A 121710-nucleotide genomic window follows, 5' to 3' on the forward strand; every position below is an offset into this window, starting at 1 on the left:
AGAGCACGACATGGGGCTTGAACCCGTGAACCATGAGATCATGACCTGAGCCAAAGTCAGATGCTCAACCGACTGAGCCACACAGATGACCCCAAATGTTTATTTATTCTTGAGAAAGAGAGAGACAGAGAGGGAGACACAGAATCTGAAGCAGGCTCCAGGCTCCCAGCTGTCAGCACAGAGCCTGCCCCCAGGCTCTAACTCACAACCCCGGAGATCATGACCTTAGCGAAGCCGGTGGCTTAACGGACTGAGCCACCCAGGCACCCCCCACTCCCAGAGCCACCCACACGCCCCTCATTTTCTTTTATCGCCTCCGTTTCTCCTACTACGTCAGTTTCCCGAGCGCCTCGTTATGTTAATATTGGTCTTGAGGAGGAAAAGGGGGCCTGCGGAGGAGGGGGTGGCCTCACTTGCCAAGGGAAAGATGAGCCTTGGGGACCTCTGAACCGAGTAACTCCTTTTGGGGTCCGCACCTGGGGTCCGGAGCTAAGTAATCCTCGATCACCCCCAGGGTGTATTTTAGAAGCCTGTGACTGGCAGACGGTGAGGTTGGCCCTAGGACTCCACTTCCCAGGAGGTGTCGGGGCACCGTGCCGAGACTGCGTGTGACGACGGGGTGGGACTCGGTAGCTGCCCGGATGTGGCGCTGAGCCCGCCGAGCCTACCCACCCCGGGCGAGAATTGCCCTGGAGGCTCTGCCCGCATCGGTGAGCGACGCGGGGAGGACGATCGTTTTGCCAGGTAATCATTTTGGAGACCCTCCCCCCCACCGGGCGGTACCCCTCGCCGCCCTCTTCTTGAGTCTCCCCATCCCCGGACGGTTGGTTGCCTTAGTCTGTGAGCCATTCCCTGGATGGAAGGCATTTGAGGGTGGGATGAGGTGTATGTATGTTATGGAGGAGACTGAGCCAGCTCTTCCTGTTTGTGAATCCTATTTGTGGGGCACCTCTCTGTCCCGGGCTCACCAGTTCATATGAAGTCCCGGATTCAATTAGCCTTGGTGAAGAAGGATGTGAGGGAAGTGCTGAGCGGGCTCGTGTGGTATTGATGGGTCACTACCACTGCCTCTGGGTTGGGGAGTGTTCACATGGCTTCCTTCGGCCCCCAGTCCTAAAGCCTTCTTCGACTGGACTTGAACCAGAGAAGTCTGTCTTCAATGTGAAAAGGCTTCCCGGATTTAGTAGATAACTAAGTTGCAAAGTGTGGTAAATAAAAATGGGGGGAGGGTCTTCTGCTGAATTGATTTAGTTTCAGAAAGTTACAGAGTGATTTCAAGTACATTAGACTCAGACTTATGGAAAGGGTGAGACTTGGAGGAGAATGTGCTAGAATTACTAATGCTTTTAGCTGCATTCTGGTCTCCGCTGCTATTGGGTCTTTTACATTGTGTTTCAACCTGGGAGAAAATGGACTCCTACGCAGACTATACATGTGAAGAAGGATGCCTTGTCAGAGGACATTGGAAGATTTAGAAGAAACTGTAATTCCAGTTAACCGCGAATGACTAACTCAGAAGGGAACTTTCTGGGGGTGCTGATTTCTGCAGCGCCGCACCTCTCCCAATTTCTGATCCTAGAGGCATACCTAAAGATCTCTGAGCTGCTCTGATGTCTACTTCACAGTGCTACTGGGAGGCTTAAAGAAGATAATGTGAAAGTATTTGGCACAATGCCTATAATAAGCTCTCAAGTTTTAGATTCCCTTTGCTTCCCCATAGCAACTTTTTTTTCCCTCTGAGCCATGAATTACTTTGTATTATTATTTGCCTTTTCACAGAAGTTTTGTCTTGACCACAAGATTGTAACTTCTAGCATTCTTTCTTTTTACTCTTTTTTGAGTCCCTTCTACTAGTGTGCTGCCCATAGTAGTACCTGGGAGAGTGTGTGTAGATAGTGGTGGTGGTGAGGAGGGGAAAGCTGAAGGTGACTCTTAACAGCACAGCATTGTGCTAGATCCCAAAGCTGAGGTAGACAAACTTGTCTCATTTGCCTTTCTCTTATAACTTCTAGGCTTCTACCAGAGCTCCAAAACCTTGAAGAATATTTTTATTTTTAGTAATTTAAACCATTTTTAAATGTACAGTACAGTAGTGTTAACTGTATTCATATTGTTGTGCAATAGATCTCTAGAATTTTTCTTTTTTTAAAAAGTTTATTTAGGGGCGCCTGAGTGGCTTGGTCGGTTAAGCGTCCGACTTCAGCTCAGATCGTGATCTCATGGTTTGTGATCTCATGGTTTCTGAGTTCGAGCCCCGCATCGGGCTCTGTGCTGACAGCGCAGAGCCTGGAGCCTGCGTCAGATTCTGTGTCTCCCTCTCTCTCTGCCCTTCCCCTGCTCACTCTCTCTCTCTCTCTCTCTCTGTCTCTCAAAAATAAATAAACATTTAAACATTTTAAAGTGTATTTATTTATTTTGAGAGAGACAGAGAGCACAAGTGGGGGAGTGGCAGAAAGAGAGGGGGACAGAGGATTCTATGTGGATTCCACACTGTCAGCACAGAGCCCGATGCAGGGCTCAAACTCACAAACCACGAGATCATGACCTGAGCTGAGGTCAGACGCTTAACCAACTGAGCCACCCATGTGCCCCAGATCTCTAGATTTTTCATCTTGCAAAACTGAAACTTCATATCCATTAAACAACTCCCCATTTCTCCTCCCCCAGCCTTGGCACCTACCATTCTGCTTTCTGTTTTTATGTATTTGACTACTCTAGATACCTCATGTAAGTGGAATCACGCATTATATGGCTGTTTGCAACTGATTTCACTCAGCATATATCCTCAAGTTTCATCCATGTTGTAATGTATGAAGATTTCCTTCTTTTTAGGGCTGAATAATATTCATATATATATCACATCTTTTGAAGTTTATTCATTTTTGAGAGAGAGAAAGAGAGACACAGAGGGAGTGGGGGGGGGGGCAGAGAGAGAGAGAGAGAGAGAGAGAGAAACACAGAAGCCCAAGCAGGCTTCAGGCTCCACGCTGTCAGCACAGAGCCCAACATGGGGCTCGAACTCACAAACTATGAGATTGTGACCTGAGCCGAAGTCTGATGCTTAACTGACTGAGCCACCCAGATGCCCTGATCACATTTTTTCTTTATGTGTTCATCCATCGATGGACATTAGGTTGCTTCCACCTCTTGGCTCTTGTGAGTAATGATGCAATGAACACTGGTGTGCAAATATCTCTTTGAGATCTTGTTTTCAGCTCTTTAGATATATTTTTTGTACTATTTTCTAATTTTTATTATTTATTTATTATTTTTGAGAGAGAGAGGGTGCAAATGAGCGAGGGGCAGAGAGAGAGGGAGAGAGAGAGGATCCCATGCAGGTTCCACACTGTCAGTGCAGAGCCCAAAGCATGGCTCAAGCTCACCTGATGCGGGGCTTGAACTCACGAACCGCGAGATCATGACCTGAGCCGATGTCAGATGCTTAACCGACTGAGCCACCCAGGGCACCCCTTTAATATTATTTTTAAACTTTTTAACCATGGATAATTCCAAACATACACATAAGTAAATAAAATGTATAATGAAGGGTGCCTGGGTGGCTCAGTCAGTTGAGCGTCCAGCTTCGGCTCAGGTCATGATCTCACGGTTTGTGAATTTGAGCCCTGCGTCGGGCTCTGTGCTGACAGCTCAGAGCCTGGCGCCTGCTTCGGATTTTGTGTCTCCCTCTCTCTCTCTGCCCCTCCTCTGCTCTCAGTCTGTCTCTCTCTCTCTCTCTCTCTCTCTCTCAAAAAACAAATAAACATTAAAAAAATAAATAAAATATGTAATGAACATGCAGGCTGAAGAAATTAGTCTATTAATTGTACAAAGTAGCACCCCCAAAACACCTGGGACTTTTCCTGGGCACTCCCTTTCATTGAAAGTTTGCTGTGGGTGAGGATGTTTTGGGTTATGTTTCAGACCTGGGATGTTCTAGCTGCACTTCATCATCTAGGCTCCCAAGCATCAGTGTGACTTGAAAGCCCATCTGCTTACAGAGATGAGGACCTGAGCTTGGGGTGCAAAGTGGTCTTTGTGCCTAAGAGTTTTGCTCTGGTTCAACAACTCCGTCAGGTGCACAATTGTCCTAAAGGCAGTCACTCTGAACAGAGATGTTAGACACTGGATGATACCTATAGCAGGCTGGGAAGCTGAGTTGTACAGGCAGTGATTGCTATAGGAATTCAGAGGAGGAAGAAATTAATCCAGACTGGGAAAATCAAGGAAAGCTATTCTCAAAGAAGGTGGTGGTGACCTTACCCTGTTTCCGTTGAAATGTATGTATGGGCGCCTGGGTGGCTCAGTCGCTTGAGTGTCCGACCGGCTCAGGTCATGATCTCACGGTTCGTGAGTTTGGGCCCCTCATCGGGTTCTGTGCTGACAGCTCAGAGCCTGGAGCCTGCTTCGGATTCTGTGTCTCCCTCTCTCTCTGCCCCTCCCCCACTTGTGCTCTATCTCTCTCTGCCTCTCAAAAATAAAGAAATGTAATAAAAATTAAAAAAAAAAGAAATGTATGTTTGATCCTTATGTCTATTCCTAGATGCAAAGAGATTCCTAGATGAAAAGAGCTGATGATCAGTGGATACCCTGGGATGGTTGCCTACTGGAGCTGAATTACACCCTGAACTTTTAGCTGTGGGACCTGTGCTAGTGAAGGCTTCTTGGTGGAATGCCTTGCTGGTCAGAATTGGCTGTGTGCGAGGATAGCTGCCTCCAGTGTGCCTGTGTGAAGCATACTCAGAAGGCCAGCTTTTCTTTTTTTTAAGTTTATGTATGTATGTAATCTCTACACCCTACGTGGGGCTTGAACTCACAGCCCCAAGATCAAGAGTCACATGCTCTTCCAACTGAGCCAGACAGGCTCCCCAGAAGGCCAACTTTTCTTGATTCTGACCCAAAATAAGGTGTTTTGTTTTATCTATGATATGGGCCTGATGTAGACCTTAGCTAATAAGACAACAAGATGGGGGATGTATCTATTCCCCCAAATTCCGAAGGTGAGAAACTAACAGATTCTCAATTTTTTTTCCATAATCAAATACATATGACAATTTATCCCCATTCCTCCATGTTCTGACACTTGACGAAGCTAATGCTATCAGGATCAGGTCTGAAATTAGTATAGTAGTTAAGAAGCTAAAAGGAAATGGAGTGTTTTGGGGGACACTGACAGGGTAGGGCATTGATAGTAAACATGCTTCTTGGAGATCATCTGTACCTTACCATTAACTCTCAAATGCTTGATTCATGAAGAAATGGATGAGAAAGTATGGTGCTGTTATGACCTATGGTTTTGCTTAGATAGGGTAGGAAGGGATGAGATCCCTGCTTTGTCTAGCATTGTAATCATATTACAGAATGTTGCCTTCCCCAGAACAGTAGAAGAATTATTATGAAGTCATGGTAGCTTCTAATACTTCTAATGAGTATTCCCTATGTGGCAGGCACTAATGAGTACTACATGTACATTGTTTCATTTAAAAACATGCCCAAATTTACAAAGCTTAGGAAAAGAGAGGACTGGTTTTAGACTCCAGGTTGTCTGACTTCAGAGCCTGGACTCTTAACGACTTCTGTAGAGGGCTATGTCTGACTGGCCTACCTTTCTCTCCAGTACTACAGTGTCACTGTTTGTTAGGAACAGAGGTTTCTTTGCTGAGTTCATAGCCACATCCCCAAAGTAAGAGCCATGTCTCTTTTGTTTCAACCTTTAGAACCTTCTTTATATATCAATGGTTTTTTATTTTTATTTATTAAAAAATTTTTAATGCTTATTTATTTTTTGAGGGGGGCGGAAGGGTCAGAGAGAGGGAGACACAGAATCTGAAACAGGCTCCAGGCTCTGAGCTGTCAGCACAGAGCCCGATGTGGGGCTCGAACCCATGAGCCACAAGATCATGACCTGAGCTGAAGTTGGACACTCAGAAACTATATCAATGGTTTTTAAAAAATTAGTTCCCGTTTATTGAGCACCCACTATGTTTTAGCACCTTTGATAGAGTATATCCAGGTGTCATGACAATGATGTAACATAAATACCTATGTATATGAATGGTTTTTCATCTTTACGGGCTCAGACCTTTTCGACAATCTGATGACAGTTTTTGATCTTCTTTCCAGAAAAATTCACTTACGTACATTCACATCATATTGTATACTTCAGAGGCGGCTTCTAGGACCTACTGAAGCTTATTGTCTAGCAGTCCATGGACTCCGCGGTAAGAACCCCTACCCTATACAGTCTTTCTCAGCTGACTCTTATTTGGTGTTAAGGGGATGGACAGTGTGTGTGGGGGTGTCTTACTTCCTCAATTTCTCAGAGGGAAAGAAAGGTTTATAAAGCATAGGCTCCCAAAATTAACCAAGCATCTGTGAGCATTCTTTCTTCTTCTTCTTTTAAATGTTTTATTTATATTTTTGAGACAGACCATGAGCAGGGGAGGAGCAGAAAGAGAGGGGGAGACAGAGGATCTGAAATGGGCCCTGTGCTGACAGCAGAAAGCCCGACATGGGGCTCGAATTCACAACCTGTGAGATCATGACCTGAGCCAAAGTTGGACACTCAACTGACTGAGCCACCCAGGCACCCCTGTGAACACTCTTTCTTTCTCTCTTTCACTTAGGACTCCAAGGGAAGAATGCAGACAATCAAATGTGTGGTCGTAGGTGATGGGGCTGTAGGTAAGACCTGCCTCCTCATCAGTTACACAACAAATGCTTTTCCTGAAGAGTATATCCCCACCGTCTTTGACAACTACAGTGCCCAGACATCTGTGGACGGCCAAATTGTCAGCCTGAACCTGTGGGACACAGCTGGCCAAGAGGAGTATGACCGACTGCGAACGCTGTCCTACCCCCAGACCAATATCTTTGTCATTTGTTTTTCTATTGGTAACCCATCGTCGTATGCCAATGTGAGGCATAAGTGGCACCCAGAGGTCTCTCATCATTGCCCCAATGTACCTGTCCTGCTGGTAGGCACCAAGAGGGACCTGCGGAATGACATTGAGACAGTGAAGAAGCTGAAGGAACAGAGCCTAGTGCCCACAACTCCTCAGCAAGGCACTTCCCTGGCTAAGCAGGTGGGGGCTGTGAAGTATCTGGAATGTTCAGCCCTGATGCAGGATGGGGTCCATGAGGTATTTTCAGAAGCTGTCCGCGCTGTGCTTTACCCTGCCACAAAGAAGAACACCAAGAAGTGTGTCCTCTTATAGCTTTCAGGGTGCTACTTGGGGACTGCACCTAAGGAGAATGAGGGGGATTCCTTTGATAGCATTTAACAATGCCAGCACAAGCGATTTGTCTCTTTTCCTAGAACTCGTAAGCTCCAGGTTGTTGGGCTTTTGGAGGAACAAAGACAGCCTAGTTTGTACATGGCTGCTTTGAAGTTTGATCTGAATCTTCTGGAGGAAGTTTGGGGAGAGAGAGAGAGACTGACTTTTACCTCTAAATTTAGCTTTCCTACTTATATTTACCATTGAGCAAGTGCCTCACAGAAGGACAAGTGTCTACAGTTTTCAGATCATTGCCTTAAACTTTCTAATATGCTAATTTTGGAAAAGCATTTTATATGTGATTCCTGGGTGTTCCCAGTATTGGCATGTTCTTCCCATTCTTGAGATCAGATATTTTTGCAAAAAATGGTTAAGCAGCATTTTTCAAAGTTCTGTGAGATACTAATAGATGTTCCTTAAAAGGGTTCTGTGGTCAAGTAAGTCAGGAACCAGTGATTTTTTTTTTTCAGTTTTTGTTTAAATGCCAGTTACCATACAGTATAATATTAGTTTCAGGTGTACAATATGGTGATTGAACACATCTGCACAACACCTGGTGCCTATCACAACAAGTTCACCCCTTAACCCCCATCACCTATTTAACCCAGCTCCCCACCCACCTCCCTTCTGGTAACCCGTGATTTAAATAAAGCTGAATAGGTTCCTCTACTGCAGGAATTTATAACTTTCAATAAGTAGGCAACATTTCCCAAAATTATTTCACTGAACTTTTTTTGTTTTGGTCCCATGCAACACCTGTTAACATCTCTGGAAACACATTTTCAGAGATACTCAGTTAATAGGTACTAGAAATTCTCACAGAGGCTGCGGGGGGAAAAAAGCATAATGTGATCCTGTTCTTTTTGAGGTTTCCCTCTTTTTTAATGTTTATTTATTTTTTGGGGGGGGGGGTAGGGGCAGAGAGAGAGGGAGACACAGAATCTGATGAGGCTCCAGGCTCTGAGCTGTCAGCACAGAGCCTGACGTGGGGCTTGAACCCACTAACGTGACATCATGACCTGAAGTCTGATGCTTAACTGACTGAGCCATTCAGGTGCCCCTCCCTCTTTTTAAAAAAAGTTTTATTTTGAGAGGGAGAGAGAGAGAGAGCTAGAGCACACACAAGTCGGGGAGGGGCAGGAGGAGGGAAGACAGAAAGAGAGAGAGAGAGATGCAAATATGGAACTCAAGAACCTTGAGATCATGATCTGAGCCAAAATCAAGGGTTGGCTGCTTAACCTTAACTGACTGAGCCACCCATGTGACCCATTGATGTTTCTTTCCCTCCCTATGCCTTTGAGAGGAGTATTCATCCACCATGGACTTGTTGTTGGTTCCTCTTCCACCCTCAGGAAATGGGTTTGGCACTTAGTCATGATAGTGCCTTGGGAGTGGGGTCTTGATGGTCAGATCTGCTCAGATTATGATAGCACTATGGGCTTGGCGATGTGGAGTTGATCCCTCCATAAAGCTGTGTCCCTGAGGTGTCTCTTAGTCCCTGTTTTTCTGTCAGCTTTCACTTTAGGAAAAGACCACTAAAGGTTAACCCCATAAATAAAACTAACCAACCAACAAACAAAATGTTCTGCTAGTCATTGTCAGGGAGTTCTTTGATTCCCTCAGACTCCTCAGTGTCCTCTGAGTTACCATAAAGGCTACCTTGCTCTCTTCCTGTTCCTCCCTCCTCTGTACATCTGCATCTGTGTGTGTGTGTGTGTGTGTGTTTAGTCTTGGTTGCCTTTGAGGTCCTGTAGTTGCTCCAAGAGAGTTGGAGAGTATGTTGTATCTCCAGACCCCGGGGCTGTCACATTTGTGGGGATTTTGCTGGAGTTGCTCAGCCTGCTCTGGAGAGTAGGAGTCAGATTCCTTACCCTGGTAGGCCTGCTTCTCCTTATCCTCCCTACTTGTAGTTTTGACCTTCTTCATCTTATATAGAAGGAAAACATAACTTCTCCACCTGGCAGATAGTGGTTGAGAACTCCGCTGTGTACATACTCTCTCACCCTGCCAAAATAAGCATTGGATCTTTGAGAGTCTGGGAAATGGAGTTAAAGGAATCACATCCCGCCTTCCGTGGTGGGTGAAGTGCCTGTGTTTTGCTCTGTGATGGTCTTACTGTTGCTCTTTGACAATATATGATCAGATTAGCCCTCAGGTAAACTGAACCTCCTGAATAGGGTTGCCAGATAAAAGGGAATATTTTTTTTTTACAAATAATTTTTTTAAGTTTATTTATTTATTTTGAGATAGAGATTGTGAGTGAGGTAGGAGCAGAGAGAGGGAGAGAGAGAGAATCCCAAGCAAGCTCCATGCTGTCAGCGCAGAGCCCGACATGGGGCTCAAACTCATGAACGATGAGATCATGACCTGAGTCGAGATCAAGAGCCAGACACCCAACCGGCTGAGCCACCCTGGCACCCCTACTTTTTTACAAGTAATTTTTTACCGTAAGTATGCACCATGCAATATTTGGGACCTACTTAGAGTAACGCATGATTTGCTGTTTATCTGAAATTCAGATTTAATGGGTCATCCTGTATTTTTATTTGCTAATTCTGGCACCCCTATTTTTGGAGAATCTGAACCCTGGAGGTCAGGCAGATACCAAGTATTGTTAGAAGGTAAAAAGTCATGTAAGCTCACTAGTCTAACTCCTTTTCTTCTGGTTTTCCTTTCCTTCACCATGGGCAAAAGTGTTTTGTTTTGATTTTCCTTTATCACTGCACCCTCCACTCCATACAGTAATTCAATGGTGTATATTTTTACACCATTGATTGTCTAAAGCTGTGGGGGATCCAGGATGGATATTGGCTGGTAGATGTCTCCTATCTCAATTTCAATGTACTGTATCTATTTCCGGTGTGTGACCTAGGGCCCCAGGGTTGTAGGGGCTCTGTGTGAACAGGGTATTACCTGGAAGAAGGTGAGGGTGGCCCAGTAACACATTGGAAAGTGGGGGTCTGTTAGAGTAGTGTGACTGTAGGAGTCAACTGGCCGCTGAGTTTTCCCACAGGCAGCCAAATGAAAGCACCAATTGAGTGTATTCTAGTCTCAGGATGTTCTGATTGATGCTGCCTGAGGTGCTCACAGGACTTCGTGGTTGAAAGGGGCTAGAAACGTGGCTGACGCCTGTGTCTCTGGGAACTTTCTGTGTAGCTACTGAAATCTCTTTAATTGGCTTTTAATTTAATTGTTGCTCCTGCTCCCACTTTGCCTGGCAAATTCCCAAATGTAAGCCTGGGTTTGGTTTGGTCAAAGTTGTGTCCTCTAATGAATGGAGATTTGATCCACAAGTCTGAGGTGTGGTTTTGAATTGGACTATTCTGATGGTCCTAAACATACACTGGCATCTTGATTTTTTTTACTTAAAAGGATTTTGTATCAAGACTAACATGCTAATATCACTTTTTAAATTGTTCATAATGGATGGTAATAAACTTTTCTGATTTTACTGGGTCTGTTGCTTTCTAAAGATTGAAGCAATTCCTCCACCCCCCTCCTTTGTTTTGAGTGGCTTCTAAATGCCTTTCAACTTGCAAAGGACGAAATAACTTTAATTGTCATATTTCACATCGCACCTGTGTGTAACCGTACTTATTTTTCTACCTCAGACAACCAGGGTAGGGGACTGTCTTCCCTGTTAACTTTGATTCTCTAGTTCTTGCCTCACCCCAACCACCTATGTATCTCCACGATTTAGCTTCATTTCCTGCTTTTTACTAGTGACACACCAGTTAGTTCCCTGTAAGCAATTATTACACTACATCCAGTAAACAATTATCAGACTCCTGGTGTGTTAGAGGTATTACTGTACTAGTGGCTACGGTTGTAGACATGAGACATAACATTTAATGTCCTTTGCCTCTTCCAGTTATCTCAGGAAAATATCCTTCCTCTGTTTGTCATAAAAATGAACTAATACTGACTTAATTGTATATGGTGCCAATGCACTATTGAGTGGTAAGGAAAAGCAAAACAGGGTTGTGTTTTGTTTTGCTTTGCTCTGAAAACAGATTTATTGAAGTATAATTTACATACCAAAAAATTCACCCATTTCAGGTGTACAGTTTAATGACTTTTAGTAGTGACTGAGTCCTGCAGCTGTCACCAAAATCCAGTTTTAGAACATTTCCATCACCCCCAAAAGATCCCTCATGCAGTTAATTCCTGTGCTCATCCTCAGCCCTAGGCAATCAGTACTCTACTTTGTCTTTCCTGAACATTTAGTGTACATGGAATCAAACAATACGTGATCTTTTTTTTTTAATTAACATCTACACCCAGCGTGGGGCTTGAACTCATGTGCCTGACATCAAGAGTTGCATGCTCTACCGACTGAGCCAGCCAGGTGCCCCCAATATGTGGTCATTTGGAACTCACTTGTTTTTTTTTTTTTTAATTTTTAAAATGTTTATTTGAGAGAGAGAGAGAGAGAGAGAGAGAGAGAGCGAGCTTGAGTGGAGGAGGGGCAGAGAGAGAAGGAGGTACAGAATCTGAATCAGGCTCCAGGCTCCAGGCTGTCAGCACAGAGCCCAACACTGGGCTCAAACCCATAAACAGTGAGATCATGACCTGAGCCGAAGCTGGATGCCCAAGCAACCACCCAGGCACCCCTGGAACTCTTCTTTTATTCAGCATAATATTTTCAAGCTTCATCCATTTTGCAGCACACATGCGTACTCCATTTCTTTTTATTGCTGAATAATATTCCATTGTATGGATATACCATATTTTATCTACTCATAGTTGAGGGAAATTTGGATTGTTTCTACCTTTTGGCTACTATGCATAGTGCTACTGTGAACCTTTGTGCACAAGGGTTTGTATGGACATGTTTTCAGTTCTCTTGTGTATATACCTAGGAGTGCTGGGAATTGCTGGGTAAACTTATGCAAAACCACATTTTAAGTCAAGAATAGCATCTTTAATATTTATAGTATCTGAAGCCTCTTTCCCCATTCTATAATCCTCCATCTACCTCTTGCTGAATCTGTTTTTCCTTAAGCACAAGCATCCAAGCAGTATAAAGTACATTTAAAAACATATTCCATTCTGCTTTTTTGCCTTAACCATTAGGATAGCAAAAGTATTCTCCTAACTTTTCACTACCAAAGTGCAGCATCTCAGCTACTATGCAGGTTTTGGCAGATCTTTGTCATCTGGCCTAGAAATGTAACTACTGTTCACATTCCAAGGGACGTCCATGCAGTGAAGTACTAAGCAGCCATAAAAGTGAATGAGGAAGAGTGCTATTAAGTGGTACACTGTGATTTCCAGGCTAAATTATTAAGCGAAAAAGCAAGGTGAAAGAGTATATATAGTATGCTACCTTTTGTGTAATGAAAAAGCAGAAATAACATGTGTACTCATTTGCTTATTTTTGCAAAAAAGAAATGCAGGAAGTACAAATACCAAATCATTATATTGTACACCTGAAACTAATAGAATATGTCAATTATGCCTCAATAAAAAAATAAACACAGGAAGGATAAACCAGAAATTAATGAATGGTTACTTAAAGAGAGTGGCTGGGAATGGGGTAGAGAGCATAGGCCTGGGAGCAAGACTTCAATGGAAATAGCTTTTTACATAGTTACATACTTACATAGTTACATAGTTTTTACATAGTTACATAGACTTTGAACCATGTCAAAATTTACATATTTTAAAAATTAAATTACATAAAATGGATAATAAAAGCAAATCATAAAGTTGAATACAAACAGAAACAAATCCATAGAGAAAAAAATGATTCAAGTAATTTTTTTATAAACTATTTTTAATGTTTTATTTATTTTTGAGAGACAGAGAGACAGAGTTCAAGCAGGGAAGGGACAGAGAGAGACACAGAATCTGAAGCAGGCTCCAGGCTCTGAGCTCAAATATAGCATCATCAATACTGGGACAACCATTTGTGCCTTCTGGTGGCCAGCAAAATATTGAACCTAAATCAAGTTGAAGAAACAGACGAATTCAGAAAACGGAGTATTTTCAAGACAATTTGCCTGGATTCTTAAAAAAAATGTGTCATTTTTTTGAAAAGGCTGGTGTTTTCTGGATTAAGTCTGAAGGGAAATTACCAAATGCCGCCGCATTCGGAACCCTGAGCGGATCCCGGTTTGAAGTGTAAAATGCTCCAACTAGGACAACTGGGGAAATGTAAATATGAACTGTATGTTAAGTGATATTGAATTAAAGATTCATCGCACTTAAAGATGCGATAATGGTTTTGTAGATATGTAGAAAAACGTCTATTTTTAGGGCTGGGGAATCCCATATTTATGTAACCTACCTTCAAATGGTTCAGAAATTTTTTAAAAAACCCTGTAAAAATGTTAACAATTAAGAATCCAGGTGGGGGGTCGGCAGTTCATTCTACTCTTTCGTTTTCACATTTCTCGAAAAAAAACGGGGCGGGGGGAGGACTCCACTTCCATGGGGAAATGTTAACTCAAAACAACGAACGTGCAAAGGTAGTTCTGGCACAGTGCAATTCACGGCCAGTTTCTTCTTGACAGGAAACAGCGAAGCGGGACACCCAGGGCTACTTCTAACCTCCACTTCCGTGTACCCTGTCGTGGACGCCCGCGGTTTACCACGACGTGCCTCGTAACCGAGGCAGTTCCCCCTAACTGGAAGAAGGGCCATAGCACTCCAAGGCTCTGAGAAGGGTCGCGTGAAGATAAGTGGAAGGGGCGGGACCCAACCGTTCCTTTGACCAACCGCTTGCGAGATATGTAACCTCCTGATCGTGTACTGTCGAATCAAAAGCCGTTAGTAAAGTAGTGAAACAAATTCTCCTTTTTCGTAGGACGGCCGGTCTTTCCGGTTTCCGTCTCCTCCCCCCCATTCCGCTTCCGGCAGGGCCTGGTTGGATCAAGGAGCTCTCTAAGTCACTTCTGGGCGACTGATATTTTTGTTTCCGGTCTATGGGACCCGGCTGGGATTTGCTGCTGCCCGCAGCAGCTAGTGACACCACGACCGCCATCATGTCTGACACAGACAGCGATGAAGATTCGGCGGGAGGAGGCCCATTTTCTTTAACCGGTTTCCTTTTTGGCAACATCAATGGAGCCGGGCAGCTGGAGGGGGAAAGCGTCTTGGATGATGTGAGGGCGTGGGCGTGGGGATAGGGTTGGGGGTGGTGCAGTTCAGGGGAGCAGGTAAGATTGAGGACAGTAGAGGGTGCTTAGGGTAGAGTTTCTGGGAGACGGCGCAGTTAACGTAAGAGGAGAGGAAACAAGCCGGCACTGTCATACTAGAGTGTGCATAACAGACTGGGGAGGCTTGGTTCTGTTTGAGGGTAGGGAGAAGAGAGAATGGTAGGCTAGCCCTCGTAGGTCAGGGGCGCTGATGTGGGGGCCTTTGGGGGATAATATTCATCCTAACAAGGCAGCAGGAAAAATAGCGTAACTAGTGACATTGTTTTTAAACCGTTGCTGTGAGAACCTTGAAGATTTTTGAAACTGCATTTCTGACATCATTCACCTGACGTGGTTCTAGAGCCAGAGAATTGGACCTAACCTGCAACAGATCATGTAGTTCAAGCCTCAGTTTTTAGAACAGTGAATGTTCAGATTACTTGGGGCAGACCTCTTCTGGCGCAGTGCACTTCTTAGGTAGTTTCCCCTGCTCACTGACATTCATGGAATTGTTTCCTGTACCTAAATGAACCTTCCCTACTTTGACTTCGGTTCATTTTCTCAAGGAGAAAACACTGATCAATTTTCTTCTGCCATACACGCAGACACACAAAAGGTAGTAAAAAAAAAAGTTGTCTTCCCTTTCTAATCCAGTGATTTGCCTTAACCTTTAATCAGAGAACTACTGTTCCATTTGTTTAGACTTGATGATGGTTCTTTGAATAATTTTTTCTTATATTGAAGTATGGTGATGAAATTGGACAGCATATATATATATATATATTCATAAAGATCTGATCAATGTGGAGTTTAGTGGAAGATATACTTTACAGTTCTTGAATGTGATGTTCCTAAGCTTTGTGTGGGAAGCTTAGGTTTAATTGTTATCTTTGACTCTAGTGCTGTCCCTTTTTCAGGAATGTAAGAAGCACTTGGCAGGCTTGGGGGCTTTAGGTCTTGGCAGCCTGATCACTGAACTCACGGCAAACGAAGAATTGACTGGGACTGATGGTGTCCTGGTAAATGATGAAGGTAAGTCTGGGTCATGGGGAGTAAGGTGGAGGAGGCGGCTAGCCACTTACTGTATATGCACTTTTCAATGGGAATTATTGGGAGTGAGAGTTACTTGCTCTTAGTTGAGATATACCGTGCACCCCCCCCCCCCCGCTTTTATTTATAGGATGGATCAGGAGTACAGAAGATGCTGTGGACTATTCAGACATCAATGAGGTAGCAGAAGACGAAAGCCGAAGATATCAGCAGACAATGGGGAGTTTGCAGCCTCTTTGCCACTCAGGTGATTCTTCAGTGTCCTCAGTAGAGCATCCCAGGTCATTTTCTTGCTGGGTAGTCCATTTTGTTTTTGTGTTTGCTTTCTGCCATTGTTCTTGTTCTCCATCCTTTGCTTCTCTCTCTTTGTCAGCTCAGTTTTACGTAGTTGCTGTCCTTTGTGTGTGTTCTGGGGCAGTGTCATATTCAGGCTTTTGTTCCTCATACTGGTTTTCCCAAATTATTGGTGAACGCCAAGTCAGGATGATAATGCTTTCTTTATCATCTGGTATTTAAGTTCATGACACTGTTTTGGATGCTATTTTTTAAAAATTGCTTTTTCATTTTATTTATTTTAGAGAGAGAGAGAGAATGCCAAGCAGGCTCCCCGCTCAGCACGGAGCCCCACGTGCCGCCTGATCCCATGACCCTGGGATCAGGACCTGAACTGAAATCAAGAGTCGTACATTCAACTGACTGAGCCACCCAGGCGCCCATGTTTTCAGATGCTATTTAAACACAGTCTTTGCCCTCAGGGACTTGGTGGTTCAAGGAGGATTAATATATACTATGCCCTGTATAAATGAGCACATGTATTTATTGGCTCACCTTCTGTTAATCACTCACCACCTGTATGCTGACAGAATGCACCTAATGCTTGCTCACAATATAGGTTTTTCTCCCTTGTGTAAAATGCTACATGTAGAATCAATCAAAGCTGAAAGGGGTCTTAGTGATTATTTATTCTTAACCTCATCATAGATAAGGAAAACTTGGGCTTTGACTTTAATAAGATGTGGGACTTTAGTAAAAGTTCTGTAAGTTAGCTAATGGCAGACCTTGACGAGTTCAACTCAGGTCATTAGACATTTATCGAGCACCTGTTATGGGCTATAAACTGACAGTATGGTATGAAGATAATAAAATCCGTTTTCTGATCTTGAGGAGCTTCCTTCTGTGGTCTGGGACCTAGAGCTACTGATCATGGTTCTTTTTTTTTTTTACTTTTAATTTTTGCAACTTTTAAAGGGTAGTTGACACGTGTAACTCATTGTTTCCACTGCCTTACACTACCTCTCACTGCCTGACATATTGTGTGAAGTTGCTCATTGTTTACCTCTTTGAATCAGATTTCAGGACCATTTAATGGGCTTCAATGCTGCTTATATAACTGCTTATATAACTTGAGAATTAACTACCACATACACAAGAGGTAACCCAGAAAAATAGAAGATACAGGTCTTACTATCGGGGATATTCTTATCATTTGAGGAAGATGGAATAAACAAGTACAAAGCATAATTATTCATAATAAGACATAAGCCAGCTACAAGCTCAATTTCTGTATGGAATATTGTATTTCATTTTGAGAGGTTGATATTGTCTAAGACAAATATCATAACTAAGTGCCCTGACTTAGATAGCAGCTCTGATTTTCAGGGATTATTGTAATTTTCAGGTTTGGGTTTGTTGTCTTGGGTAGGGATGTTAAGGAAGATGATGAGTGGGGGTTTCCTAGTTGGGTTTTATGAGCTGACCTCCTGGAAAAGGGTGATGCTGCATTTGATAGTGTTAGTACTCTGGGATGCTCATTTCCAAGTTGTCCAATGAAGGTGCCTTCATCTATGCCCCTAGCTTCCTCCTCCTCTGACATTGGCCCCTGCACATGGCCTGATTTACAACGATGCTTCTGTGGAATAACTGGAAGTCAGTGGAGGTCATTAGAAGAGATGTCGTGGAGGTGAATTTTGAGCAAAATTTTGAAAGACGGTTTCATGGGGAGGGAGCAGCAGGGCATTTTGGTGTGGAAAAATGGCTTGTCTAAAGGTTTAGGAGGTAGAAGTAAGTGACTAGTGTGGGGGGAATTGGCTAGCAGGTTTTCTTAGAAGGAGTGGAGAGCCACTTGACTGGCTCAGTCCGTGGAGAATGTGACTCTTGATGTGAGTTCGAGCCCCACATTGGTGTAGAGATTAGTAAAAATAAATAAACTTTGAAAGGAGTGGAAAACATACTGCTAGGTAGCAAGAATTGATTGAACAATTTGACAGCACCTTCACTTGGGATTTGATGCCATAAAAGGTTATAAACCAGCATAGATTGGTGCAGTAAGGGTAGTATAATAAAAAGAAAATGGGGGTGCCTGGGTGGCTCAATCGATTAAGCGTCTGACTTTGGCTTAGGTCATGATCTCGTGGTTTGTGAGTTTGAGCCCCATGTTGGGCTCCCTGCTGACAGCTCAGAGCCTGGAGCCTCTTTGAATTCTGTCTCCCTCTCTCTCTCCCCTTCCCCAGCTGGTTCTCTCTCTCTCTCTCTCTAAGTAAGTAAGTAAATAAATAAAGTTGAAAAGAAAGAAAATGGAGTTTGAAATCAGAATGATAGCTTCAACCCCCAGCTTCATATTTAGTTTGACCCTGGGAAAATTGCTCAGTGTTTGAGGCTTGGATTTGTAATAATCCCTCAGTTTTCTTGTTTGCAATAAAGATGATAAAACCTGCCTCATTAATTAATAGCTCTTTTGTGGGAATTTAAGTTTATTATCATGTGGTGTGAAAGCACCTACATAGTGCAGTGGCATGGTAGATGCTCTGTAAATGTAAATTGCACTTCCTTCCTAAATGGAGATGGAAGGTGATACCTGTGGCTTTGGGGTTTTGATTAGAAAAAGGGTAAAGCGGGGGTTGGGGGAGGGGGGTGGGAGCATGGGTGGCTTAGTTAAGTGTCCCAGTCTCAGTTTCGGCTCAGGTCATGATCTCGTGAGTTCGTGGGTTTGAGTCCCTCATAGGTCTCAGTGCTGCCGGTGCGGAGTCTGCTTGGGATTCTCTGTTTCCCTCTCTCTCTGCCCCTCCCCCATTCATGCTGTCTCTGTCTCTCTCAAAATAAATAAATGAAAACTTTAAAAAAAAGGGTAAAGGGGCAGACAAACTTGGAGACTTATTGCAGGCTAGATGTCAAGTTACTCTACACCTATGTAAAGGTGTGGAGTAAGGTGACAATTGTGGAAAATGCTAGGCAGAATTAAATTAGAGAGTTGCTGATAAAACATGAGTAGGACTGGGTAAGTGAGGAAGTGCATTGGGAAGAGTACAGGCTTTGTTTGTTGTTCAGCCAGCCTTGGATTCTAACTTTGTCACTTAAAACTGTGTGATCCTGAGTAAGTCAATTCACTATCTCAGAATAATTCCTACTTTGCCAACGTCGTTGGGAGGATTATAGATAAAATAGCTACAAATACCTGGCACGTAATGGGAGCTCAGTAAATGGAAGTTGCTATAATGAGCACTGTTAATGATTGATTGGAAAAGGTGTGTTGGGGGGGGGTAAGAGATTGATGGAGAGGACAGGAGACTTAAAATCATAAGCTGGGAAAATGAGGATGGAGGTGGTGTAGACAGAAAGGAAAGGGAGTTGGAAAGTGGTAAGGATATTTCAATGTGATGACAGATACAGTTGTGGAATATCTGAATGGAAAGGTTCTTTAGGCAGCACAACGTGGTGGTGTGATTGTAGAGGGGTTAAGTCAGGGCAAGAGCTACAGATTTGGGTTTAATCTGGATATGGGTGATTCTTGAGTAAGGGAACGGAGCTTGTGTAGAGGAATAAAAGCAGAGTTTCACCATCAAGTACTGAGTGATGCCAGTGGCTAAAGGGCAGGGAAAAGAATAACACAACTGCAGAAGGTAGGTAAAAAATGTGTCAAAGACTTGGGAAGTGAGAAGAGAAAAAGTCCAGCCTCAAAGGAAACTGACAGAGAAGGAAGAAGGTTCAATTGAATTATGAGATGGAGCAGGATGAAAATAAAAAATCAAATAGGATTTGATCAGGAGAAGGAACACATGTTTTTAAACCATTCTTGGGAGCTCAATTCCTGTATAAGGTAGACATAGTGTTATAGCATTTGGGTATGTTATACCGTGACATCTCTTTCTGAAGGCAGAAGCCACATCTCCTGTGTGTTCTTAAGGGGTCTGTATAGTGTTTTCACGTGCTGCTTTAAATTCTTGTGTGATGGAGGAACTCAGGGCTGTTGTGTGACATTCTGGATGTTGAGGTGATCACCTTCTTGGTTTTATTAGATTATGATGAAGACGACTATGATGCTGATTGTGAAGATATTGACTGCAAGTTGATGCCTCCTCCACCTCCACCTCCAGGACCAGTGAAGAAGGATAAAGACCAAGATGCTATTACCAGTGGTAAGTAGAGACTGTCTTCTTTTGTCCAAAGAGCAACTTGCATTCATAGGTCGAGGCTTTTGGCATACCCATAGGGAGCTGTAAAAATGCAGCTGCTAGGAAAGGGTACTGCTTCTGGAAGTGAGTCCTACAGTTTCAGTGGTAAAGGAAAGTGTTACTTTTGAAACGTTTGGCAACAGTATTTTAACAGGCACTGGAGAGAAAGTAGTTTAGGTCAGTGGTTCTCAAATCTGGCTGCCCATCCCAGTCATCCCAAGCCTTTAAAGAAATACAGATTTCTGACTCTCATCCCAGAGTCTGATTCAAAGATCCAGGATAGAGCCCAGGAATTTCAAAATCTTCTCCAAGTAATTTCTGATGCAGCTGATCTGTATACCGGTATCTGGAACCGACCTGTTTAGATGACTCTCTTTAAAAGAAATGATTAAATCGGGAAGGCACACTAGAATGTGTATTTATAATCATCTAGAGCCAACTACCAGATTCAGAGATTTCCAAGGCAAGGGCTTTAGTGATCATCTCATCTTTCCTGTGTCTGCCACAGTAGTAACCCTGTCCTGTCCTAGGCTAGGAGATTGGGGAAGAGCAGTGTCTTTTGATCTCCTGTATTTTGGGGATTATGTTAACCTAAATTCCTCCTGTTAGAGTTTTAGCTGTTTCCTTTTTAGTCTGCAGGCTAAGTAACATCTGTTAACTTTATGTCATAGATCTGATTTCATGCTACATAATTTCATTATTCTCCTGTGAGCTTAAAAAATTTTTTCAGCTTATGGGCCCCCGAACTGCAAATTACAAGGCCTGATTGGTATAAAAGTGTTATTTAATTTTGCTGTTGGTCATATTCCTTTAACCTAATATATGTATAGAAAGTAGTGAACGTAGTAATAGTGTTTGTTTTCTCTCGTCACAACCCTAGGGTACCAGGTACAAGGTGAGTTGGGGATGGTGGGAGATACTGAGTGGAGTGAGTTTTCTGGGTTGCATACTAGTAATCTGGGTGCTTGGAACTATACCCCCTGCCACCGAGCCATGCATAGAGCCTAGACTGGGTACTGGCTGAGTCGGAGGAGATATGCTCACAGTTACATGCCAAAGGGGTTTCTCTTCCTTGTTGCAGTGTCTGAGGATGGAGAAGGCATCATCTTGCCCTCCATCATTGCCCCTTCCTCTTTGGCCTCAGAGAAAGTGGACTTCAGTAGTTCCTCTGACTCAGAATCTGAGATGGGACCTCAGGAAGCAACACAGGCAGAATGTGAGGATGGAAAGCTGACCCTACCATTGGCCGGGATTATGCAGCATGATGCCACCAAGCTGTTGCCGAGTGTCACAGAACTTTTCCCGGAATTTCGGCCTGGGAAGGTACTTTCTGTGGAGAATGCCCAAGTTGCAAACCATTGACCTCTTCTAAAATACTGAGTTCTGTTGTTAAGATGTTGAATATCGAATGGATGAGATTTAAGTTTCCTTATTCAGTGACGTTGTATTGGTTCTTTTTAAAAAAAGTTGTACGCATTCGTGATAGTACGTGTGATTTATATGGTTCTCATTAGAAATTGTCCTTGTCATCTTAAAAGAACTAGTCCAAATTATTAAGGGATACTTCTTTACTTTCTTGGTAGATGTTATAAACCTGAGTTCAGCACTCCTTGGTCCCTCCCCCACGGCCGAGTAGACCCCTCAGGGGAGTTTGCAGACCCAGACACCGCTGTTTTCCTATGGGATATGGAGTCTTTGACATAGTAGCATGTTCTGCGTTCTAGGTGTTACGCTTCCTACGTCTTTTTGGACCAGGGAAGAATGTCCCATCTGTTTGGCGGAGTGCTCGGAGAAAGAGGAAGAAAAAGCACCGTGAGCTGTTACAGGAAGAGCAGATCCAGGAGGTGGAGTGCTCAGTAGAGGCAGAAGTCAGCCAGAAGTCTTTGTGGAACTATGACTATGCTCCACCACCACCTCCCGAACAGTGTCTCTCTGATGACGAAGTAGGCAAAATAGAGTCCTGGGATTGAGGTCTAAGAGAGGAACAGTGGGTTCTCCCTAGCTTATGTCTAAATTGGAAATAGCACCTTAGCAGAGTCCTGTGCCAATTATGAGTGAGTAATCATGAGTTTAGTCTTAGTGGCTGTCCCTTCCCTGTTATAATAGAAAAGTACCAAAGACAGGCACCTGGTGGTACACAAACTGGTGGGTAGGAAAGTTTGAATGATAGGCCGAGGGTGTCATGATATAGCTCCATTATTCACATTCTAAATCCAGTCCTGTTGAAGAATCATCCTTATGGCCCCTCTGACTTCCCCTCCTGACTGTGGACTCCCTATAGCCTTAGGACATCTGGGATCAGGAAATCCTCCTCCCTTCCTACTCTGTTCTGTTACAGATTACGATGATGGCTCCTGTAGAGTCCAAGTTTTCCCAGTCAACTGGAGACATAGATAAAGTGACAGATACCAAACCAAGAGTGGCTGAGTGGCGTTATGGGCCCGCTCGACTGTGGTATGATATGCTGGGTGTCCCTGAAGATGGCAGTGGGTTTGATTATGGCTTCAAACTGAGAAAGATGGACCATGAACCTGTGATAAAATGTAGAATCATTGAGGTAAGTGACACTGGTACCCGAGAAAGGGATATGTGCCCAGGGCCCTGTCAGTTTTACTTAACTTTGCTTTTCGGTTGGGGAGGGTGTCTTCGGTGGGAGATGGAGGTGTTGAAGCCTGTTGCATGTTACAGCATATCACCCTGGCAGCTAGGCCCCATCGCAGAGATTCTGTTTGTGGAGTGAGTGCGGTGCTAGGCTAGGTTGAGGAGGAGGAGCCGGTGTTGCTCTATCATTGGGTTTTTCTCTTGAGGACTACATTCAATGTATCCGACGGGGGATTTGGAGTGAGAACTTTGACCGGTGACCGTTCAGAGATTTGTTGTTCCTTCCCTGTTTCTGTAGGACTTTAGGAAACTTGAGGAGAACGGTGGCACTGACCTTCTGGCTGATGAAAACTTCCTGATGGTGACACAGCTGCATTGGGAGGATGATATCATCTGGGATGGGGAGGATGTCAAACACAAAGGGACGAAACCTCAGCGTGCAAGCCTGGCGGGCTGGCTCCCTTCCAGCATGACTAGGAATGCCATGGCCTACAATGTCCAGCAAGGTGTGTTTCTGTGCCAGCTGTGTCTAGCACACTGCCCTTCATCTTGGTCGTCCTGAGTGGGCCCAGCTGTGCTCTGTTCTGCTGCCAAGGGACGGTGAAATGTTTTCAATCTGAGCCCTGATTCTAGTCCGTAATAAATCTTTACAACTATTAACAAGCTAGGGTGGACTCTGATTTCTCATGAAAAAAACGGGAAAACCACTTTGAAGTTAAAGATCTTTCTGAACTAGAACAGTGCTTTATCTCTATACTTTTGTTTTCAAAGCCAGCCCCTCTGTCTTTGTCTTTATCATTCTAGAATTTGCTTTTTTTCTCTCCTTAAATATGCAAAAAAAGGTATTCCATGCTTAACATAGAAAACTTTGAAAATAGAATACAGTGTCAAAAATCACTGATAAATCCTACTACCCAGAGATGATCAATTATTAATGCTTTGGTGTACTTCGTTTTTGTTTTTTTGTCTTCTGTGTGTATGTGTAGTTGAGCTCATTTCTTTCATTTTTAAAAAATGTTTGTTTTTGAGAGAGCGTGAGTTGCGGGGCAGAGAGAGGGAGACAGAGGATCTGAAGTGGGCTCTGTGCAGACAGTAGAGAGCCCGAGCTCGAACTCACGAACCGCAAGATCATGACCTGAGCTGAGCCAAAGTCAGACACTTAACTGACTAGCCACCCAAGTGCCCCAGTTGAGCTCATTTCTATAGACAGTGTCGTACACTGTGCTTTTCAGTTGACAAATATCGTATATCATTCAAAGTTCTTCGTTAAAATGTCTAATAACATGGGAAACTCAAAAAACATGAAGTGGAGGGTGCCTGGTTGGCTCAGTCAGTAGAGCATGAGACTCTTTGTTTTTTTAATGTTTATTCGGTTTTGAGAGAGCATGAGTGGGGGAGGGGCAGAGAGAGAGGAGGAGAGAGGATCTGAAGCGGGCTCTGTGCTGACAGCAGTGAGCCTGATGCAGGGCTTGAACTGAGGAAACATGAGATCATGACCTGAGCTGGAGTCGGAGGCTCAACTGACTGAGCCACCCAGGTGCCCCTAAACTTTGATTCTTCTAAAAAATATTGGAATGAACATTTTGTCTGCAGCTTTCTTTAAAAGTGTGAAATAGGGGCGCCTGGGTGGCGCAGTCGGTTAAGCGTCCGACTTCAGCCAGGTCACGATCTCGCGGTCCGTGAGTTCGAGCCCTGCATCAGGCTCTGGGCTGATGGCTCGGAGCCTGGAGCCTGTTTTCGATGCTGTGTCTCCCTCTCTCTCTGCCCCTCCCCCGTTCATGCTCTGTTTCTCTCTGTCCCAAAAATAAATAAAAAACGTTGAAAAAAAAATAAAAGTGTGAAATATACTGTGTGCACTAGGTTCCTTTTCAAGTAGCCACATGAATAACTTTACTACCATTTGCTCCTCTTCCCTTTGCTGGAATCATGATTGAAAGGGGAATAAATGTTTTGTCTGTTATTTTGACTAGGTTTTGCAGCCACCCTGGATGATGACAAGCCTTGGTACTCCATCTTTCCCATTGACAATGAGGAGCTGGTGTATGGACGCTGGGAGGACCATATCATCTGGGATGCTCAGGCTATGCCCCGGCTGTTAGAGCCTCCTGTTTTGACACTTGATCCCAATGATGAGAACCTCATTTTGGGTATGATATTGGTAGGGGCCAGTGTTCCTTCTCCATAATTGACAGCTTGCTGCTAATGTCAAAGGACAGGGGGAAATCAGAAAGGTTGGGCAGGTCCAAGACTAGCAGCTTCTTGGGGTACCTGGGTGGCTCAGTCAGTTGGAGCATGTGACTCTTGATCTCAGAGTCGTGAGTTCAAGTCTCACATTGGGTGTGAAACCTACTTGAAAAAATAGGTAAAAATAAAAAGACTAGGAGCTTCTAGGTAGCAGTTTGAGAGAGCAAAGTTGTGGCTGTTAGTGCCTAGTATTTCTGTTTTGCTTAGGGAAAACTCCTAAGGTAGGAACATTGGAGTGTAATTCAGTTAGAGTGCCTAGAAGTGGTCTGGGATACGATAAAAGATCTGGGTAGGAAGCGTAAAGGTATCTGTAGGAAAAAGTGAGTCTTCAGGGATAGCATCTCCAGAGTGACTTTTGTTTCATCCTTAGAAATTCCTGATGAAAAGGAAGAGGCCACCTCTAACTCCCCCTCCAAGGAGAGTAAGAAGGAATCCTCTCTGAAGAAGAGTCGAATTCTCTTAGGGAAAACAGGGGTCATCAAGGAAGAACCACAGCAGGTCTGTGAACGGAAAAGGGACTTGGGATGTTTAGAAGAACAAAGAAATGCAATGGAGAAGGGTAGCCTGACTAAGGTTTATTTGATGTCCTATCATTAGAACATGTCTCAGCCAGAAGTGAAAGATCCATGGAATCTCTCCAATGATGAGTATTACTACCCCAAGCAACAGGGTCTTCGTGGCACCTTCGGAGGAAACATTATCCAGGTAAAGGTAGCATTTTTTTTCTATGATGGATGGGAACCGCTGCCTTGTTTTGATGGAGGATGTGGGTAAATCTTGCATAGGCTGAAGTTAGTATTTAATTTGAACCGTGTATTTCCTGTCTTAGCACTCAATTCCTGCCGTGGAGTTACGACAGCCCTTCTTTCCTACCCACATGGGGCCCATCAAACTTCGGCAGTTCCATCGCCCACCTCTGAAGAAATACTCCTTTGGGGCGCTATCTCAGCCAGGTCCCCACTCAGTCCAGCCCTTGCTAAAGCACATCAAAAAGAAGGCTAAGGTATGATTGAACTCTGGTTACAAAAAAAATCGCTATAAAAGACATTAGAGTACAAATTCGGGGAATGGACTGGATATTAGATGGTATTCGGGAATTACTATTTCCTCAGATGTGATAGAATGTTATTGTGCTCATTTAGGGGAATGTCCTTATTCTTAGGAGATGCACATGAAAATACTTAAGGGGGATGTGTCATAATGAGTGTGACTTTCAAAAATGATTCAGCAAAATCTATAGATGTAGTTTTAGACCAAATAAGGTAAAATGTAAAGTTGTATCTAGGTGTTGGGATAGTAAGTGTTCACAGTTTCAACTTGATGTTTGAAACTTTTGGCAGTGAAGTTGGAATAAAAGGCAAGGTAAAATCATTTTTGGTGGCACTGTCTTAGAGTGAGCAGTATCAGTTTGTAGTCATTGTGCTGACGGGAGCTGGACTGTATTCTCTTTGTTCTGGGCAGATGAGAGAACAAGAGAGACAAGCTTCTGGTGGCGGAGAGATGTTTTTTATGCGCACACCTCAGGACCTCACAGGCAAAGATGGAGATCTTATTCTTGCAGAATACAGTGAAGAAAATGGACCGTTGATGATGCAGGTTGGCATGGCAACCAAGATAAAGAACTACTACAAGAGGGTGAGTCTCTACTCAGAAAATCTTTGTTATCAATATAGCTGTAATTAGGTATCCAGCAATAATTCGCAAACGTGTATTTTGTCTTTTTTATACCGTAAATGTCTTGAGAAAGAAATGGTGTCATTTTTGTAGCTAGTAATATTAGTAAAATGCCGTGCTCGAGGAATATTTTGTGTAGGCTTATTGATCACATTCTGTGATAGTAGCTGGGTCTTCTGTGTTCCTTATAGAAACCTGGAAAAGATCCTGGAGCCCCAGATTGTAAATACGGAGAAACGGTTTACTGCCATACATCTCCTTTCCTGGGCTCTCTCCATCCTGGCCAATTACTGCAGGTAAGGGATTCTTTCCTGTTAGAATTCTTTCCTAAGGACCTTGACAGGTGAGGTGCTAATCAGCCCAGAAAGAACCAACTCTAGTTGATTGAAGTACTGTTTATATATCAAGTATGGAGATGATCAGTATGATCCCAAATGATTATAATCATCCAATTTTCTTTTGGTCTTTCTATTAAAACTGGTTCCTAATAATGTTGTAAACTAAATTTGAAATAGTTTTTTGAAAATATACACTGGTAAGAAGTCCAGAAACATCTGGGTGGCATAGGGGAGTCAAAATGGGATTAATAATTTACTGTAGTTAATTAATATTTAATTTGTCTCTGTACATTTGGTATGTTTTTATTGGTGTCATTTTGAGTATTAAACCACACCTGAACCATGCCATTTATAGTCCCTGGCCACGGTGGAAGTATTTTTACCTACCTCTTTGTTCTGATGGGTGTAGAGAGGCCCTCTGGTAACCTAGCTTTATACATGTTTTGTTAAGGGGAAGTACAGAGGCACACACACAATGATGTGAGGACATCTCTAGCACTACCTTGTGTTTTGTCCTCCACCTAATTTCTCTTGGTAGTCTTAATCATTTTCCTTCCTCTTATACCTAGTTCCATTCTTTTTTTTTTTTTTTGAGCACTTAAAATTTTTTTTTTAACGTTTATTTATTTTTGAGAGAGAGCGAGATCGAGCACGAGCGAGAGAGGGACAGAGAGAGAGGGAGACACAGATCCGAAGCATGCTCCAGGCTCCAAGCTGTCAGCATAGAGCCTGACATGGAGCTCGAACCCATGAACCACGAGATCATGACCTGAGCTGAAGTCAGACGCTCAACCGACTGACTCACCCAGGCGCCCCTAATCCTAATTACATTCTATCACTACTATTGCTTATTCTCCTAAAGCATCTGCAGAGCCCATTGTTTTCTTTATCCTTGACATTCATAGTCCGTTTCCCACCAGATTTTGAGTATTATCTTTATACTTTTCCTGGCTTTCCTTTCCCTGTTCACATTCTGTTGAGATTTTCTACCAATCCCTCCCTTTCTTCTGTGACTACTTTTATAGTTTCTTGAAGATCCTTTTTATCTTCTGTAATGCTGTTTTTCCTCTCCATTTCACACTTACAATTTTCTTTTTTTCCCACACTTAGAATTTTCTATACTCATCCATACATTGAAGGTCTCTCTGTCCTCCTGTCTGATTTTCTGAGAAGTCTTTCCTTAGAGTCACAGGCTTCATGTGACAGTTGATCCCCATATGGCTGCTACTTAAAGAAGCTCAAATGTTTCTGTCCTGTGTATTTAGTCTGTCTTTCCAGCATGCCTTCATTTATTTTTGTTTTTGTCATTTTATTAATTTATTTAACAAATGTTTTGATCTTACACTATGTCGGGCTATACTGGGGTCTAGGGTTGTAATAGAATACTTGTTAGTTTATAAGGTAATTTTCATATTTAATCACAGCAATCCTACAAGCTATAGGCATTTTAAAGTATCTCTGTTTTGTAGATAAGGACAGTTAACCTCAGAGATACTCATACAGTGAGTAGCAGAGCCAGTGTCATCTGAATCCAAATCCTGTAGTTTCCCTACTATTCTTTTTTTTTTTTTTGATGTTTATTCATTTCTGAGAGAGAGAGAAAGAGAGAGAAAGAGAAACAGAGCACGAGCAGGGGAGGGGCAGAGAGAGAGAGAGAGAGAGAGAGAGACAATCCAAAGCAGGCTCCAGGCTCTGAGCCATCAGCACAGAACCTGACGCAGGGCTCGAACTCACGAAACATGAGATTGTGACCTGAGCTGAAGTTGGAAGCTTAACTGACTGAGCCACCCAGGCAGGGCCCCTACTACTGACTCTTAAAGACAGCCAGTGGGTAAAAAGTTACTGTTCTAGTCCTGTTTGACATTCCATGTTACAGTTTGTTTATATTACTGGAGAGATTTTAGATGGCATTATGGGGATGGAGAGCAAACAAGCTTGATTTTCCTTTCTCATTTGTTCACTGAATTTCCTAGGGCTTCTCTGTTATAATTTTTGTGTTTTTACTTTTGTTAGGCCTTTGAGAACAATCTTTTTCGTGCCCCAATTTATCTTCATAAGATGCCAGAAACGGACTTCCTTATCATTCGAACAAGACAAGGTTACTATATTCGAGAATTAGTGGATATTTTTGTGGTCGGCCAGCAGTGCCCCTTGTTTGAAGTTCCTGGGCCCAACTCCAAAAGGGCTAATACACATATTCGAGACTTTCTCCAGGTAAGAATGAGAGAATAGGGAGGGGGTCCGGGTGCACATAATAGGGTATGTGGATTTGGGGGCACATCAGGAAAGATCAAAACACATAGGGGCGTAGCAGGGGAAGGAGCCCTGGCAAGGACTTTTATTTTTCCTTTGCCGAATGAAAAACGTTTGTTTTTTGGGCAGGTTTTTATTTACCGCCTCTTCTGGAAGAGTAAAGATCGGCCACGGCGGATCCGAATGGAAGATATCAAAAAAGCCTTTCCTTCTCACTCAGAAAGTAGCATCCGGAAGAGGCTAAAGCTCTGCGCTGACTTCAAACGCACAGGTCATCAGTTGCGCCTAATTATTTGTTCTCTTTGCCTCTTTCCAGGAAAAGAATTCAGGCTCACGGTTAAAGGATCAGTATATAACTACCAGAATTAGAAATTGATAGTCATCAAAAGAAGGAAGTAGCAAATCTTGAGGCTCTGATTACTTTTTGATTTGGCCTACCAAGAAGTTCACTGCGTGTTGGATGTCTTACATGAGATGGAGGGAACCTAGCAGCAGGGGTGTTCTTTGGAGTTCATGGCTAGACCTTATGGGACATTGCGTGGTTTGGTCTTGGTTTGTTATCCTTCTTTTTTTTTAATTTTTAGAAAATGTTTATTTTTAAGAGAAAGACAGAGCATGAGTGGGGGAGGGCAGAGAGAGAGGGAGACACAGAATCTGAAGCAGACTCCAGGCTCTGAGCTACAAGCACAGAGCCCGACGTGTGGCTTGAACTCACAAACCATGAGATCATGACCTGAACTGAAGTCGGACACTTAACCGACTGAGCCACCCAGGCACCCCTGTTTGTTATCCTTCTTGCTGCTGAGGAAAGGGCCTTAGGAATTCAGCACCATCTCATTCTCTCTGCTTTTTCTAGGGATGGACTCAAATTGGTGGGTGCTGAAATCTGATTTTCGTTTACCAACTGAAGAGGAGATCAGAGCAATGGTGTCTCCAGAGCAGTGCTGTGCTTATTACAGCATGATAGCGGCAGAGCAGCGGCTGAAGGTGAACACTTTCCTCTTGGGTACTACCTCTGCCTATGGATCGTTCCCAGAGAGATGAGGCTGAAGCCTATCCCCACTGACTTAGAAGTGATGGTTACTAGATTATTAACCATTTATTTGAAAATTCAAACTGTGTAAGGAACTCGGTGTACATTGGTGCTGAGGAAAACTACAGTGTAGCTGAGTATCAGCGGGAAGGCTTAATGAGGGACTTAGGGCATATTGTTGCATCCATTTGGGTGGTGACTTTAAGCTTCGTTCTTTGTAAGACAGGCATGTAAACAGGGAAGACTTCTCAGTTGTTTTCCATGGCCTTCCAGGTGGGCTGAGATGATGATGCCAGGCATGTGCTTTCGAGAAGGCACAGTGTCCTTATCCCCTAGATCTGGGGTGGGATAGTGCAGCTAGACCACTGAGTTACTGAGTCTGTAGTAATGAGCACCTCTGTCTTCTTTTATGGGTCTTACCTATCCATATATCAGCTGGCAAGTACCCTGAAGTGTAGTAAGGATGTAGAATGGTGATAGATACGTTGAAGACTTTACGGAATCTATTCTCTGTGCAAAAACTTACTTTCATATATTCTATACTTGGTACTTAGTAAAACTTGTACTCTGTCTTTTCTAATTTATTGATTGGTTTACATGTGTAGATTTGTGCTCTTTCAGGATGCTGGCTATGGTGAGAAGTCCTTTTTTGCTCCAGAAGAAGAAAATGAGGAAGATTTCCAGATGAAGATTGATGATGAGGTAAGACTTTACACTGATTTTTATTAGTGTGTCCTGTTTGTCCTTTTCTTTTTTTTTTTTTCTTTGGGCATCACACCCTATGCAGAGTCCAACGTGGGGCTTGAACTCACAACCCTGAGATCAGGAGTCTGATGCTTAACTGACCGAGCCACCAAGGCACTCCCCATTTATCCTTTTCTAAAAAACAGCTTTATTGAGATAAGGTTGACATGCTATAAGCAGCACATATTTAGCGTACAATTTGTCTTTTGATGTATGTGTATACCTGTGAATCCTCATAACAAGATAATATATCTGTCATCCCCAAAAGTTTCTTTGCGTCCCTTTGAAATTCCTTTCTTCTGTCTCCTCCCTTCTCGTCACCCTCCTTGTGCCCTGACAACCACTGATGCTTTCTGTCACTATAGATCAGTTCATATTTTCTAGAATTTTATTTTATTTGTTTATTTTTTTAATGTTTATATATTTTTGAGAGAGAGAGACAGAGCGTGAGCCGGGGAGGGGCAGAGAGAGAGAGGGAGACAGAATCCGAAGCAGGCTCCAGGCTCTGAGCTGTCAGCACAGAGCCTGATGCGGGGCTCAAACTCACAAAACCACAAAATCATGACCTGAGCCGTAGTCAGAAGCTTAACTGACTGTGCCACCCAGGCGCCCCACGTTTTCTAGAATTTTAGATAAATGGACTCGTATAATAAGTACTCTTTCATTTTTTTAGTTGTGGTAAAATATACATAACATAAAATTTGCTATCTTAACGTTAAAGCGTTTACAATTCAGTAACGTTCAGTACATTTCACGCCGTCATATGCCCAGTCTCTGGAACTCTTTTCATCTCACAAAACTGAAACTCTGTTACCCATTAAACAGCAAGTCCCCATTCCTCCCTCCCTAGCCTCTGCAACCACCATTCTACTTTCTGTCTCTTACGAATTTTACTACTCTAAGTACTCCAGCTAAGTGGAATCATACAGTATTTGTTTTTATGTGACTGGTTTATTTTATCTAGCATAGTATCGTCAAGGTTCATCCGTCTTGTGACATATATCAGAATTTCCTTCATTTTTAAGGTTGAATAATATTCTATTATATGTATATACCACATTTTGTTTATGCATGCAACCATTGATGGACATTTGGGTTGCTTCCACCTCTTAGCCATTGTGAATAGTGCTGCTATGAATGTGGTTGTACAAATATCTCTTCAAGATTCTATTTTCTGTTCTTTTGTGTATATACCCAGAAGAGGATTACTGGAACACATGGTAGTTCTATTTTTTAATTTTTTGAGCAACCTCCAGACTTTGTTTTTTTCAAAGCATCCGCAGCATTTTATGTTCCTATCAATGGTATATAAGAATTTCAATTTCTCCACACTTGCCAACACTTGTTATTTATTATTTTTTTTGATAGTGGCCGTGCTAATGGGTGTGAGGTGATATATCATTGTGATTTTGATTTTCATTTCCCTAATTATTAGTGATGTTGAGCATCTTTTCATGTGCTTATTAGACAATTGTAGATCTTCTTTTGAGAAATGTGTATTCAAGTTCATTGCCCTTTTTTGAATCAGTTTTTTTTTTATTGAGTTTCAGGAGTTCGTTATATATTCTGGATATTAATGTCTTATCAGGTACATGCTATGCAAATATTTTCTCCCATCCTGTAGGTTGCCTTTTCATTCTGTTGTATCCTTTTTTTTTTTTTCTGTTGTATCCTTTGATGCAGAGAAGTTTTTAATTTTGATACAGTCCAATTTATCTAATTTTTCTTTCATTGCTTATACTTTTGGCTCCATATCCAAGAAATCATTGCCAATTCTAGTGTCACGAAGCTTTTCCTCTATGTTTTAAGAGTTTTATATTTTTAATTCACACACTTAGGTTTTTGACCCACTGTGAGTTAATTTTTGTATATGGTGTAATGTACAGGTCCAGCTTCAGTATTTTGCACATGGATATTATGTTTCCAGTATCATTTGTTGAAAGTATATATTCTTTCTTGTCTGTCTTCTTTTCCTCTGTAATTATGTGGAGATTCATCCAGGTTATTGATCATTTGTTCTTTTTTATTGCTGTGTAGTGCTCCATAATATCACAGTTTAGCTGATCACCTATGAGAGGACATTTTGGTTGTCCCCTGTTTTTGGCTGTTATGAATAAAAGTGCTATCAATATTTATGTATAAATTTTGATAGGGACACATTTTCTTGGTTTAATACCTAAAAGTAGAATTACTGGGTCATATGGTAATTCTGTGTTTTACCTTTGGAGGAGCTGCCAGACTGTTTTCCACAGTGACTTGAATTATTTTTACATTTTTATTAGCAGTGTATGATAGTTCCAGTTTTTCCACATCCTTATCGACACTTGTTATTTTTCCTTTTTTAAAAAAAATTATTATCATGGCTCTCCATCAGATTTCAAGTGGTGTCTCATTGCAGTTTTCATTTGCATTTCCCTAATGGCTAAGGATGTTGAGCTTCTTTTCATGTGCTTATTTACCATCCAGATATCTTCTTTGCTCAAGTGTCTGTTCATCTCTTTTTTTTTAAGTTTATTTATTTTGAGAGAGAGCGCACGAGCAGAGGAGAGGCAGAGAGGGAGGAAGAGAGAATCCAAAGGAGGCTCTGCACTGCTAGTGCAGAGTCCAGTGCGGGGCTCAGACCCACAAACTGTGAGATCGTGACCTGAGCCAAAAAAAGTCAGGAGTCAGACACCTAACTGACTGAGCCACCCAGGTGCCCCTGTTCATCTCTTTAGTCCACTTAAAACATTTTTTTAATGTTTGTTTATTTTGAGAGAGGGAGAGAGAGAATCCAAAGTAGGCTCCACACTGTCAGTGCAGACAGGGCCTGACGTAGGGCTCGAACTCATGAACTGTGAGATCATGACCTGCGTCAAAACCAAGAGTCGGATGCTTAACTGACTGAGCCACCCAGGTGCCTAAGTCCGCTTTTATTCTGAATTGGTTGCTTATTTTCTTCTTACTGAGTTTTGAGAGTTCTCAAATGCATTCTAGGTCTGACTCCTTTATCAGGTATGTGATTTGCAAAGATTTTCTCCCAGGCTGTGGCTTGTCTTTTAATTGATCTAACAGTGTTTTATGAAGAGCAGAAGTCCAAATTGTCAGTTTTCTCTGTTGCTTGTGGTTTTGATATTGTATCTAAGAAATTTTTATCTAACTCAAGGTTGCAAAGATTTTCTTTTGTGTTTTCTTGTAAAAGTTTTATTGTTTTAGATCTTATATTTGGATCCATTTTGAGTTAATTTTTATATAGGATGCAAGGTATAGATTAAGGTTTTTTTTTCCTGCATATGAATGTCTAATTATTCCAGCACCATTTTTTTTAAGTTGAATGACTTTAAAATAAAAATTTAAGGGGTGCCTAGGTGGCTCTGTCAGTTAAGCATCCAACTTCAGGTCATGATCTCGTTCATGAGTTCGAGTCCCACATCAGGCTCTGTGCTGACAGCTCAGAGCCTGGAGCCTGCTTCAAAATCAATCTCTCTCTGTCTCTGTCTCTCTCTCTCTCTCTCTCTCTCTCTCTCTCTCTCTACTCCTCTCCCATTCTCTCTTTCTCTATCTCTCACACTCTCTCTCAAAAGTAAGTAAACATTAAAAAAATAAAAGAAAAAATTAAAAATTTTGATCGTGTATATGACTTTCTTGCCCACAGACTTCCTTTGGGTCCTTGTTTCTTTTAGAAGCTATTTATGTTATTTACAAGGAGCTACATGATTTGGGTCTTGTATGTAATTCTAACCTCCTCTCATATCTTGCCACTGCCCATCTTGTACTCTGAGCTCCAAATATGCTAAAGTTCACTTGGTCTCCCACATTTCTTTCTGTTGCCTTCTGGGATTTTGCAACTGCTCTTCCCTCTACCTAGAATATGATCTCGACACTCCTCTACTATCTTACCTTCATTTGCAGTTTGTATTCTTTTTTTTAATGTTTTTATTTATTTTTGAGACAGAGAGAGACAGAGCATGAGCAGGGGAGGGGCAGAGAGAGAGGGAGACACAGAATCCGAAGCAGGCTCCAGGCTCTGAGCTGTCAGCACAGAGCTCGATGTGGGGCACAAACTCACGGACCTTGAGATCATGACCTGAGCTGAAGTCGGTCGCTTAACCGACTGAGCCACCCAGGCGCCCCTGCAGTTTGTATTCTTTTGGAAGCTTGCCCCGACTCTTGTCCTCACTCCCACCCTTTACTCATATTGGATCATCACTCTTCCCTTCTTAATGTACAGGTAGCACTTTTTACTTTTCTGTCAGTGCACTGGTGGTGTGGTATTGAATTTGGTTGGTTATTTGTCTCTTCCTCACTAGTAGGAGATCCGTGAGAAAGTAGTGCCTGGAATGTAGTAGATGTTCAAAAAATATTTGTTAAATCAGTGAATGATTGTAGTGAGGTCAGAGTGAGTGAAGGAACATAGTCGTGGTGTTCTTTTGGGGTTGGAGTGAAAAAATGAGTGGATGTCTGAGAATTTCAGAAATTAAAGATTTTGTTAAGTAACCTTCAGGATTGAATCTTGAATAGAATTGGCCACTTTTTAGCTAATCATGTATATACTCTTAACTGGTCTGTGTGGACAAGCACATTCCTCTTGTCTTTATTTGGCAGCAGTCAGTAAATCCTATTCAGGGTCTCAGAAGAGGACAGACATTTTTGATCAAACCAGTGGCAGAGGTAGAATGGACTTTGGTTTGGTGCTGCTAGAGTTAAGGCCAGTGCTTTGTAAAGCATGCTTATCATTTAATTATAGAATATGTTGGTCATTCTAAAGAAGCCATTTGAGCAATGGGGCAATCAAATGCATCATCAGTGTAACCTCTTTGAGCATCGTGAGGGTGGCTACACTATCTTTGAGAACTCTCAGTATATCCCAAGGGATATGAGACTGAAGGGTACCCCAGTGTTCCACATATTCTTCCTTCTGCTGACATCTTGATTTGTATTTAAATTCCTTTTTTAAATTTTTAAAGTTCATTTATTTATTTTGATAGAACACGAGCAGGGGAGGGGTGGAGAGAGAGGGAGAGAGAAAATCCGAAGCACACACCATGCTGTCAGCACAGAGCCCAACATGGGGCTCAAACTCCCGAACCATAAGATCATGACCTGAGCAGAAGTCAGATGCTCCATCGACTGAACCACCCAGGCGCCCCAATTTTTTTTTATTTTTTAGAGAGAGAGAGAGCAGGCAGGGCAGAGGGGCAGGGGGTGGGGGGAGAGGGAGGGAGCGAGAGAGAGAGAGAGAGAGAGAATGAATCTTAAGCAGGCTCCATGCTCTGTGCAGAGCCTGACCCAGGTTCCATCCCATGACCCAGGTTCATCTCATGACCCTGGGATCATGACCTGAGCTGAAATCGAGAATCAGACACTCAGCCAACTGAGCCCCCAGGCACCCCAACCTTCTAAGTATGGCTAGACATAGAGCACATTTCCCACGGCCCTTAGAATCTTTTTCTGTACCTCAGGTTCGCACTGCTCCTTGGAACACCACAAGGGCTTTCATTGCTGCCATGAAGGGCAAGTGTCTCCTGGAAGTGACTGGGGTGGCAGATCCTACAGGGTGTGGTGAAGGATTCTCCTATGTCAAGATTCCAAACAAACCAACACAGCAGAAGGTGAGACTATTCTGAAGTCCTAGAAGCTAAAATATCAAGGGAGGAAGAAATGGAAGTTAAGGAGTGGAGGATCTGGAAAACACCTAATGGACAGGATGACTTAGATGCCTGTTATAAGGGATTCTGCTTATTACAATTCTTGCCTTTTTTGTTTTATGTCTGAGGTAGGATGATAAGGAGCCTCAGCCCGTGAAGAAGACAGTGACAGGAACAGATGCAGATCTCCGTCGCCTTTCTCTGAAAAATGCCAAGCAGCTTCTACGAAAATTTGGCGTGCCTGAGGAAGAGGTGAGTATGGAAGAGGGAAACTTTGAGTTTCCTAGGGGCTTTGTGTATAGAGGGAAAAGGTGGGAGGCAGATGTAAGGAACTATGTGGATAATTTTGTGGTGTAGGTTGTAGTATACTGGATCTTGGATACTTTTTCAGGAGTTAGCTTTCTCAAAGCTTTCTGTTTAACCTGCTTTGGGTGATTTTTAAACTTCTAATTTTTTTTTTTAACGTTTATTTATTTTTGAGACAGAGAGAGACAGAGCATGAATGCAGGAGGGTCAGAGAGAGAGGGAGACACAGAATCTGAAACAGGCTCCAGGCTCCGAGCTGTCAGCACAGAGCCCGACGCGGGGCTTGAACTCACGGACGTGAGATCATGACCTGGGCCGAAGTCAGACGCTCAACCGACTGAGCCACCCAGCCGCCCCTAATTTTTTTTTTTTATATTTGAGAGAGAGCGCGCGAGCAGGGGAGGGGCAGAGAGACGGAGACAGAATCTGAAGCAGGCTTCAGGCTCCGAGCTGTCAGCATGGAGCCCAAGGTGGGGCTCAAACTCACGAGCAGTGAGATCATGCTCTGAGCCAAAGTCAGACACTTAACTGACTGAGCCGTTAGGGTGCCCCTGGATGATTTTTATTTATTTATGTATGTATGTATGTATGTATGTATGTATGCATGTATGTAAGTCTATTTCTCTAAGCGTGTGCCTTGGTTTATTCTTTGAAATATCTGATGATTTATGTATATGTGTGTGTGTCTACCTCTTTTGTAGATTAAAAAGTTGTCCCGTTGGGAAGTGATTGATGTGGTACGCACAATGTCAACAGAACAGGCCCGCTCTGGAGAGGGGCCCATGAGTAAATTTGCCCGTGGATCAAGGTTTTCTGTGGCTGAGCATCAAGAGCGTTACAAAGAGGAATGTCAGCGCATCTTTGACCTACAGAACAAGTGTGTTTGTTTTAGAAAATCCAAGCCGGATATGGGAGGGGTGTTGGACAGTATATTATAATGAAGAGGAGGTTACCTGATCATGTGACTAGGGGGTCAGGTATCTGAGATATCGGGTGGTATTTGTTCATAATACTGCCAGGACACCTACTCCTTTCAGAGCAACTCGGCAAAGGTTTTGAATTGGCAAGAGGTGCTAGGTATGAGCTCTAGGTTCCGTGGCAACTTCTGTGGCTTATTCTGTGGCTTCTATTCTGGCAGTTATTACAGTGGTGATAGGGGATAGTGAGTGTTTTTTCTGAAGGCTTTACTTGTGAGAGGATGGTATTGCACTATTAAAAATGTTTCTCAGTTTTTCTCAAAGAATTCTGAAAGAGTTGCTGTGCTGCTTCATATTTCAAACTGACCTTATTGACAGACGTCTAGGAAAACTTTGGAACCCTTTTCTCTTAAGGCCCCCATGTCTTAGTGGATTTGGGGTATTCCTTTTTAAGGTTGATTTCCCAATTTCTTCCTCTTGCCTAAAACCGTATTTCTTCAGCCCTTTATACACTTTCATATTTTCCCTCCTCTTAGCTTCACATTGTTTTTTCTCTTTTTAGAGTTTTGTCATCGACTGAAGTATTATCAACCGACACAGACAGCAGCTCAGCTGAAGACAGTGACTTCGAAGAAATGGGAAAGAACATTGAGAACATGTTGCAGAATAAGAAAACCAGCTCTCAGCTGTCACGTGAACGGGAGGAGCAGGAGCGGAAGGAACTGCAGCGGATGCTACTGGGTGAGGGTAGTGGCTTCACAGGCAAGAAAGAGAAGGATCGAAAAAGTGTAACTAACTGCAGACTAATAACTGAGGCAAAGCTGGAGGCAGAAGAAATAGGGGATGAGTGTAGAAAGGCCTGTAGATGAGGTAGAGCGATTATTGCAAGCTGGACTGTAGGTCTGTCTGTGGGGCACAGATGGAAGACATGCTGCCAGTCTACTACCTGCCTCTGGTCAGTCCACTACCTGCCTCTTGTGTGTATCAGGCCTGTCCAAGCCAGGGCTAGCAGTGCTGTACATCACGTGAGCATTCTGGGCATTCCTCCTCGAGAGGAAGAGTTTGTAATACAGAATTTGTGGATGGATTTGGGGAGTTGCCCTTGAACCCTCTGAAATCACATGTAAAATTCTGTACAAGTGTGCCTTTTCTGAGGAGAAGATCCATGGCTTTCAGAAGATTTTCAAAGGGGTCTTAGACCCTAAAAAGAGTTAAAAGTCAACCAAAAATTGCAGAAGTTGAGGGTGGGGATGATTAAGGCCTGAACTGGTTTGGGATAAGGATATTGGGAATGAAAAGAGAAAAATCAAGGTGACCCTAAGATTTCATTCTGGGCCTGCTAGGAAGATGGTGGTCCCATTGATTAAAGTAGTAAATTTCAGAGAAAGAACCAGGTGTGAGAAGGGAAGAAGTAACGTATGGAGTTTGAGATGCCCATGACTTTTCCCAGTATAGGTGTCAAGCAGGCAATTTAAAATTTGGATGTAGATACTGTGAGAGAGGGGATAAAGACTCCAGATGAAGATTTGAATGACTGTTCTCACTCCTAGTAGTGTTTCCTTTGTTTACTCCTCTCTGTAAAAGCTTTATGTAATTTTGTGTTCATACTACTTTGTAAAGATGTGATAAAGCCTTTCCATCAGTGTGGTCCTGGACCAGCAGTATCTGCATCACATGGGAGCTTGTTAGAAATGCAGAATCTTAGGCCTCACCCCAAACCCTACTGAATTTGAATCTATTTTAATGAGAATTCTCAGGCGATTCCTATTCATTCACATTAAAGTTTGAGAAGCACACTCTAGGCCTTGAGACTCTGGACTTGTTTCTCTGGGACAGTTTTGCCCCCTTGGTGCTTGGGTGCTTTTTTAAATTTAATTATTTATTTTTAATGTTTATTTTGGAGAGAGAGAGAGAGACAGGGTGTGAGCAGGGGAGGGGCAGAGAGAGGGAGACACAGAATCTGAAGCTGGCTCCAGGCTCTGAGCACAGAGCCGGACGTAGGGCTCGAACCCACGAACTGCAAGATCATGACCTGACCCCAAGCCGGACACTTAACCTACTGGGCCACCCAGGCGCCCCATTGAGTGCTTTTCTTTGACGTGAATATCAGCTACTTGTTACTTAGACTTTCTTTTGCTATTTAGAGGACTTCGAATACAGCTACTGTTCTTTTGTCCCCTAAAACAAACATATAGTTCTTTGAGGTCCTTTCAGAACTTTTTGTACTTAATAAAAAATGGGAACGTTGGCAGTGGTAAAATGAAGTCAGGAAAGGACAAATCAGTATACTTCGGGCTGGTGGTGACGTTGATGCTTTCTGTAGAACCATACTTTTGTGACATGTTGAGCTTCGAGGTTTCCACTCAACTCCAGGAAAAGGACTGTTTGGGTGGTAGGGGGAATGTGTGGAAATCTTTTTCTGCCTTGCAGCAGCAGGTTCAGCAGCATCAGGAAACAATCACAGAGATGATGACACAGCTTCTGTGACTAGTCTTAACTCTTCTGCCACTGGGCGTTGTCTCAAGATTTATCGCACATTTCGAGATGAAGAGGGGAAAGAGTATGTTCGCTGTGAGACAGTTCGAAAGCCAGCTGTCATTGATGCCTATGTACGCATACGGACCACAAAAGATGAGGAATTCATGTGAGTTTGACTCACCACTTTCCAGTATTATAAGGAGGATGATTAAAAAGAGGTGGGAAAGGGGGATGAGGTAGGTGCTTGAGTTTTAATGACAGGATTTTCTGTACAGTTGTCCTTGGCTGTCTGTGTTGACTGGGTGCCTTTGAGTTTGAACAGAGCCAAACCACAGGGAGAATTTCAGACTTGCTACCAAATAAAGGAATCTTCAGTTCCACCTGGGTCCTTTGCATTGTGGTCGGTTGGCAGAACTCTCCAGGATTACTCAGGATGTCTCATTCTGAGAGAGGTGTCTCCTGGCACGTGGAAGGCTGATGAGCGGGGGAGGTGGGAGTGCCAGGAAGCCCCTTTTATTTCTGTGTGGATGGATGACTTTAGTTGTGAGATGTTTAGCTGTCAGGACAGTCTTCTTGGCTTGTTTGCTTATGGTCCTGTTCTGTTTCCCTCCTTGTCATTCAGTCGAAAGTTTGCCCTTTTTGATGAACAGCATCGAGAAGAGATGCGAAAGGAACGGCGGAGGATTCAAGAGCAGCTTAGGCGGCTAAAGCGGAACCAGGAAAAGGAGAAGCTTAAGGGTCCTCCTGAGAAGAAACCCAAAAAAATGAAGGAGCGTCCTGACCTAAAAGTAAGTATTAATGTGGCATAATCATAGCTAACAAGGCAAAGGAAGAAAGCATGCTTTTTCCCTTAGCTTTTGGCATCCTCCCTAACTGGGAATGAGGGCAGTATTGTGGAAAGCTAGTTTGAGTTGGTGTGGCTGTCAGGCAGGTGTTACCGGTACTAGTGTGACTGGTACCAACAACTTAATCTGATGCCATTGGGTATTAATTTTATACTTCATCAGTTGGAAATATTTCCTAGGAGTTGAGATAGGTCTGGTTGAGATAGATTTTTTTACGTGTACGTGTGTGTGTGTGTGTGTGTGTGCGCGCGCACACACACACACCTTTTTAAAATTGTACATACTGAAAGAAGTAACAGAAAAACCTACAGTACAGGTTGCTTTCCATAACTTTGGTAGGATTTCAGATATTACTCTACAACGTAACTGTAATGTATACAATAAAATGAGGGAACTACGATATAGTGGAAAGAGCCATGGATTTGGAAACAGAAGATCTGGCTTTGGGTTCTGGTTCTGCCATTTAGTTGCTCTGTGACCTTAACCTTACCATACGTGTTTTTCTCTTCCATAAAATACGATACCTGTCTCATAGTGTTGTTGGAGTAAGTGATACAATGCATGAGAAGCACTTTATAAACTGAAATTCTCAGTAAATGTAAATTGCTGGTAACATGGACCGAGGTCTTTATTTTCAGCTTCCTTTCTTTTTTTAAAAATTTTGTAATGTTTATTTATATGTGAGAGAGAGAGCACACACAAGCAGGGGAGGGGCAGAGAGAGAGGGAGACAACAGAATCCGAAGCAGGCTCCAGGCTCTAGGCTCTGAACTGTCAGCACAGAGCCCGATGTGGGGCTTGAACCCACAAACAGTGAAATCATGACCTGAGCTGAAGTCAGGTGCTTAACTGACTGAGCCACCCAGGCGCCCCTCAAGTTCTTTTCTTATATATGGTATTCAATAAATATGACAGAGTATTGACCCTATTTTACAGATGAAACAGGTCAGTTGCAAAACTGAGATAGAGACTTGGTATTATCCTTTTCCTTGGGACTGGAAATATACCTTGGGCTTCCAAGAGACTTTCTCCAGCGTATTTAACATTTTCATACTTTACAACTTAAATTGAAGGTAGAAATCCTCTCCTTTTTCTTCCTCACTTGATTTTTTTTAAATGTCCGGTCTCTGGGGGTGCCTGGGTGGCTTAGTCGGTTAGGCATCCAGCTTCGGCTCAGGTCATGATCTTGTGGTTCGTGAGTTCGAGCCCCTCGTTGGGCTCTCTGCTGACTGCTCAGAGCCTGGAACCTGCTTCAGATTCTGTGTCTCCCTCTTTCTCTGCCCTTCCCCTGCTCACGCTGTCTCTCTCAAAAATAAATAAACATTAAAAAATTTTTTTTTAAACGCCCAGTCTCTGTATTTTATTTTTAATGTGTCATTTCCATACACGCTCTTTTTGTCTAGTGGCTTCTGGTTAAAAGGTGTAGAACAGTTCTGTTACAACAGAAGTTCTGCACCTGCCTTTGTTTCTCTCCTGCCTTCTATGTATCTTGTAAAGCGAATCTCACGTGGCCTGTTTACCTCTGACACGCTGATACTTTCCCTTTTGCAGCTGAAGTGTGGGGCTTGTGGTGCCATTGGGCACATGAGGACAAACAAATTCTGCCCCCTCTACTATCAAACAAATGCTCCACCCTCCAACCCTGTTGCCATGACCGAGGAGCAGGAGGAGGAGCTGGAAAAGACTGTCATTCATAATGATAATGAAGAACTTATCAAGGTTGAAGGGACCAAGATCGTCCTGGGGAAACAGCTGATTGAGAGGTAAGAGCACACAGAAAGCGCTGTGGAGAGATCTGTCGGAGGTTGAAGGGGGGCAGGGGTTGATATGAAGTGGAACTGAGGGCATAGGCGTTTTGATGGATTTTCCTCAGTAATTGTTTCCAGTAATGAAAATTGTGGTCTTTTGTCATAAAGCACTCCTTAGGCTCTCCTGCTTGCCTTGGGGCATGCTACCTAACTTACTGAGTCTCCACTTCCTTATTTACGAAATAAAACCACCTTTACCAGTGTAGTTGTGAAGGTAAAATGAGAGGTTATATAAGCATGTAGTACAGTGCCTGGCATAGAGTACTTCCAGGCACTCACTATATTTGTAGTCCTTAATCTCAGTGTTCTTTTTTTTAATGTTTGTTTATTTTTGAAAGAGAGACAGACTACAAGCAGGGGAGGGGCAGAGAGAGAGAGAGAGACGCAGAATGCGAAGTGGGCTCTGGGCTCTGAGCTGTCAGCACAGAGCCTGATGCAGGGCTCGAACCCACAAACTGCGGGATCACCACCTGAGCCAAAGTCAGATGCTTAACTGACTGAGCCACCTAGGCGCCCACCCTAATCTCAGTGTTCTGATAATGGACCACCCAGAAAGATTAAGGAGACATAAACTGTGTTATCCCTACCTGCCTCTTGCTCTCAGAGAATGTAACGGATAATCAAGTGGAGAAGTTTTTAAATTAAAAAACATTTTCTCCCTGACTTTTTAGTTAGAAACTTGCAAACCTACAGAAAAGTTGAAAGAATAATAGAGTGTATCATTCCTCTAAAGTTACAGTTAATGTTTGTCACGTTTGTTTCATTTTTATGTATCTAAAACTTTTTTTTGCTGAACTATTTGGAAATAAGTTGCAGGCATCTTGCTGTTTCACTCATAAATACCACACGTTAAGACTAAGGACATAACATACCATTACACCTAAGAAAATTAACATTGGGTCAGTAGTATCTAATATTTGGTTCTTATTTAAATTTCTCTGGTTGTCTTAGTGTCCTTTTTGGCCTGCCCCACCTCCAGTTTAGGATCCAATCCCAGTTCAAACATTAAGTATTTTGAATACTTCTTAATCTAGAACTGTTCTCTCTGCCTATTTTGGTTTCCATGGCATTGAATTTTTTGAAGAGTCCAGGCCAGTTGTCTCCTAAGATATCCCATATTCTGGATTTGTCTGTTTTCTCATTGATTACATTTGGATTAAATGTCTTTGGCAAGATTACTACATAGGTGATAATATGTACTTACTGCACCACATCAAGAAGCATATAATGTCAGGCTTTCTCACTATTTTGATCATTTTGTTTAAGTGGTGGTCCCCAGAACTCTCTTATAATAAAGGTATGTTTTTCTCTTTGTAATTAGCACGTGGGTGAATCTCCTGTTCCCTAACAATCTTTCTCTCCGTAGTGTAGCATCCGTTGATGATCACTGCCTAACTCAGTTATTACATTGAGGGTTGCAAAACCATGGTTTTTCTAATTATAGCATTCTTTCTACATTAACTGGCATTCTATAAAGAAGAGCTCTTTTTTCCTTTTTGTTTATTACTATGGATTCTGAAATTCTTCCTTTTGTAAACTTAGTGTAATATAATTTATTAACACTATTTTATGTTATTTATTTATTTTTTAATATATGAAATTTATTGTCAGATTGGTTTCTATATAACACCCGGTGCTCATCCCAAAAGATGCCCTTTTTAATACCCATCACCTACCCTCCTCTCCCTCCCACACCCCATCAACCCTCAGTTTGTTCTCAGTTTTTAAGAGTCTCTTATGCTTTGTCTCTCTCCCACTCTAACCTCTTTTTTTTTCCTTCCCCTCCCCCATGGGTTTCTGTTAAGTTTCTCAGGATCCACATAAGAGTGAAACCATATGGTATCTGTCTTTCTCTGTATGGCTTATTTCACTTAGCATCACACTCTCCAGTTCCATCCACGTTGCTACAAAGAATGAAACCATATTTCATTCTTTCTCATTGCCACATAGTACTCCATTGTATTAACACTATTTTAATTGTGATCCCCATATTGTCTCAAATTTGACCTCTTAAAGCCAGATCCTGTGTCCTTGTGAGAACTTATTTGCTTTCCAACACAAAATGTTCTAGGCTGTCCTTGAAATTTCCTTGTTCAAGACCTAGAATCAGCCATTTCTTCAAAGAGCCCTGGTTCCTTTTATTGGGGAATGGTATTTAGAACCAAGATTTAGGTGTTAAGTATGCTCATTGCCACTGAGATGTCCTTGCTTCTAGGCTTTTAGTGGATGGAACTAGGAAATAAATTTATATTGCAAATCACATATCAAAACCTTCATATCAAAACCTCCAATTCAAATTATATCTACAGAGTCTTCCTCTTCTTCCCCCATTCATATTTGTATCCTTTCTCTGGTTCCTGGCATCAAGATGTTGAATCATTTGCTCTGTCTGTACATCTGTTATATACAAAATAGTCTGAGAATTACAATACCAGTACCACTAACAACAAAACTTTAAAGTAGATTCAAGGTGTTTGCTCTAGTTTGTTGTCCTTAGGCTATATGCCACTGAAGTTGTGCAGTCAGGGTATTACATTTAAAATATATTTGAATGATTTTTTTGTGTGTCATTTTTATAATCAATTTGATACATAGTTATATTCATTTGTTCTTTTTCTTATTGAGGTAAAATTGGTATATAACGTAAATTTCAGATGTACAATATTATAAATCACTCCTATTAAGTTCGGGACTCTTTTCCATTCTTGGTTTAATTTATCAGTATCTGTAATAGTATGTTTTGAAGCACATTAGAAAAGGAAAATGTAGCCTCTTGATTCTATACAACGGAAAGGAAGAAGGTGGATGGTCTTTTAATGATTGAGGGAAACTAAAACTCATTTTTATTTCAAACCAAATTTTAATTTCTTCCTTGTTTCCATTGTAAGTAAGTTCAGCTTCCTAGCCCTTGAACCCTAAAGTAGAATGTTGGAGCTGGAAGGATTCTTGAAATTCCTTTATCCCAGTTCCCTTATCTTCCAAATAGGAAACTGAGGTGAAGTTGTGGCTTGCCTAGTTCTTTATTATTTGGAGATCATATGAGGCCTTGCCTGATCTGAGCCTTAGAATGTGGATATCTGGCCTTTGGTTTGGCTTTTTCCTCCCCAGGCTCATGCTCAGGTACTTTGGACTTCATTGTAGTCGTTTTTTTTTTTTTTTTTTTTTTTTTTTTTCTGGGGACTAGAGATACGGACTTAATGCTATGAAAGTGTTATTGATTACAGTGCAGATGAGGTTCGCAGAAAATCTCTGGTTCTCAAGTTCCCCAAACAGCAACTTCCTCCCAAGAAGAAACGGCGAGTTGGAACCACTGTTCACTGTGACTACTTAAATGTGAGTATCTGCATTGCTGCCTTCTGACCAGATGGGATTCTCATTGATTCCTCCAGCCCTCTAACCCATGGCTCTGGAACAGCCTTAGATTCTCCCTTTGGCCTTGCCCTGAAAATTATGCATACTTTTCATTACAAGATTTGTAGGCTGTAACCAGAAAGTACTATTTTTTTTGTTTTTCTTACCTAATGGAGTACTCTGATTTCTCGTTTCTCCTTAGAGACCTCATAAGTCCATCCACCGACGCCGGACAGACCCAATGGTGACATTGTCATCCATCTTGGAGTCTATCATCAATGACATGAGAGATCTTCCAAATGTGAGTTCATTGCATTCATGTCTACAGTAGGAATGGTAAGGCTCTTTGTTGTGTCTGTGATTTCAGATAGAGGGCAGTAGAGTACAGGCCAGGAACTCCTCTAATTCTTTCAGATGTAGTTTTTTGGTTTTTTGGGTTTATTTAATAGTTTACTAGAGGAAACAGACACCTACCTGCTTCATCTAGAAAGATTCCTTTGAGAGTTGATGGCGAGGTAGACAGGTAAAATGTGAGTCTTCAGGAATTGGCTCTGGCAAGTGCTCTTTGCTCACGGATAATGCTATTTTTTGTTGGCACAGACCTACCCTTTTCACACTCCAGTCAATGCAAAGGTTGTAAAGGACTACTACAAAATCATCACTCGACCAATGGATTTACAGACACTCCGTGAAAATGTACGTAAACGCCTCTACCCATCTCGGGAAGAGTTCAGAGAACATTTGGAGCTAATTGTGAAAAACAGTGCAACCTACAATGGTAAGAATCACCTGTTCCTTGACTGCAAAGGTCACCTTTCAGTGACCTAGTCACCTTACTAGTCCTAAATTCAGACTAGCTTGGACTGACTGAAATGATCTACAGTGTATTATGCATTTTGGGGTCAAGAAAATTAGTGCACATTTTTGTCATTTATTATTGCTTCTTTTTAGTCCCACTTTTGAATATATCCTCTGGAGAATTTGGAATCTATCTTTCGAAATGAAACAATTGCATGGAGATTAGTGGCAGGAAGAAGTGGGCCTAATTAAGTGGAAAGGAGAGACAGTGTGGATGGTATCTGCAATGTGTGTCCCTGTGACCGTGTTTGTTGTGAGTCTTTGATTTGATCTACAGATTTGTTAATAGGGGCTATTATCTGTTCCCTTTGCTCAAAAGCTGGAAAGGGAAGGAGAAAGAAATCTGCTCTCTGAGTCTTAAAAGAGGGAAAACAGTACAGCTTCTGCATATAGGGGAGATAAAGGTTTCTGGTCTCCAGTTGGATCCTTGAGCACAGATTCATGTATATAAGCGTGGGGATTAAGAGTACAGCCAGAGAATGAGTCATGGCTCTGCCACTTACTAATTAAGTTACTTTAGACAAGTTCTTAGACAAGTTACCCTAGACAGCCTCTCACAGCCTTCTCAGTATTGTCATCTGTAAACATGGGACAATAGAAGTACCTAGATTCTGTGACCTTTCACAAGCAGGCCTGACCCGTTTATCTAGTCTCCTGTCCAATGCCTGGCTCCCACACCTACTAGAGATTCCTGCCACATTTCACTAAATATCCTGTTGCCATTTCTTCATGCCTCTTGCACAGTCTGTGCCCTGTCTGGAATGCCCTTTCTTCCCTTTTGGTGATAAATTTCCATTCATATTTTCCAGACCAATTCATATCATCTCTTCATGGAGACTTATGCAGACTGCCCAAAATACCATTTTTTGATCCTCCGTGCTCCCCAGCACAATTAAATCAACTTTTATGACTCTTACTATGTTGTATACAGTTATTTATATATCCAAATCTCCCACCACTTTGTGACCTCCTGGAGAGACTATGTCTTATTCATCTTTATATTCTCTGGCAGAGCGCTGGACACGCACAAGGGAAGAATACATTGGTTAGGCCCAACTGTCATTCAAATTATAAGGATAAATACTTAAAGACAGTCAAATTGGGGGTGGCTCAGTCGGTTCAATGTTCGACTCTCGATTTCTGCTTGGGTCATGATCCTAGGGTGGTGGGATCGAGCTCTGTGTTGGGCTCTGCATTGAGCATGGAGCCTGCTTAAGATTCTCTCTCTCCCTCTCTGTCCCTCTCCCTCACTCTGTCTCTCTCTAAAAAAAAAGAAAAGAAAAAAGAAAAATCAAATTGAAATAGGAATGGAAAGGTGTAAGAGTCGACTTTGAAAATACAGAGCTGAAGTACCTGTGGGTCATTTAGGTGGAGATGTTAGTAAAAAAATAAGAAGTAAAGATTTTTTCATAGCCTTACATTCCCCCCCCCCCAGCTCAATTCTCTTTCTTCCTCAAACCTGTTGCTGATAATCATAGTAGTAGCAGTATTACCAGTGGCTCCAAGTGTTTAACTTGCATTGTTTTATTTCACCTTAAGAAATCTCTGAAATGGGTACTATTATAATCCTTATTTTTATGGATAAACAGATAAGATAAGCCTGTAGCGTTTAAATAACTTCACTAAGGTGGTCACACTGCTAAAAAGTGGCAGAGATGTGAATCCAGGTATATATAACTCCAGAGCCTATGCTCTTTTTTTTTTTTAAGGTTATTTATTTATTTTTGAGAGAGAGAGAGAGAGAGAGAGAGAGAGAGAGGGAGGAAGGGGCAGAGTGCAAGGGAGAGAAAGAATCCTAAGTAGGCTCTGCGCTGTCAGCCCAGAGCCCAATGTGGGGCTCAATCTCATGAACAGTGAGACTGTGACCTGAGCTGAAACCAAGAGTCGGATGCTTAACCAACTGAGCCACCTAGGCGCCCCAGAGCCTATGCTTTTAACCACTATGTTTCATATACTCTTCTCTATTTATTCACTTCCTGTTCATACCTTACAACCCTGAAGTTGCCTTCCACAGAAGTACCAGTAACCTCCCAATTGCTGGATCAAGTGGCCACATTCCAGAAATGCCTGTTTACTTAAACAACTTTATAGAGACATAATTCACGTACTATACAATCTACGCATTTACTTATTTATTTATTTTTATTTATTTTTATTTTTTTTTAAATTTTTTTTTCAACGTTTTTATTTATTTTTGGGACAGAGAGAGACAGAGCATGAACGGGGGAGGGGTAGAGAGAGAGGGAGACACAGAATCGGAAACAGGCTCCAGGCTCTGAGCCATCAGCCCAGAGCCTGACGCGGGGCTCGAACTCCCGGACCGCGAGATCGTGACCTGGCTGAAGTCGGACGCTTAACCGACTGCGCCACCCAGGCGCCCCACTTATTTATTTATTTTTAAATATTTACTTATTTTTGAGAGAACATGCGTGTGAGTGGGGAGAGGGGCAGAGAGGGAGGGGGACAGAGGATCTGAAGTAGGCTCTGAGCCGAACAGCCGAGAGCCCGATGCAGGGCTCGAACTCATAAACCGTGAGATTATGACCTGAGCCAAAGTCAGATGCTCAATCAACTGAGCTACTCAGGAGCTCCCAATTCACGCATTTAAAGGAATCAGTTTTAATATGTATTACCCACATGCTACCACGTGGTAGCATGTATCAGTACTTCATCCCTTTTTATCATCACCTAATGTTCCATTGTATAGATATACCCCATTTTAAAAATTTGTTCATCAGTTTGTAGGCATATGCATTATTTACACTTTCTGATTAGTACAAAAAATGCTGCTGTGAACATTTGTGTACAAGCTTTTGTGTACACATTTGTTTTCATTTCTCCTAGATATATATCTAGGAGTTGAATTGCTGGTAACACATGGAAGCTCTATGTTTAACTTTTTGATGGGGTGCCTGGGTGGCTCAGTTGGTTGAGCATCTGACTCTTGATTTCTGCTCAGGTCATGATCCCAGGGATGTGGGATCGAGCCCCATGTTGGGCTTCATGCTGAGTGTGGAGGCTGCTTGAGATTCTCTCTCTCTTTCTTCTTCTCCCTCTCCGTCTCCCTCTCCCTCCCTTTCTGCCCTTCTCCCCTGCCCCACTTGTGGGCTCTTTCTCTTAAAAAAAAAAAAAAGTTTAAAAAAAACTTGGAGCACCTGGGTGGCTCAGTCAAAGTGTCCAATGCTTGATTCCGGCTCAGGTCATGATCTCATGGTTCATGAGATCGAGCCCCACACTAGGCTCCATGCTGACAGCACGTGCTGACAGCCCTCTCTCTCTCTCACTCTCCTGCTCACTTGTTCTCTCTCTCTCAAAATAAATAAGCTTTAAAAAAAAAAAACTTTCTGAGAAACAATCAAATAGTTTTCCAGAGCAACTGGAGCATTTTATAACCCCGTCAGCAGTGTGTAAGGGTTATGATTTCTCCACATCCTTGTCACCACTTGTTCATCTTTTTTATTCTAGCCATCTTGGTGAATGTGAAGTGGTATTGTGGTTTTGATCCATATCTCCATAATGACTAATGACATTGAACATCTTCCCCCCCCCCCCGTTTTACTGAGATAGAATTGACATATAGCACTGTGTAAGTTTAAGGTGTATGGCATAATGGTTTGGCTTAATGTAGTGTGAAAGGTTTACTGCAATAAGTTTAGTAAGCATCTGTCATCTCATATAGATACAGTAAAAAGCAAAAAAAAAATTTCTTCCTTGTGATGAAAACTCTTAGGATTAACTCTCAACAGTTTTACTGTATATCATAAAGCAGCGTTAGCTGTCATGTAGTCATCATGCTGTACATTACATCCCTAGTGCATATTTCTCTTACGATGGGAACTTTGTACCTTTGGACTGCCTTCCTCCAGTGTCCCTATCCTCTACCCCCTGCCTCTGGTAGCCACAAGTCTCATTTCTTTTTTATGAGTTAAAAAAATTTTTTAAGCTTATTTATTTATTTATTTTGAGAGGGACAGAGACAGCACGAGTGGGGGAGGGGCAGAGAGAGAGGGAGACAGAGAATTCCAACCAGGCTCTGCACTGCATGTCAGCACAAAGCCAGACATGGGCTCGAACTCACAAAACTGTGAGATCATGACCTGAACTGAAATCAAGAGTTGGACGCTTAACTAACTGAGCCACCCAGGCACCCCTATGAGTATTTTTAAGATTCTACACATAAAGTAGTCTTCTACACATAAAGTCTTTGTCTTTGATGTTAAGCATCTTTGCATGTGCTTAGAAATCTTTCTTGAACTTTAGTGTATTTGGCACTATTGGTCACTTGTTGCTCCTTGATACTCTCTTCTCTCTTTTCCAGGAGTATTTTCTCTAATTACTTCCCATCTTTTTCATTCCCATGACTTCAACCACCATATATCCACTGATATCACTGTCTCCAGCCCATACCTCTCTTCTGAGTTGCATACTCATTTTCCAGTTGCCTGCCAGACATGTCCATTTTTCAGTGCCCTACTGGCAACTCTTTATCTGATTGCTTTATTTAGATTGATGATATTACCATCCTTTCTTAAAGTTTGTTTATTTTTAATTTATATCCAAGTTAGCATATAGTGCAATAATGATTTCAGGAATAGATTCTAGTGATTCATCCCCTATGTATAACACCCAGTGTCCGTTGATATTACCATCCTTCTAGTTGTACAATCTAGAAATGATGGTCATTGTTGGTTCTACCCTCTCTTCCCCACCCTCCTAGATCACTAAATCCTATAAATTGTATCCTCAATGGTTTGCTGGAATACATCCCCTTCCTTTCAGTCTCTGTTACTCCTATCTTAGTTGAAGCCCTTGTCATTTCTTTAAATTTTTTTTTTTCAACGTTTATTTATTTTTGGGACAGAGAGAGACAGAGCATGAACGGGGGAGGGGCAGAGAGAGAGGGAGACACAGAATCGGAAACAGGCTCCAGGCTCTGAGCCATCAGCCCAGAGCCTGACGCGGGGCTCGAACTCCCGGACCGCGAGATCGTGACCTGGCTGAAGTCGGACGCTTAACCGACTGCGCCACCCAGGCGACCCGCCCTTGTCATTTCTTATTCAACCCCTTGCAACAGCTTCCAGACTTTCCTTTTGTTGCTTGTCTTAATTTTTCATGCTGTTTTTTTTAAATGTTTGAGAGAGGGAGAGCAAACAGGTAAAGGGCGGAGAGAGAAGCAGAGAGAATCTCAAGCAGGCTCTGTGCTGTCCATGCAGAACCGGACATGGGGCTGCATCTCACAAATTGTGAGGTCATGACCTGAACTGAAGTCAAGAGTTGGGTGCTCAATCTACTGAGCCACCCAGGCACCCCAGTTCTTCACATTATTGATAAGGGTATTTTTTTCTAAAACACAAATTTGAAAAATTATTTTCCAGTATAAAATCCTTAGTGTCTTTCTATCACCTCTGAGACCTCTATAATATGGCCCCTTCCAAGTTCCATTTCCTATTTCTCCTCCACACATACCTGTATTGCAGTTGTACCAAACTACTTGTGGTTCTTGTGAACTGTGTTGCTTCACGTTTCTATTAATTTGCTTACTTTATACTTTTGTACACTTTTTCTTCCCTCTGGAATGTCTGTCTACCCTGTTGTCTATCTGATGGACCTCTACTCTTCATTAATGACAGGACTCATGTCAGTCACAGCAAGCCTTCCCTGCTTCCCAGTATGCAGATTTAATTGTAAAACAACTTACAACCTGTCTCATATGCAAGCCTACCATATTTCATAGCAACCAATGTATTTCTCTATTTGCACTTACACTCAGGTTTCTATTTCTCTGTAGGTATACATGTACATATACACAGAAGTATACAGAAGTAGAGAGAGAATAAACCTCAGCACACGTATTCATCTAGTTCAACAATTACTCTCATATGGCCGATCCCTGTTTATTTAGTCTGTATTTCCAGATGTTTTATCATTTCATGCATAGATACTTCAAGCACTCGTACTCTGTCTTGGCAATTATTTATTTTTATGTCATTTGACCCAAGAACTAAGGTAGGAACTGTGTCTTATTTTCCCTTCATTCCCATCACTGACCACATCACACACCATCATTAATCATTTGTTGGATGAATAAACGAATGAATGCTAAATTAATTAGTTGAGACTAGAGTTGAGGTTTAGGGTCTGTGGAGGAACACTTACGTAAAAAAATAGAGGAAGATCAGCAAAGGATACTTGAAAGGAAGCAGTCCAAATTATTCTAGATGAAAATGTCTTGACTGTCTCTATAACGAGCGTGAATCAGGGCAGCCATAAGTGGGGAGTGGAAGAAATAGTTCAAGGATTTTCTGAAGCTCTTGTTATGGATTTCAGGGAAGGTAAATAGTCGCAGATGGGATGGAGAGTCTTTTATGACAAAGGCTTTGGATTAGCCATATGTTGGGAGGACATCACAAACCATGAGTTCTGTAAACAAAAATTACAATCACAAATTTTATATGCTAAGTATGGAAAGATTGTAAATCATACATTGATCTTCTCAGCTATCCTTAAATTATCATTCCCCATCCACTGTATCATTTTCAAGGTATTAAAGGCAGTGGTATCTATAATAGTGCTGTTGGATATATGTAAATAAGGAAGTTAAAATTAGTTTATTCATCCATGCTGTGTATCTGCCATGTGTTAGCGCTGAAAAAATGGCGATAAGACTGCTATATCTGTATAACCTAGTAGCTAGGCTGGTGCCTGGCACATATTAGGTGTTTTAAGTAAATGTGTTAAAAGTCTCGAGTGGTATTGGCAGCTCTTGCCTCCCATTTTTAATGGTCTCATCTCTTATTGTTCCTCTATACATTTAGGTCCGAAGCACTCATTGACTCAGATCTCTCAATCCATGCTGGATCTCTGTGATGAAAAACTCAAAGAGGTAAGATATTTAAAATGAGAGAAAAGCAGTGGAATTTGAAGGTGGCTAGTAAGCAGGGTTGAGGAAGGAGGGAATGTAATAGAAGGAAGAGTAGAGAAATGTGAGAGTAGTAGATCTTTAGTATGTTAGAGAAGAAGGGACGTTAGAAATCATATAATCCCTTTTTTTTGTAGATGGAGAAACTGAGATCCATAGAAGGAAATTACTTGCCCTGGGCATTATGGTTATTAAGTAGTATAGCTAGGATTGAAATCTAGAACCCACATAACTTTAGAAAGGGCCAAGGAAAGTAAATTCCCAAGAAGTCAGAGCTAAGAGACTGCGTTTTGGCAGAGAGGACCTTTAATTTTTAAGAGATTATCTATATTCCATTTTTTTACCCCCCCCCCAATTGGTACCTTTATAAGCTTACAAAAATGGAAGTATGATTATGATGTTAATACTGAAGTAGACATTTCATAAAAGAGGATAATCAGACGGCTGATAAACACGGAAAGATTCCCAAATTGATCGATCATTGGGAAAATGCAAATTTAAACTAGGATTAGATACTATTACATGCCCACCAGAAAGGCTAAGCTTTGAAAAGACTAAAAAATAATTTAAGAAACTGACAGTAGTAAGTGTTGATGAGGATGTGGAGCAATTGGAACACAAACTTATTCCCAGTATAGTCTGAAATGAATTTATTGGATTAGCTCCCCTTACGTAAAAGTCACTAATCAGCAATATGTCCAGTGTTTTCAGCAACAGTTTTACAGCAAAAACAATGTGATAGTAAAACCTAACTTGGTGAAGGTGTTTTTGTTGTGGGAACTAGGCTATCAATTCCCAGGGATGTATATTTTGGTAATCTATAAGAATAGATGATAGAATACCTAAAGGATCGATTAGTACATCCCTTTTGATCCTCTTAGTAGAATATCATTTCTCTTCTCTGAAATTTCTGCCTGGAATTGAACTTGACAGTTTATTTTTTATTTTTTTTTATTTTTTTTCAATGTTTTTTATTTATTTTTGGGACAGAGAGAGACAGAACATGAACGGGGGAGGGGCAGAGAGAGAGGGAGACACAGAATCGGAAACAGGCTCCAGGCTCCGAGCCATCAGCCCAGAGCCTGACGCGGGGCTCGAACTCACGGACCGTGAGATCGTGACCTGGCTGAAGTCAGACGCTTAACCGACTGCGCCACCCAGGCGCCCCTGAACTTGACAGTTTAAAGTTAGACTTTTTGAGAAACTTAACAGAAGACCATCGGGGAAGAGAAGGGAAAAAAAATAGTTACAAACAGAGAGGGAGGGAGGCAAACCTTAAGAAACTCTTAAATACAGAGAACAAACTGAAGGTTGATGGGGGGTGGGGGGCGGGGAAAGTGGGTGATGAGCATTGAGGAGGGCACCTGTTGGGATGAGCACTGGGTGTTGTATGGAAGCCAGTTTGACAATAAATTATATTAAATAAATAAATAAGTAAATAAATAAATAAATAAAATAAAGTTAGGTTTTTTTTGGGCAAGGGCAGTAGGCGACTGAACCATAAATTATCCATAATTTTCTGGGTGATTATACCTCAAGGAAACCTGTTTTTCCTTTGCTTTGTTTCATATCAGAAAGAAGACAAATTGGCTCGTTTAGAGAAAGCTATCAACCCCTTGCTGGATGATGATGACCAAGTGGCATTTTCTTTCATTCTGGATAACATTGTCACCCAGAAGATGATGGCAGTTCCAGATGTAAGTGGTCTCTGTGCTAAATATTGTGAAGATAGTACAGAAGGAAGGGACAGGAGGATGTATGTTTATGTATGTTGGGGAGTCTGCAAGGTAGTGTTTATAAATTCAAACTGGCGTATAATTAAAAATTTTTTTTCAACGTTTTTTATTTATTTTTGGGACAGAGAGAGACAGAGCATGAACGGGGGAGGGGCAGAGAGAGAGGGAGACACAGAATCGGAAACAGGCTCCAGGCTCCGACCCATCAGCCCAGAGCCTGGAACAGGGCTCGAACTCATGGACCGCGAGATCGTGACCTGGCTGAAGTTGGACGCTTAACCGACTGCGCCACCCAGGCGCCCCAGGCGTATAATTTAAAAAACTGACCTTTTTGCTGTATGAGTGCTTTATCATTAAAATCAGAGGCCAGGAGGGGCGCCTGGGTGGCTCAGTCGGTTGAGCGTCCGACTTCGGCTCAGGTCATGATCTCATGGTTTGTGAGTTTGAGCCCCGCATCGGGCTCTGTGCTGACAGCTCAGAGCCTGGAGCCTGCTTCTGCTTCTGTGTCTCCCTCTCTCTCTGTCCCTAACCCAGTCACATTCTGTCTCTGTCTCTATCAAAAATAAATAAACATTAAAAAAATAATAATAATAAATAAATAAAATCAGAGGCCAGGAATCTGCAGGTATAGAGAGATTTTCTCTTCCTGTTGCTGACATTCAGTATTTGAAAGCTCCCAAATAGCCCTGGAGAGAAATCAGGATGCCAGCTAATGGGAGTCTTTGAATTGAAAGGTGCTTCTTGACAAATGACAGTTTATTAATTATCCACTGTTTATTGTCTTGTGTTTGTTTGTTTTGTCTTTTGCAACTTTATGGCAGGGCTACCACGTTGACTGTATGAGAATCATTTGGTAATGATTCTCCCTTAGGAGTTCTGAACTCAATCTCCTTTTGTGTTGTGGGCACATGTTATATATGTGTTAATGCTATAAAACTTCTGGAGGGGAGTAGGGAATAAGAAGTTTTAACTGTGAGTATAGAACAAAAGTTCTTACACTATCAGGGCATAGTAATCCTTAAAGAAATCCAAGAACCCCTTAAATTATATATGGAGTTTTGTGTGAATGTGTGTCTTTCTGGGAAAAGTGGTTCATAGCTTTTGTTGGAGCGTTAGGCAAATGTGTGACCCAATGAAGGTTGAGAGTCTCTGGTATAAAGAATGGTTTCCATTTCATTTCTTATGCTTTGTGTTTTCTAGTCTTGGCCATTTCATCACCCAGTTAATAAGAAGTTTGTTCCAGATTATTACAAAGTGATTGTCAGTCCAATGGATTTAGAGACTATACGTAAGGTGAGTGATTTGATCTAAAATGTGTTTTTAGAATCAAGTAACTTTGTACATGAATCTGAGTCCCTGGTTCTTTTAATCACAGAATATCTCCAAGCATAAGTACCAGAGTCGGGAAAGCTTTCTCGATGATGTCAACCTTATTCTGGCCAACAGTGTTAAGTATAATGGTGGGTATTTGTCCTTTTTTAAATTTCTTTCCATCTATCTATCCATCCAGTTTTAGTTAGCATTATTAAAATTTAATTGTATGAACAATTAATTAGCCTTGAACAGTGATAGCAGACTTAGTCAACTGACTTACTCTCCTTTTTTTTTTAAGCAGGCACATATTTCAATGTGTTTTATAAAGTCTGCTAATAACTTTTAATGAAAAAGCAAGGTACATTTATTTTTAAACTTTGGAAAGCACAGAAACATGAAAAGAGAATAAAAATTAAAAGGATATTACTTTGGGCTTTGAGCCATCACTGCTTTCCAAGAGATAGGAAAATTCACCTATGCCCTAGGCCCTTAGATGGAGCTTAAGGAAATGTATGACTGGAGGCCATAGTGAGCTTCCTTAGAGCATAGAGTTTTTGGTCAGTACATGACCTGATAATATATGTCAAGCTAGTTACTTCTTTTTCTTTATTAATTTTCTTAACATTTATTTATTTTTGAGAGAGAGACAGACTGCAAATGGGGGAGGGGCAGAGAGAAAAGGAGACACAGAATCTGAATCAGGCGCCAGGCTCCGAGCTGTCAGCACAGAGCCCAACGCGGGGCTCAAACCCACAAACTTCAAGATGGTGACCTGAGCTGAAGTTGGGCGCTCAACCAACTGAGCCACCCGGGGGCCCGCTAGTCACTTACTTCTGTGCTGACTACTTAATCTGGTAGGAAAGACAATCCAAGTGATGGAGACTGTTAAAATGCAGGTCGATGAGGTCTGTATTAGAAAGACTACAAAGCACACTAGAGGAGCAAAACGAACACCTTTGCCTAAGGGTTAGAAAAGGCTTTATAGATAAGCTAATAGATTTTCAAATGACTTGCTTGTTAAGTAAACATTGATTAAGCATCTAATATGTGCTGGCACTGATAGATGCTACAAATATAAAATCAACATAGTCATGATTCCTGCCCCCACATTGATTAGAGTTTAGTTGGGGCAACAAAAAAGAAAATTTATAGAAGCTAAATATTATGCTAGATGTATGCACAGAGTGCCAAAGGGACACAGACAGGATATCTACACCAAGAGTATGATTAGAGGAAACTTTCTGGAAAAGAGTTTTCTTAAGCTGATTTCTAAAGGATCAGTAGAGTTCACTAAGCAAAGAATGTGGAGGAGAAAACATTCCAGGCAGAGAACAGTAGTATGTAAAGACACAGAGGCCTGAAATTATATTAAATGGGCTTAAGAGACAAATCGTTGGGGTTGCAGTCACCTGTGCATGTTGGTGAATGACTGGTTTTATGTAGAAGTCTCTAGGAATCAAATCCTAGAGAGCCTTGTGTGTGCCATATGTCACACTTAAGAAATTTTTTTTAAGTTTTTATTTATTTATTTTTGAGAGACAGAGCAGGGGAGGGGCAGAGAGAGAAGGACAGAGAGAGAATCCCAAGCAGGCTCCATGTTGCCAGCACAGAGCCAGGTTTAGGGCTTGAACTCACAAACTGTGAGATCATGACCTGAGCCGAAACCAAGAGTCAGATGCTGAACCGACTGAGCCACCGGGGTGCCCCTAAAGAGATTTTACTTTACCTTAAATGGAAAGACATTGAAGAATTAAGCAGTGAAATGATGATCTCCTATAACTTCTTAAGCAAAAAAGAAGAGGAAGCTAAGGGCGTTTGAGAGAATTACCTAGCATACTGAGGTTTGAACTGAAAAATCCACATGACTGTGTGACTTTGCTGCAGCAGTATTCAGCAGCCTAACTAGTGTGGCTGTACATTTGCTAGATAGGAGGGACAGAGAATTGAAGGCGGGAGGTCGAAGGAAGGGACAACCAGAGAGATGAGAAAATGGGCATAGAGAAGAGAATGTTCAATACCAGGGAGGAATGAGAGAACAGGGTGAGTTCAGAGAGCTATACTTGACCAGAACCTGTATGTATATTATTAAGCGAAGTGGTAGGACATGATCCTTCCATTTTTGTTCCATCTGGGTTGGTTTAAAAGCATCAACTTTCTCCGTTGTGCTCATTGGAAATCGGAGTGGAAATGCCTTTTGTCAGGTTAGTTATCTCTCCATTATTGTCTTCTAAAAACACTTAAAGCTCATCAGCCATAATTCTGGTAAAAAAGAAGTGTTTAGGTTCACAGATGTCTAAAAATGATTGTAATAAGTGATAAGCAAGAGTGTTCTAGAAAGCCTCTGTGGCCTTGATGATGGCTAGCTTAAGATATAAGGTAGATTTTAAAAGGAGTTTATGTAAGGCAAAAAGAAAAACCCAGAAGATGCTAAGTGACAAATGAACAGAGGGCAGATGGACAGATCACAGAACACTGACATTAAATAGCTAATGAACATGAATATTCAGTTGCACCCAGTAATCAAAGAAATACAAATTGAAACAGAGGGAGGTACCTTTTTTCCACCTATTCAATTAGCTCAATTTTTTTTTAATGTTATTTGTTTTGAGAGAGAGAGCATGTGCACATGAGCAGGGGAGAGGCAGAGAGACAGAGAGAGAGAGAGAATCTCAAGCAGGCTCTGCACTGTCAGCACAGAGCCCGACATGGGGCTGGATCTCAAACTGTGAGGTCATAACCTGAGCTGAAATCGAGAGTGGGACACTCAACCAACTCCAACTGAGCCACCCAGGCACCCCTCAATTTTGTTTAATGCAAGTATTCAATGCTAGTGAGGCGGGTACCCTCACATACTGCTGTTGGCAGTATAAGCTTGTAAGACATTTCTGGAAAGCTCTTTGGCAGCATTTAGAGACTAAAAAATAGTTAAGAGAGCAGACTTTATAATCATTTTCCCCACCCGCATCAACCCTCAGTTTGTTCTCTTTAAGGGTCTCTTATGGTTTGCCTCCCTCTCTCTTTTTATCTTATTTCTCCTTCCCTTCTCCTGTGTTCATCATGTGAGTTTGAATATTGGTCCCACCATTTAATAGCAGTGTGACTTTGGGTAAGTAACTTAGCCTTTGCTTTCCCATCTGTAAAATGGGAATAATAATGGTACCTTCCTCAGAGGACTATTGAGAGGGTTAAATAAAATAATGCATGTAAGTGTTTAATGTACGTGCATGGCATACACAACATGGTATAACAACCTGCCCTAATCAGAGCTGTAGACAAAGATATTCCTGATCGTGTTATTTATATTAAAGAGAAATAACCTGAATGGTTAATGTAGAGGGAATGATTAGTTATTGTGCCATCAGTATGATGGGTTATTATATAAAGATTGAGAACTCTTTTTTAAAAGAAATTAAAGACAAAAGTGCTTACAATGTTAAGTGAGAAAAGCAGAGCACAAAACTTATTTCATCTCAGTTACACTTTTAAAAAAGTGCATATATATAGGAAAAACTGGAAGGAAACACATCAAATGTGTTAATAGTGGTTATTTCTGAGATGTAGGATTAGGATTTTCTTTGTTTTCATCTTTTGTATGTTTTCCAAGTTTTCTACTAGTATGAAAAGGCAGGAAACTCTTCCTAGAGGTTTTTGAATTTTCAGGGATGATGATTATAGTAGCTAATTAAATATTCAGCACCTCTCCTCCTGTGCCAAGCTGAATAGTCAGGTAGAGAAGGGTGGGGAAGAAGTTCCAGGAAGAGAGCACAAACAGAAAAGTAGGTGAGAGTGCCTTGGATAGAGAAGTGCAAATAGTTGAGTTTGGCTAGGGTAAAGACTAGGAGCTACTTTTGGTAAGAGAGGAGTTTTTCAAGATAGATGGGGCCAAATCACAAAAGGCCTGGTGTGTCACATTAAGCTTTTAAAAAGGAAAGAGGATCATAGCAGATATTTTAGCAAGATCATTCTAGAAGCTATCTAAAGAACAGATAGGAGGGGAATTAGATATAGAGACCCATAGAGAAACTGTTGACAGTAGTCCAAGTTAAAAATATTGAGGGCTTGAGCCATGATAAGTAGCCATAAGAATGGAAAGGTGGGGACAGATTGTAGAGATATTGTGGAGGTAGAATTGATATCTTCATAAGTGGTTGGAAGTTGGGGATGTTGGGTAAAGGGCAGGGAGAATTCAGGATGTTGCCAAGTGCTCATTTGCTCTTGGGTGAAAACAGAAATGGATACAAACTTTTTAAAGGACTGTCAATGTTCATCGCCTTTGATCAGTTTCACCTCTAGGGAATGCTCCACACAGGTTTGCAAAGGCATGTGTATAGATACACATATATTTATAATTGCAACATCATCCAGTTGACCCTTGAACAACATCAATTTGAACTGTGCAGGTTCACTTATACACAGATTTTTTTACAGTAGAGTATTCTAAATGTATTTTCCTTATGATTTTTAAAAATTTATTCCCAAGTTAGTTAACATACAGTGTAGTCATGGTTTCAGGAGTAGAACCCAGTGATTCATCTGTTACATAAGACATCCAGTGCTCATACCAACAAGTGCCCTCAATGCCCATCACCCATTTTCCCCACCCGCATCAACCCTCAGTTTGTTCTCTTTAAGGGTCTCTTATGGTTTGCCTCCCTCTCTCTTTTTATCTTATTTTTCCTTCCCTTCTCCTGTGTTCATCTGTTAAGTTTCTCAAAGTCCACATATGAGTGAAATCATGTGATACCTGTCTTCTCTGACTGATTCACTTAGCATAATACCCTTATGATTTTCTTAGTAGCATTGTCTTTTCTGCAGCTTACTTTATTGTAAGAATACATTATGTAATACATATGACATACAAAGCATATGTTAATCAACTGTTAATGTTATCAGTAAGTTTTTCAGTCATCAGTAGTTAAGTCTTTGGGGAGTCAGAAGTTATAAGCAGATTTTTGATTGCACAGGATATAGGCACCTCTAACCCCTGTGTTCAAGAGTCAACTGTAATTGCAAAAACATGGGAGCTCTTTGATTTTCTAACAGTAGGAAATCAGTGAAGTAAATGACGGTACCTGTATATGGTGGAGTACTGTTTAGCTATCAAAATGGTAGATTAGCTAATAAGGTATATTTGTATATGCTGCTATGAAAATGTATTCAAGATGTATTGTTGAAAAATAGGTAACTTGACAGTATATACAGAAGAGGTTGCAAATTCAGATCTTATAAAGGCGAGATAAGTATGAATGAAATGGGCTCAAAAGCAACCAATGAACCGGAGAGCACATACTCATCTAAAGGAATCAGTCACTATTTAGCTTGTTTGTTGCCATAGAATAGAATTACTAGGGGTGCCTGGGTGGCTCAGTCGGTTAAGCATCCGACTTCGGCTCAGTTCGTGATCTCATGGTCCGTGGATTTGAGCCCTGTGTCAGGCTCTGTGCTGACAGCTCAGAGCCTGGAACCTGCTTTGTCTGTGTCTCCCTTTCTCTCTGTCCCTCCCCGTTTACGCTCTGTCTCTCTCTCAAACATAAATAAAAATAGCGAAAAACATTTAAAAAAAAGAATAGAATTACTAAAGGGAGAGATGGAGGATAATTTTCACTTTGTGCGTGTTTGTGCTTAGATGTTTGAAGTTTTTTGTTTTTTGTTTTTTTAGAGTTTATCCAGAGAGAGAGCGAGCATACGCACAAGTCAGAGAGAGGCAGAGAAAGAGGTGGGGAGAGAGAGAATCCCAAGCAGGCTCTGTACTTGTGCAGAGACTGGTGCGAGGCTAGAATTCACGAACTATGAGATCATGACCTGAACCGAAGTCAGATGCTTAACTGACTGAACCACCCAGGCGTCACAGATGTTTGAATTTTTGTAATTGAGCACACAATACTTTGTAATAAAAAAAAAATTCCACTTTTGGAAGGTTGGATAAATCAGATGACATCTAGAATTCTGACCTGACCAGTTATGGTGGTGCCAGTGGTTTAATATAGGAAATAAAGGAGGAGCGGTTTGGGAGAAAAAGTGGTTGAGTTCAGTTTGGGGTGTGTTGTATTGAGGAAGAGCATCCAAGTGAAGACTTAGTAGTAGTTAGCTATATACATGTCTGAAGCTCAGAAGGGAAGTCATTACTGTAAATATGGATATTTTTTCAGAGCGGCATGTGAAAGTATAAGTAGATGGAGCTCAAATAGAGACTGCAGTATATTCCTTGAACCCCTCTGATGCTGTATGTAAAATATGGTTGTATTTTTTTTCCAGGTAGAAAAACCATAGTTTTATCAGATTACTAAAGTTGTATGTGACCCAGAAAAGTTAAGAGCCATTGTTTAGTTGAGAGAAAATGTAGGAGGAGAAGAGACTTGACAAATTCCAGCCTTTAAGGGATCAGGTAGAGAATACTGGGGAGTGGCCAGAATCAAAGAAGGAAAAACAGAAGAGAGTAAAGACCTGGAAACCCAAGAGGAGGAGAATGGCCGACAGGTCAGGTGCTACAGAGAAGACCAAAGAGGGTGGTTGTTAGAAGAGTTGTTTCAGTGAGGTAGTAGAATCAAAGCCAGACTGCAGAGGATATGAATGAATGGAAAGTGAGGAAATAGAAATTTGCCTATGAAGGGAAGAGGGAAGACTGTAATCAGTATGTGGAAGGGGATGAAAACATTTGGACAAGGGACCTTTGTATAGGTGAAAAAAAAAGAAAATTAAGGATATGACAGGAGGTCCTTATAGAAGGTGGGAAGATACACATTGAGAAAGTTTCTGCCCAGTAGCCTCTTATTTTTTCTACTAAGTAGGAAACAGGGTTGTCTGCTGACAGTGGGTGAAGTGATGGAAGAAGGAATTTGAAGAGAAGTGTTGATAAGGGTTTGAATCATCTGTTGTAGGAAACTTGAAAAGTAGCTGACTAGGGACATTTTAGAACTGTTGAGGAGCCTTCAAGGGTCCAGCTGATGTTGGAGACCATTCATTTTTATAGTAGCAGCAGTTGGCACAGTTGTGTAATTGTTGGGGAACTGGGAAGGCAGATGATAGATTTGATTCAGGATTCAGATTTTTTTTTCTAGATGTGTTGGAAAGATTGGGAACTGAAGGTATTCAACAAGGAAAAAAAAAGTTGAAGTTCGAGCTTCTCAAACTTTGTCACCAGAAGACCCTTTATAGCAGCAGATTTATTATGTTTTATCTTTAAAAGTTAATCAGATTTTGCATTTGACTTATCTGTTTTCACATGTTTCATTCACATTTCTTACCAAATTATTTTATATCATCCCCCTACATCTATCTTCAAGTACAATTACTGATGAAGGGAGATATACCATATTATATACATGTTACCTTATTTTTTATTTTTGCTAATTTTTAAGTTTATTTATTTTGGTGGGGGAGGAACAGAGAGAGAGAGAGAGAGAGAATCCCAAGCTGGCTCTGCACTGCCAGCACAGAGCCCGATGTGGGGCCCAAACCCACGAAACGGTGAGGTAATGCCCTGAGCTGGAACCAAGTTGGATGCCCAACCAACCGAGCCACCCAGGTTCAATTACCTTATTTTTTAAAGCATGGGAGCTGATGAGGGAGGAAACTAAAGCCAAGAGAGGCTTGATAGATTGGGAAATAGGAATTAATGAGCTTATAAGTTTCCTTGAGGTCAGAGAGAATAAAAAAACTGGACAGATAAAAGGCTGTGATAAGAAAGTGGGATATTGGAATTGAAACTTTCAGAAGTGAATCTGTTTTCAGTAAAGATAGCATTCTGTATATAGCCTTGGATATGTTTGGCTAGAGTGGAGGTGCAAACCTTTGGCATGAAATTTACAAGGATTTTGGATGGATAGTACATGAGGACATTAGAGTAACCTACCATGATGGGGAAGGATTTGGAGCCAAGAGGAAGACTCTGCTGCCAGGTGTGTAGGTCCTTGGTGAATGTGAGTGAGTTTGTGATGGTGAGTAGAGCTCTCAAACTCAGGTGGCCTGCAGGGGTCAGGCAAGTAATGTAAATGAGTGCAGTAGGCCAGGTGTGGATTGTAGTGAACTAAAAGAGTACATATTCCATCTAAAGAGGCATGTACTTCATTTGATTGTTGTCCTAAGGAAATGAGCATATAATAACAATGTTGCTAGGTAATCTTAATTTTTCAAGAGAAGCTGAAAATGTGGATTTTTGTGTGCGACATTTCCCAATTTTTATGTATTTTCAAATAATTTAAAATTGTTTTAAAAAATTCTCTGGGCCAAACAAAAACATCTATTTGTAGGCCAAGTCTGGCTCCAAGACAGCTGGTTTTCAACCTCTGGCATAGTAGAGAACAAGTCTTAAAATAGGGGAGATTTTTTTCCCATGGGGGAGTAAATAAGGATTTGGCAGCAGTAGTGAACAGTCTAGAAGGCTGACTTTTCCCCCTCTGAAACCAATGGATAAGAGTATAAGAATCTTCCGAGTAGGGCTGTGAGGGTTAGTGGTGTCATGTGATACAAAATGCGACATCTTTTGTACTAAAAGGACATCAGTCATCTAGTTGAAGACCACTTACGAGGTGTTTCCTACTATCCGGTACCATACACCAAATAATACTTCTATTTAAAATTTTGTTTGTTTGGTATGATTTCAACATGCTTCTGTTTTTAATTAATAGTAATAGAGTCCATGAGGGTCTATTCCCTAAAAAATTTACTAACCACGGTTAGTAGAATGGTATATCTAGTTAACATTATCTTGACTCTTTCCATTCAGATCCTTCACACATAATATCACACTACATATAAGCATATTTTTGTAGCATTTTATATAACTTTATCACCTTATCCTATATTATCGTGTGTGTGTGTGTGTGTGTGTGTGTGTGTGTGTGTGTGTGTAATATGTGTATATAAGGTATATAGCCATGCTGAGGTTAGGGTTATTAGGGGACAAGTAACACTACATATAAAACTGCACCTGGAAGGGTACAGGACATGTCAGAAGACTGTCTAGTAGTTAAGCAGTGGTGATGGACTACACCCTAATAATAGAGGTTAAGCCCTTAGGCCTTCCACATGCCATGTAGGTACTGAATCAACCTCAGAGCCTCTCTTTCTGTTCAAGTAATATTTGAAAAGAGTATTAATAATCAGGGAAACCCAAAACTTGGGATTGGAGCTATTTGTGGTAGTCTCAGAAGGCATACAGCACTCCATGTCTGTGAAAGAAGAGGGGCATGTAGATCAAGAAATCCCTTCTGGGGGAACCTGGGAGGCTTAGCCGGTTGAGTGTCCAATTTTGACTCAGGTCATAATCACAGCTCATGAGTTCGGGCCCTGTGTCGGGCTCTGTGCTGACAGCTCGGAGCCTGGATCCTGCTTCGGATTCTGTGTCTCCCTCTCTCTGCCCCTCCCCCACTTGCATGCACACACGTACACATGCACGTTCTCTCTCAAAAATAAACAAACATTAAAAAAAAGAAATCCCTTCTGAGAAACACAACCCAAACTTGTATAAAACTGTAAGGTCCTAAGTTGTTGATAGAGGTGTTAGTACTTAGTGTTCGGTTGAATTTGAAGTGAACTGCATAGTCTGTTCCATTAGGTAATGCCAAGCTATTCATGATATTTCTTTTCCCAAAGAATTTCCTAGCAAGTTACTCCTCTAGTGCTCTCCAAACCAAAAATCAACTCTGATGAGAAGCCATCTTCAGGGTAGGCCTAGGATAAGTAGATCCTGTGTCCTAAAACCTGAGACCCTGAAGGTTTAGAATGCTCAGTGGGACCCTACAACCTAGATAAGATATAAGATAACTTTACAAAAAACAAAAACAAAAAAAACCCACAAACACCTGGGAAGGTTTTCTTTCTACTTTTGTTTAATTCCCAACCCTGTGTGAGCTCTGATAGTTCTGTTTATAGGACCCTTTGTGGAATCTCATCCTATACATGTGGAGGTTAGTATTCAGCCAAAGACTCAAGGGAGCCTCTTTGCAGATCTTAACTTATTTTTCTGTGGAGCTCCCTCCTCTCTGGTTCTACCCTGCAGTTTCCAGCTGTCTTCGCCTCAGAAACCAATATTCGTCTGTGTCGCCTTGTGAGACTGCTGTGCCTTGCGTGGGTAGAAAGTAGAAAGCCACGGCCAATTATAGAGCCCACCTCCTTTATTTCGCTTCTCCCAGCGATCATAGTCCCACACTTCCTGTTGGTCAGTGTTTGAAAACAGTAGTTTCAGAGCAGGCCACTAGCAGTTCTTCCATCTGGAAGGTCTTTTAATTTTGTTTGTGGTGTTTTCTGACATAGAGTAACTTACTTTTTTATTTTTATTTTTTATTTTTTATTTAAAAATTTTTTTTCAACGTTTATTTATTTTTGGGACAGAGAGAGACAGAGCATGAACGGGGGAGGGGCAGAGAGAGAGGGAGACACAGAATAGGAAACAGGCTCCAGGCTCTGAGCCATCAGCCCAGAGCCTGACGCGGGGCTCGAACTCACGGACTGCGAGATCGTGACCTGGCTGAAGTCGGACGCTTAACCGACTGCGCCATCCAGGCGCCCCAATAACTTACTTTTTTAAATTGATGTGTAATTAATATACAGTGTTATATTAGTTTCAGGTATACAATATGATTCAAACAGTTCCATACATTCTTAGGGCTTATCAAGATAAGTGTGCTCTGTAATCCCCATCACTCCATCCCCAAACGCCTCTCCTCTGGCGACCACCAGTTTGCTCTCTGTATTTAAGAGTCTGTTTGTGTCTTTTTTCTTTGTTCTTTTGTTTCTTAAATTCCACATATGAGTGAAATCATATGGTGTTTGTCTTTCCCTGACTGACTTGTTTGCCTTAGCATTATACTCTCTAGTGCCGTCCATGTCGTTTCAAATGGCAGGATTTCACTCTTTTTGAGGGCTGAATACTATTCCATTGTATCTATATACTACCGTCTCATTTATCTACCTATGGATGGACACTTGGGTTGCTTCCATATCTTGGCTATTCTAAATAATGCTGCAATAAATATAGGGGTGCATGTATCTTTTCAAATTCGTGTTTTCATTTTCTTTGGGGTCAATAGACACATGAAAAGACATTACTAAACCTGATGTTTCCCTGATGGAAATGCAAATCAAAACCACAATGAAATATCACCTTACACATGTCAGAATATCTAAAATCAAAAACATAAAAAATATCAAGTGTGTTGGTGAGGATACGGAGGAAAAGGAACCTTCATGCACTGTTGGTGGGAATGCAAATTGGTGCAGTCATTGTGGAAACAGTAATGGGGTTTCCTCAAAAAATGAAAATAGAATTATCATATGATCCAGGAATTCCACTACTAGGTATGTACCCAGAGAAAATGAGGAACTTCCTTTTTTTGTAGTTATATTTTTCAGTCTTTTCCTTTAGGATTTTTATCTTTGGTTATACTTGTTTAAAAGATCTCCCCTACCCCTAAGATACCCAACTGTATTCTCTTCTAATACATATCATATTTTAAATTTTTGAATGTTTATTGACTTAAAAAAATAGATTCTATGGTATAAGGTAAATATCTAACTTACTTTCTCTTCCAAATGATTAGCCAAAGGGTCCTAAGTTCTATTTATGGAATAGTCTATCCTTTCCTACTAAATGAAATGATACCTTTATCATATGCTGAATTCTTATGTATTCTTGAACCTATTTGGAGATTTTCTATTGTCTTTTATTTGTTTGTCTAATCTGCACTATTACACCAGATAGTATCACTGTGATCATCACTCAGACTTTATAATTTTAAATTCCTTGTCTTTCTTGGCTCAATTATTAAAGAAACTCCAAGATAATTTTTGTTAGATTCTAACTTGACCCCAAGTAAATAAATAGTATTGAAATCTTATTTAATGTATGGATTAAGTTGGAGAGCGTGTGTATCTTTATAATACTACATTTCTGTTTCTTCATTTATTCACATTCTTTTTACTCCCTCAACAAAGGCTTCTAGTTTTCTTTGGATAATTTCTAGGTATCTTTAATTTATTCCCACACATATATTTTATAGTTTTTGTTGCTATTGAGCATCTTTTTGTTGTTGTAAAGTTTATTCCTAGGCAATTTAAAAGTTTTGCTGCTATTGTACATATGCTGTTTTTCCCCTAACTGGTTATTAATTCTGAAGTTTTCAGTCAGTTTGAATATGAGTAGATGATTCAGTATTATTCATAGGTTAATACAATGCTTAGTATTTATATTTCCATATACTAGTTTCTAAGTCTGTCCTATGAGACTACTCTGTAAAGTTTGGCCAGTAATAAATAAAAACGCTCTTTTTTATCTGTCAATGACCTTCCTTAGATTGGGGCAAGATATAAATATTCCTATGTGAAGGTTAAGTCTCTCACATCATTGAAGAGAATAAAATCACTCTCAACCCTGCTTCAGCCTCTTGCTGCCTTTCTTGCTCTTCCTCTTCTTCACAGCCAGACTTCAGTTTTGTTTTTGGTTTTTGTTTTTGTTTTTATTGTGGTAAAATGTACACAACATAAAAATCTTGCCTTTTAAACCATTTTTAGATGTACAGTTCAGTGGCATTAAGTATGTTCAAAATGTCGTGCAACCATCACTGCTACCCGTTTCCAGAACTTTTTCATCATCCCAAACAGAAACTCTATATCCATTAAACAATAATCCTGTTCTCCCCTTCCCTCAGCCCTTGGCAACTTCTGTTCTACTTTCTGTCTGTGAATTTGCCTCTTCCAGGTACTTCATGTAAGGTAAATCAGTACATAGAATACTTGCCCTTTTGTGTCTGGCTTATTTCATCAAGGTTCATCCATGTTGTGTAGCATGATCACTTTTTTTTAATGAGTACGTAACGTTTCTCTCCTTTTCTTTACCTACCATTCATGCCTCATTCAGCCTTAACCTGGCTTCTGCCTGTCCAACATACCAAGTGAATAGGATCACATGATTGCCAGATACAGCTGGCACTTTTTAGTCGTTTTCTTGGCATCACCCCAGTATTGGACATCACTGATCATTCCTTTCTTGAAACTGTATTATAATCATTGGCTTCGTAACTTTTTAAAAATGTTTTATTTATTTTTGAGAGAGATCGAGAGAGAGACAGTACGAGCGGGGGAGAGGCAGAGAGAGAGGGAGACACAGAATCTGAAGCAGGCTCCAGGCTCCAAGCTGTCAGCACAGAGCCCGACGCGGGGCTCAAACTCGTGAACTGCAAGATCATGATGTGAGCCGAAATCGGACACTTAACCAACTGAGCCACCCAGGCACCCCGTGTATTATAATCATTGACTTCACAACTTTTAGCCTTTATATTGCTCCTACCTGTTAGATCATTCCTTTACCATCTCCTTTGCTGAATGTTCCTCTGCCTGTTCCTCTAACTTCAGCCACCTCTTTCCTGATAAATCTCAGTTTTATTCTGAGTGAAGGTCTGTGTACCCATCCCCCTGCTGAACATTTCCGCTTGGATGTCCCAGTGGAACTTCAGACATCCCTCACACTGAACGTTCTTCTGTCCTTCTCTATTCTAGCTGTTCTCCCTTCATCCTTTATTCAACTCAGTCCTTCACTATTTCCAGTCTGGGTTTAATGGGGGCACTAATGTCACCCAGTAGCTGCACCTAGAAACCTCAGGGTTATTTTTAATTCTTTCCCTTGAAGAATTCTCCAACTTCCAATATATCAGTAAAGCCCTCATTGTATTTTGCCTGGAGTATAACAGCAAATAGTTACCTGGCTAACGTTCCAGCCTCTAGACTTATTAACCTAGCATTCACATTCTTGTCGGATGGACCTCTTTTTTAAAAGATAAAAAAAAATTTTTTTATAAAAGGTCAAACAATATGGAAATATATAAAATTTAAAAATTAAAGCTTCTGCCTACCCTCCTAATCCCATCTGCCATAGTTTGACAGTAAAACAGAGGTAACCATTTTAGCATATATCCTTATATATCTTTTCTATGTTTTTTTTTCTTCCATGCTTTTTTTTCCTGTACTTACACAAAGCATGTTTAATAAATTACACATAGTTTTTAAAAATTTATTTTTATAAGAATTGCCATTTTTACAAAGAATTATTTTGTAAGTTGCTCTTTGCTAATAAATATATTGTGATTTTTTTGAAATAATTTTAGATTCAAGAAATTACAAAAATAGTACAGAGCCTCGTGTACCCTTCACTCAGCTTCTGCCAGTGGTGACATCTTAACGTAACTTTAGTTCATTATCAAAATCAGGAAATTGGTTTGGTACATTACCATTAACTAGGTTTCAGACCTTATTCAGTTTGCACTTAAAAAAAATCTATATTGTGTGTGTATGTACAGTCCCATGCAGTTTTATGCCGTCATGTAGCCACTACTGTTCTATTACTACCAGAAAACTTCCCAAAACTCTCTTTGTATCTGCATCCCCCTACGTGTACCTACCACTGTCTTGTCCCTTGGCAACCTCTTATCTATTCTTCATCTTTATAGTTTGGACATTTGAGCATGTTAACATAAAAAATAACACTTTTTGAGATTGACTTTTTCACTAAGCTTATTTCCCTTGAGATCTCTTTTAATTGTTGTATGTATCAGTAGTTCATTTCTCCAAATTGCTGAGTAGTGTTCCATTGTGCCACAGTTTGTTCAACCATTCACTCATTGAAAGACAGGTTTCCCGTATTTTGTATTGTAAATAAAGCTGCTGTGAACATTTGTGTACAGGGTTTTAGGTTTTGTATTTTCATTTCCCAGGGATAAATGCCCAAGAGGATGATGGTAAACATATGTTTAGGTTTGTAAGAAACTGCCAAACTCTTTTCCAGTGTGTCTGTACCATTTTGCATTCACAAGCAATATATGAATGATCTCTTTAGTATTTAGTATGATCACTGTTTTTTTTTTTTTTCATTTTAGTCATTCTTTAATTTCACTGAGGTTTTACTTTGCCTTTCCCTAATGGCTGTTGATGTTAAACATCTTTTCATATGCTTACGTGCTATCCATATATTTTCTTTGTTGAGGTATCTATTCATTTCTTTGCCCCAGTTTTAATTGTTCTGTTTTCTTATTAATGAGTTTTGAGGGCTCTTTATATATTTTAGGTACTTGCTCTTTATTAAATGTAAGACTTTTAAAATTTGCATTTTTAAAAATAAAACCAAAATTTTTTTGAAGTATAGTTGACATGTTCTGTTAGTTTCAGGTTTATAACATAGTGACTCAATTCTATACATTACACAGTGCTCACCATGATAAGTGTGTAGTCACCACCTCTCATCGTAGAACGTTATTAAATATTATTGGCTGTATTCCCGATGCTATACTTTTTATCCCTGTGACTTATTTATAACAGTGTTGGCAAAGATGTGGAGAGAAAAGAACGCTCATGCAGTGTTAGTGGGAATTTAATTGGTGCAACCACTGTGGAAAACAGTAAGGAGGTTTTTCGAAAAGTTAAAAATAGAAATACCATAGAATCCAGTAATTCCACTGCTGGGTATTTACCCAAAGAAAATGAAAACACTAATTTGAAAAGACACACGGACCCCTGTGTTTCCTGCAGTGTTGTTTACAATAGCCAAGGTATGGAAGCAACCTAAAGTACCCATCAGTAGATGAATGGATCATGTTAGATGTACGATTGACAAAGATTTTTCTCCCAGTCTGTGTTGTCTCAGTCTTTTGACACTATCTTTGGAAGAACAGAAATGTTTAATTTTAATGAAGTCCAATTTGTCAATTTTTTTCTTTTATGGAGTACACTTCTGGTATAACTCTAAGAAGTCTGCTTAACCCCAGGTCACAAAGGTTTTCTCTCATATTTTCTTTTCAGAGTTTGTAGTATCAGTGTTTCACATCTAAATCCATAATCCACTTTGAATTTTTGTATGTGATAAGAGGTTTTGGTTGAGTTTCATTTTGTTTTGTCTGTGGATGTTCAGTTGTTGCATTTCATTTGTTGAGAAGGCTATCCTTTCTCCATTGAATTGCTTTCCTTTCTCCATTGAATTGCTTTGAGCACCTTTATTAAGAATCAGTTGAGGGGCGCCTGGGTGGCTCAGTCGGTTGGGCGGCCGACTTCGGCTCAGGTCAAGATCTCACGGTCCGTGAGTTCGAGCCCCGCGTCGGGCTCTGTGCTGACCGCTCAGAGCCTGGAGCTGTTTCAGATTCTGTGTCTCCCTCTCTCTGACCCTCCCCCGTTCATGCTCTGTCTGTCTCTGTCTCAAAAATAAATAAACGTTAAACAAAAATTAAAAAAATAAAAGAATCAGTTGAGTGTCTGGGTCTATTTCTGGATTTATTTTTTTAAGTTTATTTTGAGAGAGAGACAGAGAGAGTGCTGTTTAGGGACAGAGAAAGAGGGAGAGAGAATCCCAAGCAGGCTCTGCACTGTCAGCACAGAACTCGATGTGGGGCTCAAACTCACAAACCGCGAGTTCGTGACCTGAGCCAAAACCAAGAGTCGGCCACTTAACTGACTGAACCACCCAGGTCCCCCTACTTCTGCATTTATTTTGTTCCGTTGATCTATGTATCTATCCCTCTGCATTGTACCATGATTACTGTAGCTATATATATCTATCTATCTATCTATCTATATATATATACACACACACACACACACACGTACACACACACACACATACACACACACATATATATATATATAGTAATTCTTGTCATCAGGTAGATTAATTCCTCTCACTTTATTCTTTTTTTTTAATTTTATTTTTTTAAAATTTACATCCATTAGCATATAGTGCAACAATGATTTCAGGAGTAGATTCCTTAGTGCCCCTTACCCATTTAGCCCATCCCCCCTCTCACAACCCCTCCAGTAACCCTCCGTTTGTTCTCCATATTTATGGGTCTCATCCGTTTTGTCCCCCTCCCTGTTTTTATATTATTTTTGTTTCCCTTCCTTTATGTTAATCTGTTTTGTCTCTTAAACTCCTCATATGACTGAAGTCATACGATTTTTATCTTTTTCTGACTAATTTCACTTAGCATAATTCCCTCTAGTTCCATCCACGTAGTTGCAAATGGCAAGATTTCATTCCTTTTGATTGCTGAGTAACACTTCATTGTATATATATATACCACATCTTCTTTATCCATTCATCCATCAATGGACATGTAGGCTCTTTCCATACTTTAGCTATTGTTGATAGTGCGGCTATAAACATGGGGGTGCATGTGTCCCTTTGAAACAGCACACCTGTATCCCTTGGATAAATGCCTAGTAATGCAGTTGCTGGGTTGTAGGGTAGTTCTATTTTTAGTTTTTTGAGATACCTCCATACTGTTTTCCAGAGTGGCTGCACCAGCTTGCATTCCCATATTTTTTTTTTTAATGAAAGGGAAGTTTGTGTTTGTGTTCAACAAGTAAAAGGAATGAGGTAAAATATTTAATTCATATTCCAGTAGATTGAATTGTAGGAGACCTTACAATATATTATGTAACAGGCAGTATTAACTATTTAAAATAATAAAGATTTACATCAGTTTAATAACTTCAGAGAGGTTATTTTTTTTAATGCATTATAGGCAAACATGAGGTACCTAGAATGGTCTCGAGACATCACCTTAGGGATGGGGAGACTGTCTTGGAAATGGACATGAGGAGCCTCCAGAAATCTCCCCCAGTTCCAGGGCCATACTTGCAAAGTGGTGAGAGAGAACCAAATGCCCCTTTAGAGGGCTGTGGACATAAATCCCAAGGGAGTGGAGGCCAGGGAAAACTTGGGTACAGGTAGTTGCAGAAGTTTCTGGAAATAAGCAGGAAAGCTTGAAGACCTGCATGCTTTGCTGATGTCTGATAACAGCCTAGGGAGCTCTAGCTTTACCAGTGGATAAATTTGTTTGATCATTTTATATACTGTTTCCTTTCATGTCATCTTTCTCTTGTCCTGTTCAGCTTCTTCTCTTCAGTGTATACTCCTGTTCATAAGCTGAAATTCTTACTCTTACTGTATTTCATATTTTTTGTTAATCATTGACAGTTTCCTACTGCTCATTTTATTAACCACACCGTCACTGTTTCCTCTGTTGCCTCTTCTGTTCAGACTCCTGTATCTTTCATTTATAATCTGCCTTCACAAATAGATTTTTAATCCTGTTTCCTCTTGTCTTCATCCCTAATGTGTGTGTATTTTTTGTCTTCTCTATCATCTTGATGTTCATTGCCTTCTATTCCTTATCCAATTCATTCATCATTTATTCAGGTTTTTATTTTTCCACCTTCCAGTATTTAAATCCTTTTTTCTCTTTCCAAATTAATTACTTTCCTTTATTCATCTCTTAATGTTTCCACTCTAAAATATTTTGAAAATTATTCTATTTTAATAATATTCAAGGATATTCGTACTTTTTCTCTTTATTCAGTCTCCCACACTCCCATCTTTTGTTTTTGTTACTGTGAGTTCCTTTTTTTTCTCTATCATGTCCACTTTTCTTTCCTCCTTACTTCCTCTGTCCTCACAACTGTTTTGTTGCTTAAATCTTTGATTTTTTAAAAAATTATTTATTTTTTAATTTACATCCAAGTTAGTTAGCATATAGTGCAACAATGATTTCAGGAGTAGATTCCTTAGTGCCCCTTACCCATTTAGCCCATCCCCCCTCCCACAACCCCTCTGTTTGTTCTCCATATTTAAGAGTCTCTTATGTTTTGTCCCCCTCCCTGTTTTTTATATTATTTTTGTTTCCCTTCCCTTATGTTCATCTGTTTTGTCTCTTAAAGTCCTCATATGAGTGAAGTCATTATGATATTTGTCTTTCTCTAATTTCGCTTAGCATAATACCCTCTAGTTCCATCCACGCAGTTGCAAATGGCAAGATTTCATTCTTTTTGATTGCCAAGTATTACTCCATTGTATATGTATATATATATATATATACACCACATCTTCTTTATCCATTCATCCATGGATGGACATTTGGGCTCTTTCCATACTTTGGCTATTGTTGATAGTGTGGCTATAAACATGGGGGTGCACGTGTCCCTTCAAAACAGCACACCTGTATCCCATGGATAAATGCCTAATAGTGCAATTGCTGGGTCGTAGGGTAGTTCTACTTTTAATTTTTTGAGAAGCCTCCATACTGTTTTCCAGAGTGGCTGTATCAGTTTGCATTCCCATCAGCAGTGCAAAAGAGATCCTCTTTCTCTGCATCCTCGCCAACATCTGTTGTTGCCTGAGTTGTTAGTTAGCCTAAATCTTTGATTTTTTAAAAATGTTTTTAATGTTTCTTTATTTTTGAGAGACAGAGACAGAGTGTGAGTGGGGAAGAGTCAGAGAAAGAGGGAGACACAGAATCTGAAGCAGGCTCCAGGCTCTGAGCTACCAGCACAGAGCCCAACATGGGGCTTAAATTCACAGACTGCGATATCATGACCCGAGCCAAAGTCAGATGCTTAACCAACTAAGCCACCCAGGATCCCCTAAATCTTTGATTTTTAATTCATGTTTCCATTTTTCCATTTACTGTAATAACTTATCTTTCTCCTTCTTGGTATATTTTGTTTTTTTTCATTTCTCTATTTCCATTGCTCTGCCATCCAGTTTCTGTCACTTGTAAGGGCTTTCTGATATTTAGGTTACATGAATTTATATCTAAGTTTTAAGACTTTTTGTTATTCCTATTAGGGAGGAAATCCTTTTCCTCTACCCCCTTATGTTGGGTATGGAGGCATGCAACCCAAGCTGACAAAAGAGTTGAATGGGAGATAAACCCCAAATTTATTCATGTGTCTGTGGGAGTTCACAAAAGTGTAGCTCTTGAATAGCTAAGATCAAGAGCTTATGCACCTAACTTCTAAAAAAAATGGGAAGGGGAAGAAAGGGCTTCTGTGGGAAGAACAAATTGGTTTCTAGGGGAACAAACAGAAGATAAGAAAAGTTTGTGATGATTATTGTCTATGCAGGTGTGAGTGGTATTTTCCATTGTTCTCAAGCTGCCAGTGAAGGGAATTTGTAAGTGTCATTCCCAGAAGTTTCTACTTTTAGTAACATAGGGGAAGCACCTAGCAGGCTTTCCCTGCACCTGCATCTGTTGAATCTCGAATGTCTTAAGGTTAAAGTAATCTTCTGAGAGTCAGCTGGGTCCCCACAATCCTATCTAATTGTTCTGGTAGCAGTTTCTTACTTAGAAAACCAATGCTTCTAAATGAAAACTTCTTTTTTCTTGATTTCCTAAAATCCCTAATTTAATGTTTTCTCATTCTTGACATATATCCTAATATATTTTCTATTTCTTGTTAGGATTAACTTTTTCCATAATCCTTTTTGCACCTGTGCCTTTTTTTTTATTTGCACAATTTTCTTTAGGTTCTTGACTGCCCTCACTTGCTTTCTTTTTGTCTTTTCCTACTCATTCTGTTCAGCTCATTTCCTGGCTGAGATGGCACTACCTTTGTTCTCTCCTGTTCTGTTCTTAGTTGCACTTGTACCTTCACATTCTTTGTCCCTCCCTTTTCTTTTCCATTTTGATTAACCATTGTCTCCTGATTTTAATTCTCCTTCACATTTATCTTAAACATTCTCTTCAATACAGCCTTGTTTTTCTTATTTCTTAGTTCTTCATCCTCTTCTAATCTAACAAGATTTTAGAAACAACTTGTCAAGCTCAATGTAACAAAAGGGTATAGATTTTGTTGGAAATTGTGTTGAATTTTAAATATTGGTGAGGACTGTCACTTTGTGATGTAGAGTATTAGGATTTATAAATGTTCTATGTAGAATATTTTCTTTCTTAACAGTGTTCAACAGATTTGTACAATTTTACCCAAGAAATTCTTGCACAAATTTGAGATTATTTCATAGTATTATTATTACAAATCCTAAATTTTCTAAAATTACACTGCCTAAAGAAAATAACTTCCAAAATAATGAGATGTGTTACCACTTTAATACTTTTCTCTAGGGCTTTAAACTTATTTTGAGTGTTGACCATCTTATAATCAGTGAATAATGACAATTACATCTTTTCATTTTCTACAATGCTTATTCTTTTTTGTTTGTTTACCACATATATTAGGAGCTAAAATGCAATAAAACGTGTGGACATGATAGTTGGTATAGTTCTAACATTATTGATTTAAAAGAGCATTGGGCTTCATGATTTATTAGTTTTATGTTTATATTAGTTAACTACCTTGCATAAAGTCAATAATCTCCTTTATGTTTATAATATATTAAGGGCTTAAATTTTTATAATAAATGAATATTGAATATAAAAAATTATTTTTGAGAGAGCTCAAGTGGTGGAGGGGCAGCGAGTGGGGGACAGAGGATCGGAAGTGGGCTCTGCACTGACAGCACCAAGCCTGATGTGGGGCTCAAATCACAAACCCTGAGATCATGACCTGAGCCGAAGTCTGACACTCAACTGACTGAGCCACCCAGGCGCCCCCTCCCTTTATTCTTTCTATAAATTTTATTTTTCTTTTGCCTTCTTACTCATATTTTAGAGAAGTCTTTATATACATACAGAGAAGTCTTGCCAAGATTTTGATAAGAATTGAGGTAAACCTGGAGATCAGTTTTGGGGAAAATTGACATGGTTATTGATCCTGTCTTATTGTTCGTACGTATTAGATCTCTTTCATTCTTTTTAATGTATCCCATAGCATAGATATATGTATCAATTTATTTAACCATCCCCCCTGTTGGGTATTTAAAGTGTTTGTGTAATGCTGGCTTGCAAACCTCTTTTCACTATTTTTTTTTAAACGTTTATTTATTTCTGAGACAGAGAGAGACAGAGCATGAACGGGGGAGGGTCAGAGAGAGAGGGAGACACAGAATCGGAAACAGGCTCCAGGCTCTGAGCGGTCAGCACAGAGCCCAACGCGGGGCTCAAACTCACGGACCGCGAGATCGTGACCTGAGCCGAAGTCGGACGCCCAACCGACTGAGCCACCCAGGCGCCCCTCTTTTCACTATTTTTATATTTCATTGATACTGTGCACTTCTAGGGAGTATTTCTATAGGAAATTTTGATATATGTTCTAAAATTGTGTTCTAAAAAGCTGTACCTCTTCATAGTGAAAAACAACAGTGAGAATGCCTGTTCCCCTACAACTTCTACAACATCGGAATTATCAGTGTTTAAAAATCTTTACCAATGAAATTATTTCTGTAAATTCAAGTATATAACTGAAGTGAAATTTTTCCATCTTAAAAAATTACATGCTCCTTAAAAAAATCAAACCATACAGAATTATAAAAAGTGAAAAGGAAAAATCTTCCCATCTTTCTCCTTTTCCCCATCCCATTCTCTAGAGTGGCCACTGCCAGATTTGATGTGAAGCATCCTGGACCTTTTTCTATACATACATATACTTTTTTGACAAAAGAAATCACATATTTACATTTTGTTCTACAGTTTTATTTTTTCACTTGATAGTATGTTATGGACAATTTTTCATTCATGTAAGTATGTCATCTTGTTTAAGTGAAATCTATTTGTATATGACTCAAAGGAAAAAGAGCTAGGGGTGCCTGGGTGTCTCAGTCGGTTAAGCATCTGACTTCGGCTCAGGTCATGATCTCACAGCTCATGGGTTCAAACCCTGTGTCAGGCTCTGTGCTGACAGCACAGACAGAGCTTGGAGTCTGCTTCGGATTCTGGGTCTCCCTCTCTCACTGCCCCTCCCCCACTTGCACTCTGTCTCTTTTTCTCTCTCTCAAAAAATGAATAAACATCTAAAAATTTAAAGGAAAAAAGGGGTGCCTGCATGGCTCAGTCGGTTGAGCGTCTGACTTGGGCTCAGGTCACGATCTCACGGTTTGTGGGTTTGGGCCCTTCATGGGGCTCTGTGCTGACAACTCGGAGCCTGGAGCCTGCTTCAGATTCTGTGTCTCCCTCTCTCTCTGCCCCTCCCCCGCTCACTCTCTGGCTCTCTCTCTGTCTCTCAAAAATGAATAAATGTTAAAAAATTTTTAAATAAAAAATTAAAGAAAAAAGAGCTAAATGAATGTCATTATGAATGTTTCTGCAAAAGATACTGAAATTGAATTTCTACTCTAAAAAAAATATTCTGTGGCTGAAGGGAGAGGGAGATTGTCCAGTGGTCGCTGTCGTTTGAATTTTCATTTCTATGAGAATACTGCTTTGTTCAGGAATTCAATTTCTACTTAAAATTTGATAGGAAATATACGATGTCTATAACTTGCTAGCCCTCTTGTGTACTGTATTGAGCTAGTAGATAGATAGATAGCAATCTGGTATGAGGCAGCATCTCCCTGAAGTCTTGTGCTTGTGATGAGTAAGATGGTATCATATGCCAATAAGCAAATATGTACCAGAATATATTAAGGCTACAACAAAGTCCATATTTAAAAAATATCATAGGAGAAAGTAAAGATTATTACTTACTAAAAGAAAAAGGAGACTCAAGAAAAAAACAGGCTTTCTTTCAGCGCTGGAGTTTGTGTAATGTATTTTCAGGGCACCTCTGTGGTGTCAGGAGAAACCAAACAAAACCTGAACATGAGGGATACAAATCAGTGTTAACTTCCTCCATGTTTATTCATTATAAGCTATTGTAGTTGATATCATGTAGAGTTGGGCCAAGAGTACGGAAATAAAAATGGCCACAGGTAGACTTAATGGTCTAAATCTAATAAGTGATTGCTGTAAGCTACGTGTAGACAGGAACCATGTCTGTCTTTTATCCCTGGTGCTTAGGGTAATGTTTGGCACATAGTAGAGACTCAATAAATATCTGTTGCGTGAACGAATGGCCAGAGGTGGAGCTGCAGTACCAAGAAAGGAGAGTGGTGCTTCAGAAGCCATGGGATTAGAGTTTTAAGGAAGAAGTAAGTATCGGCTGCAAACACAACACAGGGCTTCCAAGGTCAAGTATGAAAAATGTTCACCACATTTGGCAGTTAGCACATCACTGTTGACTTGAAGAGAACAATTTTTATGAAGTCTTCTTTAACACTGCTTCATTCTATGACACATTGCTACTTCCTCTACAGTCCCTTATTACTTTCTCCATTATTGAAATTGTGAGTGTATAATCTTCATGAGGCGATGAAAGGCATCAAGGTCAAGGACCTGTCTTGTTTTTGTTAGTTCTGTTTTGTTTTTTAATTTTTATCTTTGTATCACCAGAACCTGGCACTGTACTTGGCTTAAAAATGAAGAGTTAAGGCCTGTTATGAATTGTACTCTACAGGAAAAGGTGTTTTGAAGTCATTATGTGGTTATTTTTTCCAATGGCTGTAGAGATATGATGTGACTGTTTAGCCAAGACTGTGTTATATGTATTTTTTTTAATTTTAATGTGTATTTATTTTTGAGAGAGAGAGAGACAGAGCGCAAGTGGGGAAGGGACAGAGAGAGAGGGAGACACAGAATCTGAAACAGGCTCCAGGTTCTGAGCTGTCCGCACAGAGCCCAATGCAGAGCTCGAACTCGAGAACGGTGAGATCATAACCTGAGCCGAAGTCGGATGCTTAACCGACTGAGCCACCCAGGCGCCCCGTATGTATTTTTTTAAGTTGCCGAATGGAATAGTGGTTCACTTAGGAAAGAAAGAAGCATTTTCAGGTTCTTTAGGGCTTTTCATCAGATAGTCAGTCCTGAATGTAAATCATACCTTTGTCCAGTGAGATTTATTACCCCAGTTCCCCTCTGGATAGTTTCTGGCTTCTTGAATTTCTGGTCCAGATTCTGAGTGAGGTTCTGTTACTCCAGTTTGAGAGATCAGACCTCTTATCTTAGAAACTAAACATCTTAATTTGCATTTGATCCACATTCTACATAATGTAAAGAGCCTAGCTACAGTCTCGAAGATTAGATTTACTTCTCTTTTTACCTTTTCTGGACCTAGTTTGTGATAAATATCTAAGAATTGAGAGAGTTCAAGCTCAGTTTCTTTGGGATCTGTGGACCATTGCATAGTTTCTTTAGGAATTAGCTATATGGATTTCTTCTCCCTTTTTAAATCTGGCACTGATTTTTTTAAGGGAGCTTTCTACTGCTAGGATTTGATTTGATTTTTTAATTTTAATTATTCACATTGGAACACGTGCGTATCCCCCTGCACCGTTCACTGTCAGATAATACTTTAGGTTTGTTTTGGCAGAGTACTCATTTTCTTAGGAGGAAGGTTATTTTGGGTATCGACGGAAAGATTCTCAAAGGATATGTGAGCTTGAGAGTGATCACAAACATCCTTTTCTCCTTGGTTGAGCAGGACTGCTCACCAACTTGACTGGTATTTTCACTGAAACCTTTCAGGAAGCAATAATACTTGTTTTCCCTCTCTCACCAGAACCATGAAGCTTGCAGCTTTCTTCTCACATCTCTGCAGAGGTCAATTAACTTAGAAATGACAAAAAGAATTTTCTTGATTTGGGTGGAAAATCAGCCTTCCTGAGCTGTCATTGGAATTACCACTACTTAAGGACATTTGGATTTGAATTCTATATGATTCTGTAGGTTACTGCCAATCCTTATTTGAAATAAGGCCAAGTATAGATTTATTTCCTTGACAAGACATTTGCAATTACATTGCTCTGATTTAAGGAGAGAGAGAAAAGCAAAGTATATTTGGAAAAACATTTCTTTTTATAAACAGGTAGCTTATTCTCCTGTAGGGCACAGTGATAATTCATAAATGGCCTTATCTTTCATTCATTTTTGTGTTGTTTTGGGAATCACTCGTTAAAAAATTAGTTCTGTTTTTCTGTGTTGTGACCCTTTAGGGACTAGGAAATTGAATTCACTTTCCACTTACTCCTTTTCCCCCTATGATAGCTCCAGCACCTTTATTATTCCCACAGAGACCCTGTTAGTTTATATGTCTCTTTGCTGGACTCCTCTTTTCTTCCTAATCTGTGAAGCCTACTGTTGATCATCCTACTTCTAGTAAGCTCCTGACTGCTGCAGAATAGAGAGCAGTATTTTTAGCTTTATGGAAATGGTGTGGTTATAGACCCTTTTGAGAGTCTGATGAAAAACCATGGATCTTCCACCCAGAAAACTGTATATTACGTATAGAATTTTGTTTAGTTTCAGTACATTCATGGATCTCTTTATCTCATTACCACCCCATTCAAGAATTCCTGGGATAAGAAAACATCTGGGTGTCTTATCCTTTTGGGGTGGGTATGCATTTATTTATTTATTTATTGAGGTGTCTTGAGATACAATGTTATATTAATTGCAGGTGTACATCATAGGGATTCGACAATTCTATACATCGCACTATTCTCAACACAGTAGTGGTGACAATAGTCGCCGTCTGTCAGCGTACAACTCTATTGCAATATTATTAACCATGTTCCCTATGCTGTAGTTTTCACCTCTGAGACTTACTTATTTTAGAACTGGAAGTTTGTATCTCTTAATACCCTTCACCTATTTCACCCATGCTCCCACCCACCACCCCTCTGGCAACCACCAGTTCGTTCTCTGTATTTTAAGAGTCTGTTTTTTGTTTGCTTGTTCATTTTGGGGGGGGGGGGGTTAGATTCCATATATAAGTGAAATCATATGGCATTTGTCTTTCTCTGACTTAGCATTATACCCTCCAGCTCCATCCGTGTTGTTGCAAATGGCAAGGTTTCATTCTTTTTAATGGCTGAATAATACTGCATTGTGTACGTGTGTGTGTGTGTGTGTGTGTGTGTGTGTGTGTGTGTACACCACATCTTTATCCAGTCATCTCTTGATGACACTTGCACTGCTTCCATATCTTGGCTGCTGTAAATAATGGTGCAAAAAACATGGGGGTGCATGTATCTTTTCAACTTAGTGTTTTCATTTCCTTTGGGCAAATTAGATATTTTATCCTTTTTTGTTCATGTTAAAAATGGTTTGCCAACTCCACCACCATCTTTTATCAAAAATACTTCAAAGCTATTTTGCATTTAGTAGAGTAATAGAGTTAAATAGCTGAACCCCTTGTCATGCTTGAGAGCACAGACTTAAAAACTGAGAAGGCACACAAACAGCTAGCAATCCAAACACATGGACAAGGACAGGTATATCAGCTATGTAAATAAGTGTGTGTGTTTTTATATATTTTGGGGTTATTATTAGTGGGTATTTCTTTATATACTGCAAAGAAAATGGGGAAGGAAGAGGTTCCATCTGCAAAATATTTTTTTTTTAATTTTTTTTTTCAACGTTTATTTATTTTTGGGACAGAGAGAGACAGAGCATGAACGGGCGAGGGGCAGAGAGAGAGGGAGACACAGAATCGGAAACAGGCTCCAGGCTCTGAGCCATCAGCCCAGAGCCCGACGCGGGGCTCGAACTCACGGACCGCGAGATCGTGACCTGGCTGAAGTCGGACGCTTAACCGACTGCGCCACCCAGGCGCCCCCCCATCTGCAAAATATTTTTAATGTGTATTTTTGATAGAGAGAGTGTGAGCAGGGGAGGGCAGAGAGAGTGGGGGAGACATGGAATCTGAAGCAGGCTCCAGGCTCTGAGCTGTCAGCACAGACCCCAACGCGGGGCTTGAACTTACAAACCGTGAGATCATGACCTGAGCCGAAGTCAGATGCTTAACCAACTGAGCCACCCAGGCGCCCCTAATTTTTCCTGTATTTTAAAGAAGAGCATTGAGGTGTTAAAGGGTTAGTTGAGGTTTAGGTTTCAAAATTGAAGTCATGTAAGGTCTGTATTCTTCATGTATAGGCTGGAATTGTAACTACAAGGCAAGTCCCCATAGGTAGCGTTGTCAGCATACCATAAGCAGTTCTTGTTTGCATTGGCTTGCAGAAGGAGGCCTGTGGCCTGTATGCAGCCTATTTACTCAAGCATCCTGTATTGCTATCAACAAGAGCAAGCTTATCTGAGAACTTTTGCAGTCTGTCTCCCTCAGTATTTTGAGGACCAGGCTACTGGTGGCCGTAGGAGATTAGAGCTCTGGAAATTTGAGCTGCGGGCTTATCACTGAAACTGTCCTTGATGGTGAGCCAGCTCTGGCTGGCTGTATGTGTGTCCTAAATATCTTGATGGAGGACTTTGTTTTCTTTCTAGTTTATTTTTGTTTGTCACAGTCAGCTTGTGTAAGGATACAACTTTGAAAGAATACATCTTTGAAAGAACACATGGCCTATCTGAGATTTTAACTGAAAGAGACTTCTTTGTTCATATAATAGCTTATAATAATCAGAGTAGGTCTGGCATGAAAGTTGCACATATACACATGGTGTATTTTTTAGCCTTTGCATCCTAATAAATATTAGGTTTAATTCAGGGATCACCTACCCTGTGAAGCCTTTCCTAATTCCTTTTTCCCCTCTCACTTCCCAGAATTGGCCACTTCCTCCTCTGTGCCTCTACTGAACCCTGTATGAATTTTTTCACTTCATTCTGTTGCCCTGTTTGTTTAAAAAAATTTTTTTAATGTTTTGTTTATTTTTAAGACAGAGAGAGACAGAGCATGAGTGGGGATGGGGCAGAGAGAGGGGGAGACACAGAATCCAAAGCAGGCTCCAGGCTCCGAGCTGTCAGCACAGAGCCCAATGCGGGACTCGAACTCATGAACCATGAGATCATGACCTGAGCCGAAGTCAGACACTCAACCGACTGAGCCACCCAGGCGCCCCTGCCCTATTTGTTTATATTCTATCTTACTGTACTAGACTTTAAGTTTCTTGAGGATATGGTCTGTATCGTCCTCATTTCTGTCTGGCACATAGAAAGTATTCAAAAATGTTTTAAGAATGAATGAATGGGTAAATGAACAGTATATTAAAGAATAATTAAAGTTAAGGATTAAAACCCCAGATGCCTTTAGGGTCTAGGCATAAATGAGTTAAGCAGACCTGGGCTGGTAACCTGCAGAACACACACCTTATCTAAAAGGGGCAGCTGCTCCTCAGCCCTGGCCCATTGGTGCTTTGTGGGAATGACGGCTCTGTGTGGCCACATCTTTTCATTCTTCAAGAGAAGCCAGACATTTGGGGTTTTACATGAAATTTCTCGCTCATTAAACATTGTCAACTAAGTACGATTTTTCTAAACTTTTTATTGAGGTATAATTTACATACAAAAAAGTGTTTATGTTATAGGTGTATAGCTCAGTCTGTCTTCACAAACTGAAATGATTTTTTATGTGGGCTAAACAAAACTGGATTGACTTCCAAGCCACCAGTCTGCAACCTATGACAAAGGCCATGGGGGAACTGTATAGTCTAGTTAAGAATCACCAAATTGGGTGGCTCAGTCAGTTAAGTGTCCAACTCTTGATTTTAGCTCAGGTCATGATCTCACGGTTTGTGGGTTTGAGCCTCGTGTTGGGTTCCATGCTGACAGTGCAGAATCTGCTTGGGATTCTCTGTCTCTCTGTTCCTCCCCCACTTGCTCGTTCTCTCTCTCAAAATAAATAAAATAAACTTAAAAAAAAAAAAAGAATCACCAAACTGGTAAAAGTGTCTCAAAGCAATGTGTGGACTTTATTTGCATTATGATTCAAAGAAATCAAATGTAAAAGAACCTTTATGAAACAATTGGGGAATTTAAATATTGACTGGGTATTGAATAATATTAAAGAATTATTGTGAGTTATTTCAGATGTAATACAGTTGGTTTGTTTTTTTTATAAATATAGATTCAATTTTTTAGAGCAGTTCAGAGGAAAATTGAGTGGGAGATACAGAGTTCCCATATACCCCCTACCTCCACATATGCATAGGCTCTCCCATCATCAACATCCCCTACCAAAGTGATACGTTTGTTACATTTGATGAACCTACATTGGCACATTATAATCACCCAAAGCCCATAGTTTACATTAGGGTTCATTCTAGGTGTACATTCTGTGAGTTTTGACAAATGTATAATGATACATATCTACCACCGTAATATCATATGGAGTATATTTTAGAAGAGTCCTCAAAAGGGTGCCTGCGTGGCTCAGTTGGTTAAGCATCTGACTTGATTTCAGCTCAGGTCATGATTTCAGAGTCATGTGATTGAGCCCCACCTCTGGCTCTGTGCTGCACATGGAGCCTGCTTGAGATTCTCTCCCTCACTTTCCTTCTCCCTCTTTCCCTCTGCCCCTCTCCTGTGCACGCATACTCTCTCCCTAGATAGATAGATAGATAGATAGATAGATAGATAGATAGATAGAACCTTTAAAAAAAAAAGAAGAGTCCTCAAAGACACGTACTAAAACAATTTGTGGATGAAATAAATGATACTGGAATTTGCTTCAGAAATGATACTGGAATGTGCTTCAGAATAATTTGGGAGGAGTGTAAACGTTGAGGTTTAAATGAAATGAAACTAACCCTGTATTGGTAATCATTGAAGCTGGGTAATGGGTACATGAAAGTTCATCATATTAGTGTCTCTGTTTTGGTATGGATTTGAAATTTTCCACCTCCAAAATTAGAGCAAGAGTCCAAGTTAAAGCCGAAGCATGATTTCTTGAGGCTAGGATACCATGGGACACTACTGCCAATGCTGGAAATAAATTTCTGGAACTGAAGTCTGCAAAGGTCATGGCATTTTCTTTCTTTTGTAGGGCCCGAAAGTCAGTATACTAAGACTGCCCAGGAAATTGTGAATGTCTGTTACCAGACACTGACTGAGGTACGTGGTAGGGAGGGGGTCCCCTTGGGATGTAGCATCCTGGAATCTCTTTGTTCCCTTGGGTGAGGAGGCCTTCCCTGCCCATCTGATTTTCAAATGTAACCTCCTGCCCCCCCAACCTCACCCCTCGTCCCTTATTTCCTTTCCTGCTTTATTTTCCTGCCTAGCACTAAATGTTCTTAACAAACTATGTCATGATTTACTGTAATTATCGTATGTGACCTGCCACTGGAAATAAGGTCCATGAAGACAAGGATTTTTGTCTGCTTTGTTTACTTTTATATCCCCAGTGCCCAAAACACATGTTCGGTGAATTCACTAATATTCTTTATTTCTCAGTATGATGAGCATTTGACTCAACTCGAGAAGGATATATGTACAGCTAAGGAAGCTGCTTTGGAGGAAGCAGAATTAGAAAGCTTGGACCCCATGACTCCAGGGCCTTACACACCTCAGGTGAGTTTGAAGACTAAGAACTGCCTCTTATAGTTTGCTTATTAGTTTGGGAAATTGGGAGCATGTTAACAGATACATTTACTGAGATACCCTTCTTCTCTGTCCTTCCTCTTCATATGCCTTTCGTGTGCTTTCTTGTCTTCTCAAAGGCTAAGGTGAGTGAGGGCCATGGGTCTTGGTGGCCTTGTTGAATCCAGAAGAAGCAGGTGTGGGATGAATGAGTGGGGTGGGGCCTTAGTTGTTTAGGCAGTGTTCACAAATACCAGATTCCTGACTGCCATGGCCAAACGTGTCTTCTGGAGTCTCTGGAGTTCCCTTGCCCATGAAATGGGGCTCGAAGACTTCCCTAAAGTATAGAATTCTCAGTTACAGACATTGGCCACGTTGTTCCTGTGCCTTATAGGCCTGATGACTTATTCCCTCTGAGGTATCCCAGTGTAGCTCAGACGTCACCCATTTTCCTGGATTGACTCCTTTTCCTTATAAATGAAGACTGGTAACATTTATAACTTTTTTAAAGTTACATGTCAAAAGAGTAGGGAGCAAGATTAATAAGAAATTTATAGTCTTTCTGTTGAATATATTGAAAAATTTGGACATAAGAGAGAGTATGTTTCCAGATTTCAAGAATAGGACTTACCAGAATATGGCTGGTGCTTGGTTTCTGTATTGAAGGCACTGTGGTAAAGTGGGAAGTACATGAATTTTGGCGATAAAACACGCCTGGGTTTGAATCTTAGTTCTATTACCTAGCTTTGTGAACTTGGGGAGTTAAGCCCTTTAACTCCCATCTCCACTTCTCTAAAATGTACTTTCTGAGATGATTATAAACATCAAATGAGTTAATTTGCCTGGCACATAGTAGACATTCAGTAAATGTTTCCTTGTCTGTATGACAACTGTCTACAAAGTTCTCAGGAGCCCTTTCATATTTAGCCAAATATTTTAATGCAAAATCCTCCCTGTTCCCACTGGAAAACTTTTTTTCATTCTACTCTGAACTGATACTGCCACCTGTGTGCTCTGTGTTGGACTCTTGCTGTTTGTATCTCATGCGTGCACTCTCCCTCTCTGTCTTTTACTCTCTTTCACCCCAAAACCTAGGTGGCTGAGGGGCCAAGTATAAAGAGCCCTAAGATACTTCTTCCAGGCCCAGAACAAGGGAAGGCTCTTGGAGTATGTGGGCAGATTGGGGCCGGGGGGCTTGGGTGAGTGATGTTGCCCAGGAAGGCCCTTTTTGCTAATAGGCCCACAGCTCCTGCAAGACCCTTTCTGGTAAGTTAAAGCCTGGGTTTTGGCCGTCATTCCTCAGAAGAGTGTAGCCACTGAGTGGCACGCAGTTTGCTCTAGTCTGTGACAGTGGAAACCTAGTCCTCTGTGAATCAAACCCTTAGACCCAAAGGTTATCTTCCTTTCTTTTCCTCCTGTTCCCACATGGCCTCAGGTGGCTGAGGAGAGCCTGGCTACTGTTCTCCCTCCTGAGCCGGAGCTGTTGCCCAGGCCAGTCACAGGGGCTGCCATGAAGAATAGGGCGTAGATGGTGCCTCTTCATCACTCCCAAGTCGCCCTCTCGCCATTGCCTTCACTCATATACACATCTTGAAGTGTAAGCCCGGTGCATTTTCCCTTACCCTGAGGAAGATGAGTCTGAGTAATTGTCCTTGTTCATCACGACTTTCAAACCCAAATGTTACGAAAGCGTGTTTGTGTAAGTTTAACCTGTTGTAATTCTGGTTGTATAGAAACGTAACAGTAATCATACGTTACTTCCGGCCTTAAATGGTGGTAGTCAAGACTGTATTTTCACTCAGCTGTTCCACTGCTCTCGTGTTGCATCACACATTCTGCTTAACACTATCTAAAATTGCTCACTTTGCAGTTTCCCACTAGCCCCTCATTCCCTGATCTTCTCTTCTGTTCAGCCACGAGTTTATCTGCTCTGAATGCTTTCAATTCCGTTTTGCCTCTCTCCAAAACCCTCTTCAATCAGCCTTGCTTGTTTGCTTTAAAAAAAAGAAAACCCACAAAGTAACACCAATGTGGGGTTTTTGTTAAACGCAACGTGCTCATTGGGAAATAATAAAGGAGAAATAAATTACCTAGAGTTAAGTCCACCACTCAGAAAGAACCAATCGCTGTGAACATGTTGGTGTGTTTCCTTCAAATCTGCAGTGTGATATGTGTGTGTGTGTGTGCATGTGCACACAAGCGTATATAGACACACTTTATTTTAAAGTTTTTTAATATTTTATTTATTTTTGAGAGAGACTGCGAGAGCAAGCAGGGGAAGGGCAGAGAGAGAATAGTCTTTGAAAATGTGATTTTTAAACAGCCGCATAATATTTCTACCCTTCACCAGATTTTCAGAGAACTCTTTCTTACTTCTCCAGCCTGTTGTCTATCGGTTCCTCCTGCCCTCCTGTCACTGAAAAGTCCATTTGCTAAATCCCTGTTCTCTTCAGGAGAGGGAAGAGGGAAGGGATCTATAATTTATTGAATACCAGGCATGGGGTAAGGAGCTTACACATACCTCTTCATTCTCCCAACAACCTTAGGAGGCAGACATTATCACCCATGTTTTATAATTGAGGAAACCAAGGCTTAGAGTGATTAAATAATCTCTTGAAGTTACTCACCTAGCAGGTGGTGGAGCCAGGACTCAAACCCAGGATGTTTTGTTCCAAAGCCCACGTTTTTTCACCACACCATTTTGCCTCGTAGCATCATCCTTTGATGAGCTCATAAACGATTAACCCACTACATGCTTTTGTTGGAATTGCAATTCCTTTATCCCATTTCCTATTAGATGTCTCTAAGCCAGTCAAAATTGAACAGGTACGAAGCCCCAGGTCTGAAAACAATAAGGCAAAGCTTAGAAGACACTAGGTTATTGAACAGAAAGGCTGTCGGGACATAGAATTGCCCCATAGCTTTGATGCTTTTCCACTTCAGGCTTCAGATCATATACATCAGATGCCTCTCTGCTAGAATGAGCAGCATTTGAAAGATTCCCAAAAACCTGTGCACAAAGCTGTGTCAAACTATTTTCTCTTTAAATGGATTGCTCTGCATGACCTTCTTCTGCAGTGAATGCTCTAAAGGGGAGTTCTGTATTTCTTACTCCCTTTTCCTAAATAGAAGCTAAGTTGTACATTTGTGCCACAGCCTCCTGATTTGTATGACACGAACACATCCCTCAGTATGTCTCGGGATGCCTCTGTGTTTCAAGATGAGAGTAATATGTCTGTCCTGGACATTCCCGCTGCCACTCCAGAAAAGCAGGTGACACAGGTAGGATGTTCTTTTTCTCTTCATGACATTGGTGATATGCTTTGGTGGGGAGTGAGAGAATGGTGGTGATATATGACATGTATCATGGATGATTAGGCCCTTTTGGCCCTAAGAATGAAGCCTTACCAATGTGATTTCAAGGCAAGCTGGTGGCAGGTCACATGACTTGCGTTGTCTTCTGTCTGTCCCCACGGGCAGAGTCAGGCACAACAGAACTTCAGGGAAGGCACAAGTATGAAAAGTGTATGAGGCATCAGAGCAACCTCACAGGTGACTAGAAAGACCAACTAACTGCATTCAGAGACAGAGTTCAAAATAATTGGCCCTTCTACTGTACTGTATGTATGCTAAATCTAAATTAAAATTATTTATGAAATTCAATTAAATTTGAGAGATTGGGCTGTTCTAGAGGTGTCAGAAGATACTCCTCTTCTGAAGCCAAAAATCTTATCGGCTGTATCAGCTGACCTCAGTCAGGAGATTTGTTCCACTGGAGAGTACAAAACCCAGGACAGTTTTTCTGTCCCAGAGAATCCGACAGAAGCTGAGGAAAGCTTCGATTAGGAAGGAAGAGTCTCCTTGTGATGATACAGCAAGAGTAGACCAAGGACCCTCCTATTCTTTGAGTCTGTTGTTGTTGTTGTTGTTGTTGTTGTTGTTGTTTTAACTCTACCAGTGATTTCCAAAGAATGAATGGGACGAAGCACACATGCCTTGAGCTATGTAAACAGCCCCCACTAGCTGTGGGGTTGGCTGGGATATCAGGGAGGAGCATCCGTCCTGGGTGAGAGCCTTTGGTTAACTCCTCCTACAGGCACGTCCCTCAATGATGTGCTATTTGTGTTCCTTACTCAGATGCGCCAGGGCCGAGGTAGGCTGGGCGAGGAAGACTCTGATGTAGATATTGAAGGGTATGATGATGAGGAGGAGGATGGGAAACCTAAGACTCCAGCCCCAGTGAGTATGCTTACAGAAAGCTTATGGTTACATTATGCCCTTATATGATAGGAGCCCCACTAGTACAGGGCAGGCCAAATCCCAGGGTGATACCAGAGAGTCTCCATAGTGAGGCCCAATCCGACTTTAATCCTTGGAATCAGCTAAACAAATCTATCCACCACAATTACTTAACTTCTTGTGAGGCAGCAAGGGTGGTGCTGGTGGTGGCTTGTGGTCTCTCACTCGGTCCCTTGATGGGACTTTGACCCCAGCTGGTCTTGTTCAGGAAGGTGAAGATGCAGATGGTGATCTCGCAGATGAAGAGGAAGGAACTGTGCAGCAGCCTCAAGCCAGTGTCCTGTATGAGGATTTGCTTATGTCTGAAGGAGAAGATGATGAGGAAGACGCCGGCAGTGATGAAGAAGGAGATAATCCTTTCTCCGGTAAGTCGTGTTCCTTGGTTTCTGTTCTGGGTAGCTCACCGCAGCACCCTGAGGACTGGAGAGGAAACTTCCAGCCACATACGCTCTTACCAGAAGCTGCTCTTTTCTTGCAGTCCCATTACTAGACTCAAAGGACTGAGCACTCACTTGTAGGATTACATTCATTAGCCTTAGAGGAGGTGAAGAGATATAACCTAGAGAGTGAAAAAGACGACAGTGGGAAAGGCAATGCCTAAGTAACATCTGTGAGTTGAATACTTGACGAAGATGGGAAAGAAGTATTATATTCGTAACGGGGAAGGAAAATAAGAAAGACCCCGCTTTACTCAACCAAAAGAAAGAATGAGATCTTGCCATTTGCGACAACACGGATGGACCTAGAAGGTACTATGCTAAGTAAAATAAGTCAGAGAAAGACAAAATACCATATGATCACTCATGTGCAATTTAAGAAACGAAACAAAACCAAAAAGAGCTGAAACAGACCCATAAGTACAGAGAACAAACCAATGGCTGCCGAAGCGCAGCAGGGTGGGGGGCAGGGAAAATGGGTGAAGAGGAGTGGGAGGTACAGTCTTCCAGTTATGAAATGAATAAGTCACAGGAATAAAAGGCACAGCATAGGGAATTAATCAGTGATACTGTAATAGTATTGGATGTTGACAGATGGCAGCTACACTGTGGTAAGCATAGTGTAATGTATATTGTCAAATCACTGTGTTGTACACCCAAAACCAATACAACATTGTATGTCAATTATACTTCAATTAAAAAAAAAATCCCTCTTGGTTTATTTTGTCAATTACTGGCAGTGGCAGAGAAAAAGTATAGGAGATGATGGGGGAAAAATAACCAAGATTGGACTGCAATGAGAAAAGGAAGTGGTTATTTGGGTCCTGTTTCTGAACTATGGTCTTGCCGATACTGTCCCTAGGCACTCCGAGGTGAGGGATCCACAGTGCCTGTGTGGATATATGGCCATAACTAGTTTTGGAAGACCAAGCCAAAGATGTTAATTCTGTCAAGCTTATCTCAGGCCCTCCTTCTTTTCACAGCTATCCAGCTGAGTGAAAGCGGAAGTGACTCTGATGTGGGGTCTGGTGGGATAAGACCCAAACAACCCCGCATGCTTCAGGAGAACACAAGGATGGGCATGGAAAATGAAGAAAGCATGATGTCCTATGACGGAGATGGTGGGGAGGCTTCTCATGGTTTGGAGGATAGCAACATCAGGTAATTGGCAGCAATGTGCTACAGGGCTGTGGCATCAGTGCCCAGCTCTGATGTCAGAGGTCCCAGCATCAGATTAGTTTCATCCAGCAGAGATTTCCTGAGCACCTAGAGCCAGACACTGTGCTAGCTCCTTGAGGATACACAGAGGAGCAAGCCGTATCCTGCCCTTGAGGACCTCAAAGTCTAGTGGAGGAGGCTGATGCAAACAAAATCATTGGATATAATGTGCTAAGTGCTATAGCATAAGTTAAGTACAAAGTGCCAAGTCACCACTGAGGATGGAGTACCTCACTCTGCTTGGAGTGATCATGGAACATTTTGCAGATGAGGGAACATTTGAACTGGACCTGACAGGCTGAATAGGTGTCTATTAAGTAGAAAAGTGGCAGCAGGTGAGGAGATCCTTAGAGACGGGACAGTATGTTCAGAGGCGCACTGAAATAGAAGAAGGATGTTCTCGAGTAAAGGGAGGTTGTTGGGAGGTTGTTGGCTCCAGAAGTAGCAGGGGATTATATTGCAGAGGACCTTAAATGGCATGTTGAGACACTTGGAGTTTGGGTAATGGGGATCATCACTTCAAGGACAGGGAAGGCTTTTATGTTAAATAACTCTAGGGCAATGGTAAGGATTTCAACTGGGATCTGTTAGAAGCGTGGGGGAAAGGAAGGGACATACAAGAGCTGTTGAGAAGATAGATCAGTTGCATTCAGGAGGTAGGGAGGTAAGATATTTCATGAATGGGAATGTCACTGAGCTAGGAAAGAGGAAGAACGGGTATTAGATGAGGTGGGAAAGGAGGAGAAAATGAATTTGTCTTTGGACACGTTAGATTTAAGACATGTCGGATACATCTAGCCAGAGGTATGCAACAAGCAGTTAGGGTCTTTATTGACTCATTAAGCAAATATTTATATCACAACTTAAAGAGCAAGTAAGATGCGGTCCCTTCCTTCAACGAGTTCGGGCTACTGGGAAACTTAGAGCAGGTAAATAGACAATCGTAGTGTGACGTGAAAGTGCTGTGACAGGTAACCACAGGGTTTTTCTGGGACTTGGGTAGGATTGGGGAAGGGGAGCCACTTAGAGGAGGAAACTGAGCTAACTCAGACTAGGAATTTAGCTAGGTGAAGAAGAAAGCAAAGGGCACTTCACAGAGCCAGAACAGGATAGGAGGCATGAAACAATTCTAGAGAATGCAGGCAGCTCCATGGCTGGAGCTTTTGATCCATGATCCATGTGATGGAACCGATTTAAAGAGGTAGGTAAGGATCAAATCATGACGGGCCTGAAAGTTTGGGGCAGACACTGAACGAGAAGTAGGAGCAGATCTACATTTTGGAACGATTGCTCTGTACCCCAAAAGAAATGCAAATGGCCCATAACTATGTGAAAAAATAATTTTCCTTAGAACCAAAGAAAGTCAGTAAAACCACGAAATGCAATATTTTGCCTCTAAGATTGACAGAGATGAAAATGAGTGATAATGCCCAGGGTTGGAAGAACGTGAGGAAAAACACACCGTGGTGGGTGTGAGAAAGGTATAGCAATTTATTCTTATAAACCAAAAACTTTAAAAAATGGGCATTCCCTTTGGCCCCCAACGTTCCATGTCTAGGAAGTTATCCTATGGCAATAATAAAACACCTTCATCAAGACACTTGTACAAGGAGTTTCATCACAGCACTGTTTTTAATAGTGGGAAAGTTGGAGACAGCTTAAATAGCCTGGTGAGAGACTTGTTGCATAAACCCTGTTACAGCCGTATAGCAGAACACCATACAGCTATCAAAATGATGCTCTAGATGTATGTTTATTGATGTGGAAAGATGGTCATTATAATCACTAGTGAAAAAAGCAGATTCCTAAAAGACCTTGTAGAGTATTCCAAATTTGTCAAGTAACAAAATGGTTAAGCATCTAAGTGAAGTACACAGAAAAAAAATTTAGAAGATCATATACCCCAGTAGATTATCTCTGGGTGGTGGAGTTCTTGATGACTTTTTCTCATTTTTTCTGGTATATACTCTATCTTTTTTAAAACCAGTGAACATGCATTGCTTGTGTGATTTTTTTTTTAAGTAAAATTAAGAATAAACAAAAAATAAAGAGCACTCTGGCGGAAGTGTGAAGAATTCTTGGAGGAGAGCAGGACTGGAGGCATGAAGACTGAGTTCAGTGGTGCAGGCCAGAGAAAACAAGGGACTAAGCTAAGGCAGGCAGAGTAGAGGTGGAAAGGAGGGGACAGAGAGAAGATCTGTTGAAGAAGTAGAATCTTCAAGACTGTTGACTAATTAGAAACACAGATGAGTGAAGCTATAAATGGTACATGAAACCATGAGGCTGTCAGAACATGTATGGCCCCGTAAGCTGGCAGTGTGTTGTTTGGGCGCGCTTTAATTCGGGTTCTTAATGTATATTGAAGTTGGCAGGGTGATGTTTTGAACGGGATCATTTTCCTCTTGGGGACCTGTAGAACAGTCCAGAATGAGTCATTTTAGTGTCTAGGGGAGGTGAGATGAGCTGATCCCTCGGTGGCACCGAGAACAGGACTGGTCATCTAGAGGATGGTGCCCGAGCTTGAGAGATGACATGTTTCTCTTCTCAGTTATGGGAGCTATGAGGAGCCTGACCCCAAGTCAAACACCCAAGACACAAGCTTCAGCAGCATCGGTGGGTATGAGGTATCAGAGGAGGAAGAAGATGAGGAAGAAGAGCAGCGCTCTGGGCCGAGCGTACTAAGCCAGGTCCACCTGTCAGAGGACGAGGAGGACAGTGAGGATTTCCACTCCATTGCTGGGGACAGTGACTTGGACTCTGATGAATGAGGCTTCCTTTGGGCCTCCTTGGTCAGCCTTCCCTGGTCTCCAGCCTAGGCAGTTCACCTTCCCTGATTTGTTTATGATTATATGGTGTCTGATCCTGAAATCACTGGATTAATTTATTAAGAAATAGTAAATAAATCACAAGTCACCTCTTCTGATCTTCTTGGGGCAGTGCCACACTGTGATTTAAAACCAAGCAGCCCCTTCTCCCCTACCACTGACAAAAGGAGAGCAATCTTCTCTGCTTCTAGCACCCTCCTTTAGCTCTACTTACTGCTCTCAGTACCCCTTTTCCCTCAGGAAGGAGGACAAATGATGAAAGGAATAACAACTTTCTGTCTTCCTGGTGTCTTCAAAATTTGCCAAGCGTGGCATCATCTCCGCTTTGTAATTTGCAGGCTGGAACGGGTGACTGCCCCCTTGCTGGGACAGAGAATTGGGTTCTGGTGGGCTCTGCGCCCCAGTAAACACATGAACCTATCGGACAGACTGCCTGTGGCTTTATTATTTATTCAATTATATGATGAGGCAAATGGCTACCAATCTTTGAAACGGCCTATATGTCAGAAATGATCCGTTGCTTTGTGAATGTGTTCTGTACCCCTCCTCCCCAGGGGAAAGGGTTCCTTAGGGCAAAGACTATGTCTTCTGTTTCTTTTCATGCTTAGAACATGGGCCTATGCATAGTAGGTACTAGGTAAATGTTCCCAGAATCATAACATCCTCAAGAGATTTGTTATTGAGCGTCTCCTCCGTGACAAGAACTCTGTCAGATCCTTAAGATGTAAAGGCAAAGACGACACATTGCTTTCGCCGGAAGAGCTCGCCTTCGTGTTGGGGGAGGGGGAGTGGAATTCAAAGCATGTTTATAAATCCTTACAGTGCTCTGCAATGAGTGCAATTAAGAAGCTAGACACAAAATATAGGGGAAAACAGAGGAGTGATCATGTTCGGAAAAGCCAGGGAAGTCTTCCTAGAGGTAATTTGTAAGCTGACTGTTGAAGAATCAGTAGGAGCTTGCCAGATAAAGAAAAGTCCAGACAGAGTGTAACATGAAGTGAAAAGGCCGAAGTCTAGAGATAGCAGAGTGTGTTCCTAGATCGATTGATTGTACCTGCCTTGTCCCAGAAAGGATGAGAGGTGATTTATGCTGGAATGGCTAGAGATGAGCCTGAAAGACACAGGAAGCATATCCTTGACGATAATAAGTGTGATTTATATATTATGGGAAATGATGAATTCTGGTGGGATTATTGAATCAAATTTGTGTTTTAGAAATTTTCTGTACATTGGATGAAAGAAATTGAAGAACCATATGTAACAGACAAGTGTGACCCCATTTTTGTAAAAGCCCAAACCAACGTGTGTATTTATGTGTGTGTATATACTTGTATATGCAAAGGAAAAGGTTTGAAAGGAGGTATGCTAAACTGTTCACAGTGATAACCTCCGGGTATTGGGATTGGAGGGGAGGGGGCAATATAGCTTTATGTATACTGGGAGGGTATTGTGCTTTTATTTCTGGATTGCCTAAAATTTTTTTATGAGTATGTACTATTTTTCTAATAAAGTTTTAAAAAATCCAGCAATAGTGTGGAGAGTGGTTTGGAGGGGAACAAATCTCGTTCAAGCAAGGGGAAATGGAGCCCAATGTAGAGCCGTGGCATTAAGATAGGGAGGAGGGGCATGAATTTGAGAGATCTTCAAGGGAGCAGGCGGTGCAGAATCAACAGGACTTAATGACCAGTTGGCATTGGAGACAGAAGAAGAGGAATGGAAGATGACAGAATTTTGGTTTGGGAGATTGGGCGCGGGTACATGGTATTCATTCATTTGTTCACTCAACATTTATCAAGCCCCCTGTCTTTATCAAGCAGTGTGTCTGATGCTGATACAAAAGTGAGGTCTAGTTTCTGATTGCAAGGAACTTAAGGTCTATAATGAGACACAGACATGTAAATAAATAAGTTGAATAAGACATGATCATTGCAATAAATACTTAACGAGGATCTGTGGTGACAGGAAGGAGTTTCCAACTCTGCTTGTGGAGTAAGGATGGGAAGGTTTCACAGAGGAGACCTTTGAGATGGATCATGAAGAGTAGGTAGGAGTTTGCCAGACAGAAGGGAGCAGAGGGGAGAGGGCATTCTTGGCAGAGGGAGCAGTGCTTTGGGGCATAAAGTTGCACGGTCTGTTCATGGAACAAGTATTGAGGATGGGTGGAGTAGACGGAGCATGTGTAGTATGGTCATTACAAATCTCAGGATCAAATGTTCGTTTTGTTTTTATTTTTTAAATTTTATTTGTTTAATATGATTTGGCAAATTGGCTTACATACAACACCCAGCACTCATCCCAACAAGTGCCCTCCTCAGTACCCATTTTCCCTCTCGCCCCCACCCCGTCCTCCCTCAGTTTGTTCTCTCTCTCTCTCTCTCTCTCTCTCTCTCTCTCTCTCTCGTATTCGTTTTTTTGCTGTTGTTCTCTATATTTAAGAGTCTCTTGTGGTTTGCCTCCCTCCCTCTCTATAACAATTTTTTTCCCCTTCCCTTCCCCCATGGTCTTCTGTTAAGTTTCTCAAGATCCACATATGAATTTTTTTTAATTTAATTAAAAAAAAATTTTTTTTAATTAAAAAAATTAATTTTGAGAGACAGAGACAGAGCACAAGTGGGGGGTGGGCAGAGAGAGAAGGAGACACAGAATCCGAAGCAGGCTCCAGGCTCCAGGCTGTCAGCACAGAGCCTGACATGGGGCTCAAACTCACAAACTGCGAGATCATGACCTGAGCCAAAGTTGGACACTCAACCAACTGAGCCACCCAGGCACCCCTTATTTTTTTTTAATTAGAGAGAGTGCGAGCAGGGGAGAGGGCCAGAGGGAGAAAGAGAGAATCCCAAGCCAGCTCCATGCTCAGCACAGAGCTCGACGCAAGGCTCGATCCCACCACCCAAGGATCATGCCCTGAAATCCAGAGTCAGACCCTCAACCAACAGACACTCAGGTGCCCCCAAATGCTCATCTTAGATCACGCTGGCCACGGTGTGAAAACAGATGGACCGGGGAGGGTGGTTTGATGCCAGATGAGCCGAGGCGTTGGCAGTAGGGGCGTAATGAGAGGGACACTTTGGTGACTGCATAATGGAAAGTGAAAGAGTGGAAGCTTGGTTTCTGACTTAGGTGACTGGGTAAGTGGTGATACTATTCATAGGTTGAGGGTGGAAGGTCGGAGAAAATCACTAAGTTTGGTTAGAAGCACGTAAGTTTAAAGGAAAATAGGTAGAAAGCTTAGGATTTGTGTAATCTTGGGAGCAGGTTAAGATCACCCAGGACACGTGTTGAGTCAGAAGAGCATGGACAACAGAATTCTGGTGAAGACCAGTATTTAGGTGTGGTCAGAAATGAAAACTGGAAGAGTGGTACTTCTCAAACCAAAGAAATTTTAAGGGGTGGGGGAGATCACATGGGTGCCACAGAGAGGTGAAGTCACAGGAAGCCTGAGCGAGAGCCTTTGGCTTTGGCAACTTGGAGGTCCCAGGAGACCCTAGCTAGCACAAGCAGTTGTAGAGTAGTGAGACTGGAAGCCAGCAGTAGGGTGGGGAGCAGATGGAAGATGAGGGGAGTGACACTAGAGATCATAGACTACTCTTAAAAATTTTTTTTTATGTTTTATATTTGAGAGAGAGAGAGCACATAGGGGAAGGGCAGAGAGACAGAGACAGAATTGGAAGCAGGCTCCAGGCTCCGAGCTGTCAGACAGAGCCCGACGCAGGGCTCGAACTCCTGAACCATGAGATCATGACCTGAACCGAAGTCAGATGCTTAACTGACTGAGCCACTCAGGCGCCCCGAGGTCATAGACTACTCTTAAGAAGCTGGGCTGTGAGGAGGGGCACCTGGGTGGCTCAGTCGGTTAAGCATCTGACCCTTGGTTTCAACTCAGGTTGTGATCTCAGTTTGTGAGTTCCAGCCCCACATTGGGCTCTACACTAACAGTTCAGAGCCTGCTCGGGATTCTCTCTCTCCCTCTCTCTCTCTCTCTCTCTCTCTCTCTCTGTCCCTCCCCAGTTCGTGCTCTCTCTCTCAAAATAAATAAAAATAAACTTAAAAAAAAAAGAAGCTAGGCTGTGAGGCAGAAAAGGGGGAGAGTCTTAAAATTGGAAGGTAAGTACACATGCTTCTATAAGCTTGGGGGAGAAAGCAATAGAGAAAGGGGTTAGGAAAAAAAAAAACGGGAGAACTGTTGGGAAGCCCTGTGTGAGCACAGAAGGGAATGTTAGGCAGCATGGCTAGCAATCCATTCTGCAGAAGTGGTCTCTTTCTCCTGAGAGAGCAAAGGATGGATGTAGTGTTTTTTGTTTTTTTTTTTTTAACATTTACTCATTTTTTTGAGAGAGGAGGAGCAGAAAGAGAGGGAGACACAGAATCCAAAGCAGGCTCCAGTCTCTGAGCTGTCAGCACAGAGCCCGAAGCGGGGCTCAAACCCATGAATCGTGAGATCATGACCTGAGCCGAAGTCAGACACTTAACTGACTGAGCCACCCAGGCACCCCAGGATGGATGTAGTTTTAGATCGGTATGGAGATAAGGGAGTTGAGAAGTTGAAGAAGTTCCCACCTTCTGGCTTTGTTTCCTCTGTGAAACAGGCAAGATCCTTGCAAAAAACGTGGAAATGGGACAGGAGCTTGAATAACTGTTGAACTACTAAAGGACGGTCATGAAAAACGGGAAACTAGCTATGTGCCTGACAGTTGCACAGAGATTGAATGAAGGCATAGCCCTTCAGTGGGAAAGCATGCAACTGTTGAAAAAAAAATGAAGAAAATCAATATGTACTAATGCAGGAAGATATTCTTGAAAAAAATCAGACCAATAATAGGCAATGATGTTTGATTTCATTTGGGGGTATACATCTGTGTGTGCATACTCAAGGAAATGGGGTGGCAAGAGGCACTTCAAGCCATTAGCACCTCTAGCAGTGAGGTGAAGGGGGGGTAGGGCCCCTTCTTATCACCACAAATCCTTCTACTTATATTTAAGTGTTTCTTTTTTGTTCTTTGTTTTCATTTGTGTTTTTTAATGGTCGCTGAAGGAAGTGGGTGCTGGAGCTGACGGGATCCAAAAAAAGGATTGCTGGGTGTTGAACCAGCCCAAATGAGGTTAAAGACGTTGACTTAAAATGGTACCAAGTCATTGTGTGGTTTGTCTCCAAAGGTACTTAGCAGCACAGCTCTCAGAAAACATAAGGCAGTGTGGGGTGAAGACCCAGAGATAAGAGAGAGATGGGTGGATTTCCTTTCAGTCACGATTTCTCGACTGCTCTGCAGCAAGCCCTGTCCTGGGCGCTGAGTACAGTGCTGGAGATGGGCGAGTCCATGCAAGAGTGTGATAAGTGAAGTGATGAGTATGGTGTCCTGTAAAGATAAAGAGGAGGACATGTAACCCCAGCTCTGGAACAGGGGGAGGCAGACCTTCCCAGAAATGACTGGTAGGAGTAAGCCAGGCAAGGAAGGCATTGGGGATGGGGAATGGGCATCATTCCAGGCAGAGAAAATGGCATGTGCAAAGAACATGTAACTGTAAATGGGGATGGTCAGAACGCTGTAGACATGCAAGGGGCCGGCAAGAGCTGAAACTAGACTCAGCACAGTCCAGATCACGGAGAGCTTTGTGTGTTTTGCCATTGAGACCTCATCCTAAAGGCAGTAGGATCTGTTGAAGGACTCGGATCACTTTAGAAGCACTTTGGGATATGGATTGTAGAAGGACAGGATGAAGATGGTTGTAGCAGTCATTTCGGCAAGCTCTGAATCAGCCGGTTGTAAGGAGAGGACAGTGGACAGAGGTTGAGAGAATGTAGGAGGTAGTATCTATGAGTGACAGATTAAATGTGGGTGATATTTCAGTCAATAAATCTTGGTTGAGCCTAGTTAGTGGGTGCCAGGCATTATTCTAGGTGCTCTGAATACAGCAGTGAATAAAACATAACCCCTTCCCTCAAAGAGCATACAATGTAGTAAAGATAGACAATAAATAAGTAAATAAGGGTGAGAAGTACTATGTAGAAAAAACAAAGTGATATGAGAGGATATGGGGCGAGGATGCTAATTTAATGGTCAAGGAAGACCTTGCTGGGCTGCTGTTATTGGTGTATAGATACGCATATACTACTTTGATAAAGTTAAAATATATATATATATATATTTTTAGGGGCACCTGGATGGCTCAGTTGGTTGAATGTCCAACTTCAGCTCGGGTCATGATCTCGCGGTTTGTGGGTTCGTGCCCTGCGTCGGGCTCTGTGCTGACAGCTTGGAGCCTGGAGCCTGGAGCCTGCTTTGGATTCTGTATCTCCTTCTCTCTCTGCCCCTCCCCTACTCGTACTCTGTCTCCTCTCTCTCAAAAATAAATAAACCTTTAAAGAATTTGAAATATATGTATATTTTTTAAATCTGAAAAGGTCAGCAACGAAAGAACCACAAAAGATGCTCTAAAAGACTGGCCAGAGAAATAAAACATTAAAAAAGGTGGGGAGGGCGCCTGGGTAGCCCAGTCAGTTGAGCAACCGACTTCGGCTCAGATCACGATGTCACGATTCCTGAGATCGAGCCCTGCATCAGGCTGGCTGCTGTCAGTACAGAGCCTGCTTTGGATCTTCTGCCTCCCTCTCTCTTTGCCCCTCCCCTGCTCATGCTATCTCTCAAAAATAAAGCATTAAAAAAAAAAAAAAGACTGGCCAGAGAGGTATGAAGAAAACAGGTTACACTGTTTTATGGAAGCCAGAGGAGAATTTCAAAGGATAAAGCAGTCAGCAATGTCCACTACTTGCAGAAAGGTCCATCATATAAGTACTGAAGTTTGTCCTTTGGACTTGGCAGTTGGTGAGCCTAGTGCAAACAGTCTCTTTGGAATGAGTGATGAAAGCAGATGGCAAGCGGGTTGAAGAACGGATTGTGAGGAAGTAGACTCAGAGCTTGATTTCATTAAATAATAGCCGTCATCCACTATGCCTGCCTCTGTGCACAGAGCCTTTCTTACCTGACCTCATTTAATCCTGAGCCCCCTAGGAGATTGGTATTACTATTCTCATTTTACAAATGAGGAAACGTGTTGAAAGGTACAAAGGGTAGACGGATTAAGTACTTGGACTGGAGATGGACCCTTTTAAATCAAGACCCAGAAGGATGGGTGTTGGATATATCTAAGCAGTAGGAAGGGCGCAAACCATACCTCTGGGCACTGGAGACTCTAACAAGGAGTTTTCTCTTTATCCTAAAAGTAGTGAGAAACTTCAGTGGGAGTGGAGGGGAGCTGGAGAAGGTAACCTCAGGTTTCTTTTTTTTTTTTTTTAATTTTTTTTAAGTTTATTTATTTTTGACAGAGACAGAGTGCAAGCATGAGCTGGGGAGGGGCAGAGAGAGAGGGAGACACAGAATCCGAAGCAGGCTCCAGGCTCTAAGTCGTCAGCACAGAGCCCGACGCGGGGCTCGAACCCACAAACCGTGAGATCATGACCTGGGCCGAAGTCGGACACTTAACCAACTGAGCTACCCAGGTGCCCCTCAGGTTTCTTTTTCCAAATCTTCAGTCCCTTATCAGTGTAAAAATAGCCAATTTATTTCCTATTGGTGGTGTAAATTTCTTGCAGTCCCTGGGTGTTAGGTACCACAGTACATTATTTGCCTCAATAATCTCACTTGTTTCTCCCCCAGCTTTGAAGGTAGTTAAAAACCCTGGTTCCTAGGGGCACCTGGGTGGCTCAGTTGGTTAAACATCCGACACTTGATTTCGGCTCAGGTCGTGATCTCAAGGTTTGTGAGTTTGAGCCCCGTGTCGGGCTCCACAATAACAGCGTGGACTTGCTTGCAATTCTCTCTCTCCCTCTCTCTGCCCCTCTGCCACTCTCTCCCCTCTCAAAATAAACTTTAAAAACAACAACAATAATACTGGTTCCTAGGCTCCAGTTCAGCCCTCTTGAGTCAGAATATCTAGGGAAAAGGACTGGTGGTCTGTGTATTCTACAGACAGCCCAAGTAATTCTGATCTGAGAGGTTTGGGAAAGTGACCCACCAACATTCCCAAAGTAATGTTAGCCTCTGTATCAGCTGTTCTTAAACTAGTGTACATCAAAGTGGCAGTAGGGGTCGCTTAATGTAAATTCAAATTCCTGGGCTTGGAATGTGCATTTTCAATTACACCTGCAATAATAATCATAATTGTAATATGCCTTTAATATACCTCAAATACTTTAGTATACCTTAAAGTAATAATAGTGATAATATTAATAATCTTTTGGTAACTCTAAGTGCTTTAGAAGACATATAGAATCACAATTTTTATTTTTACTTTTTATTTTTTTATTTTTTAAATTTTTTTAAAGGTTTTTTTAAAAAAATTTTTTTAATGTTTATTTTTGAGACAGAGAGAGACAGAGCATGAATGGGGGAGGGGCAGAGAGAGAGGGAGACACAGAATCGGAAGCAGGCTCCAGGCTCTGAGCTGTCAGCACAGAGCCCGACGCGGGGCTCGAACTCACGGACCATGAAATCATGACCTGAGCCGAAGTCAGACGCTTAACCGGCTGAGCCACCCAGGCGCCCCTAGAATCACAATTTTTAAATCATCAGGTAAGTAATGCAAATTTTTCCTTTGCTTTTTGGTTCATAATAACTTAATCAAAGTTTTTAAAAATACTAAATTACCTTTAGTATCATGTGTCTCACCTGTTATTTATGAGTGTCATGTGCAAACTGTAGCAGTTTATATTATATATAAATTAGAAATTCTGCAGATTAAAAGATGTAAGACTTTGGGGGCAGTGGGGTGGTTCAGTTGGTCAAGTGTCCGACTTCAGTTCAGGTCATGATCTCATGGTTCATGAGTTCAAGCCCCTCATCGGGCTCTGTGCTGACAGCTCAGAGCCTGGAGCCTGCTTCAGATCCTGTGTCTCCCTCTCTCTGCCCCTCTCCTGCTCGTGCTCTGTTTCTCTCTCTATCTCAAACATAAATAAATACTAAAAAAAATTTTAAAAAGATGTAAGAGTTTGAAAATCATTTCTTTTGAATTTTACTTATATAGGTTCAGAGTCTCTACATTTTGGGGACTTGAATCGAGTCTTTTCAATCAATTCCATCTTACAACTTTCCAAATTTTTTAAATATCCATTCATCCTGATTTACAATACAATAAAAATGAACCCTTAAATCCTGTGTTTGTGATTCTCTCACTTATATAATAAGACCTTCTATCAACCGTACACTTGACTTAGTTATCTATAATCTATGTAAGAAATGGTCAAATAACAGAGGAAGCAGAATTCAATTACATTGGAAAGTACGGAATATCAATGATCACAAAACTATTCACTCTTCCTTTGTTTTCTTCTTAAGAAATCAGGAATATTTTAAGGGGAGGAAAAGGCTATATTGGAAAAACGGGAGCAAAAAAATGCTCAAAAGTAGAGACATTGTTAAATACTTCGGAAGGAAAAAGAATTTGCAGATGAGAAATGGAGATTGCTAGGGTGCCAGATCTATGTTGCTTCAGTTTTCCCAGCTGTATATCAGAAGAGAGTATATTAGCAGTAAGTGTCTTAGATGCTGTGTTATTTTAGACAATGTACTGCCTAAATTTCTTTATCCTAAATTTTGACATTCTGCCTCTCTTTTACAATAATATCAGCATAGTGGTGCTTGAGTGGCTCAGCTGGTTAAGCGTCTGACTTCAGCTCGGGTCATGATCTTGCAGTTTTATGGGGTTGAGCCCCGCTTTGGGCTCTGCACTGAAAGCTTGGAGCCTGGAGCCTGCTTCAGATTCTCTGTCTCCCTCTATCTTGCCCCTGCTTTGCTTGTACTATCTCTCAAAAATAAATAAATAAAATAATAGCAGCATAGTACTGGGCATATATCATGGCCATGAAAGCAAGAGTTTAAGCCAATCTTTTTGTTTTTTTGGCTTCTTCCACAATACACTGGGAGTTTAAGAGAGAACATTTTCATTAGAAAAAAAAGGTGCCAGATTCTCAAGAGGGGTGGTAGTGGGAGGAGGATGTTTTTTAAGCCTCCCAAGTGGTAGGGAGGCCTACCCGCCTCTTCCCCGATCCCTGACTTAGACAATTTGATGAAGTTTCCCCAGTATTGCAAAAATTCTTAGGCCTCAGTTCTTAAGTTCAAAACCAACTGATTCCTTATCAACAAGAAAGTTTCACTTTTACCTTTGTTCTATTTCATTAAGCAGCTTTAAATCTATCAAACAGCGGTTAAAATCATGAATCTTGGGGCGCCTGGGTGGCGCAGTCGGTTAAGCGTCCGACTTCAGCCAGGTCACGATCTCACGGTCCGTGAGTTCGAGCCCCGCGTCGGGCTCTGGGCTGATGGCTCAGAGCCTGGAGCCTGTTTCCGATTCTGTGTCTCCCTCTCTCTCTGCCCCTCCCCCGTTCATGCTCTGTCTCTCTCTGTCCCAAAAATAAATAAACGTTGAAAAAAAAATTAAAAAAATAAAATAAAATAAAATAAAATCATGAATCTTAACCCGTTTGGGGGTATGCACAATTTTGAAAATAGGGTAAAAGCTGCGACCTCTTCAGAAAAAGATGAAAATATACATAAGGTTCTGTATATAATGTCAGATGTTTCTTAGATTCCTGGTTAAGAAACTAACTGAAAAGGGGTGTGGCCTGAGGTTTAAAGTAAATGTCTCTCCAAAGGTGTCTGTATCTCAAACAATGGAGCATAATTTAAATACTCCTAGATCTTTTTTTTTTTAGCATTTTATTTATTTTTGAGACAGGGAGAGACAGAGCATGAACAGGGGAGGGTCAGAGAGAGGGAGACACAGAATCGGAAACAGGCTCCAGGCTCTGAGCTGTCAGCACAGAGCCCGACGTGGGGCTCGAACTCACAGACCGAGAGATCATGACCTGAGCTGAAGTCGGCCGCTTAACCGACGGAGCCACCCAGGCGCCCCTGAGTACCCCTAGATCTTAAGAAAGAATCCTAAGCAAGTTACAGGCCAGATTTCCATCTCACAAGAGAAAGAAAAGTTGGGGCAACATATTTTCATTCTCTTGAGGTAAGTTTACAAGTCATTTCACTGTCTTCAACCTTCTACAATGCCAGCTGTAACTCCAGATTCCAATAGAACTTCTTTGTGGACTAGGAGGAAAAAATAACATTTCAACAAAAGCCCACATTTCGGATCCAAATGTTTGGAAACAGGGTAGTGTGGTGGTTTGAAATACAGGTTTAGGGGCGCCTGAATGGCTCAATCGGTTAAGTGTCTGACTCTTGATTTCAGCTCAGGTCATGATTGCGCAGTTCATGGGATCAAGCCCTGCCTGGGGCTTTGTGCTGGCAACCCAGAGCCTGCTTAGAATTATGTCTCTCTCTCTCTCTCTCTCTCTCTCTGCCCCTCCCCCACTCACACTCTCTCAAAATAAATAAATAAACTTAAAAAAATACATTATGAAATACAGACTTAAATGTCATACTGTGGCTTCCACAACTTACTAGCTGTGTGACCTGGAGCAGTCAGCTAAAGTTCAGCCATCTGTCAGGGTTGTAGTGAAAATTCAGTGAGCATATGAAGTGCTCAGCACGGTGCCTGGTACATAGTACACACTCATTAAATGCTAGCTGTGGTTATATATTCTGAATAAACAAGAGTTCAAGCATGTATACCAATTTTGTGTTTTTTATTTTTTAGATTTTTAAATTTGCATCCCAGTTAATTAGCATATAGTGCAATAATGATTTCAGGAGTAGATTCCAGTGATTCATCCCCTACATATAATACCTAGTGCTCATAGTGTCCACCAATTTTATAACCCTAACTCCTTAAAGTGAAATCTTACATTCCAAACACCAGTTAGTCTTACTGTATTTCAGACTAAGTAGAAATCCTCAAGAAAGGAAGGTTTGTTAGAATTACGTGAAAGAATTTTTCAAACTCCCATTCCCCCATTGATCTTCGTCCCCACATCCAGATTTGCTTCCACTATCATCCTGAGTTGTATTATGCCCTTGGCTGAAAAGCAGTACTTTGGTGAGCCACTGTTACAGATGAAAATGTTTAAAGGTAGAGGAAAGCTGAAAAGCTTCACAACATACTTCATCTCCCATTCTGGCAGGGCCAGAAAATTGAAATTTTCCATTTACTTGATTACCATTTACTTATTTATTTATTTTAAACTTAAAAAAAATTTTTTTAATGCTTATTTTTGAGAGAGAGAGAGAGCACAAGTGGGGGAGAGGCAGAAAGAGAGGGTGACACAGAATCCAAAGCAGGCTCCAGGCTCTGAGCTATCAGCATAGAGCCCAACGCGGGGCTTAAACTCACGAGTGGTGAGATCATGACCTGAGCCAAAGTCAGATGCTCAACTGACTGAGCCACCCAGGCACCCCAGGACTTTTGATTTTCTGTCACGAATCTCATGATTTATGAGTTCAAGCCCCACATCAGGCTCTGAACTGACAGTGCGGAGCCTGCTTAGGATTCTGTCTCCCTCTCCCTCTCTCTCTGCTTCTCCCCCCATCAAAAATAAATAAACATTAAAAATAAAATGAACTCTATGACACAATCAAAATTAAAACATAGGCGTGCCTGGTGGCTCAGTTGGTTAAGTATCTGACTCTTGATCTCAGCTCAAGTCTTTATCTCAGGGTTGTGAGTTCAAGCCCTGTGCTGGGCTCCACACTGGACATGGAGTCGACCTAAAAAAAAAATTAAAACACAAATATTCGAGGCTCTGGGCATTCCCAAGTACTATAGTACAGCCAAACTGTTGTAGATATGAAAAAGGCATGAGAATTTGTTCACCGCTAACTTTTGTAACTGAAATTTCATTTTAACTTTTCCCCAAGTTCCTTGATGTGTTTCTGGAGCTCAAGTTTAGAATAAAAATTTGGGGTTTGAAAAGGTTTGCTTCTTGTTTCCTCTTACGATTCCATTTTTTTTTAACTTCAGAATCAAATTATAAGTCATCAGAGTTAACTCTCAGATCATCAAGTAAGTATGGCTTCTCTTAACTTTGAGTAATAAATATCAGACAAGACAGAATTTATTTACCAGAAAATGTAATATAATTCTAAAAAAGGTTGGATGAGATTTCTTTTTGTAATTTTTTAAAATTATTTATTTTTGAGAGACAGAGACAGAGTGTGAGCAGGGGAGGGGCAGAGAGAGGGAGACACAGAATCCGAAGCAGGCTCCAGGCTCTGAGCTTTCAGCACAGAGCCGGACGAGGGGCTCGAACTCATGGACCGTGAGATCGTGACCTGAGCCAAAGTCAGACGCTTAACCGACTGAGCCACCCAGGTGCACCAGATTTTATTTTTAAGTAATTTCCACACCCAGCGTGGGGCTGGAACTTGTGACCCCGACATTGAGTCACATGCTCTTCCGACTGAACCAGCCAGGTGTCCCTGATTAATATACATCTTACATCCCAGTTTAGTCAATTGACTTCTAGTTCAAGAGCTCATTTTATGACATATAAAGTCTAGATTTTTTTTCCATGCAAACCTCTAATTATTAACATCCAAGCACTTAAACTTCTTTTGATGTTGGTTGGAGCTGTGTGACAAGGACTGCCTAGAGCTTTCACTGCGTGCCAAGTCTTACAGCCCCAAGACTGAAAAGATAGTCTCTAAATATACAGGCCAAAGAGGCTATGCTGCCCTGTCCCCTCCCCCCAGTACTCCTTACAAAATAATAACTAAATTTCCATGAACCCTTTCATTCTCCAGCATACACTCTCCGTATGCATTTTGCCAGGAACATTTTTCCTTGCCCAGTCTGTGATACGCTGCTTCAGAGCCTATAGACAGTTCAGAGACACTTCTGTGCATGTTTTACAAAATAACTAGACGAGATGACTTCTGACTGTTTTCAAGGTAACATAATACATCATAGTGCCTAAGAACATGGCTTTGAGGTCAAACTCTTATGCTCAAACTCTGGGTCTTTTAAGTTTACTTATTTTGAAAGAGAGAGCGCACATGCAGGAGGGGTAGAAAGAGAGAGAGGGAAAGAATCCCAAGCAAGATTCGCTCTGTCCTCACAGAACCCGACGTGGGGCTCGAACTCACGAACTGCGAGATCATGACCTGAGCTTAAGACTGAGCCACCCATGCACCCCCGCCCAAACTCTGGCTCTTAAGGCAAGTCCCCTGGGACTTACTTCCGCATCTGTAAATGTGGGATCATCATAAAGATTAAATGAAATAACATATTGTGAAGTACTTAGAATAATGTCTGGCACAAAGTAAACACTCAGTATGTATTAACTGTTCTTTTACTATTTACTATTTTACTATTTTTTTTAATGTTTTTATCTATTTTTGAGAGAGAGAGAGAGAGAGAGAGAGGGCATGAACAGGGGAGGAGCAGAAAGAGAGGGAGACACAGAATCCGAAGCAGGCCCCAGGCTCTGAGCTGTTAGCACAGAGCCGGACGCGGGGCTCAAACTCATAAACCGCGAGATCATGATCTGAGCCGAAGCTGGATGCTTACCTGACTGAGCCACCCAGGTGCCCCTCAGTATGTATGACTTAAGGATAAAAACTTTGTTTTTTTTAAGTTTATTTATTTTGAGAAAGAGCACAAGCAGGGAGGGGCAGAGAGAGGGAGACAGAATCCAAAGCCTGCTCTGCACTGTTAGCGCAGAGCCCGATGCAGGGCTTGAACTCAAACCATGAGATCATGACCTGAGCCCAGATCATGAGTCAGACACTTAACCAAGACACACAGGCACCCTATCTTAAGGATAAAAACTTTAAAATGTAATAACTATCTTCATCACACACCATAAAAAGAATCTCTAATACTATAGATAGCATTATCAATTGATGTTCAAATTTCCCGCATTGTCTCAAAAAATGTTTACATTTAGCTTGCTGAAATGAGGATTAAAACATTGCATTTGGCTCATCTTTTTTTTTTTGTTGTTTTTATTTTAGTCACCTTGTGCTCATCATGAGAAGTGCACTGCTTAATCCCCATCACCTTTTCACCCATCCTCCCCCCACCCCCACCTCCCCTCTGGTAACCATCAGTTTGTTCTCTATAGTTAAGAGTGTGTTTCTTGGTTTTCTCTCTCTCTTTCCCCCACTTGGCTCATTTGTTTTGTTTCTTAAGTTCAACATATGGCTGAAGTCCTATGGAATTTGTCTTTTTCTGACTAATTTCACTTAGCATTTTACTCTCTAGCTCCATGCATGTCATTGCAAATGGCAAGGTTTCATTCTTTTTCATCGCCGAGTGGTATTCCATATATATATACACATATATACATATATATATACGTATATATATATACATATATATATGTATATATATATACACATATATATACATGTATATATATACACATATATATACACACATATATATACACATATATATATACACATATATATATACACGTATATATATATATACATGTGTATATATATGTGTATATATATATACATATATACACCACATGTTCTTTATCCATTCATCAGTGGACGGACATTTGGGCTGCTTCCGTAATTTGGCTATTGCAAATAATGCCGCTATAAACACAGGCGTGTATGTATCCCTTTGAATTAATGCTTTTGTATTATTTGGGTAAATACCTAGTAGTGTGATTGCTGGATCATAAGGTAGTTTTATATTTAACTTTTTGAGGAAACTCCATACAGTATTATAGAGTGGCTGCACCAGTTTGCATAAGAGCGGTCCCCTTTCTCCACATCGTCACCATCATCCCCTTGCATTCCCCTCACCACATCCTCTTGTGTAAGGCAGCATATAGATTGGGTCTTGGTTTCTTATCCATTCTGTCACCGCATGTCTTTTGATTGGAGCATTTAGTCCATTACATTCAAAGTAATTATTGTTAGATATGCATTTATTGCCATTTTATTACTTGTTTTGTGGTTGTTCCTGAAGATTTTCTCTGATTCTTGTATTTCTTTCATGGTTTTCTGGTTTTCTTTAGTGATATATTTGGATTTCTTTCTCTCTATTCCTTGCATATGTATTAGTGGTTTTGATATATATATGATTACCATTGGCTTTATATATAACATCTTCTGCATATAGCAGTCTATATTAAGTTGATGGTCATTTACATTTAAATCCATTTTTTACTCCTCTCCTCCCTAAGGTTTAGGTATATGGTATCATACCTTACACCCTTTTATTGTGTCAGTTCCTTCGCTGATGTTTTACAGAAATATTCATTTTTACTACTTCTGTGTTTCCAATCCTTCATACTGTCATTTTTTTAAATCTCTCCTTTCCACTGAGAGAATCCCCTTTAATACTTCTTGTAGGGCTGGTTTAGTGGTCATGAACTCCTTTAGTTTTTATTTGTCTGGGAAACTATCTCCCCTTGTATTCTGAATGATAGCCTATCTGGGTAGAGTGTTCTTGGCTGCAGGTTTTTCCCATTCAGCACTTTGAATATATCATGCCACTCCTTTCTGGCTTGGAAAATTTTTGTGGAACAATCCACTGATAGCCTTATGGGGCTTCTCTGGTGTGTGACGGTATTATTTTGTATTGCTGCTTTTAATATTTTTTCATCACTGTGTTTTGTAATTTTATTTATTTTTTAACATTTATTTATTTATTTTTGAGAAAGAGAGAGTGTGAGCAGGGGAGGTGCAGAGAGAGAGGGAGAGAGAATCCCAAGCAGGCTCTGCACTAACAATGTGGAGGCCAATGTGAACGTCTATCTCACAAACTGTAAGATCATGACCTAAGCTAAAATCAAGAGTCGAATGCTTAACCAACTGACCCACCCAGGCACCCCTGTATTTTGTCATTTTAATTACAGTATGTCTTGGTGTGGATCTGTTTTTGTTAATTTTGTTAGGGATTCTCTGTGCCTCCTGTATCTGGATATCTGTTTTCTTCCCCAGATTAGGGAAGGTTTCAGCTATTGTTTCTTCAAATACTCTGTCCCCTTTTCTCTCTCTTCCTCTTCTGGGACTCCTATGATACAAATGTTATTACATTTGATGGAGTCACTAATTCCCCTAACTCTACTCTCGTTTTTCTGTTTTCTTTCTTTTGTTCAGCTTGATTACTTTCCATTACTCTACTAGGTCATAATTCATCTCTCTGCTTCTTCCATCCTCTGTTCATCGCATCAAGTGTGTTTCTCATTTCATTTATTGAGCTCTTTATCTGTTATGTTATTCCTTATCTCTGTGTTAAGGGCCTCACTGGTGTCCTCCACTTTTTTCTCAAGTCCAGGGAGTATCCTTATGATGGAGAATTTAAAGCAGGTCAATTTTCTGCTGGGTGGCTTATCTTTATATATATGTATATATACGTATTATATATATGTATATATACATATATATAGTTATAGTTATCCCTTATTAGTTATGTAAATTGCAAATATCTTTTGCCAGACCCTGTAGCCTTTTTAAATAATGTCTTTTGATAAACAGAAGTTTGTTTGTTTAACATAGTCAAGCATATCAAACTTTTATGATTTGTGCTTTATTTTTTTTCTTTTTCCTTGCTCAATAAATGAAATTTGGGACAAATTCCTCTGCTTTCTCATTTTGTCTAGGTCACTGTGCCTTTTCTAGGTCACTGTGCCTGTTTCTCTGTGTTAGGAAAGTCAGCTACATCTCTTGTTCTTGAGGGTCATGGCTTTACTAAGAAGGGGTCCTGTGGTACCCTGTAATGTAGTGTCCCTTGTTCCCCAAGGCTTGGCACGCTGGCAGTGTCTCCAATGTGTGCTGCATGCGCTCTACTTTTGTGCCCTGGCTGCTTTATCCTTCAGGCCAGTCATCTGCAGAGGCTCTCTTTGCTTATAGCTGGCAGCGTTTGGTCCCTGGCCTCAATGTAGTGAGTTTTAACTAGGTGTGCTCTGGTCTGTGAAATGAGACTTGTTGCCACTGCCACCAGAACCAAAGTCCCGCAAACTTCCAGGGTTGGAAATACAGTGTGGGCAGGGTATGGGGCCAGTCTTTGGTGGGAGGGGGCCTGTCACGCTGGGACTGGGTCAAGTGTGACTTGGAGGGGCAATTCTTCTGGAGTGGGGGAACTTTGGAGTAAGGCACGTCTAGGTAGAGAGTGTGGGTGCTATGCTGGTTCCCATAGGTAGCCCTGTGCTTATGCTGAGTGGCAGGGGAGGGAAGTTGTGCTCATCAGTTCCTTTGTTCCTGGAGAGGGTCTCTCTATGAATGCTGCTGTCTCTCTGGGAGGCACTCCAAGGTGAACAAATAACCTCCCCACTGTGTGCCCCAAGGGGTCTTCAGATTGCTGTTTCCACACGAGGTCCCTAAGCTGTTTGCCTGCCATTTCTCCAAGAACAGCCCCATTACTGAGCTCTCCCAGAGCCGAGCACACTGACCTTTAAAACTCCAGGCTTTAAGTCCTGCTGGTTGCAAGAACTCACAGAAGTCAGGCTTTCTCACTTTCCCTGGCAATTTCTATGGGGATTCATTTTCCCCTGCACTCTCTTGTGTGCTAGTCTGTCTCTTGCCCTTCTATGCAACCATGGCTCCTTCCCCCACCACTGCACCCAGGGTCCAGTCCGTTTCTCTCCCAAACCGTGTCTCCACACTTTGTGCCTTCTTCAATGTGGCCTCTTTTCTACCTTTAGTTGTGGAGTTTGTTCTTTCAGTCTTCAGATTGATTTCTGGGGTATTTAGGATGATATAATAGTTATTTAGTTGTATTCACAGGATGAGGTGAGCCTAGGGTCCTCCTATTCCACCACCATCTAAAAGTCTCTGGTTCGTCTGTCTTTTAAATCTTTTCTAATCTTTTAAAAAATTTTTTAAAATGTTTATCTATTTTTGAGACACAGACAGAGCATAAGAGGGGGAAGGCAGAGAGAGGAGACACAGAATCCGAAGCAGGCTCCAGGCTCTGAGCTGTCAGCACAGAGCCCAACGCAGGGCTCAAACCCATGAACCATGAGATCACGACATGAGCTGAAGTTGGATGCCTAACCTACTGAGCCACCCACATGCCCGCCCCTTAAGTGCTTTCTAATTTTTAACACTTCCATCGTTATCTCTTTCTCTCTCTCTCTTTTTTTTAAAAGGCATTGTTGAGGAAACCAGGTCACTTTGAGTTTCTCACAGCATGGCTGATTGCATCCCCAATATTCTATCTCCTGTATGTCCTCTAAATTAGCAGTTAGACCAGGATGCTTGATTAGATTCAGTTTAAAAAGATTTTTGTTCACGGGTGCCTGGGTGGCTCAGTCAGTTAAGCGTCAGACTCTTGATTTTGGCTCAGGTCATGATCTCACAGTTTGTGGGTTCCATCCCCAAGCCCCCCATCTGGCTCTGCGCTGACAGCCCAAAGCCTGCTCGGGATTCGGGATTCGCTCCTTCCCTCCCTCCCCTCTCTCTGCCCCTCCCCTGCTTGCATGCACACGTGCTCTCTCTCTCAAAAGTAAATAAATAAACATGAAAAAAGAGAAAACATTTTTTGTTAGGGAGATAGAGGAGCAAGATGCTTCCTAAGTGTTGGGGTATGTTTCTTATTGCTTCACACCAGGAGGTGCATGGTATCTGGTTGTTACATTAGCCAATTTTATGTTTTTTTTTAATTTTTTAAAATGTTTATTTATTTTTGAGAGAGAGGGAGAGACAGAGCGTGAGCAGGGGAGGGGCAGAGAGAGAGAAACACACAGAATCCGAAGCAGGCTCCAGGCCCTAAGCTGTCAGCACAGAGCCTAATGTGGGGCTTGAACTCACAAACTGTGAGATCATGACCTGAGCCAAAGTCAGACACTTAACCGACTAAGCCACACAGGTGCCCCTACATTGGCCAATTTTAATGGCTGGTATCATCATGCTGTGATAACCTCATGTACCCGTCTCCTCTGTAGGGATGGATTTGATACCAGAACTTCTCCCCACTAGACAGTGCTGGTGAATATGGATGAATCTGGCCTTTGCTCTGGACTCTCTTATCTGATGCCTTACAGACTTATTCTATTAATACATCATTTTATCAGATGAAATTCATTATAATTGCCAAAGCAAAAGCTTCTTCTTTACTAGAACCATCAATCCTGTGCTTGTCTTATCTCAAATAAACTTAATTGAATTTGGAGTATGAAAAATTTCATAGATCCCATCCACTGATGACTTAGTTTAGATCCCTTGCATTTTTTCCATTATTATTTTTTTAAAGTATGATATAGTTCATGTGTATAAAGGAATATAATGGAAATACTAAATATAAAGAATAATAAAAAATAATGAAATCTTGCTGTTTGCAACTACATGGATGGAACTGGAGGGTATTATGTTAAGTGAAATTAGAGAAAGACAAAAATCACATGACTTCACTCATATGAGGACTTTAAGAGACAAAACAGATGAACATAAGGGAAGGGAAACAAAAATAATATAAAAACAGGGAGGGGGACAAAACAGAAGAGATTCATAAATATGGAGAACAAACTGAGGGTTACTGGAGGGGTTGTGGGAGGGGGGATGGGCTAAATGGGTAAAGGGCACTAAGGAATCTACTCCTGAAATCATTGTTCCACTATATGCTAACTAATTTGGATGTAAATTTTAAAAAATAAAAAATAAAATTAAGAAAAACACTTCTACTGCAAAAAAAGGAATAATAAAACCAATAAATGTACCTACCGCCTAATTTTAGAACTTACATTATTTCTTCGATAATTTTATTTTGAAACGATTTTGAATTTATAAGAGTTTCACATATAGCACAGAGAGTTCCTATATACCCTTGCCTATCATCCCCTAATGTTAGCACCTTATTAAAACTAAGAAATTAGCATCTATTAACCAGACTACAAACATTTTTTTCAGATTTTACTATTTTTTTCACTTCTGTCTGTTTCCTGTTCCAAGATTCAACCCAGGATACCATGTTGCATATAGTCATTATGTTTCAGTCTTTATGTTTCTTTAGACTCCTCCAGTCTCTGAAAGTGTCTTGGTCTTTCCTTGTCTTCCATGACCTTCAAGCCTTGAAGAATACTGTTGCTATTTTGTAGAATGCCCTTCAATTTGTGTTTGTATGATATCTTTCTGGCTAGACTGGTGTTTATGCTTTTGGGGAAGAATACCACAAAAGCGGGGTATCTTTCTCATCACATCATATCAGATGGTACACACAATGTCAACATCACTTCTTACTGATGATGTCAACCTTGATCACTCGATTAAAGTAGCCGTCTGCCAGGCTACTCCACTATAAAATTACTATTTTCCCTTTTCCACATACTGTTCCTGAAAAGCAAGTTACCAAGTCTAGTCCATGCTCAAGGCAAGGGGAAACTAAGTTCCATCTCCTATGGGGAGAAGTAGCAAAGAAGTTGTGGACATATGTTAAAACCAGCACAGTAATTAATAAACTTTTGATCTCTTCCATTTTGACTCTTCCTAATTTCATGATCATTACAAATATTGCCTGCACTATCCATCAACCACTTCATATTTCTTCATCCATGAGGTTGTTATGAATTTGTCATCACCTTCTTGAAACCTGCAGGTATTTGTACAGCATTTTCCCAGACTTATCTGATCATCATCACCACCTGCGGTACTTGCTTAACTATAAGTTTCCAAGCCCCTCCTCTACAATATAATTCAGCTTGTCTGGAGTGCGGGCTCGGAAAAGAGCTTTAAAGCATCACAGATGATTCTTATTAGGGAACCAAATTTGAGAAACACTGGCTTATGGCATTTCTTTCTTCTCCCTCTTTTCCAATAGTTAAACATGGACACAAAACTTATTATTCTATAGTTCATGTTTATAGTTTCCTTATTTATATAGTTTGTCATTTCCTGGTTTTCCTTGTTGAAATTCATGAAATTTGTACTTTGCCATTCTTCCACAAAGTAAGGATATTTGAATGTAAACTACAAGAGATATTTCCAGTTGGGAAAGGCCTGGTGGTCTCCCAACTCTTTCCCTGTAGTTTTGGTCTTTTCCTTTTATAGTTTTGGTCTTTCTCCTTTTATACTTGAAGCCTGTACTGCTTTTCTAAAAATGCCAGAAAGTTTGTCTTCAAGAGTTTGTCTCTGCTTATTTTCTTTAGGTTTTTGAGGGTTTCTGTAAGGATGCCATTAATTCCCATTATCTTGCTTTCATAATAATAATTTTAATAGCTACCATTTATTGACCATGTAATATGCCAGATATCATGCTTTATATGTTTTAGGTTGAGCCACATGGCAAACATTTTTGTAGATCAAAATGATTGAATGCTGGCAATTTCATGGTTCAACCTCATACATTATCTTCTTTAATCCTCACAAAAACTCTGGGGGTAGGTGTTAGTATGTCTATTTTTACAGATGAGGAAACTAAGGATCAAAATAATTAAGTGACTTACCTAAAGTCACGCATTTATACACGGAGGAGCCAGGATTTGGTTATAGGGCTGTTTCTAAAGCCCAGTGTTTTTTAAATGTTTATTTTTGAGAAAGAGAGACAGAGTACGAGGGGGAGAGGGTCAGAGAGAGAGGGAAACAATCTGAAGCAGGCTCCAGGCTCTGAGCTGTCAGCACAGAGCTGGACAGAGGGCTCAAACTCAGGAACCGCGAGATCATGACCTGAGCCAAAGTCGGACGCTTAACCGACTGAGCCACCCAGGAGTGCCTAAAGCCCATGTTTTTAAACACAACATTGCTTTAAAGAAAATGTTATGGTGAGGATGTGATAAAAAAGTACTGACACACTGTGTGTGGGAGTAGAGGTTGGTAGAACTTTGCTGAAAGCTATTTGATACTGTGCCTCGGGAGCATTAAGAATTTTCATAACTTTGCATTTAGTAACTCCATTGCTAAAAAATTATCCCAAGGGACTATTCAGAGATGAACATAAATATTAATGTAAAATATGCTCATCAAAGCATATTTTTAATATTAAATAATTGGAAACAATGAGTGTTCAGCAGTAAGGAATTAAATTCAAGTACAGCCACAAGATGGACATGAGACATAGGAAAATGTTCATGATACAATGTCAAGTAAGATAAGCAATATACAAAATTAAGTATGACCACATATTTTGTTTTAAAAAAAAAAGCATAAAAAAACAGTCTGGAAGGAAATGCAAGAAAATTATAACAATGGTTATATCTGTACAGTGGGATAAAGAGTGGTTTTCATTAAAAAAAAAAAAATTTCCATAACGAATTTTCTATAGGGGCGCCCAGGTGACTGAGTCAGTTAAGCGTCTGACTTCAGCTCAGGTCATCTCACGGTTCGTGGGTTTGAGCCCTGCATTGGGCTCTGTGCTGACAGAGCAAAACCTGCTTGGGACTCTCTCTCTCCCTCTCTCTCTCTGCCCCTCCCCTGCTCTCTCTCTAAATAAACTTAAAAAAAGAATTTTCTATAACAAATATATATTACTTTCAGTATAAAAATATTGAAAATAAATTTTGGTTAAAAAAGTCACCTATAATCCATCCCCCTACTCTAACGCAATAAATTGTTTTCATTTTTGCATATCACCTCCCAGTCTTCGTTTTGACAATTGTGTAATTTTACCTGAGAGCAGTCATGGTGTACAAAGTATGATTTTTAAAACTTTTATAATTTGCCAAGATTTTTTTCTAAGTAAGCCGTATGACCTTAACTTGAACACACGATCCCATGATTGAGTCACATGCTCTACTGACTGAGCCAGCCAGGTGCCCCTGCTCTTTTCAACTTAAAATTATTATTGTGCTGGGGCACCTGGGTGGCTCAGTCAGTTAAGCGTCCAACTTCAGCTCAGGTCTTGATCTCACTTTTGTGAGTTCAAGCCCTGAATCGGGCTCTGTGCTGACAGCTCAGAGCCTGCTTCAGATTCTGTCTCCCTCTCTGTCTGCCCCTCCCTGACTTGTGTGCGCTCCCTCTCGCTCTCTCTCTTTCTCTCAAAAATAAACATTAAAAAATTTTAAATTATTGTGCAAGTAGTATTACTCATTGTAGGAAATTAAACGGTAGACATAGCCAAAAGGAGATAGAAACCTGCAGTCCCACCACCAGAGAAAATCACTGTTAACTTGTTTTGTGTATAGCTCATTTCCAGGCTTTTTCTTACATACTTGTGTATATATAATGTATATCAAAATTCGACCATCCTTGGACATACCACTTTTTATTGGGCCTTCTAAACATTATATTGTAAATCCTTTTACATGTTTATACATACTTTATGAAGTGGTCACTTTTTACACATTTTCTTCAATGTTTATTTTTGAGAGAGAGAGAGACAGAGTGTGAGCAGGGTAGAGGCAGAGAGGGAGACACACACACACACACACAAAATCTGAAGCAGGCTCCAGGCTCCGAGCTGTCAGCACAGAGCCCGACGCGGGGCTTGAACTCACAGACTACGAGATCATGACCTGAGCTGAAGTTAGACACTCAACCGACTGAGCCACCAAGGTGCCCCTGAAATGGTCACTTTTAATAGCTACATAATAGTTTACTGAATTAATTGATCCTTACTTAACCATTTCCTGTTGTACTATTTGTTTCCAAGGTTTCTCAATTTTAGATAATACAATTAATGTCATGTTTATAGCTTTTACTTCCATTGAATTTTATCTCTATCATCAGTTTCTGAGTGTGGAATTATCAGGCTAATAGCCAAAACAATTCTTTAAAATTGCTATATACGGGGTGCCTGGATGGCCCAGTTGGTTAAGCATCCAACTTCGGCTCAGGTCATGATCTCATGGTTCGCGAGTTCGAGCTCTGCATCAGGCTCTGTGCTGACAGTTTGGTGCCTGGAGCCTGCTTCCAATCCTGTGTCTCCCTTTCTCTCTGCCCTTCCCCTGCTTGTGCTCTCTCTCTCCCTCTCTCTCTCAAAAATAAATAAGCACTAAAAATTTTTTTTACTTGCTATTATTATATGTTTAAAAAATCAGAAGCACTCAAAAAGAATAGCAAGGTTCCTGCCCCAACCCTTCCCCTTTGTTCTCCACTCACTTTCCCCAGAGGCAACCACTTTTATCTGTTAGATATTTATGGGTTTTGATACATAATATCATATTGCTTTCCAAAAGTTTGTACCTGTTTATTTTGCCAGCC

The 121710-nt window shown here is 41.2% G+C and overlaps 2 protein-coding genes across 14 annotated transcripts; both read left to right on the top strand.

Annotated features, from left to right (window-relative positions):
• The first annotated feature begins 223 nt into the window (after positions 1-223).
• On the top strand, positions 224-7969 carry RHOG2 (RHOG family member 2). 2 transcript variants are annotated; one of them, XM_006943817.4, is made up of 3 exons: positions 224-744; positions 6121-6218; positions 6624-7969. In XM_006943817.4, the coding sequence occupies exons 2-3, from the start codon at positions 6207-6209 to the stop codon at positions 7212-7214; spliced, it is 603 nt and encodes a 200-aa protein (XP_006943879.1). In that variant the 5' UTR covers positions 224-744; positions 6121-6206; the 3' UTR covers positions 7215-7969. The 2 variants fall into 2 exon arrangements, with proteins under 2 accessions (XP_006943879.1, XP_044906253.1); XM_045050318.1 differs by lacking the exon at positions 224-744 and adding an exon at positions 4451-4997.
• A 6136-nt stretch (positions 7970-14105) lies between these two features.
• TAF1 (TATA-box binding protein associated factor 1) lies at positions 14106-98255 on the top strand. 12 transcript variants are annotated; one of them, XR_006593360.1, is made up of 40 exons: positions 14106-14383; positions 15334-15448; positions 15597-15713; positions 19759-19878; positions 20996-21237; positions 21639-21857; positions 22253-22471; positions 22814-23021; positions 24486-24662; positions 25130-25257; positions 25357-25464; positions 25589-25762; positions 26221-26394; positions 26625-26729; positions 28785-28985; positions 29154-29295; positions 29881-30011; positions 30679-30759; positions 36243-36392; positions 36561-36680; positions 37436-37611; positions 38214-38392; positions 40082-40295; positions 40752-40917; positions 42525-42736; positions 46006-46114; positions 46335-46433; positions 46733-46910; positions 53806-53873; positions 55484-55606; positions 56846-56938; positions 57021-57105; positions 87419-87486; positions 87826-87942; positions 88092-88097; positions 91108-91233; positions 92089-92190; positions 92459-92615; positions 92729-92999; positions 93671-93808. XR_006593360.1 is itself a non-coding variant. In XM_045051356.1 (40 exons), exons 1-40 carry the CDS (start codon positions 14204-14206, stop codon positions 96671-96673), a joined length of 5787 nt encoding a protein of 1928 aa, XP_044907291.1. In that variant the 5' UTR covers positions 14107-14203; the 3' UTR covers positions 96674-98255. The 12 variants fall into 12 exon arrangements, 10 of the variants coding, with proteins under 10 accessions (XP_044907291.1, XP_019679512.3, XP_019679514.3 ...); XM_045051356.1 differs by lacking the exon at positions 92729-92999 and adding an exon at positions 96454-98255 and having other exon boundaries at positions 14107-14383; positions 93671-93848; XM_019823953.3 differs by lacking the exon at positions 92729-92999 and adding an exon at positions 96454-98255 and having other exon boundaries at positions 14107-14383; positions 40085-40295; positions 93671-93848.
• The last annotated feature ends 23455 nt before the right edge of the window (positions 98256-121710 follow it).

This window comes from Felis catus, chromosome X, assembly GCF_018350175.1.
Source record: "Felis catus isolate Fca126 chromosome X, F.catus_Fca126_mat1.0, whole genome shotgun sequence".
Classification (NCBI taxonomy): domain Eukaryota; kingdom Metazoa; phylum Chordata; class Mammalia; order Carnivora; family Felidae; genus Felis; species Felis catus.

Bases quoted from the DNA above. Each gene is read 5' to 3' on its own strand.
- TAF1 (XM_045051356.1), top strand. From the start codon at position 14,204: ATGGGACCCGGCTGGGATTTGCTGCTGCCCGCAGCAGCTAGTGACACC. The intron at 14,384-15,333 runs GTGAGGGCGTGG...TCCCTTTTTCAG, and splicing joins GGGAAAGCGTCTTGGATGAT to GAATGTAAGAAGCACTTGGC. The intron at 25,258-25,356 runs GTCTGTGAACGG...TCCTATCATTAG, and splicing joins TCAAGGAAGAACCACAGCAG to AACATGTCTCAGCCAGAAGT.